The 105,204-nt window shown below is 42.7% G+C and overlaps 5 protein-coding genes and 1 long non-coding RNA gene across 11 annotated transcripts; 5 read left to right on the top strand and 1 right to left on the bottom strand.

Moving 5' to 3' along the window:
* The first annotated feature begins 2,031 nt into the window (after nucleotides 1-2,031).
* Nucleotides 2,032-6,365, top strand: LOC125707848 (actin, alpha cardiac muscle). Its single transcript, XM_048975223.1, has 9 exons — nucleotides 2,032-2,154; nucleotides 3,438-3,588; nucleotides 3,692-3,820; nucleotides 3,942-4,052; nucleotides 4,165-4,249; nucleotides 4,854-5,015; nucleotides 5,380-5,571; nucleotides 5,770-5,951; nucleotides 6,114-6,365. Exons 2-9 carry the CDS (start codon nucleotides 3,460-3,462, stop codon nucleotides 6,255-6,257), a joined length of 1,134 nt encoding a protein of 377 aa, XP_048831180.1. The 5' UTR covers nucleotides 2,032-2,154; nucleotides 3,438-3,459; the 3' UTR covers nucleotides 6,258-6,365.
* Nucleotides 6,366-6,509: 144 nt separating this feature from the next.
* arhgap11a (Rho GTPase activating protein 11A) lies at nucleotides 6,510-14,477 on the top strand. 4 transcript variants are annotated; one of them, XM_048975217.1, is made up of 12 exons: nucleotides 6,510-7,236; nucleotides 8,405-8,475; nucleotides 8,600-8,696; nucleotides 8,776-9,032; nucleotides 9,464-9,624; nucleotides 9,736-9,876; nucleotides 10,069-10,143; nucleotides 10,682-10,852; nucleotides 10,962-11,070; nucleotides 11,406-11,514; nucleotides 12,367-12,514; nucleotides 12,621-14,477. In XM_048975217.1, exons 1-12 carry the CDS (start codon nucleotides 7,114-7,116, stop codon nucleotides 13,955-13,957), a joined length of 2,799 nt encoding a protein of 932 aa, XP_048831174.1. In that variant the 5' UTR covers nucleotides 6,510-7,113; the 3' UTR covers nucleotides 13,958-14,477. The 4 variants fall into 4 exon arrangements, with proteins under 4 accessions (XP_048831174.1, XP_048831175.1, XP_048831176.1 ...); XM_048975218.1 differs by having other exon boundaries at nucleotides 12,400-12,514; XM_048975219.1 differs by lacking the exon at nucleotides 10,069-10,143.
* A 221-nt stretch (nucleotides 14,478-14,698) lies between these two features.
* Nucleotides 14,699-21,402, top strand: LOC125707849 (neuroendocrine protein 7B2). Its single transcript, XM_048975224.1, has 6 exons — nucleotides 14,699-14,842; nucleotides 15,519-15,753; nucleotides 17,563-17,712; nucleotides 19,584-19,696; nucleotides 20,296-20,349; nucleotides 20,763-21,402. Exons 2-6 carry the CDS (start codon nucleotides 15,531-15,533, stop codon nucleotides 20,877-20,879), a joined length of 657 nt encoding a protein of 218 aa, XP_048831181.1. The 5' UTR covers nucleotides 14,699-14,842; nucleotides 15,519-15,530; the 3' UTR covers nucleotides 20,880-21,402.
* A 2,635-nt stretch (nucleotides 21,403-24,037) lies between these two features.
* On the top strand, nucleotides 24,038-26,805 carry LOC125707850 (gremlin-1-like). The gene is made up of 2 exons (XM_048975225.1): nucleotides 24,038-24,295; nucleotides 25,234-26,805. Exon 2 carries the CDS (start codon nucleotides 25,235-25,237, stop codon nucleotides 25,784-25,786), a length of 552 nt encoding a protein of 183 aa, XP_048831182.1. The 5' UTR covers nucleotides 24,038-24,295; nucleotide 25,234; the 3' UTR covers nucleotides 25,787-26,805.
* A 603-nt stretch (nucleotides 26,806-27,408) lies between these two features.
* Nucleotides 27,409-103,926, bottom strand: LOC125707844 (formin-like). Of its 3 annotated transcripts, none has more exons than XM_048975215.1 (19): nucleotides 103,826-103,926; nucleotides 97,958-99,720; nucleotides 87,564-87,742; nucleotides 81,209-81,329; nucleotides 78,931-78,992; nucleotides 75,611-76,347; nucleotides 70,181-70,322; nucleotides 62,549-62,636; nucleotides 59,642-59,703; nucleotides 59,278-59,366; nucleotides 58,208-58,337; nucleotides 57,567-57,713; nucleotides 57,413-57,472; nucleotides 57,119-57,239; nucleotides 47,417-47,509; nucleotides 39,756-39,807; nucleotides 35,224-35,373; nucleotides 32,004-32,085; nucleotides 27,409-30,453 (listed from the first exon to the last, which is right to left on the bottom strand). In XM_048975215.1, exons 2-19 carry the CDS (start codon nucleotides 99,597-99,599, stop codon nucleotides 30,409-30,411), a joined length of 4,002 nt encoding a protein of 1,333 aa, XP_048831172.1. In that variant the 5' UTR covers nucleotides 99,600-99,720; nucleotides 103,826-103,926; the 3' UTR covers nucleotides 27,409-30,408. The 3 variants fall into 3 exon arrangements, with proteins under 3 accessions (XP_048831172.1, XP_048831171.1, XP_048831173.1); XM_048975214.1 differs by lacking the exon at nucleotides 103,826-103,926 and adding an exon at nucleotides 101,754-101,864; XM_048975216.1 differs by lacking the exons at nucleotides 87,564-87,742; nucleotides 97,958-99,720; nucleotides 103,826-103,926 and adding an exon at nucleotides 81,838-83,433.
* Nucleotides 73,468-83,044, top strand: LOC125707851 (uncharacterized). Its single transcript, XR_007382383.1, has 4 exons — nucleotides 73,468-73,904; nucleotides 78,970-79,056; nucleotides 80,896-82,448; nucleotides 82,938-83,044. It is a non-coding gene; the product is annotated as an uncharacterized LOC125707851 (long non-coding RNA).
* Nucleotides 103,927-105,204: the final 1,278 nt, after the last annotated feature.

The raw sequence follows: 105,204 nt of genomic DNA on the forward strand, positions 1-105,204 counted from the left end.
CTCATCGTTTCATTCGCAAAACTGATTCATGAACTGTGCCATGTAATTCTAACTGGCGATGGGTCATTTTGCTTCAGAGGAAGGGGCAAACACAGCAGGGGTCATTTGGTGACTCTGTCTTCCGTCAGGTTGGATTATGCTGGAGCATTTTTCACCTCCAGGCCTCCCCACTGGATGCTATCACATCTCTATATTTAGACGCCTTTTATAACCACAACATAGATAGGTGCCTGAGACCATCCTCCAGGATTCCATACACTATAATATGCTGGTAATGAACCATAAATAACATGGCAGGGCACAGATATATCTCTGCTATTCTGCTCAAACTCACAATGCACATTGTATCACCATTCACAATCATTTCATTACTAACACCACTGTTTGGAACGTTGTAATGAATGTCATTGTAACCACACAGATCGACTTGATGAAATTTAATTCATGGTTTCCTGACCAAGTTGCCCGCCTTTTCAAATCCCATCATATAGAATAACATAAATTTACACTGAAATGAAAATCAAATAAAAACTGAGATTATGTTTGGTAAAAACATACAATAATCCTATTCGTAAAACCTCAATGCTAAGTAAGGCAACCCCATTTATCTGTGAATGTCTCTAATAAGAAGTTTTTTGAGTATGAAAACAAACGAGCTTTTTGGTAAAATACAATGAATGATGATGCCATAACAGTTAAGGTGACATAAGGCTGCCTAGATTTAAATATTTACAGGCACACGCAAGTCCAAAGATACAAATGGAGAGTTTCTGGCAGCAGCCAGCTGGCTTTGTGACCCTGCCTGCACGCTCAGACTCTATATAGAAGAAAAAGAGCGTATTTCCTCTTTGGGCACAATCAAAGAATGTGGGGTATGGTGAGCGGATGGTGAACAAGGAGCTACGGCAGCAAATTCAACACGCTGTATCTGTGTGCTGAAGGACACCTGTTACTCACCATAACCCTAAAAGGAGAGGCCTGAGCCAATCAGAGGCTAGCTGCAGGGGCTACAGGGGCTGCCCCCAGCAGACAGCAGGAAGTAAGGCTGTTTTGGCGTCGCTGGCAGCTGTCCAGCCTTTGAAGGGCCCCATCTCACATACCAGCAGGCTGGTCCATTGACATATACAGTATTCCACACACTGATAGACCGCCTCTGGAGTTTCCTTAACTAGATCCTTACAGCTCTGCCCACAGCACGGTCATATTAAGTATGGCTCTCCTCCACAGCGCAGTACACCCTTGCTAAATCCTTACTAATCTAATTCATTCATTGCAGGGGCACAGGGAACAGCTTGTCGCTCTCTATTCCACAACTGTCTAAGAGACATGCAACACAGTGAACACTGGCTGCATACAGAAGAAGGCACAAAATTAACTCAGGGTGATTTTAGCAAGCGTCTGTCCTTTGTGTGACACAGGATGGCTCTCTTCCCTATGACTGCAATGCCATCAGCAACGATAGGTTGCAATTTCTTACAAATGAATGATCTTAATTTAACAGGCTCGTCATATATAAATTATATGTGTATCCCAAGTTATCCCATTTTTTTTACTGCCACACATAACATGAAGCCAAATAAAGCTCTGAAATTCAAAGCAACAGAATATAGTCTTATCCCACAGCAGCCATCATAACTGCAGTCTTTAATGAAGTGTGTTCAGGAATGTGCTGCTTCCATAAATGAGACAAATCAGAGGAAAAGAGATTACCTCCATCATACAATCTAACATTAATACTTTTAGACAGATACATTCTGGAAATTGCAATACAGCTGTAGATATCTGACTAGGGTGTATAGCCGATGAAAAAAAGGTGATTTTCAGTACAGTGACTTAAACTATTATGCACTGACCAAGACAAACAGAACTTAAACTTAAATTTCACTTGATTAAAGTGTATGTTTTTTTGGACATTAATCCAGTCAGGAATCATTTTTCTCTAGGAAGCATCTCTCTCTTTCAATGACATCTCATCACAGAGGATCAGATACACTTAGGAGGTCAAAACTTTTTTTTTTTCCCTAGCAGGTCTTATTTGGGCTTGTGTGAACTCCTGGGCCCGCCCCCAGACCCTAGGCTCGGGGCTTATTTAAGGAGCCCCTCTAACCCTTGGCCTTTGTCCCAGTGGAAGCATCAGTCTTGCGACACGACTTGGTGAGTGCTTGCTAACATTTCCCTCATTGGACCATTTCAGTTCTGCAGGAGGCCGGGTCTCCATCGCCAGTCCTCTGAGCTCTCGTATGGCTGTCGTAGATAGAACCGCTTGATGAGACAGTGATGAGAAGCTGTTTACCTTCTTTTATTCAGCTGCTGTTTTTGTGCAGAATGACTTACAGATTACAAACAGACAGTTCACTGTCTGTAGTAGGGCAGAGACTAACTTAGCTGGAAATATTAGTCTGTTATAGCATACTATGCCTGGTACAACTTGTTCTGCTGCCTGTCTAAGTATAAAGATTCTGGAGTGGGATGTGGCTTAACGGGTTTGCAATCTGTGCCCTGATAGGAAGGCTGCCAGCTTATGGCAGGCAGAATGGTTTCACTTTTGGGCTCTTGAGCAAGGCCATCAACCCCAGTTGCTCCAGGGGTTAACCCTGCTTTCTCAATTGTACATCGCTTTGGATAAAAAGTATCTGCTAAATAAATAGATGTGATGAAACCAGGACTTTCAGTCTGTCTGCATTATCTGTACTGGATGGATTAGCAGTTTGTAGGAGGAATGCTAACAGCGTTAAAAGCAACCTGCAACAGTGCATTTTCAAGACGTTTTTCTGGGGTAGGATTGCATGCATCATGTGCTGGGCTCCAGGGCAGCTGGGCACGTGCGAGGCTCTAGACTTGGCAGGCTGTTTAGCTGATAAAGCCGTCAGTGGGGCAGCAAACTGTAAAAAGAGGTACTGCAATGTGTCGACAGCTGCAGTGGGAGCCAGGCCTCTTTGTGTGGCTCAGAGAAAATGCCGGTATGGCCACGTCTGGCAGTACTGAGTCGATGGTCTAAAATAGGCAGCTGGTTTGGAGCTGTCATATGCCCCTGTTTGGCTCTAACTCCCTGGATTTTAAGCCTCTCAAAAACCCTTTGGCATATCTTAAATGCCTTTTAGAATTATTATTTATACCATATTCTGAAATATTTTACTAAAGAAGACAATTATCTGATTTTACTAGAATGGTTATATAAATTATATAGAAAATATTTAATTACAGCATTTACTAAAACTGAACTGCGCACTGATAAAATACACATAAATAGTTCCTCAGGCGTGAGCTTAAATAGACACTTCATCATTGTGTATGTCTATAGATATATTGCAGTTCTAGTAAGCTACATTTAAGAATTAAGTCTAGAATCAGGATTACTGGGGTTAGCTCTACCAAAAGTCTCCTAGTAAACATCTGACTGATATTTTTAATACACCTCCGATTTTGTGTGCTCACAGACCATCCCAGAAAAGATCAATCATGTGTGACGAAGACGAGACCACCGCCCTCGTGTGCGACAACGGCTCTGGCTTGGTCAAGGCTGGATTCGCCGGAGATGACGCCCCCCGTGCAGTTTTCCCTTCCATCGTGGGAAGGCCCCGCCACCAGGTGAGCCCCGAGTGCCCGCATGGAGCTGCACGAATCGCGCAACGTGTGCTGCCGATCGCTACATAAAATCAACTCCTCCTTACCTCCTCTGTCTCTTTCGCAGGGTGTCATGGTGGGTATGGGTCAAAAGGACAGCTATGTAGGGGATGAAGCCCAAAGCAAGAGGGGCATCCTCACCCTGAAGTACCCCATTGAACACGGCATCATCACCAACTGGGACGATATGGAGAAGGTCAATAAGAACTAGATTTCAAACGCATGACAAACATTGGACATCGTTGAGAACGATGGGAGTTTAGCTTGCCATTTTGGGCTTAGCTTGTTGTCCAACCTGCCCATTTGCACCCACGCAGATCTGGCACCACACCTTCTACAATGAGCTGCGTGTGGCCCCTGAGGAGCACCCCACCTTGCTGACTGAGGCTCCCCTCAATCCCAAGGCCAACAGGGAGAAGATGACTCAGGTATGTGATGCGGCTCCTCGTAGACCCATAATTCACAGCAAATTTTAGCTCTAACAGGCTGCTGCACAATGAACGGCACTCGTTTCAAACAGCTGTCAATTCAACCCCACAGATTATGTTTGAGACTTTCAACGTCCCTGCCATGTACGTGGCCATCCAGGCTGTGCTGTCCCTCTATGCCTCCGGCCGTACCACTGGTCAGTACTCAGCAAAGTTCACCATCCTCTGTAACAGCAGCCAGCATGGAAGCTTGATATAACCCAGACACATCCAACCTGCTTGGCTTAAATCTCCTGTATTTAATGCAATCAACAAAAGTCAATGCATCCTCTCTAAGGGTATTAATGAACTTAACAGAACCACTTGACTTTGTCATAACTATTTTAGAACGCAGGTTAACATTAAATTAATGTACGTCTGATATATAGAAATATCTAGTATATATAGAGTCAAATCAGAGATATAAGGACTTTTTTGGGAGAAGTTGTCGCCAGTACTTCATACCATTTAGGTGACACTAGAATATCTGTGAATTTACCTTGCGTATGAATGCTCAGGGTCACTTCAGTACTACAGCGTTAACAAAGAGCTTTGTTTAGCTGCCAGGCAGCAGGATGAATGGCCTTTACATTGTTAGGGCTTAGCAGGAATACTTCACAGGCAGGCTATGTTCCCCACCAGTAACCATTAATGTCAGCAGCCATGTTTGTTTATGGAGTGACAAGTGCAGAGGAACTCGGAAAGGTTAGCCTCTCTGACAGGCACACAGACGTGTAACTGTGGGCCATGTGCTGTCTGCAGGAATCGTGCTGGACTCCGGGGATGGCGTGACCCACAACGTGCCCATCTATGAGGGCTACGCTCTGCCCCACGCCATCATGCGCCTGGATCTGGCCGGCCGTGATCTGACTGACTACCTAATGAAGATCCTTACTGAGAGAGGCTACTCCTTTGTGACAACTGGTAAGTCTGCCGAGCGATAAATAAAAACTGTGAAAAGACTTCCTCCTAAACTTCAGAAACAGTTAATCCTCTAACACAAGATGGTAATACTTCCACACATAATCTACATGCAGAAAATTCTGGACTCTGCAAGTTAACTGTTAAATTATTGCTGGCTGTTTCAAATGTATAATGTACATAACAGGAAACAGTTCATTTAGAACAGTGTGACTGGATATCAATATTTACCTTCAGTTGTCTTACTTGGTATATCTGAGGAAGAGAAATTTTATGTCTCAGGACAGACCATCACATTTTAAAGGATGTTCAGTTGCTTGCACTTGTGACTGCTACTCATGTCTCCCTTTCAACTTGCTTCCCATAGCTGAGCGTGAGATTGTGCGTGACATCAAGGAGAAGCTCTGCTACGTGGCTCTGGACTTTGAGAATGAGATGGCCACTGCTGCCTCTTCCTCCTCTCTGGAGAAGAGCTATGAACTGCCTGATGGTCAGGTCATCACCATCGGCAACGAGCGTTTCCGTTGCCCAGAAACCCTCTTCCAGCCTTCCTTCATTGGTGAGTCCCAGTTGTTTTCTAACTCTTCAACTATATTGCCCCCAAGTGGAGGGGCATATGTAAAAGAAATCCCTCGTGTAAAATCATAGCACCACCCGAAAACTCTGCATTTCCACATTACCCCTTCTAAACACTACCATCTTTCATAGAGCTTTCCCAGCTACATCCATAACATAACTGTTCCATATCCTCCTCTAGGCATGGAGTCCGCTGGTATCCATGAGACCGCCTACAACAGCATCATGAAATGTGATATTGACATCCGCAAGGACCTGTACGCCAACAACGTCCTGTCCGGTGGTACCACCATGTACCCTGGTATTGCTGACCGTATGCAGAAGGAAATCACTGCCCTGGCCCCCAGCACTATGAAGATCAAGGTGAGAGAATTCATATTTTGTGTCAACAGACGTTTAATGACTTTTTAATTTTAGCAGGAAATTATAACAGATGGTTCTGATACAATTCTGAATGTATGTGATACATTTTGGAAGATAAATGCTGGATGAATGGATGTAATATGCTATTTATTTTTCATCTAGATCATTGCTCCCCCTGAGCGCAAATACTCTGTCTGGATTGGTGGCTCCATCCTGGCTTCCCTGTCCACCTTCCAGCAGATGTGGATCAGCAAGCAGGAATACGACGAGGCTGGCCCCTCCATTGTCCACAGGAAGTGCTTCTAAACAAAACAACCAACACCCTTCCAAACACTCCTCTGTCTGCATTTGTACTGTGCTGTGTACTGTATATACATGTTCTGTTTTAATAAAAATAGATGCTTGTAACAGTAATTATAGTGTGTAATTTCTTCTAATAAAAACAAAAAATAGTTAACTAAGATGTACAAAAACATATAAAGCCCTAAAATATTACTGTAAAGAATTCACTGAAAGCAGTAGTTATGTTAGAAAAACTGTTGTTTAGAAAACACTTTTTATAATTCATTTTAAAACTCCACTTTCTTTTGAAAAGATAAAGCGAGTAGCAATAAATGTTTCGTTTAACCCTACTTTGCCACCACAAGATCCATCATCCCCTCTTCACAAGCGTTAGCGATCGCTCTGATACGTTTTTTGTCGAACAGGCAAAATAAAGGACGGCTATCGCTACAGTTGTTGGGTCCTAATATTTGAAGTTTCGTATCCAATCAGAAAAGGGATACGGGAAACGCCGCCGTTTGAATCATTAGGGAAGAAAAGAGAGTGAGAAGGTATTTAGGGAGGGTGCAGGGAAAAAAATCGTTAAATCGCTACACTTTTGGATGATTAAAGCTATAAAAGTCAGTGAGACTTCTAAAGATGTAGCAGGATTTTGCCGAGAGTATAAGTAGGTCTAGGATGTGAGTTGGGGGTCTTTGTATGTGCGGGAACGGAGCTGGTAAACGTTAGGTATAATGTTGGCTGATCAGGAAAAGTACAGTCAACCGAAACGAAAGACTTAAAAAAGAAAGTTTGTGATTGAACGGGAGGAGAGAGAAAAGGTGCTTAGCATTCTGTGTAATATAGTCGTCGCTTGGATCTAATTGGATTTGCTTTGAAAATGAAGATATCGGATAAGAACGTGGTGCGCCTGGCCGTCGTGCAGCACATCAGAGCTCAGTATGGAATAAAGATTAAAAACTGGAACAAGAAAAAGACGTGCAAGTTTCCAGGCGGCCCTTCGGTAAGTTGAGTTCATTGTTTGACTAATTGCTCACCCTTGACGTTGTTAGCCGGTTGCTTGTATTGCTGTTAACATATTGCCATCTATCACTTTGTGCCACGGACAATTATAGGATCCTTTCTCGGGGGCAAATATAAATTATACTCTTTTTCTCTTTAAAGTTATGCATGTTTGGTAGGCGAATTTACTTTACCCCCCCCCCCACCAGCTCACCCACATTTACTCGCAATCGCCATAGATTTTTTTGGATTTGTGAACAGTTTGTGGTACAAAAAATGCAGAGTAACGCAACAAAAACACTGTAATGCTTTGCTTAATTATTGAGTCTCATTTTCTGAATAATAATTACAGGTTTAAAAAAAAATAAATAAAATACGCAGGGACGTGTAGACTACCTCTGGCGACAGGACAGTAATGTAAACACACTTGGGTCTCTCTGCCTAGTTAATTATCTGTAATTGTGTCCTGTGGAGCAGGATGTGTATTCGGGTAAGAACTCCGTGCTTAGTTATGCAATACATAAATAATTATTTTATGGACTACTGACTAAGAACGTCACTTCCTTTGCATTCTGTGTTATTTTCCATCAGTCTTGGTGCTTTTGGTAAAACAAAGTGACAGAGATGGTGTGTAGGGGTTGTATTCCCAAACTAAATGGACTAATACTGATGTCTTTCGCCGGGGGCTTGAACTGTGTGGAGGCGGGGTCGGGTTTGTGATCAGCACAGCTGCTCCGAGAGCCGAAGAACCGTGTACATGCCAGGGAACAAATTGGGTTTGTGGGTCAGTGCTTTTGCCCACGTAAATGAAAGCTAATACATTGTATAAATCACGTATTACTTTTACATTTAAAATCTTCTTGACGGTATCATGTCGTCTTGTGGTTGTTATTTTTACTGCACTGTGCCCTGCCGCTGGTTTAGTGGATTTAGTGGTTATTTTCTGCTTGAAACAATGAAATTTCTGAGGAGACCGTATCAGACGCTCTCCAGGGCGACGTGTGTGTGATTGAATTTGCACTACTTTCCTGTGGGACATGTTGTTCCCTTAGTCTCGTACTTGGAAAAAATGCCTGCCTTCCCACAGATACCTGGATTTACACTGTACTATTTCAGGACTTTTTGAAAACAGGATTGTATGGATGTGAATAGACATTCTGTTTTCATAGGTCAGAGTCTTTGGAGTGCCTCTTGACAACTTGGCACAATGTGCTGTGCCCGAATATGGTACTATACCCTGGTAAGCTTGTTTCCCCAACCCCCTACTATCAACTTTGTGTGTTGCTTGTCTCTGAAGGCTATTTGATATGGATTTTTGGGGGGAAAAAATCTTATAATTTTTAAGCATTTTTTCTGATTTACAGTTTCTTGGTGGATGCCTGCACAAAGCTTATCGAACATGTCCACACAGAGGGTCTGTTTAGGAAGTCTGGTTCTGTTACTCGTCTGAAAGCCCTGAGGGTGAGTCACAGCCTGTCAGCGAGCCGCCTGGGTGCAAGGAGTTGCACGTGCCTTGACTGGTCCTGTCTCCTCCCCTTAGGTGAAGTTGGATCAGGGAGAGGCCTGCATCCCCACAGCCCTGCCCTGTGACGTGGCTGGCCTTCTGAAACAGTTCTTTCGTGAGCTGCCAGAATCCATTCTGCCTACGGATCTACAAGATGCCCTGCTTAAGGCACAGCAGCTGCCCACAGCTGAGGAGAGGACCTCTGCTCTCCAACTGCTGTCCTGTGTCCTGCCTGACAGAAATGCTCACACACTGCGCTATTTCTTCACTTTCCTCAGAGATGTCTCTCAGCGGTGTGTGTTTACTTGAAATAGACAATAAATGTACATAGATGAGCCAAAACATGCCCTTATGTGGCATAATTAATGTTGACCATCTTGTAAAAAAAATCACTTGCCAAGGTCTGAGATATATTAGATATTTGTAGTCATCATGTTGAATGAAGTATCAATGGGCAGAGGTAAAGACCTGAATGACTTCATGGGCCAGATTGTCAGACAACTGGGTTAGAGAATCTCCGAAACAGCAAAACTTGTGGGGTGCTTATGGCCAGTAGTGGTGAGCACCAACTAAGTGTTCCAAGGTGGAGAAATGATGATCTGCCGACAGGATTGTTGGGTGGTCAAGACTCAGCGATGCAAGATGTGAACGAATGGTGTATATAATCATCATGGTCAGCCTGTAGTGATTTTTCTTTCTTTCTGCTTTTGCCTGTCCCTCACAGATATAGTGAAAATAAGATGGACAGTGGGAACCTGTCAGTGATTTTCACACCAAACCTCCTGCACTGTGAGGGTGCGGAGAAGATGAGCTCTGGTATGGAGAGAAGGCTCAAGCTGCAGGCTGCTGTGGTACGCTTCTTCATCGAGAACCCCCAGGACATCGGTATGAAGCAGGCAAACGCTTGTCTTGTGGAGATGTGAAGCATGTCTGTGTGTGTGGGTGTTTTTTTTTTTTTTGTGTGCACTGCCCTGGAGCTGACGGTCGTCTTTGTAGGGGTGGTCCCTCCATTCATCCTGGAGAGAATCCCAGCCATGGTAGGCTATGAAGCAGGCCTGGTCTCGCCTGTCCCAATCCAAGTCGAGGACTGGGAAACGGACTCTGGGGTGAAAAAGAAAGTGAGGCGGAGTTTAGGAGGTAAGAACTCTGGGGAATACCGGTGTGGTCTCCTGTGCTGTACTTGTCTAACACACCTTGCCGATGCAACTCGGATCAGGTCACCTGCCGTTTTTAAACCAATGTGAAGCCTTTAACCATCTGCTGGCTGTGCATTGGCACACATCCACTAGCCACTTGCCAAGCATGAGACAATTCTGTCTTGCATTCCAGATGTGGTTAATGGAGCTCTACATAAGTTAAAAGCTAATAGAACGCCCGCGAATTCGTCCCTGTCCAGTGAAGATGGTAGGTCTTTGGCTTTGGAATGTGCACAGCGACACACCTTAGAGTGATTATTGTTCAGACTGCCTTGCTGAAATTGGCTCATCAGTCGGCAGATTATGGAGAATTGCTTTAACCTGATGCCGATTTTAATTTGTGTAAATCAGTATTTCCGAACTCTGTCCTTGGGAACCCACAGGTGGTCCATGTGTTTTGCTTCTTTGCTTCTTCATGCAAAAACGTGGACTGTCTGCAGGTCTCTGAGGACCGGATTGGGATGCACCGGTGTAAAATGAATTTGGAAGGCAGTTTGAATTATTCTTCGGAGTCATTTCAAGCAGCTTTGCATGCTGATGCATATCCGCGCTTGTGCATGTTTCTCTGCTGGTTCCCGTCTGCTCTTCGTAGGTATTTAAGTATTTCTCAGTCTTGGCAGCTCTCAAAAGGCCGCTCGGCTGTTTTGACGTTGGATGCGTTGCTCGCTATGCGAATGCTCTTTCTAAGCTCTGATGCTGCCAGTCAGATGGAGAGACTAACACTGGCCTTTTCTCTGCTCTCCAAGTCTTCTCAGTGACACCTGTGATTGTGACTCCAAACACAAAGAGAAAGATGCCCCTGGAGGTGGGTCACAGCTGCAGCTTCTCAAACAAGAAGAGGAAGTCCATCAAGAAGAACCTGGGACTGGAGCTGCTCCCCAACAGCCTGTTCAGCAGCAGCTCTACCCCTGGCTCAGGTACTTCAGCCTCTCTTGTATACTACTGCCATTTTGTGTAATGGGTGATTTTTATATAAGCCCACTCACTCCTGGTCTCCACACATTTCCCACCTATGTTTCTCCACAGGTAGAGGGCTTGACTCCAGCCCCTGTGTGTCCCTGAGTGCCTCGGTCGGTAAGACCAGAGAGCCGTCTGCAAGGAGGAAGAGCAAACGGATGAGCAAGCATGTGAGCAGGTGGGTGTGGCCTTTTCTTCAGGCTTTAGTCACTGGACGTCTGAGCTAATCACAGAGTAAGCTGTCTGTCAGTATAATAATTACAATAATAGCATTGCTTTCAAAAATACCATATATTGCCGTCTGATGTCTCAAAGGTCTGACTATGTGGAAAAAGTGAGGTACCCCCAAGCCTAGTGTAAACCAGGCCTGTAAATTGTTTTATTTGCTGGCGTTGGCTCTGGCACACATTGCTGGTTGGCCGAGCTGTTGCAATATTACAAGTTGCATTGCTGCAGTCTTCAACCCTCCACTTGATGACATGACAACTTTGACTTGCCCCCCCCCCCCCCCAGAGTGGAGTCAGGAAAAGCTGGCTGCTTCTCGCCCAGAGGAGCCAAGAAGGAGTCTGTGCGCAGATCGTTGCGTTTGCGTTTCTCCCTGGGGAGGAGTAGGGGAGACCCTGTAAGTCCAGACTCTAAAACGCCGTGAATGACTGTCTGCTCCAACGTGCTTGTCCTGCTGCTGGTACCGTTGAACATGAAGGCAGTCTTCTGGCCTGACTCGGTTTAATCAGTCTGCTTTGGTGCGTGCCTGTCATGGGCCCAGTACAGTGTTGGGGAAGATGGTCAACCAGCCTTACGCTTGTTTCCAACCTTTTATGTTTCGTGTTGTCTGGCTTCAGCTTCTGCCTCTATGATTTTAATTCAATATTTACTGTGTATTATTAATTTCATTTGAGAGGTGGGGGGTGAGTTGACACTTGATGAACATTTAGTGTCCAAATTGTTTTGTTTAAACTATGAATTGGTACTTTTTTTACTCTTAATACCAAAATCATGCTTTGCTAATTAGGTATTGATTTTTAAGTAACCACTAAACTTTGCACTTTGTATAATCACTTCCTCTCTTATGCCTTTGTGATGGTTAAAGATGGGGGGAAAATAGGTGCGAATATGTAGTGTATGCAAAGATATATATGTGATGTTCATGCTCCTTAACTGATGGGAAGGTGTGTGTTTTATTGACATGAAAAGAATCTGTTAACATAGAATAGGTCTTGGCACTTTAATGCATTGTGAAACCTGTTGGATGGTTTCTTAATATCTTGTAACATTTTTGTGAAATGGCTCCTTTTAAAACATTATACTCAAATGTATATTTAATAAATAATAAAACTATAATAACCAATACCTTCTGACCAGCAGTATTTTTTTTTCCTCTAATATTTTTCTATTTGGCAACTTCTACAAGAGGACACACAGATGCTTGTGTATCTTCAATCTTAGTAAAAGAGAGACACCTTTATTTCAACAGAATGTCATTTCACATTCTCTCCTGGGGCCAAAGGCATCTGAGACCGTTGGCTGGCGTCTTGCCACTCAAGAAAGCACCACCAGCTTTCAGTTCGCCAAAGATACGCCTTTCAGTCCCACTGTTTTACATGGCAGGAGGCCCTCAAAACGTAAGTGAATCTCATTGTATACTCCTGTGCCCTGCCTCCCCTGGTTGAGAAGTTAATACCAAGCTGTAAGGGGGGTATGTTTGCTATCAACTATTCTGTCTTGCAGGTTCCAAGCAAATAAGCAAGTCTGAAGACAACCTGCTGAGCCCGCAGTGTGCTGTGGCTGGACAGCGGACGTCTTGGAACTTGGGAAGCCCTGCGGTGTTCCATGCCTTTAGCTGTGATTCTCTTTCAGACACCCCCGTGGGAACATGCAATAAGAACAGCAGCTGCTCGGACCCCACTCTGGCTACCGCCAAGCCCCCGGCTGTCGGAAACTTATCTGAGGATGTTTGCTCTTCCTTCGTGGGGGGCGACACTGTGACTGGGCCCACGGTGCTTCAGATCAAGAAGGCATTTGCTGACTCCGGCAGCAACCTGCATTCGCTCATTGACTGTAGCACCCTCTCAGGGAAGGAGCTGGTAATGCAAGCTGAGGAGACAAGTCCAACGTCTACAGATTGTCAGGAGAGCAAACGAAGCTGTTACAGTCCAACCCCAAAGAAGGCAGTTGCTGATGAACAAAATGTGACAATTAGTGAGCTAGAAATAACTCCCCTGACTCCTTTACATATCGACTCCACCCTGTCTGAGCTTGGACCGTCAGAGAGTCCTCTGGACAAGGAGGAATCTGTATTCCAGTCAGGGGAGAAGGGTGACATAGGCGGAGAGGTTGATCAGGAGAACAACAGTGGGTTGGTTGAAGTCATCGATGGTAATGGCCCGTCAGTGTCCTGCAAAATAGAACTGCAAGTGCCCAAGCTGAACACCCCAGGTCTTTCCACACTTGGCACCCCCCCACCCACGCAGCTCCCCACTGCTAAGTTGTGCCGTTTAAAGACTGAAAACTCGCCGGGCCCTAAAGAAGCACACCACTTGCGGGTGGCCGACCACATCCACCGGTTCAATACCCTCACCCTTAATTCCCCCAAGACCAAAGCAGTCCGATCCCCCCTCAAGTTTCAGCGCACCCCTGTCCGCCAGTCAGTTAGGCGGATCAACACTCTGCTCATAAGCACAACACGTGTCCAGATTCCCGAGAGTCCGGTCAGGAAGTCCATCAGCCTGGAGAGCGGCCTGTCTGTAACAGAGCGGCGGGTCGGTGAAGCGCACGTCGACAAGCAAGCCAAACGGCGCCCTAAAGTTGCCCCAAGGAGGCCCTCTACCAATAGGTGGCAAGGTGGTGGCGGCGCCCTTGACGATGTAACCAACAGGGTACAGCCGAAGGCCAAAAGCGAGCCTTGCCAGCTGCTCAAAAATAGCACCGCTTCTCGTTCTGTGAACCCACCGAAGATCATTTTGCATGAGGTGTACGAAAATGACAAATGTTGCTACAGAGGCTCACCCAGAAACCCCCTCAGTGAAGGCAGGCTTCTCTCTGCCATGAAGCCCATTGACCTCTGACCCCGTTGTTTGAAATGCTTTACTTAGTGCTATATGTGCAATGTGGGCTATATGTTAAAACTCAACAGAAAACATTTTCTCCTTTGTTTACAAAACTTAATTTATGTGACTGGATGGTAATTGACAGAATAGTGATTTATTGCTGTATAGCACTCTGGTTTCTGCCTGAATTTGGTATGAGCATCTACCGTGACTTCTGATTGGCCGACGGTGATTCATTTTGAGTGTAAGACATGGGTTGGTGTGTGTGAGGTTGGTGCCTTAGTCTTATTTATATCTTATTTTTTATAAACTTTTAATAGTTTTACTGAGTCTTATCTTAAGATTAGCATTTATCCTTTTTCAAAAGAATTAGAATTTGCTTCATTTTGGGCCTTTACTGTAATTTTTTTAGAGCTGGTTAGAATAAGTTTACATGTCCTGTTTCAAACAAGGAGTGTTTATAGTGAAATTTTGCGTACAAAATGAGGCTTATGCAAAAAATTGTAATTTAACATCCAATAAATACTACAAAATGTGACTGATTTAATTTTACTGGACACTGTGCCATGCTATCCTTTATACACACACACACACTGCTTACTGACGGAAGCAAAACACGGGTTGTTTCGTTTCTGTCTAAACGGATGGTTAAAAGGAGTGTACATCATACACGCAGAACAATATATATATACAAACTGCGTTGTGGACTATAATCCGACAAGAGTGATCATGATTAATAGATTGTGTTAAGCTCGATGCTCGTAACAGGCCGCCGTAGGCTGCTTAGGCCGTATAGAGCGGCTAGGCTGCCGTGGTAACTGCATGCATTATTAAGAGCGCAGCCAGGAGGCGATCGCAGTAGAACAGACCGTCTGCGCTGCCTGCCAGCTTCTCTATTAAACGGTAAGGAAAATTATCGCCCATCCTTTATAAATATTTTTTCCCTTGTAAATATGAGCATCGGAACAAAACTATCTCATTTTCTAGGAATTGTGAAAACGAATACCGTTTTCTCCGGGATGCAGTGGTTACAATATAAATCTGCATAGGACAGCGTAACCGACGTTATATAGAAAAACCAGTGACGCATATAGTTGCGGCTTCGAACCATAGAATTTTCCAGGTTTACGTTTTAACTTCGATCGTTATACTGAAATGTTGCGTTTTTTGTTAAATGTGTACCGTAATAATAATGATTGATACAATTCAAAGATTAATAAGCAACGCATAAACATCTTGGTCGTACTTTATACAATATAATTGTCTGTTTTGTATGCAATAATAAAAATTATCCACATGTCCATTGTGCAATCGCGTTCACCGACTATCAATAACATATTAGCTACGTAATTACTGTGGAGTGGCGTTCAGGAATATCTAATTTACTATAATTTTGAAAAGCAAATATAATACTGAGTCAACGAAACGAGCTTTAAATAGGAAATATACAAATTAATTTAAGTGTCCGTTAAACTATTGGTAAAATACGAAATCCGGCGCTAAATCTATAAATAAATGGGTAATAAATCCTTACTCGGTGAAATCTGTATTGTGAACGAAACTAATTAATGATTTACAGGCTAAGGCAGCGATGGGTTCCTCTGCCAGGCCGGTGCACACAGCTGTACTGGGCGCGCTGTTGTGCTGCGCTGCGTTCACTTCCGGCCGCAGCACCCGTGCGGTGGACCAGGTATCGGAGGCTGATCTCCAGCGTCTGCTGCACGGCATTATCGAGGAGCTGGGTATCGCACGTCCCAGGGTGGAATATCCTGCTCACCAGGCCACTAACATCGTTGGACCACAAAGCATCCAAGGTGGTCACCATTTGCGTTATGTACTATAAAAAAAGAGCATAAATTGTTTGTTTTTTTATTTTATAAAGAACCAAATAATCTTCTAAACCTGCAAATTCCATTCTCACAATGGAGGTGTGAATTGAATCCTTAAACCTGGTAGTGTCAAGCAACACTGCTAGCCACTGAACCACCCTACACTGAGAAAGAACGAATGTAGGTCACATCCAGTACAGGCAAAGTCATGTTATAGAGCCTCATAAAAGAAATAAAGGTTTGTGGAAAATAATAAAAAATGTTTTAACTATGATCTGGAATGGAATGCCACCAGCTAATGGATAATAAGCAATGCCACACACTGGCTCCCCAGATCATAATTGCGTAAAAGTCCATCTGTTTGCTTCTCTAAAGGATTAGTTACGCAACAGTCAGACCCTTTTAATGTTGACCTTTCGTTGGAAAGCCTGCTGTTTTAAATGGCCTTTTCATAAGAAAATACAGCAATATAAAACATAATAATATACAGAGAATTCTTTCAGATTGTCTTACACTGTTGCGTTCTGACCCCTGTAATCCTTGTGTGGATTTTCCTTGGTGAGGGGGAGGGGGGTACAAGCTAAGGTAACTCTTTGAACCCAATACCCCCTCTTCACTGACTAAATCCCTATGATGGTGCTTGGCTCAAGGCAGCTTGGGACAGACTGGCAAGGTGACAAAACTGCCATTTGCATCTGCAGCATGGTTTCACTGACAAGGCTGCATTGAGGAGATCAGAAATGCGCAGTAACCAAATAGGCCAATTTGGGAAAGGTCCCATTTTCAGTGTCTGGCAGCTAGGGGTCGCCAGTGTCTGTGACTGCAGTCAGGTCACGTGACCTGCATTGGTGATGGCAGGATGAGGTCATTCACAGTGCACTGGCTGTGTTACCTTATGGTGTGGAGTACCGTCTAGATCTGTAGCATGAGAACAGACACTGCAAGCACTGGCTAAAGACAGAGTCAACGTCGCAGATTGTCATGCTGAACAATGACACTTCAAGCATTCCTATAGCTAATCCCGTACACAGCGAGAAGACATACCACAATCATTTCATTTTGCAAATGAATTGCACTCTTCTGTTGTGTTGGCTTCAGGGAAAAATAACTAACTGCACATTTAGCTCAGTAATTAAGTCTTAAATGGACAACCTTCTGTTAATGAATGGCCTCAGAATTACTGCAGTAACTATGATATTCCACAAGAGAGCGCCAGAGGAAAATAAAGTCACTACCTAAAATCCGAGGCTTATTAATGGTATTGTTTTTGGTACAGGTACCGGTCCTTTGGTGTTTTTTAAGGCTTGAGAAGCCATAGGCTTTCGTTAAATTCAATAGCAGTTTATGTACTAGCACACACCAGTGGCAACAAATTACAAATTATTAATGAGTCTAAGGTTAGTTTATACTCTGGAAGAATGTATTTATTTTGCCCAAAAAAGTATAAGCCTAGTTTATAATATTTTCCTGCTTGAACTTGAACACAAGTTGTACATTGGCCTTTAAACGGCCTGATATTTTCTACTTTTTCTTTGTATTAGGTTGAGATCTAGGAACTCCCAAACCACTTGCAACCGAGTCACCTTGCACATTTTCACAAGACAGAGAATACACTTTGAATGGATAGTTAGATCAAAAAGCTTTTTAAGCTATTATCCCTGAATTCTTTCATAACCTTGGCTTTGGTAACTTATGTTCAATTTCAGCATATTATGAAAATGTCTGAATATCGAAATGCTTTCATTTTCCATTAAAAAAATCCCTAGAAATCCTAGTAACCCTGTTCTCCATTAGGTGGTGCTCATGAGGGGCTCCAGCACTTGGGACCTTATGGAAACATTCCCAACATAGTTGCAGAGCTAACCGGGGACAATGTCCCTAAGGACTTCAGTGAGGATGAGGGCTATCCGGACCCTCCAAATCCTTGTCCTTTGGGCAAGACTGGTAGGTCTGCGTGTCTAAATGTGATAACCTGGTATTGAAAAACACATTCTAGTCCTGGGAAGCTTCCTCCTGCTTTTAAGTTCTGTATGCTACAAAAATGATGAATCTCTGTTTGTCACGCCTTTAACATAGTTGGTTCGCCTATGGTTTGTATTGTGCAGGTTATCTTTTCCTGCTGATGTAGTTACTTCATTAAGTGGTAAATAATTAAACACATGTGTTAAGTCCATCCATCCATCCATTCATTTTCCAAACCACTTATTTGTCTGGGTCGCAGGGACTCCGGAGCCTATGGGAACAACCCAGGACAGGGGGGCAGCCCATCACACTCACTCCTACGGGCAATTTAGTAACTCCAATTAGCCTGAGCATGTCTTTGGACTGTGGGGGGAAACCACATGATGACATGGGGAGAATATGCAAACTCCACACACGTAACCCAGGTGGAGACTCGAACACGGGCCCCAAAGGTGTGAAGCAACAATGCTGACCACTGCACCACCACATCACACCACCCCAAAACATTGATTCTTTCATTAATCTCCCTGTTTTTGTTCCTACCGCTTCATTATTTGAGTGATATTTCCTGAAATGTTTAGGTCTCCTCTTAATGCCTGTGCAAGAGGATGGTCTCCGATGGCCATTAAATGGCATCATTAAAATGTCATTGCGTGGCATGCCTTCCCTTAGAGAATGGCCACAGGCGAGCTGTGTGACTGCCGCTGTTATCTTTAACTGGCGGAGAGCTCTCTTCCTCGCTTTGGACAGGCCCTGCGAGGCCTGAATAGGCCTCAAGGCTCCTTCCTGAAAGTCAGAAGTTCGTGAGTGGCCTTTTGTGAAGCTGCATAGGCACACCAACAGGAGATCGATAAGGCATCACACACGGCGGTGTGTTTACCTCCAGCACAGCGCGTCCTTGTACAAAGCGCCCCTCTGAATTTGGCCTTCATTTTGAACTGAAGAAATACACCCTTTTTAAGCACCAGCAGGTTACTTTAAATATAAGTTCTGTCGGGCAGGTTGTGGGGTGGGGGCTGGATGCGACAAGTCCCTAGATGAATCTGCTTCCTCTCCAGTGTTGCCTAGAAGAAGGACTGTGTGTGGGGGCGAAAGTTAACATGTGTAGTCAGTTTTGCAGAAGTCCCTTGGTCCCTCTGTCCCTCCTTTCATTTATGTTTATAATTACGTATTTGCAAGAAAGTAAAGTTAGCTTGTTTCCCAGCCGGTGAGCTTCTGTGCCTTTCAGGAGGACCCTGTAAGGCCCCCCCCACATTAATTTTTCATACACGTCAATAAGTCATTTTGGGTCAGGGAAGATGCTTGGCATGCAGCCCAAGTTCTGCCACTTTTAGCCCAGCCAGAACAAATCGGAGAAGTGCACCCCGTTGTGATCTTCTCCCTTGCAGTCCACTCAGAGCTCAGTCCTACACCACCTGCCAGGCTCACTCGCTCACTGAGATGTATGAAGGAGAAGCTTTTGGTAGCGTTTCCCTTTCTCTGTTCCCCTGCTGTTTATAGCTTGGCTACAGTAATGTGTTACAAAGGTTGCAAAGACCTGGAAGAACTTGGACCCTGAAACTGGGGCTTCACCTGAGTAAAGGATACAGCTATGAGCATAAGACTATTGATTGTTTTAGATAAAAAGAAATTAAGCAACAAAATAATATTATTCTAAAATAATTAATCTAATGAGCTCAAGATTTTACTTGTCACTGCAAAAGATGACTATAATGGGCAGTGACCCACTGAATTTGGACCCCCCACAGAATTAACATGCGAAGGCACTGGACTCTGCGTGCCATCATTGCAAAAGGACAGTGTTTTGGCTTTTGTCATGCTGTTCAGTCTGTGCTATGATGGGTTGTCCCCAGAGTCAGACGGTTGCCTGGAGAACTTTCCCAACACGGCCAAGTTTAACAGGGAGTTCCAGCAGCGCCAACACTTGTTTGATTCGGCGCACCCATACCCGCAGCTGGCCAAGTGGGTGAGTGTTTGGGGACAGGGGCTTTGTGTCCTTCCTTGGACTTACCTATATCAGAATGACTGTGTTCTTATCACGGGAGGAGATGGGTATTAATGATAGTCATCACGAGACCCCTATTAATGCATGTAACATGTAGTAGCTTGCTCTGTCCACTAGGGTGTGGCACTAGCTGTGCATCAAATGTTGAATTGCTTCTCCTCCCTTTTCTATCATCACAATCCAGATGTATCATCACGCGTACCATGCTGGTCTCTGGACTCACCTGCTTTTTTTCGGGCACCTTATTTTTCTCGATCTGGTGGTGTTTTCTGTTCATCTTTGATGAAAAACTAGCAACAGTTGGCAGCTGTTTTTAAAAAATACATACATACATAAACAAAAGCAGGCTGCAATAAAAGCATGCAAAACAATCTGCTGATTTACCATGTAAAGCAATTTCCTGCATGGAATATGAGAGAGGGGCAGCTTGCAGATGTTGGTAAATACGATTGTCAGACATGCGTTTTGTTTTCCCAATAGGTCAAGTGACATATCAGATTTTCTAATATTAATTTAAATGCATATCTTTTGTAATAGCACTTGTTGTTCATCTCTTTCAGAACAAGGAGCTCTTGTTTGAGAAATTCAAGGGTGGACCAAAGAGAAGAAAGAGGGTACTGTTGCCTTTGTTGTCTCCCCTTCCTAGAAGTAAGACCAGCCTCCTCCCAGTAATAACCGGCTGAAGGTGCTAACCATGCTCCCCAAAGCAGTCCGCTTTTATGTGGATGCGTGTGCTAACATTTAAAACCAGCAGCCGTAAACGCAATCCCTGTCCCAGCTATGTGCTGCCCCCTTGTATGCAGAAAGGGATTTTTTTGTATAGATATATACAGGTATGTAGACACAGGTGTGGGATTACAATTACAAACAAACATCAAATCATATGTTTAAAAGAGGCAAACTCAGAAAGTGGTCATTTTGGTTTAGGGATCCTGGTGCCGTATAACCCACCCTTCCCTCCCACAAAAAAAAAAAGATCATCAGAACTGATGAGGTTGTTGATCCTATTGCTTTGCATTTGTTCCAGAGTGTCAATCCCTTCTTGATGGGACAGAGGCTGGACAATGTGGTGGCCAAGAAATCTGTGCCCCATTTCCCGGAGGATGAGGTGGAACCGACTGTCACCAGTCCAGAGAAAATGTGAAGCAGGGAGCTCAGCTGAACTCCCAGACCTCACACTACCCTTGTAATGGTTAGATGATGGTTATAAGGCATTATTTGATGACTCAATTCAATTTGATTGGAAACAGTGTGTTAGCCAGAAGTATCAGTATAATTACAACTTAATTGTGACTTAGATTTATACTAATTTTAATTGCCTGTAAGTACCCTAATTTAAATTATTATTATTATTGTTATTATCATAATTTTGGACTTGCAAGTGGTGAGATGCTGTTTAGAATGTACTGTCGATGGTTCCTGGATTTTATTTTCTTTTGAAAATACCTGATTCATTTGACCTCATGACTAATAAGAGTGCTGTGATATCAAGCTTTTTTTCCTCAAACGCTGATGCCATCTTAGTGTCTATGGCTGAAAATAGCCGTGACCTGTACTTTGTAAGGCTTACTATCCACGTAATCGCATTCCAAGTACCTCATCATATGTATTTGTGTACATCGTGGCTTATGGTGAATACAATGGAAAAATACATGTCATGCTGTGCATTGCGGTCTGTTTTTGGCGTCTTCTGTTTGTGCATTACGCAGTGTGGGGAGAAAGCCGACGGTAACTTGTCGATGGCAGAGCTTTGGCAGTATTTGCAGTAACGTTAGAGGCGACTATCTCAGCCTAGGGAATACACCACGCGCCATATGTTTAACACATGGGAACATTTCGAATACTGCTGGGTCTTGAGGGGCGAGGTAAGAGGGAAAATGGCAAAGATGGGGTTCATTGAAAACATGATCCGATTACCAATACCATACCCGTTCCTCTGTTTCTCTTTACCAACCCGTTTATTAATTAATAGAGGAGAACAACGGGAAGGAGAATTATTGCGAACATTAAATGTTGTTATAGTTAATATTAATCAAAATAAAGACGAATCCTAAAAGAAACGTGAAACGACAGTACCCAACACGGCCGAATACCCGAAAGTGAAACAAACATCGTGTTATGATCGTGTTTATTCTCGTTATGGTACCTGACAGTCCCATTCTAGAAATACCCAGGAAATTTCGACATTTTACATGTAGAGTTATTTATATGGCCGCAATGCTTGACATTAAAACAAATACCGTCAAAATGTATATGTTCTTATGCCATAAGATACCGTAAAAAATATTAATTCCTACCAATTTTATTATTTTCAGATATTTGACATGATATGACGTCCGAATCAGTTACGTTAAATGGATTACAGTTAATATAACATACTATCTGAGTACTGCATAATTAGATGCATCACATTTATGTATTATTATTACTAATAATATAAGATTTTAAAACTGTTGCGCACACTATTTCAGCATCAGTTCAAACAGGGACCATAACGCTTCTAAAACGCATATTAAATAATAAACCAAAAGAATCTATGACGCCAATGCCTCACACAAGATAAAGATAAAGCACTTGAAATAAAATTTGGGAAATAAATTTCGGTTTGAAACTGCACTTGCGGTTCTGAGAGATGTAAATGATTCTTATATTGCTTTTGACAAGACAGATCAGGTGTTTTTTCACCGGGGATCTTGATACATATGGAATTATCAAGTGTAATTTCTATGTTTTATGTTACTCGGTCCAGTTAAACTATACAATCTGTAACTGGTTACTTATGCAATGTCACAGTCCCACTCAAAGTATATTTTCCCGTATTAATGCAGGTTTAAAGCATTATTATTACTATTATAAATTAATTGTCTAGAGCAGAGAGTAAAGAGATAAATAGGAAAGCGGTTTATTACTGTGCCAGATGTCTTATACCAACCGTCAGCCATTAAAAAAACTGCTAATCGTAATAATAATAATAATAATAATAATAATAATAACAGTAAGGTAATGAAATAATTCTACTAATAATAATTGATACTTTATTGAAATTCTCTTTGCGCTCTGTAGGTGAGAGCTTGGGGAAACGTAAAGAGAATTTCAATAAAATATCGATTATTATATTGCCTTATTATTAGCAGCGCACGAGTAAGCTGGCTACGAAGCGCAGCCACCCGTTACAGTGCCCAGGGAGCTAAGAATGAAGGGCTTTGATTGCAGAAGCAGCGCTCGAACCGGCGACTTTCTGTGCATAAGCACAGAGCTATAGCCCACTAAGTCACACGCTGCCCAACACGAATAAATATTGTATGCACATTAAATAAAATAATAATTCACGTATGTATGGCATCATTCCTCCGTCCTTCAACATCCATCAATCCGTTTTCCATACCCAGGAGCATATCTTGAAATTCTTGTCCCCCTCTCAAAATGTCACCTGCCGCCCTCCCGCCTAATTTCACATATAACCTTTTCTTATTCAGGGGCCCCTATGACAGTGCTGAACCCCTTGAATCTGCCTGGGTATCTATGCCCCTCCGACTGAGAACACGACACAAGTCATGGGATCACCATGAATGGCATGTCCGTCCCTAGCATGCAAGACACGCGCTCGCAAATAATCACTGGATATTAGAAACAGTTAGATTCAGCAACTTGTGTTTTTTTTTAATTACTTTGAGAGGTAAGCAAAGTATCCAGAGGAAGCTCATACGGACACGAATGAACGTTACCAACTATTATCATTAAAATAAAAATATACATGTAAATAAAATTTTAAATAATAAAGCGGTTTATCAAATTTTCGACAAGGAATTCTGCTCCTCATATTATATTTATACCCGTAAAAATGTATATTTGTGTATTACACAACACTTAAAATAGCATAAAAGTAATATTAGTGTTGTGCAAACAATATGTGGCCACATTTCTTTATTTTATTCGTATAAACGAAATAAAGGAAACGATGCTAGAGCAAAGCTTTGGTGGATATAAAAGACTGGCAGCCAGTCTAGTTAAACCAATATCAAATCGGTTTTAAAATTAAATTAAGCGTATAATTAAAAGAAAGATAATAAATAAAAAATACATTTTAAAAATATGAAAAATCCTTCAAAAGACTCGTACTAAGGCAAAATAAGGTTAATTTAATGTGGTGGTACTGTATCACTTGGATTACAATTCCCCCCAGCACCCATACCCTGCCCAATGGACTCAAAAAAAAAAGTAAAGTCGATGGACTGTTTCCCTCAAGTGAGTTCGGGGAAGTGTTGAGGGGCGGATAGTTTGATTTTTCCTCTCATCGTGCCTAGCCAATAACGTGAAGGGAGCTGTTGTGCACATCTCAGCTGGCAGACATTTTAAAAGGAGACAGTCCGGCGCTGTTGCAATTTGTACCAAAATCCAGTCTCTCTTTCTATGGAATCGTTAGTAACTGCAATCTCTCAGCAGCCTGCGCCCCCGCTCCACTACAGTCAACGCGTTTAGCCCATTCCTGCCTGAGGATTCTTTCAATAAAGAACGACTTCCTACGTACATTTGATTTCTCTCTGATCAATTCATTGACAGGTGAGTACCTTGTATGCTTTATCGTCATTAAGTGGGCATTTACACATAAACTCCAAATAGGTGTGGGTAAAAACAAAGTCTATTACAAAGTAAGCTTTAGCTTATGAAGCAGGTGTCAATCACGTTTATTTGTATGCACAGTAATAATAGTTATTCATGCTTTTAAAATCAAGGCGATGTCCAAAATCAGAGCTTAGTCAGTTGCTCTCCTGTTAAACAAAGTTGTTGGTTTGCCACAAGTTGTTGGTTTTCCACAAAGTAACTCAAAACATACGAGCTCCTAGAGAATTTATTTTTGGGCTACTAGCTATGACAAATAGCAATGCTTCATGTAGACAATCTTGTCTGATGAATAAAGACTGAAGTTCACCGTTCACTCTGAACCGGTTAGATAGCGTTTTCCGATTGCAAATGTATTTTATTCTCTGTATAGTAAGACTCCTTTCTTTAGTGGGTGTAAAATATGTTTTGGGTTGCAATGCTTCATTACTGCACAGATGTGTCCTTTAGAAACACAGAAAAAAGCAATTGTTTATATAGTGTGCGGTACCGTGACTCATTTACGGCTTAACAAAGGGACATGAGTCGGCATTCGGGAGAAAAAAAAATCAATTTTGCAAAACAAGAAACACTTACGTCCCATTTCAACAGAAACGTGTTCAAAACCTGTGGACTGAAAACAGGAGAGAACTGCCTAAATGATAATCAAAGTGGCGTTCGGGCTGTCATTTTAATGGAACCCGCTTCTTCTTGGTTAAAGGTTTAATATTCATGACATTCCTATTTCCAAGTATTGTTTTGCGGAATATGATAAACAGTAGCGTATAAGAAACGAATGGGTGACTAAATTTGATGCGTAATGGAACGCATTCCTTGATGAAAAATGTTTTTCATATAAGATCACGTGTTACGGTCATCGTTATTTTCTTTCCCCCCAGGATGAACAGAACTGCGCGCGCGTTCTGTGCTTTGGCATTCGTTACGGGGCTGCTTTCCTGCCAGGCAGACGGCAAGGGGAATCGTGGATCACAGGGCGCCATCCCTCATCCAGAAAAAAACAACCCCAACGAATCGGAGCATCAGCCGCAGCCACCGCAACCGGGTCCCGGGTCCCGGGGCAGAGGAAGGGGGTCTGCCGTGCCTGCAGAGGAAGTTTTGGAGTCAAGCCAAGAAGCCTTGCATGTCACCGAGCGTCGCTACCTGAAACGGGACTGGTGCAAGACCCAGCCGCTAAAGCAGACTATCCACGAGGAAGGGTGCGTCAGTCGCACTATCATTAACAGGTTCTGCTATGGGCAATGCAACTCCTTTTACATACCCAGGCACGTTCGCAGAGAAGAAGGCGCCTTCCAATCTTGCTCCTTCTGCAAGCCTAAAAGGTTTACCACCATGACTTTCACTCTGAACTGTCCGGACCAACAACCCCCCACCAAAAAGAGACGCGTTCAGCGCGTAAAGCAGTGCCGATGTATTTCGATTGACCTGGACTAGATCCGTGTCCTAATGGTATTTCTTCGATTTGTTTCCGTTTTATCTACGAAGGGAAATGCTCGCCTATGGCGCATCACCGCACGGCAATTAAAGGGATTCGTTTCCCACCAGCAGAATTGCGGCAAACCGTCACACCCACAAAGGAAAGAGGGAAATACCACGACGTAAATGTCATTTGGTGTGAAGTCAGTGCATTATTAGCAAGGAAATCAAAAACCGATTTTTAGTCACACACGCAGCCACCAATCAAAGCCACACAATACACGTTTCTTTCACAGCGCCATTCACTGACATTACCGACAGTTCAGTAGGCATAGCAAAAGTTGTTTAATTTTCGCACTGCAAACCGCTGTTTGACCTATTGCCATATTCACCTTGTATGAGCCATCCGCTAAAAGATTGCAGAACTTGGCCTGCTCTTTTGAACACAGTAAGCCTGAAATCCGATGGAGGAGATCTAGTCGTATTCAGTATTTAAAAAAAGCATTTATGGACAGCAACAACAACCGTCTGGACACCATCAAGGCGGGTATGCTGTATAGCCTATAACCATTTCCACCTGAGTAGTCTATTATGCATTTTGTGGGAGTTTAAATATTGACTGAGCACCAAATAGTTTCCACTATGTGGAATGAGAAAGAGAAATGATAATATTTAATGTAATTATGACAAGTTTGTATCAATAATATGAATGTTACTTGGACTCTAGTGAATCTCTCTTGGTCTGCACTGTTTATGTCAGTTCATGTAATTTAGGGAAGAAAAAGCTGTTTGTCGAAATGTAATTTGCCCCTCCCAGAAGTATTAAACAATTGTACAACGTCAAATGTACATAACTGTGTAATAACGATAATCTCTTAGAGGCCTGACTCCTTGAAAACTGTTAAGTGGTCGTATATAGTAGTGCAAGGTAACACCTGTTATCCTAAATGTAATTTCATTTCATATAATTACTGTTACTTAAATTGCAGCAGGATTACTGCTTTTCCGAGAGCAAATTAAATGTTTTGGAAAACAACAACCGTAGTGGAGCCGTAGTTTTGAGGCGGTTACTAATCGCTTGCTTCAATCCTACATATTAAAACCCTGCGCTGGAAATCTCGTGCACACAAGCCACGGCGAGGTTAAATGGGTCGTATATAATTTCTAAATCGCAACATTTTACTCTGCTTTCATGCAGAGTATTTTATGCATCAAGTTAACCTGAAACACCAAATAAACACATCCTCTCCAGTGATGGGCAACTTTCTTCCAGGTCGGAGCTAGCCTCTTGCTGGGCTTTTATACGTTTCTTAGACACTTGGACACATTCCGTAGTAAAGCGATATAATTTATGAGTGAAGACCAAAAGAAAAGAGATTATATGTCAGGCACAACAGCCTTTTCAATAAACTCTTGAAAATATGCTATCCACGTTAACTACCGGTCTCCTGTTAGCCCAAGAAACCCGTCAAAGGCACAAGTCTCTATCCTGCACATTTCAGAACGTAACCCTTTAGGCGAGCCGGACGAAAACCGGCTGTCTATAGGAAAATTATTAACTTTTGAACTCGTAATCTGTATTCCGCAAATTTCCGATGTCCACCACGTAATTTTAAAGATGAATGTCTACCCACAGAAAGCGCTGCAAACCCACAGTCTCCCCTCTTTATTTAAATGATGGCAAACAATTTATAAGGATATGCAACCATGTAATTTAACAAATGTGGCCTTATTGAACAACATATGCAAGCAAATTTATGTGAACATTTTTCTAACGACTGTTTAAAAAAAACTGGCAAGTTAATGCGAAAAATGCTAATGCTACGCTAAAATGTTTTGAAAAATCAGATTAAAATTAATTTAAATAATCTACAACAAAACTGTGGAAGTAATTTAAGTTACATGCAAAGAAACTTAGAGACCGACAAAGCACACCTTCATTGCCTAAATACGTGTAAACTGTCTTTCCCATGTTTTGCAATCGATTATTAGACGTATCTGGTATTTACTAAACAGACAAGAACTGTCTTTGGGCTAATGTGACAAAGAAAAACAGCTCAGCAGTTCACCCGCCTTCGCAAACATACAGCATGGGGTCTTTACTCGCGTCAGATTTCCCCAGCCAGGTCAGCTACGTTGAAAACGTGTTTATTTGATTTATCACTAGTGTTTCCGTGTAAAGTAATATCGTATTTTTCGTAACTAGGTGGTGCTTGGCTGTATATTAAACGTTACTCAAATGACTGAATTATACTTACTTGGACTCTTCCAAAAAGTCCATTAACAGTTATTTGAAAACTGTGTAATCCGTTTTAAAATATTTATGCGTGCTCGAGAACACACGCATAGCAGCACGTTCGAACCACATCAGTTTAGATCAGTCCGGGTTCACTGATTTGCTGTTTTATTTTTCTACATACTACTGTGCTTTTATAAAGCCCTTCATCAACCTGCCCAAGTCCCAGACCCTACCCCCTTCCATTTTTTTCTTTAACCCGCAGCATTATGAATCTTAGATGCTATCAACAGATACAGACAGCACACACGGCGGTGCGTTTTTTACAGTCATCAACATTACCGATACATCAGAGTTGGCCAAGTGCAGTTTCATTTAAAGTATCGATAACGTATCAAAGCTGTCGTTTTCTTCACGCCAAAGAAGGCCACATATTTGATGCGAAAACAGTAGCATATGTTTAATTCAATTAAAAACGAAAAAATAACTGTTTCAGATAATTTATCTATAGTCTGTCAAGAACACATCCATATCTTAGATATTTCGAGTCAGTGCGCCGGGGCACCTGTCGCTAATTTACACATCAAAGAAATGTCCATTATAAATTTCACAAATAAAGAAAAGAACACAGGTGAAATAAATGCAAATTAAGTTTTAGAATCCTAAAACTTTTATCATACAGTTATATGGACAAACTAAATTTTACCCACTGTAAAGGTTACGTCATTTTTGATTGTACCCGTGAGGGCCACCCGTCAAAGCTAATACTAGACCATAGCGTGTTAAACATGTGCAACACTTCTGCAATATGAAAAATATAAAGCTTCAAAACGAAAAACTAGTTAATTAAACGTTATACTTCAAAAGCATACATACTCTAGGGTATACATCAGGCCTAGATATTTGAGGTCATTTATTTAGAGGTAAATCGATGCTTAATGAATTGGAATTAAAAATTTGTTTTCAATTTAACCGATACAGAGAACTAACCCTAACAGAGCATCTGTCAGTCAGAGGGGCTAAAACAACATAAACATAAAGTTCAGAGAACTTTCATCAAGACGCATATATATATATATATATATATATATATATATATATATATATGCACACACACACACATATGCGCTATACGTATATGTCTTCATATCTTCATTGAATATATTTTTATATTTTTGTTATTTCCACAAATAAAATAGGGAACATGTATTTTTCAAACAATGCAACAACACACTGTAATGCATGTTTTCAGGTACTGCGAGGAAAATAAAAATGGTTGCATAGGAATTGAAACAGAGTTTAAAAGTGCAATATGCCTTAACCAGTACCACAAGGTTAACTGGAAGATTATGGCACAGTACATAATGCTATTGCAGTGCTTAATATCTTAATATCATGGTTCACTATTCCATATCACAGCTATATTCCTACATTTTGAAGATCAGTTCAGTAGAGCAACCAACTATCGATTTGGGATTGAGGATCCCACAGCAAACAGTTAAGCATTTTCTGTAACAACCTTGTTTAGTAAAGCTCACTAACCTACTGAATGCTCTAGTCACCTGAGTATCTGAGCCCCAGCTGCAATCCCTGGACATTCTTACACTTGTCCAAAAGGGGTCACTGTGGAGAAGTTTGGAAAACATGCAGGCATACACTGATCAGCTTACACCTTTCCTATATTTTCACAAAAACATCTTCCCATTTACAGGGGAGAATTATTTACTGTAAATTTATTGTATTACTGCATTTACTGTATTGTTGAATTTACTATAAATTCAACTCTGTTGACTCCAGTGTTTCCTGCAATGGAAAAGATTTGCACTGTTTAAGTGTTTCTGGCGTCTTCCTTCGACGATTTGTGGGAATCCTGCTTGGAGATCACTGTGATGACAGAGTACAAGTATTTTCACCTTTGTATGAAACACATTTGCAACTCCTGATGCAATGGAGTTTTACCAGGATGCCAGTCTCTGAAAATGTCTGTCCATGGATAGCGGGTTCCGGCACCTCAGCAGTCTCAGCTGAATGTTCCCCAGGCAGCAGTGAAAGCACTACAAGGCAGTGAGTCTCACTGAGAATTCACTGTCAAGCTCAGAGGTGCAATACTATTTAAATTTCAGAGTTAGTATACTTTACACCATTAGAAGTCCACAAATAGTAGCAGTCAGTCAACTTCCTGTTGACAAAGACTGTGGAGAAAGCAGCATACAGCCCATAACCAACCTCAGCAGGGTAGTGGGCACAGGTGCTCCTCTGTGCCACCTTGTTATAGCATCAAGGGGGAACGGGTGATGGAGGAAATTGCAGCAATGTGGGTAGGTCTGATGCCTGGGTAGAGTGGTTGGTGGCTGGCAGACAGGGCTTTCGCAAATGACACCCTGCCCCCCCATCTTCCAATCCCTCAGCTGGAGGACAAGTTGGCTTCCTTCTGGCGAAGTCGCTCTTTCTGTAAGAACAAATGATGTCACTCAGCTATGGTCCAATTGGGCACAGAACTAAATATCTCAATTGGATTGCATGATGAAACGTCAAAGACGCACAACTCATAGAGTTAAACTTGGACAGTGCAAAAGCGGCACGAGCTATAGAACCAGCATGCGGAACATGGAGACATATCAGGCATGAGCATGTTTGGGGGCTCACGGCTTGTCAACCGGCATGAATGACGAACTACCAAAAAAATCATTATTTAAAAGTTTATCACAAAACATGCCTGTATGTACTGTAAATAGTGCATGTTTCGGGGTGCAGAAAAATTATAAAAAGTTTATGTTTGAATCAGGATATCTAGCAGATATCACCGCTTATGTCTGAAATAGGCATTCCAACATTCCTTCTAGGATGGGCTGACTGCCGTCATGGGGGCAGACGCTACGGCGATGTGTACACTCTGTTTATCTTAGACTGAACTCAATGTTCACTACAGCAGGGTACTGTAACCTGCTCTCTCATTGTCAGATGACTGTCATTCACTGCATACAGTACAGATGTGTAACCCTGATAGAAAACCAAAGGGCAGCTCCGTTATGTAAAAATGTGTCACATTTATAACATAAAGAAGTAAAAAAAGGCACAATGTAAATCACTTGGGTTTCTATTTTCAAAGAAATAACAGATTGTTACCTAATCTCAAGCAGGACTTCACTTAGCTTCTATGGTATTTTCTATGGGATATGGGTTTGGATCAAGCACAAATATGGATTTTGTATTTAAGAAAAAAAACTGTATGTCTAAAATATATCTGTTCTAAAGTGTGCATGTTTAGTGCCTTCATTACCGGAATATGAACTAATCAGCATTTATAGCTTTCACCAGGCTATAAAACAGGAATAAACCCAAATACAACTGACAGATGTCAAATCTCACTGACCACACAGCACATATTTAATCTGTGACAAACATATAAACAGTGTCTGGGTCTTTATTGCTCTTGTTAGAGTCTAAATCAAGAGGAATATAATTGAAAAATGGATAATTAAAAAGAACAATAACAAAATAAATATATATAATAATAATAAAAATAACATAAAAGTACTACAGCTACCACAAGATTTAAGAATAATGCCAGTATTACCAAAACAAATTTATTATATTATTATATTATAAATGTAGAATATCATTATTATTAAATATATTATAAAACACTAAACATATACAAATAACAAAGGTAATCATTTCTGAATTATCTTCTTATAGACTTTGGTCTGTTACCAGAGCCAAGTGGTTAAGAACGTGGACAGTATGAGACAGAAGAAGCCCTGCTGTAGGACTTCTGGGTGAATACAGTCTACATTGCATCAATAAAAACTCAAATAAATAATGAGCTAAGTTCAAGCAGCCCTCAGCAGCTCAGCTTAAAACAGAAACATCTGGTAAGTGACTATGGTGAACAAACAGAGAGTCACCCTAGTCCTGTTTGCTAAAATGCTTGGGCAGCAGCAGGCCACTTAAAGCCGAGAGACAGAAGACAGGGGTGATGGAGTGATGAACTCTTACCAGGCTTTTGGGGTTGAGCTTCTTGGTCTCTACCCTCTTTTCTGCTGTCATCCTGTCCACCGTGTCCTGAGCCTCTTTAATCCTGGAAGGGAGAAAGACAACCATGACCAAAACCAACAGTTGAGATGGCCATGGAAAAGAGATGGCTCTTGGCAACCCTCCCAGGAATGATAACACTCACTTCAAGAAGTGAGACTGTGACTGGAAGGTGGGCTGGGGGCACCAGGTTGTGTTCTATGCTTAATGAATATTCCCTGCCTGTGTGTGAGTCCTGCCAGGACCAGAGACATATACAGGACACATTCTCACTCATACAGGACTGGCAGACAACATGTCAATGCTCAGTCAAGCCAAAAAAATGTAAACATGCTGAAACCACAGAGAGCGATGGGAAGGTAAGCACTTAGTGCAAATGAACAGGCTACCTGACCTGAGCGAAGGCTTGGGCAAGGGCTTTTCCAAAATGCGGAGACATAGAGCTGCCTGGTATTTCAACGTGGACGGAAAATGAGTGTATCTACAGAGTCCGTGTGGTGTGTTCACTCTACTCAATCTACATTAAGTGAAGAGTAGAGTAGAGATGGGACTGTGAGCAGAACACACAACCCCCAGGGAGGAGGGATCACTAGAGCTGAGCCTCGAGCTCATCTTTCTTGCATCAGCCATAGTGTACATTCAGGGGACACTCTTAGTGAGCAAGCCACCTGCTAGCAATGAGCCGAATGATCTGCCATTCGCTTCTTTCCATCAGTGCAGCTTTGCAGAGGCCAGCAGCCAAACTCCCCTTTCTACCTGGTTGAGTGTCTAGCTGGTGACACAAGCCCTTGGGTAACAGCACATCGCATCACGGCTGCTTCCTGCCACCTCACACGTTTCCTTTGGAATACTTCTAATTGCAATAAACAAACTTGGGTGACACAATCACTGTCTACTGACCTCTGTGCAGTTTATGGGGCACAAAATATGTATAGGAAATTTATGAGATAATAAAGAGTATTTTCAAAAAATAAAACAAATATACAAATACACTCTAGATTTTTATGGGTCCACAAATAGTATTTAGAATAAAGTTAATTGTACCTAAGCACCTTCAGCTGTGGATGAAATGGGGCAGTGGGATGAAATGTGAATGAAATTGGGCCTAATAAATAATTAAAAGTAAAAACCTCAAGGATCATCGGATGCTTTTTAACACCATTAACCCTGCACAGACTCTGCTTAACACCTTCTCCAGACTCTCTTCAGAGATACTATACCAGTCCTATCACTTAGATATTGCTATTTTACATAAAAAAAACAAAAAATGCTTACAGAGTAGAAATAACAATAAAATAGATTAGTCCTGATATCAATTACATTTATATCAATATTTTTTATAGTGACTCCTGGATTCCCTAAAATACTGCAGAAGTTTTATTTTGATTTCCACAGTCTAATGTGAACACTCCAACCTGTAAAGTATTCACTGAGTAAGAAATGATTTATTAACCCCGTGCTTTCAAAGCATTCCGGAGAGCTTTTGATGAAAACTTTGTGCCTTGAACACAAGCTTTTTACAGAGGCAGTGATTTGTCTATTTTCCCAAAAGTCACACACAGCCAGTGTGGACCGGCTGTCCGGCTTCGATGGATGCCCTGGGTCCTTTCGAGCTGGCACAGTATTTTGGTTCATCAGTCACAAAAGCTCAATGAGAAAAAGCCACACGTATAACAGGCTCACCTATTTGTGTCTCAAAACCCAAGGATTAGCCTTGCACTCCCCAGAAAAAAATAAATTTCGCCACCTTCCATACGCCAGACAGATGCAGCAGAAACAGTTAACTACCAGTGCCTTGGTCTGATCCCTCTACTCTTTATCTCCCCCACGAGTGTCGCTGAAATAACCTATAAACTTTTTAAATGTGTCTGGTTTCCCCTTGTATAGTATGTTGCACTTTTCAAAGCCCAATTTATTTAATTCAGTTCAATTTAATATTACTTAAGAAAAAAATTGCACATTTGACATTTGCACATTTTTTTTTTTCAATTTTTACAAATCAGTTGTATCCTGTTTGTAAAAAATGAACCAGGTAGTCTTTTACAATTACAAACAGGTAACCTGTAGATTACATTCGGCAGGTAAAATAGATTATAAAAAATCATACATTAATATTTTTCCCATTTTAATATACACAATTTATTACTTCCAGTCTGGCAGTGCAGGTAGTAAATGTGATTTGTAGGCACAAATTAAAATGACAAGGAAGAAGAATATAGGCGAGGAAATCTTGCTTTCATTTGACTTCAGCAACACTCAGTTAAAAATTATCACCAGATTCACTATCACCAAACCAGCATTTGGCTAAGTGAAAAATACCGTTTGACATTAATTTTCAATATAAAATTAATTGCAAGAATGAATGAGGTCTGATATGGTGGTAATTATTTACCACCCCCCACCCCCCTGCCTACCCCCCCGCCACACCAGGCGGCAGAGATGTGGAGAGAGATTTACAGAGTGGCTTATCTGTAAACCAACAGTACAGAACCCCCCCAGTCACTGGATTCTTCAGATCATGACAATCTTTAAAAGGCCTACTGAAGCACCCTCTGTTTAATGGGCTCCTGTCCCCTTGCTAATAAAGGCAGGGGCTGCGTGGAGAGGTGCTGTCCATGTCTGACATCCCTCGGCTGGACGCCCCCGGGTCAGAACAGGCATCGTAAATCCAGCCCCAGGCTTTAAGGCAGGCCTGAGCCAAGGGCTGGACCTGCCTGCTTTTCCTTTGATGCCCCTCGTGCTTTAATAACTGGCAAACGCAAGCGCTTTTATTTGTCCTCATTGTCTGCAGAATTCATAACGCCTCATTTAGAGGGCTTCTGCGTGGTGCAGAAACCCGAGAATGAGAACGACAATCTGTTCTGCATTAACTGGGATGTCTCAGAGCCTCAGAGACCCCTAAACAAGGTACCATTTATCAGAAGTGTGAAGGTCCACCCAGCCTCGTCAACACAACATCCAATTCTTCAATGGCAGTATAAATGTATCCACGTACATCTACAATCTTTTCATATTTAACCAGGCTTAATTTATGGCAAGTTTTGACAAAATGCTAAGACATACCTCACCATACCTTGCTGTTGGAGAAAAAACGCTCTCAGGTAAGAATGTTTTGTTGGAAAACCATAACTAGTCCAGGTTTCGAGCTGAATCGTCTAACAAACACGGTTTGACTTCCACTCACCTTTCCTTGGAGATGTTTTTGCTCTCCCTCTTCCATGTGTTCTTGAAGTCATTGCAGAACTCGTACCAAAGCATAAAGATGTAGTTGGGTGCCACCTCCTTCTCCCCAGACTTGGGTTTCAAGCCGAAGAAGGCCACCATCTCCTGGAAGCTGCATGGAGGAAATGATGAGCTGGTTTCCTGTTGGGCCAATGGGTCGTTTACAGCAGATGCTCTGATGATCACACTGACCACTCTTGGCAGGAAAGGAAACATACTGGGGAGAGATCCAAGTAGGGACTGCTTTGGTGGGGGGGGGGGGCTCTCACTCCAGCCTGGCTCTCTATGCAGAGCTTGAGCGAGTCAGGCAGATATTGCTGGATACGTTTCCAGTGTAGGGGGAATAACACCATATCTGACATTGATAGACGAGGCATTACGATCAGTGCACGTGTCTGGCATGCTAATACCTGAGAGATGTTTCCTTACCTCAGACTTTGTCCAGAATATGCACACAAACAGACACATGAAATGGACAAGTTTCCTTTGAACCTTAGCACAGACTAGGTTGCTGAAGAGTCGAACTGCCCCAATGAACTCATCCATGTTTATAAATGTGTTGAGGCTATCCTGCATGAGAAGGCAATGAGGAGAACCATGGAGATGTTCTTCACATGGCTGTTGGTTAGCTTGCTTCCATTGTTTGAATACTGATTGTGTTGCCTTTAGACCAACTGTATGTAAGTGTAGTGCATTTAAAAATAATCTGTATTCCTAAACAAAACATTTTGGAATTATTGTCCTTAAAAACAAATTTTATAAATAGCTTGTTAATGAAAACAGACAAAAATCAGATTAATGAAAATGTGGTGCTGACTTTGTCAGCTAAATTTAACCCGGTCCCCTGCTAGAGAGATTTTGTCTGGTTTCTGTGTAACAACGAATCCATGATCTCTGAAAACCCTCTAATGATGCAGGGGGTTTTGTGGTTAACCAGTAACCCCCTCCCAACAATGAAACTGCCACCATCTGCCAGGCCTTTCATTGTCAATTCAAAGTTTTACACATAACCCAGCTGGTCATGAATGAAATTTGTCTTTGTTTAACTGATGTTTCAAAAGTGAAAAGGTTTTACATAACTGAAAGTAACATTTATAGCCACAGAAACAGATTGGCCAGATCACTCAAGGTTAAACTTCCACAGGTATTTCAAGATACTGCTACCACAGACTGACTTATACCTAGAACTGAACTTTTCCCCACAGCTACAAACATGCTTTTCAGTGTCTGAAGTCAATGCTCTCCCTAGACATTAAAGTCTTTTTGCAGTGGTTGTCATAGCTTGATATAGGGCGGACTTGAGTCAAAGGATGCACACGGACTGGCAAACAAGCCTTTGACCTCCAGATGGTGAGTGGCTCCATCAATGATAATAGAAGCCACGCTAGGCTGGGCTGGAAATGTGCTCGGCAGAAATTGCCTAAGTGTGGAGCCCCCTCCATTTCCGAGGTGTCCTTCAACGTGGCCCCACTGCTTCAAATGCTCACAAAGACAGTGCAGTATATCATCTGTCCTTCTGCTTGAAACCCAAGCGGAAACCAAGAACTGAAGTGCAGTGGGATGGGGGTTGATTTACTAAATTGACCTTAATTCTTCAGGCTTTGTAGGTTCTGCACGATCCGTTGTGATTAATTATATGTTTTTTTGTAATTAATTCTTTATGACTCAGGGTCATGTTTCAGAATGGACACAAATCACAAAAAGCCTTTGTGGGGTTCAGCATTGCCCTCAACCCCTGCCCCAAACCTGCAATCAGAATCTCTACTGTCGGACTCTCATGACATAATTGCTGCAGATTTTTTTTACGATACCGAAGATGTCTCATCAATACATCAACGGCTGTGCAGACAGAGGATTCTCCGGTGACCCCTTGTGTGACAAACCCTTCACTCACTGACAGGCTCACACTTGCATACAGATACACACAACTGTCACCGACTTCTCGGTCTCTTTGCTCCTGTAGATGGTCATTCTCTTAAAACAACAGGAAAAACAAACTCATTCTCTTGAAATAACCTCTTCCTCTCTTTGCTGCCCTGCTAGTGTACACCTGCATTAAATATGAAGGCAAGTCACATAAATAAGCCAAAACTTAACAAGGCATTAAATGGCAAAGTATTTTCCCAACAGGAAAATTTTAAGTTTAACAAATTAGGATTGTATATTTGGGAGAGAAGTTCCTCTTTGATGCATGCAAAGCAGGCCACATAACTCATACATTAATGTGGTAGCATAACATCTTCAGACACAATATGTTTGGGTCTTACAGCATTCCCGCAGCTCACAGGACTGTGGTCTGGGAACAGACATTGAGGTTTCATGGCAATGCTAATGCTATAGGGCAAAATAAATGTCAGTAGTCATTCACGGTGGTCATGAAATCCCTCACTGGTGAAACATGCACAGCGAATATAGTTATTAGCATGACAAAAGTTGCTGTTATCAGGAAAAGGCTGTTGCAACCATTGGGCATAGTCATCATTTGTCTCCTTATACCTTTAGAGATACTAGTGGTAATAAGCTGGAATGTAAGAATTGTATCCAGAGCCCTTTGTGTTCCTCTTTCATTCCAGTACAAAATTGACATAAACAGTCAAGAGAACCCAGTGTTTCTGGAGGTTTCCTTAAGTGCTGGGGTGAGCCATGGGAGAATCATGCAACTACAGTCTAGCTGAAGCCCTGAATTTGGAAGCTCAGCTGTGGTTCTCTGGGAGAGCACTGCTGAGTTCTGTATGAACAGGCATCTCTTTCATCTGGACCTAATGGACATGTTTCAATTTCTAGCCAGATGAAGCTTTTAAGTATTCCTGGTACTGAGGGGCTACAGTTTTGATTCTCACTGGCGGCTGGTAACACTGCTTGAGGAAGACACATTCCAGTAGGTAGTATTGTGGCTAACGTCTGTGTGTTTCACCAAAGGATTGCTGGGTTCAGGTGGACTCTCAGCACTATATTGGGTACTTAACCAGCAGCTGACTACTACAGCAAAACATGTGGAAGAACAATGCAAATGAAAACAGCTCATGGAAGAACAGGCCTGAGAAACCCTAACAGCACTGCAGCTGGGTCTGTGTTGGTGCAGTGGTGGCCACTGTACACTCACAGTGCAGTGGTTCTATACCTATAAGGTGTGGGCATCATGGTGCAACTCTGGGGGTGGCTTTTGAGGCAGCACATGAAGGACTTGCCAGGGTCCCAGTAACACATGGAGGCCCGTATACATCACCAGAGTGTCACTTTAACGAGGTGTGCGCTGGGAGCATGAGAAAGCTCCTTTAAACGGTGCCGCCTGTGACAGAATAAAAGCCGAATGTCATTAAAAAGCCCTGAAACAAAGCCGCCGTGTCCTTTTGATCAATACGCCAAGCCAGCACCTTCATTAGCATGGTGTCGGGGCTACGTGTCGAAGCCGCGAGTGGGACGCCACTAAGGAATCCGTAGATGATGGGAGCGTCAAAAGCCTCGGAAACGCAGTCAGGAGCGTGTGCATGAGTGTGACGTGCAGGAACATTTGGAAGTGTTTGCTAAAAACTTCATTGTCCAAAAAACGAGGCACGCTGCTAATTGTTTATACTTTCTCCGTTTCTAATGCCTAGCGCTTTATTTTGGTTTGTCCTTTTATGTGCTGTCTGTGATTTATTTTCAAATTGAGATGGTTATGATTTAAAGAAAGCAACTCCAGGTTCTATCTAAACAAGGAACAATAATCAATTTGCTTTGTTTGTCCTCTCTGGCTTATTTTTCCGATATGAAATTTTCCAGATAGAGCTGCAGCCTGACAGTGGTTAAACAGCTGCCAGTTCGCGCATCCCCCATAAATTTGTCGAGGCTCGTTTTTTCCCGTAGCTGTTCCTGGACTTCGCGGTACCAAACACGGGAAGATAAGGATGGAGACAGGCTCTGTGGCAGTGCTCGAGCTGGGCAGCTCCATGTGTGTGAGCCATCTCTGTCCACATTCCTAGGCACCTTTCCAGCTTCCTGCTCTGGATTAATCAGCATGGTGCTGCGCTGCAGTGCAGGTTTTTAGTAGATGATGAAGGGCCTCGCATTAGCGGTCTGGACATCGACGCTGTGCCGGGGAAGCCCTCGCCCAGGCCCCCTGCTTATCGCTTGGATCCTTATCAGTGAGCTCTAATTGCCATAGGCAGCTATACAAATTGCTGACATTCTGCTTATCTGATGCCTGCTTCAAGGTGGTTCTTATCTGGGCAAAGTGTGAAATAGCCCACGATGGCCCCGCGTGATGTGGACTCGTATCAATTACACTCAGCCACAATCCTCTTCCCATGCCACCAAGTACCATTCAGGAAGCCCTCAAGGCGTGAAGGAGGCGTGGGATAGAGACCTCAGCAAATCTGCTGCTTATAGAAGGGGGCAGATAGAGGGCATGTCTCTGTTAATGGCATCCCATGCTGTTCATATCCCCAAGTCCCAGTCATGAATTCTCTTCTGCCGCACCTTGTAAAACAAAAACAGGGAGCAGTGGCGAAGTACCTTTTCTCTGCAAGTTGGAGACGCTTGTCTTCTGCGGCATAGTCTGCTTGCGCTGCCAACACAAAGAAATTCATTATTACAAACTGTGATTTTGAGAGATTTTACACAGGTGGTTGAGTGGTGTGTGGTCTACAGGCTGTGTGATTCCTGTCCCCTCCAGCGTGGGTGGTCGACAGGAGGGTTGTACTACCAGTTCCAAAGGGTGGCATCAAAAGGTGACAGAATGCTAAGAGTTGTTCTGGGACTTGTCAGGCCTAGGAATTTCCTTGTGAAGCAGATACCCCCTGAATATTCAACTAATCAGGTGGCTGTGGCTGGCTAGCTTTACGTTTACCAGCACGCAAGCATGGGGTATGTATGCTTGCACCCTGGGCCCAGTCATTCAGTCCTTTGGCCTCAGGGAGTACCACCGGTTATGGGGATGGGAGGACACAAGGATGACAGGAATCAGGCTGGGTATGCAGATCATGGCACATCGATGGCTGAGGAGCAGAAGCATGTAGTCACTGGGGACTAGGCAAGCGCTGCGGGGAAAGGAGCAGGTCCGGGACCTCCAGGCTCCTGTGGAGCCTTGCCATGTTAAAGGGCCTAAATGCAAGGCAGATGTGAGCAGCAGGCCAGGCCGAGGTGCAAGAATTTATCTAGGGCCAGAGAGTGCCTGTGATCTCAGATTTATTGCATTTTTCCAGATTCATCCTTTTTACAATGATGGGGGGACCTTTACCAATTGAAGATTTAGGAGGGGGAAGTCTCCAAAAAATTGTTCAAAGGCAGGTTTGGGGGTCTATGGGGAGAGGGTAAGCTTAACCTAGCTTACCCCCCAAAAAACACTCCTCCTTTTTTTTGCATGTGTTTGGATAAGTAGGCTGATTTGTCAGAGGTAACCCTAATGAATGGGGCGGGGAGGGGGGGCACAAAGCTGGAGGGGAAGGCTGTGACCAATGGCGTTTACCACGGCTGAAGTTTAGTGGCGCCTGAGGTACTCCTGAGGTATCCCCCCCCCCAATCCCCCCATCCACCCCCGTGCAAAGGTGGCACTGCCGCTCAAGGGCCCGGCACCAGCAGAGGAGGTATGGGCTTCTCCTCCCAGCACTCCCTCTGTAAACATGAAACCAGCAGTGGCTAACTAGAAAGTTATGGGACGCGCATGCTGAGACAGACAATAAATTAGGGCTTTAAAACATTGACACGCTTTACCAAACCACTTTTTTCACCTACAAGTCAGATAGTAAAAGACAGAAATTTGATGTTAATTACAAACTGGTGCACGGCCCAGCTACTGATACATTATGAACTAGTAACATGCCTATTTAGTGCTACTCAGAGCATGCTATTTCTGTTAAGCCTTAACACAGTCTTCTGTTTAAAAGCCATTTCACTGACAGGCACCGCGTGTTGACTGCTAGTCAATCCACAACTCTTCCCACGCTCCATTTTATAATTTGCCCACAGATACCCCTCACGCCAGAAGGATTTCAGAACACGTCTCTCAAACCATAAATAAGAGCGACCATGTGCAAGATGTTAAAAGGCAGTTTTTCGGAGGCCAGCTATCACATTTCTGCTTCGCGAGCCCATCCTCTGCCTGTTAATCTTTATAAGTTTAAACATTACAGCCCTTTGTCACAGGGAAATACAAACACTCTAACCTTGTTGTGTTTTAATGTGTAATACATTATCATGGCTAAACATCAGCACATTCCGGGGGGATGTGACAAAGAAAAAACAGAGATGGTGGGAAATCACAGGAACGATAACACAGGGGAGGCACTTGACCCACAAATAAATGTGGAGATTAAACAGTCTACAGTACTTATGAGGAAAACCCCGTCCACAGACAGACATGGGAAGGCAATGTTGGGGGCCTTGTTGGGGAGACGATTAGACGCAACGTGTTAGAATCAGCAGAGCCGTCCAGGCGCCGTCTTTGAAGCAGCAACTGTCGCCGGCCGTTCCCGCCACAGGAATGGAAGAATGCACGTCACGGAATGCCGCGGAACGTGACTTCCACCGGCTCGCCCGCCCTCGCCATATTAGTCACCGTGGGGAGAAATTATAAATTACAGGGAGTGTTAAGTGAAACCACATGTCCCTCCTTGCTCCCAGAACACAGCGTCGACTGGTGCAGCCACGAAGGAGTCGTGCCGGTTTGTGGGAAAGCAGTCACTCAAAAGGGGATGTCCGTCGACTCTGGAACTCAGACAGGCCACATCGCGGTGTGGTTACAAGTGGAGAAGTGACAGTGCCACCATTGAGGGTTCAGCCCTACGTGCTGCCCAGGCCGGACGGAGTGAATATACTTGTAGGGCCAAAGGAAAACAAGAGGCATTGATGCCGTGGATCCGAAGCGGAAGTTTGTTTCAAATTAGTTTCCTTTTTTTTAATCCCTGTCTGCTGGGTGTTTTAGAAACCCCCGTCGCCACATCACTTTGCCGTGAAACCCAAATGTTTGTCTGAAACATCAAACGCAAGAAAAAAAGGACGGAGGGGCGAAGAAAAACAAGGAACAGAGATCTGTTGACTGCTCTTGCGGCGGCCCACGTGGTGAAAGCGGCTGCGTGTTACGGGATGCTTGTTTAACCTTGCCAGAGCAGCATAAATAAAGCCACAACTCTCATGTTGAAAAACAGAGAATCCAGAATCAAAATGGAATAAAAATATTTGCAGGGGCATGACTGCTATTTGAATTCTTATCGTTTGTGAATTTACTGTAATTGCTGTTCATCATCCGGTCCAAGAAATCTGACATTGTACAAAACAATGAACCTCTGAACCAATCAAGGCCTTCTGCATTACTTTCGGTGTTTAAGCAAGTGAGCCAGCCAGTGATAGAGAGATCTAAAAGAAAATAGCAAGAATGAGTATGGGAAGAGAGGGCAAGGGAAATAAAAAAGGAGGACCCTTTTAAAGAAGAAGGGGTGTGGTTAAAGCAGGGCAATGCATCACAGGAAAATGGATCAATGACTTTGTTGAGATGTAAAACCTTGTCAGATCACAGGCTGCTTTAAGAACCAGTGCCCAGGTCGTCTGAGTTCACCTGCGTGCCCTGCTGTGCAGGAGATCCACTTGGCTGGCCACTGGGACCTGTCAGTGTTGGCAGGATTGTAAAACTGCTCATGCATGAGTTATGGGTCACCGCTCCACAAGCATGGCCGAAGTGCGCAGACCCAGAAAGCCGCAGTTGGGAGAGAGACGGGCCTATCTTACACACAGATACACAGTACCATGCAATAATTTATGAGGGAGGCTAGGTAAAGAGCCGTGTTTGTATCCTGCACAGGGCCGCACAGGGGAAAGAGACATGGACCCCTAGCCCCAAGGTCCTTAGTACACTCTGGGTCACCAATAAATATTAAGCTATTTGACAGGCTTGGCTGATTGGACCCACATCTCACTTACTCACTGCATGTGAAGAGACATTTCGGTGTTTGTGAGGCTGACAGTAGAACTTCGTAGCAGTAATCGTACAATATTAGTACACAACTCATCCTCCAGTGGAGGCTCCATCGGCTGTTCCAGCATGCAGCAGCACTGACCTCACGTCACCACACTTAAAGGAAACCTCAGAGTCCTTTATTTGTAGATCGAGTCCTTGAGGTCTTTGCAAATTGTTCAAAAGAACAATTACAAAATGTTGGAAATTGTGGTTTTTGCTACCCCCCCCCCCCACCCTCAAAAAAAAAAAAAAAAAAAAAAAACAGGATTATAAAGAGCAGCGTCACCATAAAGCAAAAAGAGACCGTGGCAGGCACTTTGTTTAGAATTGGTTCCTGAGCATCCTGGGCAGAAGGTTTATGTCCAAAATGTGTCTGGGGCGGTTTCACGACCCTGCAGAGACTGTGATATTGTGCGTGAACTCAGACGTGAGCCATTAAAGGTGAATAAACAAACTGGAACAATGAAGTGGCAGAGCTCCAGTGGAGCTGGGCGGCCCTGAGACAAACACAGCACCAGTACACACTCTCTTTCAGCTCCCTCCAGCTGCCACATACATCGGGGAAGCTTGCATTGTTTTTTTTCTCTCCCCCTCCACCCTCATTTTTCAATCTGTACCTAAACCATATGGATGCAATCTTCCCACCTCATTTGCATGTTTTATAGAAGGAGGCTATTGTTTTACCGTATTTTCAGGCCCACCACAAGTAATGTGTGTAATTTCCTCTCCTGCGTCCGAAGATGCGAATCTGCTTGCGTGATGTTAACGGTTTTGTGCGTCACAAACACTCTCCAAGATGAAAGCAGTGGCACCACAGCCCAAAATGTGCAGCTCTGCTCACCTACGAGATTCCCGGAGACACTGCTTCCAGGAGTCTATGTATGCCATTGGCCTGCTCTTGACAACACGCAGTGGGCCAATCTCCCACCTCCGGCCGCGGGCATCCTCGCTGAGTGGCGGGTGAGATTACATGCAGGTGTTGTCTTTGCCACAGCTGAGGCAGTCTGCAGGATGTCTTCAGCAAACCTTCCTATTTTAGGTTTTTTTGCCTGAAGAGGCACAACAACCACTGGGGGATTTACCAAAAAAAGGCTGTGGCATGACTACAGTAAAATCCAGTTATAGCGGACTTCAAGGGACCTGGGGAGTCCGTTATATCCAAAGTCCGTTATATCCAGAGTTGCTGTATGCCCAGAACACAACTACAGGACACCATTTACTCATGCCACGTCCCAACAGACACAATTGTGGTATAGATTATTATATTGCACATGTAGTAATCCAACTTTACTTGACCAAATGCGTGACTATTAATAATCCCGATTACGTATCTGTGCTGGATATCACCGGCACGCCACGCGCCTTGTAGGCGGAGCTAAAAGTGGCCCTAGGGACCAAATTGTTTGTCCGTTATAAGCGAAAATCCGTTATATCCAATGTTTTTCTGCATGTTCTTAAGGGCGCACGGCCGGGCACTGGCATATATTTTATACATATGAACAATTTCTCAGACTGTAACTTGATTACTACAGAAGTAGTTTTTGCGGCGTTTCCTTCATAATGAAGGAAAAAAAATGCCGCTCATGGTCTAGGTGACTACTGAGAAAAAACATGAAACATACACATAAAACTCTCTTGAGATCATGAGACTATGACCCCGAGCCTCCCCCCCCCACCAGCAAGGCTGCCTTCCTTTCTAGCATCAATCCACACATATTCATAACTGAAATCATAGACCCATTTGCTTTCACTATATTTCCGGTATAACAAAATCAACCTGCAGCAGTAGCATTACTACAACCCGGCGTACACAGCCTACCACAACTAAATGAGCTGACGGCCACAAAAGGAGAATCCCACAATTTCCATAAACCCCCATGTTTGTTATTGAAGCAGAAAAGCTAAACGACTCGCCTCCATTACATGAGCTGCTCATTATAGGACACAAAGTGATAATCCCGAAACTTGATTGAAACACTGTGTACTATGGTGCTAAAGGGACTTGGGGGAGTGTTCGTGAGAAAAACACCATGGAGTACTTCTGAGCAGATTTGGCATGCACAAGAGAGAAACCAAGAAGCAAACTAGTAACCAAAATAAAGATGTAAGAGCTTTGCATGCCCCCACAAAGGATTACAGGGACAAAATCGCAGAGGGCAAAGTGACTAGAAAAAGAAAAGAAAAAAAAATGACTAATATTTGGCAACAAGAAGATGATTGATTGTTCTTTAAATGATTTTTGATGTCAAAGGCAGTGTTTTTTTGACAAAATATTAGTAATCAGTGGAAAGATTATTTATTGCTGTCTAGGGTGAACAGCAGCCTTGGGCCATATGCTTGCTCCAGCAAGGAGTTGGGATGATGAATGGACGGATTTTGCCACCCATGTAACAAGTAGTGAGTGACATGGTGACTAAAAGAACGGCATGGCTCCTGACCCCCAAGCCTGTTCTGACATGTTGTAGTGAACCCAAGCAGAAATAAATACTATACTACATCTCTTGGGCTGGTTATCTCATCCAGCCGATATTTTTGTTTGATTTGAAAATTTTGAGAATTACCATTCATGCAACCTTAAAATACCTCCTGTCCCACACCAATGGAGCCTGGGGATACTGATAATTAATTTATAGCAATACTTAAGCATAAAATGCTTTTCGCAACCATTTCCAGGCAAATTCCATGTCCACCCGTCCTTCCCACAATGCACTGCTTGCTGCTTATCAGCATTAGGGAATGCAAGCAGCCGTCTGCTACAATATGCCCAAATCTGTGACGACAATCACGGAACATTCTGGTCCTCTGGGATGCTGATCTGCTGCCATCACTGAACACGAGTGCCTCTTTCATACTGAGGCAATGTGCGGGAAGCAGTTTCTCTTCATATCAAATTAAAAGGTGCTTCCCATAAAAGCTCCACATACTGAGCCAGGACATACAGCGCAGGTTTCTTCTCCCTCTCAGGACTATCCCTCTGTCTCGCCACATGACTGCAGTTGGTGCCAACATCTCCCTGATTCCCATCTCACACTGTCTGCCACCTGAGTCTAACTGGGATCCATCTCTTTAGAGCATAAAAGACCAAAGACGATTATCAAGCTCAACAAGGGGACAGGCTGAGATATTATCCATGGCAACAGGAATCGGCGTGCTTTATCAGAGGATGGCAGAGTAATCGCAGAAGGCACAGGATGGGGGGGGTCAGTGTGGAATGACACGTCCAGCTGTTGTGGTCCCCAACCTGAGATGTGGACCGGACTGGCTCTGGGTGTTCTGGTGCTCTAAGTGAAATTCAGACATTACAGTAGGTATGTATGTCTGCTTTCACAAGAGAAGTAAAATAGTAAAGTATTAAAAGTAGTCTAAATAACTGTACTGTCACTGAATGGAACCAAGTCCTGGATGTGGAGCTCATTTTCACAACTCTTCAGCTAGTGGGTACCCTACCAGCCTTGTTGGATGACAAGTCAAGCGGCACATTAAGTGAAATCTAATCTCCTGAGCCTTGCCCCCCTGGACACCCGGTTTCTTCCCCCACATGACAGAATGGCAGTGCAGCACCAAATCAAATGCAAAACAGAAGGGCGTAAATTGCTAATGATCGGAATTCCGGTTTCACGCTCCTTCTGCATGCCAAGTGCATGCTAAGCGCCTATTCCCTTTATCATTTGCGAGGTGCTTGGTAACCGTTTCATCTGTGTTGACTGAAAACAATGCAGATGAAAGACTTAGTTAATGTGTGGAAACAGAGTGCAGTTTACAAGACAATGACAAAAAAGAAAAATCATTATTACTTTCATTACTTTCCTGCCTCGAGAATATTGGTCTCTGTAAATATACAGCAGTGGGGGTTTGCCATGAATTGGTTCCAGAGAATCTCTCTAACGAGGGGCCACAGTTGTGCTGGCCCTTGCGAGTAATATTACACATTTGGGAACGCTAATTTCTGAGAGCAGCCGTTGCAATCAGAGAGCAACCCGCTGGGGCCCGTGAGTCTAAACATATCTAAACACACAATCAGCCCAGCCGCTGGTCCCTGGCTTTGTGCATCGACTTGCGGGGGATCAAACAGGCATCGTGTCCTGGGATCAGGCGACATGTCGTCCCACCAGTTCATGGTGCTTGCTTGTGCATTGGATCAAACAAACATCAACACCAGCAGCTGTAAGTCAGGGGGAGGGTAGTTTGAGGATGGGGGGTATTTTCTCCTGTTTGTTTTACTCACCTTTCAAGACAAAAGACTCCATCTTGTCTTTGAATGGCTGGAGGTGCTCTGGTTTGGAGTTAGCGCACACCCTCTGAATGTCCTTTTCGCAGGCTGGGGGAGCAGAACAGGGACAAGTTACAGATTCCTAGGGGTGCACAGCAAAAATCTGCATCATCACATTCAAATAAAAGTCTGACCTTGACTGAACCTGAAGCAAAATAAAGTATGATTACAGAATTTAACTTCAATAATGATTGAGATGGAGCCATGTTAAAAGTGGACACTGGTTCTGGCAGGGGTCGGCAACCTTTTTTACAGTGAGAGCTATAACCTTGGGAGCTTTTAAGACAGGAGCTTAAAAGTTGTTGACTGAGGAGTGGTTCATGGGTTTTAATAGGCTTTTTAAGTGTGAAATGTTTTACTTGAGGGACCTCTTGACTCTCACCACCTCTGCTATAGATATTTATATTGCACAAGGGGATGGACAGAATGGGATGCATGATGAAGACCTGTGGTGTCCCACCCAGTCACCTCTTAATCCCAAAGAGTAAGGACTTTAAGGGCTTCTCCTGTGTCTTCCATTCAGTGACCTCCCACAGTCCTACGTACATAGTGCCCAACAATGTAATATATACATGACCCACACACACAACACACAACACACAATCACAAACTACGGCAAATGTAGAGTCACCAGTTAGGCAAACCACATGCTTATCACATGGAAAGACACCAAAGTACCTAAATGAAACCCACAGGAACGGAAGAAGTACTGAGGTTTGACTGGATTCAAACCTACCTAGGACATACTAGCCCAATCCCTGAGTCAGCATGCCCTTCACTCAGGAGGAGACAGAGGTTATGTGTCAGCCTCTTAAGGTTGCTGTATACTTTAAACCGAATCCGGACAAATCGAAAAGGAACAGCAAATAGAGAATGCAAATAAACATACTCTGGTAAGTCATTTTAATAAAGGAGATGACAGCTCATTTAAAATGGAAATTTATCTGTTGATTAACAGCCACTATTAATACCAACAAAGACAGGGAAGCCAATGATTTGCATGACACTCACAATTACACGCTAATGAAACACACACATTCCACAGCAAACATTACTCGGTTACAACATTTACTAATTACAACATAAATACACAAAAACACATCAGTAACTGTATAATTAGTCCTGCTGATGAACCCGTTGGCATCACATTTATGTCAACCAATCGTGGACCGTTGGCTGGATCAGAACAAACAAAACAGTTTGTCTCTGAGACACCGCATGGGCCATGTGCTGACATGGTGATCACCGCGATGATAACACGTCATTCGACATCGTATTGCTAAAAATGACATTGATTCCATTTGAAGTATAAGGCCACATTTAGAATACAATGGGACTGCCTGTCCTATTATGACCCTGCAAAAGTTCCTCACCACTGTTGTGTGAATACTAAAAATAAACAGCCTTTGGCCTTAGAGTGTGGTGACTCTGGCCTTTTGCCATTGACTAAGGCTGTTGCTGATTATTCTGCTGAATGCCTGGTAGCCGGGTTCTGGCCATGTCACACAGCAGCCCCCCATACCGTCTCCACCCCCCACCCCCCCCTGCAGGTGCGAATGGCCACCTTTCACCAGTGCTGCCCCCAAGGCACAGGAAGAGTTTTTGCCTGCGGTCCAGACAGTGACACGCACGCTCACCCGAAACCGCAAGGCAAGTCGTCCAGGGCAAATGCGGAGCTCAGGCTCCACACTCTCCACAGGCTGCCCCCCTACTCCCCATTACTAGTCCACATATTAAAAGGAGCGATGAACAGCAAGGCAGCAATTTGGTGGCGGCTCCCCTCGAACGAAGCAAACTGTGGTCTAGACAGGGAAGACCACAAAAAGGAAGCTAAAAAAAAACAACAGTAACCCTATGTAAAAATTCCCTAGATTTGGGACATTGTCCCTGTGTAGGCCACAGAATGGGGTTGGTGGGGATAAAAGGGGGCTGGCTTCTTTTGAAGGCATTGCTGCGGAAACGCAGTGCAATTACTCCTCCACCACTGTTTACGGGCCCCACTCCTGTTCTAAGGAGCTTCCCTATGGTCAGGCTAATCCCATTATGCTAAATAAATCCATGGTGCTCTCTAATTGGCCAGCTAGAGTTAATCGAGCCCCCCCCCGCGCTCACAGATCTGTATCACTTTACCGGTGGGCATGCAGTCTGAAGGAAAGCTTCCCCTCAATGAAGATCAGAGAGGCCCAAGGCCTCACAGCCAGTGGAAAAAGCCCATGGTTCTGCATGCTGGGTTCACAAGCTAACCAGTGAGATTCTTGTGAACTATTAGGCCTTGATGTGAGTTTACCAAGTGACACTTCAAGGCTTTTGTCTGCTTTGTAGATCCATGATGGACAATGCAGTACAAAATGCACGGCTTCCAGCTCATTAATGTTTGTTTGCCACCCTCTAGCTGAGTGCAAAGATAATCCTAGAAACATAGACGTGCCTCCAATAGAGTCAGAGGCTATCTTTCTGTTTACCCTCCAGTATCGCTGCACTATGAAGATGTCAGCAGATACAGGCTCAATGGCCGGGCCACTGTTCCTCAACTTTGTCTTTACCCCCACCCACCCCCCAGCGGTCCTATTCATCTAACATGCCGCCCTCCCCCCACTCGCCTGCCGTGCAATCAGGAGATCACAGGGGATCAGTCTCCTGCCACAGCCATAATATGCCCCCATGAGGGTCGGAGCTCCACGACCACGGCTGATCAGCATCAGCCCAGATAAGATTACAAAGAATACTGTTTTCACTGGGGACTTTGTATAAACTGTGGAGGAAGACACTGTGGGGTGCTGGGCCCTGTTCACACAATGCCCCGCTCGGGAAGAGCAAGAGATGGGCAAACACCCAATTCAAGCACAGGTGAAATTATTAGGGCCGAGTTTCACTGATTTAAAAATGGTGCCTGTTATGTCCAATTTTCCCCCTAGATCCCGAAGGTTATTTGACTGTTCAGGATGATGAGTGTAAGTGATTTCCCCCCAGACACTAAAACCACAACAGCAGCAGCAAATGACTGATAAACTCAGTTCGCCAATGGCAGAATGAAGAAGGACAATGTAACGCACACAGGACGTCCCATTCACTGACAAAAGAAAACAATTATATAAGTCAACAACAGCCCCCACACTTTGCTGAATACCCTCTGGTGCAGCATCTCCAGTGCAGTGTTGATGCAGTGCTGATACACTATTGATACAAAATATCGCAAAGCCTTGTAACTCACTGGCGTCCGGAATGAGATAAAGCCCTTCCGCCTGGTGGAAGATTATGTGGACGGCACAGGTACGACCTCTTGGCCCGCTGCCTCTACCTGTGGTGCACTTTGCAAAGAGTTAAAAGATGCTCAGAAAATCAGATGGGCAGGATCATAATCAAATCTCAAAGGCGCCAGGGGAGCATTAGAGAGACTCCAGGAAGTCTCATGAGTGGGGGGACAGACAGCCCGTTGTTGGGGGTGCGCGCAAACCGGCCAGGCTGGCACGCCAGAATGATTGCATCACAGGGACGCATTTGGGGTAAAAACAAAGATGAGCAGGCCTCTGTTCCAGGCGGTGGCGAGCCTGAGCCATCAATCTGATGTAAACAAGGATCCTTAAATACTGCAGCGCACCGCAGAAACAGGAGCCATAGCTATGAGCTACCGGAAAATAAAAGGGGAATTATAATTATGACACATTATATAGAGGTTTTATCTGTAGGAAATTTTGGCCAACTGTATAGTGGACAGGCTTTTCATTAAGCAAACAGTCTACATCATGTGTTTTATATTGCCTGCACTAGTTTTCAAGGCAGCAAAGTTTTTAAGCACTACCTATGGAAATAATTATTTTTGAGTGACCAGAGTGCATATAAACCCAACAAACCATCTGTTTCCAGTATCAATGAATATATTACTCTGAATGTCGTCTTAACTAAGGGACCAGTATCCATACATCTATTTATCCATCCATCTTCCACCTGCTTATGCAATGCAATTGTGATGGGGCATTGACAAAATGCCCAGATTATCCACCACAGTGAATAAAGTGGAGACAAGCACACAGCTTGGTTACCATTAGTAACTAAGAAAAACTCTACCTCCATTGTTAATCCCAGGCTTCAGAGAAAAGAAATAAGGCACGTCCGGAACACACTACTTTCTTTAATATCACCTTGTCAGGACTGCTGATGCTTCCCTGGCTTCCTCTGGAGCCGAACTGACAGGTATATGCTGCTTGAATAGTGCTGAACATTTCAGGCAACTAAAACATATGTGTTTCTCCTATAAAAAATGATAACACCAGGCCACATGAACAAAAACATACGCACAGGCATACACACTACATGTTCCTCTACATTTCCTTTTTGCCTGTTTCCACTCTGCAGCGTTCCAGAGGTCAAACTTCTCGGATGGCCTGGCAGGCTGATGTTATTTATGCCATGCTGTGGATTGTCTCCATCAAAGCAGAGAATAGGAATTCTAAAGATAATCCACAATTATATACAACCTCTGTGGCCTGCCAGGCTCTATGCGCCCCCCCCCCCCCGACCACTACCCCCCATCATAAATTCCCAGTATTCCCCCACCGGAGTCCAGCCAGGCAGCTGCCGCACAAAGGTAAGTCTCTCACGGCTGTAATTCACCTGTCAGTAAAAACGTTCCCATCATGCAGCTGTTTACACCGTCTCCACTGCAGAATACTGAAAATGAGGTGACGACAGATCGATGCATGTTATAACTCCATGACATTCAAGAGATTATGCCATTAAGAGAATGAGACCCGGTTAAAATAGAGCCGTGAACACTTGTAAATGTGGGTGATTTTTGTTACCAAGTTACAGAAGCGCGTTGACGTAAGATGCAAGTACGTTTGTAGACGTCTATCTGACAGACGTAGGCTGGTACATTTGCCCTTGGGTTGATCTGATCTCTGGAACATCTGACTCAGGAGCAGAAGTTTGTGGAGCCATATGTGGGGGGGGGGAGGGGGGTGGGTCTGAAACTGGAGGTGGGGTGTGACTGTGATAGAGGAAGAAGTTGGGGAGGAGGATGCTGAAAGTGAGTGAAAAGGTATGTTCTGTGGGCATTGCGGCTGAGCGGGGCAGTATATATGTCACAGTTAAGGATCAGTGAATGCATCAGCTTTCCTGCCCTTTTTCCTGAAAGGAGAGGAGATCCTAGACCTTAATCCCATTCCAGTCTATCCTTAATCTTTGCAGTCATGTCACCAGTTTAACTCATTGTGTTCTAAAAATGACCACGATGCTTATGATTTGCTTTGGATGTGTAAACTAACTAGAGCAGGATATGCTCAGTTGTCATCTTGTTTTATTTAACTGGCACTTAGCATGTGATACAAACTGCAGCATTAAATCATTAGTTGCTCTTGAGCTGGTACAACAAAGACCAGGTGGAAAGCCTTCAATTGTTCCAATATGTCAAAAGCTGTGAATGACAATGTGTGAGACTGAATGAAAATCAAAGTATCAAGATATAAAATATCGTAAACCCCGACCCATGTTGTAAGAATATTACAGAATTAGGGCAATAAACTGGCTTTAATTTAGGCTACGGTGCATCATACACAGATTCTGCCAGAACACAATCTGAAATTCCACTTGAATGACTGTTGCCACATGTGTCCATTTCTTACATCCCGCCCGTCATGTCAGCTTGATGTTGCCTCTCCTGTCTGCCCCTGTCATTCCCCGTACTCGCCTTCTTTTTTTGATTCCTCACAGTCTTGATTGTTTCCCTGCTCCTGTTCAGTTATATAACCCCCTATTTTTCACTAAACTCTGGCCTTTAAGTCTTACATCTTGCGATGGAATGACTAGACTCCACAGACCTATTGGCAATCCCAGGGAGCCTTTTCTCATGGCGTCAAGTTGTTCAGCTCACTGCTTTCTAGCGGCATGTAGCCGTTCAGCTTGCTGCTTCCTCTTGATGTGAAGCCATTCTGTCAGCTGCAGCTAAGCTTGCTGGTTCTCGGCAGCTCACCATAGCTGAGCCTGCCAGTTCTACACAGCTTGGCGCAGCTCCCGGTTCTGGCTGAAGGAAAGTGGAAGAAGCTGGCTGTGCCTGTGCCTCCTGTCTTGCCTGACCCAGGGTAATCAGAGCCCTGCCCAGGGGAAGCCGCTGCCTCTCCGCCACGTAAAGCTGTAGCTCCTCACCCTGTCGGCTTCCCATATCCAACCACAGCTCCGCCCACTGTTTCCTGCCACAAGAGGAAGAAGCGAAGGAAGCTGGCTGTGCCCATGGCTGTCCCGTTGGCTCCCACCTTATTGCCTCCTGCTGTCCCTTTGGCTTCCATCTCATCATCTCCTACCATCCCATCAATGCTCATCTTCTGCTGTCCCATTGGCGCCTGCCTGGTCGTCTCCTGCAGTCTTCCCAGTGCCCACCTCACAGCCTGGTCATTGCCAGGCTGATGCCTGACTTACTGGTCATCGCCAGGCCAGGTTAGGTTGACCCATAAGATACTCTAACAGAGGACTTAGAATGGGACCCTCTGGGCCTTGCCCTAAGTCCTGCTCCATGGGCTCTCACCGGGCTGAATTCTATACCATAACAGTCCTAAGTCCCACTGCGATCAGCGATGTTGGTTGGGGCCCCGAAGGGGGGGGGGGGGGGTGGCTGAATCTCCATCTCCTGATGGGGGAGATGGAGCTATACTATCCGTGCCAGTCACCCAGATTCTTACTTGTCCAATGCTGTCCTCCCTAGCAAATCCCCTACTATGGCCTGGGGAATAATTCCCTCTGTGCCCTCCTGCTCCTGCACTGCTGTTCCTTCAGCACCCTCCTGCTCCTGCCCTGGTGGCCCCTCGGCGTCCTCCAGCACACACTGGCCCTCTGAGGCTTCGTGATCTGGATGAACCCCACTTTGTCGCTGAAGAGGTTCAGGAGGCTCCACATCCCAGGGTTGCTGCCCAGTTCCCCAGGGTATAGGACAGTTCTAGAACATTTTTTGTTCCCTCTAGTCACATCTTGATCCCTATTCCAGTTCTCTGTCCTACCTTGGTTTTGTCTTAGCCTGTGTCCTCTGGTCCTTTGGTCCTCTTGTGCTCTGGTCCAGCCCCTGCCTACTCCATGCCCATTGTTGTGCCATGTGTCCTGTACAGTCCTGTCCTGTCTGGCGGCTCTGCCCCTCTGGTCTTGTGTGGTATCTGTCCCATGTACCCTGTTGGTCCTGTCGTTCCCTGTCTTGTCTGTTCCTGGCCCTGTGTTAATAAACCCCCTTTTGTTTGCCAAATGCTGGTCTACATGTCCTTCGACTCGCATCTTGTCATAACAATCACACCACCTTGTGTTTTGTCCTATTCAAATTCTAGTCCAGAGTTCATAAACTCTTCATAAACACCATATTTACCCTGCATAAATTGTAAATATGAGTCCTAGCACTATGTTTTCCCCTATATAAACCCCATATAACAGTCCATAACACCTCTATGCGTTTACATCTTAAGCACCTCCTTGTATACTGAGTGTTCACACTGGACACACTACATACACTGTTTCGGCATAATGGCTGTGCCTGGACCTGACTTTAAAGGTCACTGACATAGGGATACTGCCTGATTTGCTAGTGATAAACGCTCAGTCTCACATGGGCTATTTGTGAAACAATAAAATTCCCTTCAGCAGCAAACAAGTTCTGACTGCTGGTTTTTATGTGACACTGTTTTGTCCCTGAATGTCCGCGCCTCATTGTCTGCTGCAATTAGCGGCCACTTCACTCATTTTAACATTCAGCTTCTCCTCGGGGGGCACATCCTGGTCACGGGGATGTGGTTATCAGTCCACCCCATGGGGAGAATTACTTTGCCAGACAATTGCATTGCTATTACATTGCAATTACACTGTTACTGCACTGTAATACTGTCAAGTTCCAAGGCGTAACATGTTATTGGCTATGCCAGTTCCCAGCAGGAGTAGCACCTGGTAAGATAGCCCTCTAACATTTCCTCTACTTCCTGTGAGGTTTAGGGTCAGGACCATGCGCTCCCCCAGCTGCATTGCCCCATGTTGCATGTTTGCAGACCCCGTTCGTACTGACAGCTTGCACTGACACAATGACAAATGCCACCGACTTGTCTTTCAATATCAAGATGGAATTTCTACCGCAAAATAACAACACCAGTTTAATGTCCCACTTCGTGTATGTAACAGACAGCACATTGCCAGGACAGACTGCCAAGGTTATAGCAGGGCTATGGTGCTCTGAAAAGCACAGACCTGTAGCGGGCAGCTCCCTGACAGGCATACAACTGGGGCCTGGTCTCCGTCCTGTCAGGGCACTGGTGGGGTGGGGGCCAGATCAAACACAAAAAGGGGGAGGGATCGTGTTTCTGTACAAACGAGTGCATGAGGGCTGTGGGGTCTGGTGGGCAGGCCGGGGCCATCCTGCTCCCGTGTGACTGCACTGAACAAACAGCCACTGAGAGCCCAGATCTCGGTGCTCCCGGCGCTGACCCCCTCCCGCCACCACCATCCATCCCTCCTGCCGATAAATCAGCCTGGCATAGAGGGTGCTGCACCATTAGGCTGGAGCCCTAGGGAAGGTTCTCCAGTGGACGGGTGAAGCATCTATGATGCTCAAATCAAAGCAGTGACATTGCGTGGATGACATCATGAGCACACATAACTGACCCAGAACCAGTTTACTTCAATTAGGAAGCTTTTTGGCTTTGTGGCTTAGTAGAGGCATTGCTTTGGGGTCTCTAGTGTCATGCAGATGTAGGAACCACCAAGCAGAGCTATTTCAAACATGGAAGACAATTAAGCCATGCCATAATTATCTTCTTCATGAAAACAACTAAAACTGCCATTCTAATGAATCTGTTAATGGTGTGTCTTTAATGAAGTACACTACTTTGTTACAGCGGCTGCTGGTAATGATAATGCTCACTAAGCCACGCTCAAAAAGGAACCTACAAAAGGCTGGGAATTTGCTGTAGCGCCGTGCCAATACCCCGAGGACACCCTGCCCAGACTCTTGAACCTTCATTGCACAGATCAAATGATCAGACCCTTATTTCACATTTATTGTCTCTGAGGCTCCTGTTTAGCCTAATAAATGACTGACAGCTCAAGGTGGGCCTGGGACTCTTTTTGTGGGCTCTTTGTATTTCTCCAGCAGGTCAGCAAGGACCAGGATTTAACAACGATCGGGGGGGGGGGGGGGGTTACGACGACCAGAAACGGTAATTGCTTTCATATGGCGTGTTATTAGCTGATTTAAATAATCACAGGCACGAGGAAGGGGGGGTGTGGTCAGAGGGACTCAAATCTGATCCCTCCCCCACTCCTCAATACCTAGAATTTGGGTTCAGGAGGGGGGGGACTACCATGCTGAGGTCCTACGGGGGATGAACATTAATATTGAGTTAAGCATGTTGAAAATGTTAGTATTTTACTTCGGGTTACATTTCGCATTTCAAAACACAATCACCCTCCTAAGGTGGATCCCTCTTTGCTGGAAAAAGAAATATGCGTGCTGATAGATCTGTAACGCCATCAGCAGACTGCGATCAATGCAGGGCTGTGTGGTGGGAAGCATTGGAGGAGTAAATGGCTTCTTACTACTATTGTTCAAATAAAATTAGGTGCTTTTGCTTTCTTTAAGAAGAACAGAAAAATTTGCTCAGGGATTACAGATGCTAATGATCAATGTATAAATTGTCTCACCCGACAGATCTTTCTTTAGCTTCCTGATGTCTTTCGTGAGGTCATCAATCTTGACTTGGGCAGCGAGAAAGAGGTCCTGGGGCTCGGGCAGTGGGAAAATGCTCTTCTCTGTCCCGACATGCTGGGAATCAAAAAAAGAGGACCCATCAAACATCACCTTAGTGTTATCCAAAACTGCTTACCGTGAGTTTGCACAGCTTATCCTTACTTAACCACCATAAGCAAAATCCTCAGTTCCTCGACCAGACAGCTGTTAAGCGACAGAGGGCTGTTAGGGATCATCAGTGATCTCACCTCATCGAAGTTGCGTAGATAGTAGGAGACCACGTAATCCACCAAATTGATACGGTTGTCCTGGAACACAGAAAAACACACCTAATAACAGCAGAGCAGTAGGCATGGTGGAAGGCCACTGAACAAACTGCAAGGTGTGCTAATGAAGCCTTACCCGGCTTTTGACGTCCTTCAGTTTGGGCAGGATCTCTAGACCAAACCCATCTGCCTGGCCTCTGGTGCGGTTGCCCCCGTTCATGTAGTTCCCAAAGGCTAGCACCAAGCCCATAATCTCTTTCACGCTGTCTTGCTCCAGTAGGCCCTGAAGCACATGAACATCTCACAAGCCTTATACCAACTGAGCACAGCCAGCGCATTGGTCGGATTGTAACCATGAATCCACAAGTCATGCTGTCACCTCATGCTTTAGGCCTCTGCTCTGTATCAGAGCACAAACCAGCTTTTTTGCTCAGCATTTTCTACTCGTTCTCCCACTCATACTCCCCCCTTGCCCAGACCCCCCAAATACACACATTACCAGACAGCAGCGACTGTGAGCGATGCATTGTTTAAAATGGAAAAGGCCGAGGTCGCCAGCTTGCTATTTTGAGAACCAGGAGAGGAGAATGACTTGCGCTCTCCTCTGTCGTATCTCAAGTTCCTTGATACAAATCACAGGCCCTGAAAGTCAGCAGGTCAACGCCACACACACAACCCTCTGGGAGAGGGGTACTAGCTACTGGCAATGAGACGCGGATCAGCTAAAAGCTACAAGGGGTAAAAGGGCAGGTGGTGGGATCATGGCCGGTGTCTTGCCTTGCACACGTGGGAGACTATCTCCACTTTGCGGTGGACAGCAGATATAGCATCAAAGAAGACAGACTGGAATATGATGCAGTGGGCTCGGCCAGAGAAGTCAGGAATCAGGGACAGCTCGTACAGGAACCTGCAGAAGAGGGAAAATACAGAAGATCACAGAATGTTCTGGATCTCTCAGCAACTCCAGTTATCACTCAATTAGAAAACATAGATGTATTTGAAGTGACCCAATTTTACTTAAACACTACATATTTGGACAAAAGAATGGAATCAAACAAGACATCCTGTTCTGATATTGTGAAGGGTCTTGGGCAGTGTCTGGGTATAATGGTAATAATAATAATTTTAAAAAGTGCTTCATCACTCCTTGATCATCCAACCAACTTAGCAAAGTTCACATAAACACATGCATGTTTGAGAAAAGGAGTAATATCCTCAGTGATTAGTCTGTTGATGTAGTTAGAGAGTAAGGGGATATGACTCATTCTCTGTGACAGCTAATTCAAACATGGCAGCTCCACCACGAGCGGGCGGCTAGCTGAGCTGCCTTTATTGCAAAGGGCCAGTATGGAACCAATCAAAATAATACGCTGTGAGGAGACAGGCAGGCACCGGTGAGAAACTTTCACAATGCACCTTTGCACTAACTGTGGCCATTGATGGACCTTTTAAATTTTGTGAAGTCCCACCCCTTGACATGGAGCGGACTGAACTGTAAGACAGTAAGCATTCCAGGAAGGTGGAACAAACAGGAAGCTGACGTCAGAGCCAGAGCGGAGGTGTTTGGCTTGCTACTGACAGCGTAAACATGCAAGGGGAAAATAAGCCTGGTAAGCCCTGCTAAGCGCTGTTTATATACAGCATCACACTAAGGCATTTCACTGACGAATGGAGAAGCTCATGATTAATGGAGAGCTCTGCGTCAGGAAAGCAGTGAACTCTGCTGAAAAGTTAACCCTCCTTTGTACAGAATATCTAGCTTAAACAGGCTAGAATTAGGCCTTGATTTTGTGTGTTGCTGCAGTCAGGGTCTGAGGTGCCCTGTCTCCAGCCGCAGAGCTGCTTACTGTTCAGGTTTGTCGAGCAGCTTGGCCGCCTCCTCACCAGAGGTCTCATGGTGCTTCTTGATCTTCTCCAGCTCATCGCTCTGTGCTCGCTGCAGTGGGGGAGTTTGGTGAGAGGGAGACATCAAGAAGAAAAAAAACATTGTAGTAAGAAAAAAAAAAGGACGGACAATTTCCCTGAGAAGCAGGCTACCAGCAGCGAGGGGATGTCAAGGATGGGGCGGGGGTGACAATAACACAAAAATGTGTCTTAATGCATGAGCCACCATAGCCATAGAGCAGGCTAATATTAATACACCCTGACACAATAAACTGAAGCTCTCTTCTGTCTCTTGACCTGATGGATTAAGTGCTCTGCTATACTTACATTTTCATACAAGGCCTCAATGGTCTCCAGGTCCACCACAGTGTGGTCCACAGTCAGAACAGCTGGAACAGTAAATGTGTTTATTAGAGGCATTCTCTTATAAAAGGGAATGCGGGCAAGTATGCTATCCCAATTAACTGCAGCCTGCATTTGGAAACCGTGCAGAACTTTTACCCTGCAAAGTAAAAGAGGATAAATGCATACAGTCATGGTATTTCCTGTACCATGCTAGTGACAGCCAAAGAGTCAACAGGTTTTATAACACATTAGTGTTTCTCAAGCCAGTCCTGTCTGGATGTCCCTAAGACTGTTTTGAGAAACACTGTCCTACACTGCAGCGTGGAGGAATGAGGCATTTGAGGTATATCTCCATATCTTGCCAGGCACACGCAGTGTTCAAATCACCACAGCAAATACAAATAAATGCCTAAGGTTAGCACTACTGCATCACACCTCTGGGACCAGGGTTCGAGGCTCTGCTGCAGCCGGATGTGTGTGGAGTGTGTGTGTTCTCCTGCAGTTGTTAATTTGCCAAAGGTGTGAATGTGTGTGTGCACTGTGATGGGTTGGTGCCCCATCCTGGGTGATCCCTGCCTTGTGCTTGTAGCTTCTGGGATAGGCTCCGGACCTCTGTGACCCTGCAGAGGATGAGTGGGTATGGAGGATGGCTGGATGGAATCCTGTGGCAGTGAAGACTATGTGCTTTATTTCTTAAGTTGCACCATTACTTCCTTGCAAGACATAGGAATACCGGAGGAGACTCTAAATAAAATGATACAAATCAACTACTGAATCAGGCTCAATTATACTTAGACACCTATTAAGCTAACCTTCTTCGTAGATGACTAACACTAATATTCATAATTTTCTAAAGCAAGGCTATTTCGGCCTGCGTTAAGCCTTGATTAAACAAAAAATGTGACGTGCCGATCAATATATTCCAGCTCTATTCCCATTTCAAACTGAAAGAACACGTTGTGCCAGTATTATACCTAGGCTATACGTTTATCCGTGTAATTTTTCCTTTATCATGAGAAAACAATGTTCATTTCTTGAGATCTCAAGAAATGCATTCCATTATCACAAGAAAATGGTATAAAAAATGTGAAATTTCAGGGCCTTTCTTGACTTCCATATCTTAGCAATTTAAAAATGTAAATAATACAAAAACCTCAATGACTGATCCTGTCATACAACATGGATGGTGTGTCCGCTGCTCTACAAGGTTTAGAAGTGAAGCCGCACAAGGTGTCTCCCTGCTAATCGACATGCAGGGCACTAAGCCTCTTGGCCACGGGTCATAGGAGAGAGCCTGTAACTGCTTAACCCCTAGACCTGCAGCAGGAACCACCGCAGTTTGCAATAATGATCTCTGGGGGTGGGGTTCTCTGCGGTCTGCTCATGGCTTGCCTGGCCACTCCACCCTGCGTCCGCCAACACTAGTTCATGCAAACTAAGCTCTGGCAGTTACAATAACAATGAAAGTGTGGTGTTGTTTGTCAGAGGGAGGCCGAGAACTGACTCCCATCCCAGAACTGAGGCACAGCCATTGCTTAGAGTAAGCTGGGGAAGCTAAGGTAGTCTCTGTTTCCATTAGCTGCTGGAGATATTGTATTGGCCTGTATGCACGGGGCATGCTGAGAATACAGATTTTACGCACTCACTAAGTCCAAAATCCACTTGCATTGGTTTCCCTGTTTTTAAATTAGAGACAGGGACAAACAAGCTGTATATGAAGGCTTAGCATGGTACGATTCAAGCTCAGAAGTATGCATCTGGAACAGACCTGAGCCCAAACTGGCTGTTTGCCATGTTGAAATAAAATGGAAAATGCAATCTTGCCTCTTACCCTTTCAGTCATGCATAGCCTCCAACCCCCCTAGAAGAGGAACAGTAATGGCGCTCTTCTTTCCTCAACAACACCCACCCAAATCGCAGCTTGTGAGTGGCGGTGATGACATCGTAGATCTCATGTCCTTTTAATTTCCCATCATAAAGGTGGGTTAAAGTAATCATTAGTGGCATCTTCTGAGCAGTCACAGTCAGACTGTCCATTTCATCTACACCTTCCCATTACAGCAGAAGGAAGTTAACACATGCAGGGTGACAGTTGGCGCTTTTTGGCATTTTTTTTTTCAGCACCAATTGTAGTTTGGGGGGGGGGGGGGTTGTGGGAAATCAACACCCGCAGCTTGGCCCAACGTGCTGCTGGGCTTGTGTTGGGTGTGTTTTATGTGGCGGCGTGGTCCCCGCTAGCTGCCAAAGGGGATTTATATGCAGTCAGATCATTAGCAGGGTGTCGCTCCCATTAGGCAAAGGGGGCCCATGGCGGCAGTGGTGGCGGCTCCCAGACTGCCAGGCACCCATGTGCCGTCCCACCAATTTTTCCACTTGGTCAATTGCCTTCTGCATCATGCGCCCCCTAGTGGACTTTAAACCCACACATACAAGTACAAAAAAGAAAAAAAAACACTTTACTGAAAGATACACTCAAAAGCAAAGAACTCACTATTTCAAATTAAAAAGGTTTATGCAGAGATTCTTTCCTCTTGCACAAATATTCTGCATGTATTGTTTAAAGAAGTTCAAAGCCTCAAGAGACTGAGAAAAACCTCTTTGTATTTGGCCAGTCTTTGCAGTGCACAAGCCAATGAAATGAAATGGATAATAGCTGGTGTAGTTTCAATCAAGCAGGCCAGAACAATTCAGAAAGAACTGTCTTCCAGTCACAGAAAGAAGGGGAAGAGCTGACAGACATGCTCACTGCACAGCAACTAGTGGATCACTTCAAATATCAACTAACCCTGAGCCTCAGTGAACGAAAAGGATTAACAAGTAAAACAACAGTGACTATGAAGCTAATACGAGGATGAGGGGGGCAGGCTGACCTACCAAGGCAGACCTTACCTTGCTGTATGTCCTTCATTTCCAGGTGAAGACTTGAAATAAGGATTCCCACAGCCTGGGAGCGCTTTCCATCCAACAGCTTGACAATCTAACAAGGATAAAAAGTTTATTTCACTCTCAGCAAGCTCTATAGTATATGAAAGCCAAGAATATTTGGAGTTTGAGTGGCACTGGCCACTGCTTGCCATAAATAATTGGGACGATTACATTTAAATAAAACCATCAAAGCTTGGATGGAACAGCTGGAATTTTTAGAACTTTGGGCATATATACCCATCTCCTTAAATTCAAAAAGCTTTACTTGGGAGTAAAATCGCCGAACTTTTATCCATTAAAAATGTGCAAAAACAAATTTAAGCAAACCACTTAACTTTAATATACCGATTTAAAGGTTTGTATAAAAAAAAAACTTCATTTTTAAGTTTTGCTTTAGTAAAGTTTAGTATGTAAGAACCAATTTGAATGCTAAATGTACTATATTTCCAGCAGCAACGTCTCACAGAGAAACTTTTATTTTTAGAAATAATTACGTTCCATGTGTAGGTTTCTCAGAGACTGTCAACATGGTTACCAACAAAAGTCATGGATTCATGTTTTTTTGGGGAAAAATAAACAGCAGCCATGTTTCAGGCAACACTCCAACAGAGCAAAACAGCGGAAATCATAAGCACATAAATGTGTGAAGTTCTGTATTAGGATACATTGCTATGCACCCCCTTGCATGCCTTGACCCAGGGACCTCCACAGAAGGGTAGAGCAGCCTGCCTCCAGCGAGGTTAAAGAGGACAGCCTCATGCCCCCCCACATCCCCTGACAGACCTGGCAGACCATCCACTATGGAGTGCCTGCTGGTGGGTGTTTGGGGGGGGGGTTGTAATTGAGGGCCCCCGGTGGAGTGTAATTTGAACATCTTCTTGTGACCTATGAATTGACCCCCTGCCCAATGGCAAACCCAAGCACCGCTGGGATTCTTCACGGTCATCCTGCATGGCCAGACGAGCGGAGACTGGACAGCAGTGGAGACGTTCATGCAAGAGGTCAGCCTTATTGAATGATTTTGCTTTATGTGCTAGTCCCTGGGGAATGGCAAGCAAAACTCAATACCTGTGCAAAACTTTGCATTTCTCCAAAATATGATATAATAAAAATATTAGGCAGCCGGAAAGTAAAAGAAAAAAAAAATCAAACCATAAAAGGACATCTTTTCAGTCTGGACGAGCAGGCCAGGGTTTTATAACAAACTATAAATTCACGGGATTTTTACTTGTGTCTACAGATGGTCACAATTACTAACGACTGGATTACCCATAAAGCTAGAAACAGTTTTTGGCAAGGTAAAGCCCTGCTTTAAAAGTTAATGTTTCAGTTTCTTCATTAGGTAGCAGTCCCTGTTATTACTGTGATTCGGCTACTGAGGCGTCCAGTGGGAAAGTGGGAGGGAAGCCTTAGAAGTGAGTATTGCATTACAGGAGGCAAGAAAGCATGCTGCTTCGACCGCCATTACCAGCATCACCAGTGATCCCGGTGTCCTCAGACATGGGAGGAGAAATGTGAACGCAAGAGTCATTCCACAACACCTTTCATCAACAGCTCTCACTCTGGGACCCAATGAGGTGTTTTTCTACATTCCTTCACAGACAGAAAATTGCACAAACCAAACCTTTCAATGGCTATCTAGTAAAAGACACCATAACTTGCAGTTTCTTTGGCTACCTAACTTGTCCGCTTCTTTTTTTTTTTAACTGTAGTTTCTGCTTGTAATTCTTTTTTGGACAAAATGTTAACAGCCCCCTCCAGTGGACATTTGTTGCATTGCCGTCTCATCATTGCAAGGGTGAAGGTCAAGCCATAACTTTAACAATAACACAGGAAACTTTGAAGAAACAAGTTTAAATGTATTTTCAGACTTGGCACGATTCAGGCAATTTAAGTGGACTTGGTGCGTTTCCTCTGCAATGTGGGCCATGTGTGAATGCTCATAGCGAGCTCAGACCCCCCTCAAGAGCTGGTACGTTTGAGTTTGGTTCGTTTCGAGTCCACTTAGCAGGTTCGTTTGCTCATGATATCTGAACAGAAAGTGCACCCAGGTCACTTTGCTCTTGTCTATACTTTTTGGCCAATATGGGATACCATACAGTGCTGATGTCACAACTGTCAACACATTATTATGACACACATTATTCTACAGCAGTCTTTAATAGTTAAAATTAATTTTGTAAAATCTGATGGAAGTCCACCTTTACCTTGATACCGACTGTATGTTTCAAGTGAGAATGACACAAGGTTTGTCAGTAGCATCAAACGTAAACCAGATGTTACTTGACATTGCTGGAGCATATGTTTTCTCCTCCATGACCGTCCCAGTCTACGCAGACATGTTTTTTGTTGCATGATAATGTCTGATTTTTGCTTTGTGGTATTTGTCTCTGTTTAAATATTTCAAAACTAACAGAAATCACGCGTTGCCAACACAGGCACAACCATTTTACTGAGAAAGAAATGACTCTCATGCTCAGTTCGGCGTACAAAAGAACTGAGTGTGAATGTGGAATGAACCACATTAGACCTGAAGTGCACCTGAAAGTGAACCAAGTTTTTTGAAAGGTGATGGACAACGTGAATTCAATGACAACTAAGTTCTCTTTCTCTTGGCTGACTTTCTGATCCACTTAAAGTAGACAGAGGAGGTAAGGAGCATGTACTGATTACAGTGCATTGCCGCACCCACCACAGAAACTACCTCAGGTACGAATACCTGAGTACAGCCATGGCCACTGACAGGTGATACCTCAGCACCACACAAGTCTGAATGAACCAGTGTGAGGTAGTTTCTGGTGGCTGGAGTGCCAATCCTGTCACTAACTACTAACTTTTGGGCTTAATGGTTAACGAAGTACACTTGTAATTGAACCGACCGGCAAAGCACCCTGAGCAAGATACCGCCCCCAAACACTGCTCCGCGGGCACTGCATTAGCTGGCCCCTGCGATGTCACATTGTCCCATATGGGTTAAATGCAGAGCACACATTTCGTTGTTGTGCACTGTGTGCTGCGGTGTGTCAACAATGATTAATCACTAAATAAAAAATATGACCTCCAAGATATTCCCTGTAAGCTGGAGGACCTCCTTATTGGGCCAGATGTAGATTAACATCATACCCAGGACAAAGCAATTGCAGGTTAAGGGCCTTGCTCAAAGGCCCAACAGAGTAGAATCACTCCAGGCATTCATAGCATTTGAACCAGCAACCTTCCAATTACTAGCACAGATCTCTAGCCTCAGAGCCACCACTCAATCCCACTTAAATATGGTTCTTTTAAAATGAGCTATGAAAACATACAAAAACACTGCAAAGTGTAACAATTACAGAGAGTCTGATGGTTGCAGTAAAATGGTGCTGCAGAACAAGGATAAGGAATGCTCAAAAAACCAAAAAGTGACCTTTGTTTGTGACTCAAACCATAAAAAACTAGTCCAGTTCATTAACTTCTTTCCACAAAATTCCCTGCAATTTTCCATTACGTTTGCATTCCCTTACCTTACTAAATCCTATGTGCAAAAATCTGTCAGCTTGGTATTCACTAGCCATTCATATGTCATTAACAGGCAGCATGGGTATTAATAGACAGCTCCAAGTTCGCATATAAAAATTCTGCGTAAATTAAGACCAAAACCACACAGCGACTGAAAGTATATAGTGATGTTAATGATTGTGGGTTATGAAGCTTCATTACTTCAACGTACAGCTTTTGGGGTAAGTCACAGTGTAGCTTGTGTACATGACATAAATTAGTACCCTTCCTGCCTTGGTACCACTCCTACTTGGACTGCATAACATGGTGAAGGACTGGGGATGGTCCTGGCACTCCTCTAGAAGAGACATAAGAAAGTAGCAAATTTCCACAGTAGAAAAGTTTGCCATATATTTCTCTTCATGCACTAAATGGCAGAGTCCAAATGACACAAGATAAGATTCTCTATTCTCTATGGGGAAAACATGCTTTTCTTCACTTGGTGATTTCACTTGAGATTGATCTGCGAGCTGAGAGTGCCTGACCAGTATTGATGGCAGTGGCAGAAAAATTGGCTTGTCAGACTTCCTGGGGGGGCAGACAGTGCAAAGTAAGGAAAGACGTCTCTCCCTCAATTGACCGTGTGTCTGTGCCCAGTCTGGAGCTGAGGGACTGTAGAGGTGTGAGGAGGAGAAATGGCTAGCGGAATATCACCCCTTAGCCCCCACCCCCACAGTCACCCTGCTCCCCATCAGTCAGAAGTTCTGAGCTTTCCAACCACATGACCAGCAGCAACCGTACGTAGGACCTCATACCTTGGAGGACAAGCTCCACAGATAAAGGATGATAATGTAAACAACGCAGTTTTGTTTAGCTGGCTTTTGCAAATGCGCTGGTTTGCCAAAAGTTGGAGAGCCAAATAACCCCCCCCCACTCTGCATTTACGGGAATGTATCCTCCGCAATCGATGTGAGGCCAGCTATGCTTGGCCCAAACAGAGCAGCGTTCAGTGGCCCCAGCACCAGCAAAGTGCTCAGTCTTGTAGCTTGACTGTCAGCTTTGGTCCACCTACGCAACCCATAAGGCTGATATAGAGCTGTGCTTTATTTTATACAACTCCCAGGTGTTGGTTTGCCTCTTCTCTCTGCTGCCACAAAATCCCATCCATCTATATGAAGGAGGTAAGATGAACACAACTGTAGGTTTATTTTCCATATCTACACATTTGTGAGGGTTTCCGCCAAGCTCTCTAGCCGTCTTCCACAACCCAAAAGACATGTGTTTAGGTGAAAGTGTGACTGACAACAGCCCAGAGTACGTGATTATGTGAGAGCACTCTTATGAGTGTCTGTGTGCTGTAGTCTCATTCTGGATGGGCTTAGGCATGCTCAAGCTCCAGTATCTCCATTTGAGCATAACCGTCGCAAGATAAACAGTTATGGAAAATAGAGAAATGGGCAGAAGGTGGGGGGACTTGCTGGAAAAAAATGTTCTCCATGTTGAATTTCCCAGTTGAAACAGACTTTGATAAACCTCTTCCCCATGCGCTTTCGCTGGTGAATTACCGTGAGACCTGAAGCAAAGACCTTGTCCTTCCTGACTAAAAACACATGGTTCCCACTGCCCGTCAGCACACCCCAGCCGGCATAAAGTATTCCTTTCCATTTTAAAGTACAACATTTCTCTGGTTAACCACAAGAACGTACATTTGTAGCGTCTGATTGTATTCTGGTAGTCCTGTCAAGGGAAGCACCATATTTCTGCTTTTGTTTCACTGAAATCAAAGTTTCTTGTGGGTACAATGATGAAGCACACATTCACACGCATGCATCATTCATGATGCGAGAGCCGCACAATCCACAACTGAACTTGGCTGAAAGTCAGTGCTGTGGGAAAAATGAGGATTCCAGGCCCAGCCAATGCTGCAGACCGAGGGCTGTGGAAAAGGCTGAAGGTATGGATGTCTGGGGCTACCTGGGCTGTATCAGGTGTCAGGCCGGCAGGGTTTTATGGACCTGCCTGGAGTGACCAGACATGTTGCAGAGACACGGGCCAACCTGGAGCCCTGCAAGATTGATCCAGGGTGCAGATGGATTGGGAGGCGGTAGATGAGCCAACGGATACTTCTGAATTGCATGGATCTCCACAGAAAATGTGCTGATGTGCCAATGAACGACTCTGATTGCACCATGGTAACAAGCCACTGCAAAAGACCTCTGTCGCACAGACAAAATGCCAGATCTCTGTTAGTGGGAAGTTACTCAGACAAGCCTTGATGATGCACTTCTTCAGTAAGGAAGTATTGTGGCTTTGAATGTCTGAAATATATGGTAGAAGTTGACATAACAGACAGCAAATCAGCTTATTTCTCATAGAAAAGAGGACCGAATCTCACGAACAGTATTTTCCTATTCACACTGTCATTGTTCTAAAACGTCCTCTCAATCACATTTACAGGTGTCTAATTACAGATATAACTTTCCCACTCCAACACCCTTCTTTGTTATTCAGACCTATGTTCCAATTCAAAGAACCAAATGATCTCTTGTTATATTACAGATCTTAGCCAAATTAGAAAAAACATGTATATGAAATCCAGGCTTTCTTAAAAATATTTTTTCAGTAAAGGTCACGAAAGTAAATAGATACAGCACTATTACCAACAGCTAACAAGAAACCATAAAACAGAAATTTATTCCTAGGCTTTGTGTGGCTTAGTTTATAAGCGGTCACTGGCTTGTATGCGCACTGTGGCCCTGGGTCTTGTGGGGCTTCTCCTGAGGTGTAATATATAATGCCTCTCTGATCCTCAGTTCCCTTGGCTATCAAAAAGGCACCACACACAACAGCGATGAGGCTGCTACGGAAAGCAGGAAAGGGTGAAAGGATCCGCATGCAGACAGAGAGCTGGCGCACATTGTACCTTCTATGAGTCTGATTCCATTTAAGGCTGAAATACTTGTAAACTAGGCTCCAAACTGTAAGCATGGGACAAAGATGCTGACAGGCCGGGTAGAAGAAGGCAATGCGTCACCTGCCCTTTTGCCATTCCCTGACCAGAATTTAGAGGTGGGTCTACTGGGAGATGGAAGGCAATCTAAATCCTGACCAAACAGAAGATGAGCAATGTTTAGGTAGACATTACACCCAAAAATAGAGCATAATGAACTGGTTGTCTCACACAGCTACGTCCAAAAGAAGCTGCCTGGAACCCATTGTTATCCAAATACAGTTCATTATTTACTCTTGATGCCAAAACAAGATCCTCCTAACACGTAATTGCTACAGCCATTAGCTGAAAAAAGATTAAATCAAACAATAAAACTCACAGCTCAGAATTTTATGTACACTTGTGAACCAACCGATAATAAATCAGATGCATTACATCTGCAGTTGCTTATAATGATGGCGACAAGACAGTTGGCTGCTTTAGAAGAAAAAATGGAGGAGAAAATCTGCCACATCAAAATGGCACAATAAAAGCAAAAGCAGAAGAGTAAAACCACAAAGCAACAACATTATCCTCCGACTCTTTTATTAGTTATGGGATCCTGAAGCCTTTCTGCTTGGAATACCTGTCCACTTAATGGCCAAGACTGAAACGGTGAGGTCAAATGGAAACATGCTTTCCTTCACACCGAAGGGTAAAGGTATGCTATAGAGTTTTTGTGCTACACCAATTCTTGCAGTGCTTACCAGAACAAGCCCAATTCGCCCTCTGGTGGCAGCTGTAAAATTGCTGCCAAAACAAAGCAGACTATGAAGATAAGATAGACTAACAAAAGCCCAAGGCCAGGTGGTTTGTTTCTGCACTGTAACATCCATCCTGTGCTCTTTTGTTCTGCTTGGACATTTCAGATAGCACCAAAAAGCTCTAGGAACAGTCAAGCAACTAGCTCCAAAGCTCAATAGCGAGTGGCTCACCAACTCATTCCATTAATGAAAATGAGATGCCTATGTATGACCCCTCCCCAGGCTTCAATGCTAAAATCTCCATACATGCGAGTATCATAATTCTAACTCATTGCCTTGGTCTTTGGAGAAAAGAGGTCTGCTGAAAAACCAGACCAGATCAGAGTTACTATATTGGTGGCTACTGGCAAGATTTTATAGACCCACCTTCTTAGCTTTGGCTTTTTCCTCATAAGTGTCGGATAAGGGCTTCCTCTTTGCCTGCAGGGTGGCTTTGGAGAACAAGTCCTCAAACTCCTTCGTGTTGAGGATGTCTGGCTCTTGCAGAGAACCCCAGAGGGTATTGTTGCTGAAGGGAGAGAGGAACATTGGGGTTCAGCCTGGCCTTGATTTAAGCACTTGGAGACTTTGACACAGAACTATTTATTGAAGGTTACAACATATACAGAAATGATAGAAATGGTTTTGGTGGGGGAGTAGCTTTTTATATTCAGAACCATTTGCCAGTAAAAATAAGAACTGATTTAATGAGTTTTAATATCGAAATATTATGGTTGCAAATGCATCTACCTCACCGAAAGTCGATACTATTGTGCTGCTGTTACCGGTCACCAAGTGCCAATTGTGAATATCTAGATACTATTTGTAAAATGTTGGATATAAATACTAATGTAAGTCAGGATATTTATTTTATGGGTGACTTAAACATTGACTGGTTTTCTAAAGACTGCCACTTGAAAAAAAAAACTGTTAATTACCGCAAATGCATGTGGACTTACCCAACTTATAAATAAACCTACAAGAATATGTTTTAAGTGCGATGGCTCCAGAACATCTACCTGTATAGATCATATTTTCACAAACCGTCCTGAACTGTGTAAAAAGGTACTGTCTATTCCTACTGGTTGCAGTGATCATAATCTGATCATTTCTGTGTTAACAACCAAGTTGAGTGGATCTGGAACTGCAGTCCTATTTAAAAGATCTTATAAATTGTTTAAAAATGACAAGTTTATTGAAGATGTTCAAGCTATATGCTGGTCTGATGTGTTGGCAACTAGTAACCTAGAAATTGCCCTCTTTAAATTTAACAATTTATTCTTGTCATTGATTGAGAAACATGCGCCTTTAAAGAAGTTTACTGTCAGGAACAACGTCACATCTTGGTTGGATGATGAACTGAAAAATTCTATGAAAAGAAGAGGTCAAATGAAAAGAACAGCAGTTACAACAGGAAATAAATATGACTGGGACCTATATCGTAAAATGAGAAATTCTGTTACTAAACTTAATAAAAAGAAGAAGAAAATCTATTTTGATAATCATGTTAAAAACATAGGTAATGATAGTAGGAAGTTATGGAATGTTTTAAATCAATTGACTGGTAAGAAAAATAAAATAATTCCATCTTTTCTGGAAACAGGGGATAAATTTATAACTAAGCCAATAGATATTGCAAATTATCTTAATGATTATTTTATAAGAAAAGTAGACAAACTAAGAGAAAATATGCCTAATCTAAGTAATGACATATCTCACCTATTAATAAGAAATGAACTGATGAAAAATAAGGATTCAAGGTTCAAATTAGAAAGTGTGAATGTAGATCAAGTAAAGAATCTTTTAAAATCCTGTAAAAACAAACCACCGGGTGTTGACGGTCTTGACAGCAGGCTTCTTAAACTAGCTGCTGACTCTATTGCCCCTGTTTTAACCCATATCATTAACCTTAGTTTTATTTGCTGTACCTATCCACATGCATGGAAGCAGGCTAAAATAATTCCTCTACCCAAAGATAAAAAACTGCCTTTTTCTGGTCCCAACAGTCGTCCGATAAGTATATTACCTGTATTATCTAAAATAATGGAATCTATAGTATATGATCAAATTAATAGCTATTTTTATATAAACGATTTATTAACAGAGTTTCAGCATGCATATAGAAAAAGTCACTCTACTGCCACTGCACTGACTCATATGTCTGATGACTGGCTTAAAGAGATTGAAAAGAAAAATATTATTGGTGCTGTATTTTTAGATTTTTCTGCTGCCTTTGACATCATAGATCACGAACTGTTATTAGCAAAGTTATCTTGTTATGGTTTTGAGCAGTCAGCAATTACATGGATGTACAGTTATCTGTCTAACAGAACACAGACAGTGTTTTTTAATGGCAGCTTCTCAGGTATCAGAAATACTACATGTGGAGTCCCCCAAGGCAGTTGTCTGGGTCCACTATTATTTAATATTTTTACGAATGATTTACCGTACATTTTACATAAGGCTAACATTGTCATGTATGCTGATGATTCAACTATATATACATCAGCAAGTACACAAATGGAATTAGAATCTGTTTTAAATTTAGAATTACAATATGTAGTAGATTGGATTAAATTAAATAAATTGGCATTAAACCCAGTAAAAACAAACTGCATGATTTTAGGTTCAAACTATAACATTAATCAAAATCCTGTAATTAATATTCAAATTAATAACGTAAATATTAAACAGGTGCATGAGACCAAACTGCTGGGTGTAATAGTTGACTCTAGATTATCGTGGAAAATACATATTAGTAATATTATTGCAAAAATGGGAAGAGGTATATCTATTATGAAAAGACATGCATATTTTTTAACTTCAAATATTATGAATTATGCTATGAAAGCACTACTATTGATATACCTCGACTATTGCCCTGCAGTTTGGGCAAATGCTACTGGTGAATATATGAATAAATTACAACTTATACAGAATAGAGCTGCTCGTGTAGCACTTAGGTGCAGCTATAGGAGAAATATTATATTAATGCACAAAGATCTTAATTGGTTGTTGGTTGAAGACAGACTGTTGTATTCACTGTTAATCTTCATAAGAAACATTTTCATCTCAAAATTGCCTTCTGTTTTGTTTAAACATCTTTCTTTTAGTGTAGACAATCATCAGTACAGTACCAGACATGCAACTAAAGGCAACTTCACCCTACCCATAGCAAGAACAAATGCCATAAAAAACACTGTTATGTTCAGAGGTATGAAGGAATGGAATAAATTGCCAAAGCATATCATACTTACTAACAATGTAAATAAGTTTAAAGTATATGTAAAAAAGCATCTATCAAAATAATATATCTGACTGCTTATATTCATTTATATATGTGTGAGGATGTGTGTATTTGCAATGTGTAGGTATATTTTTGGGGGATTATTTATGGGTGTATGTGTATAAATGCGTTTTTATATGTGTATATTTCATGCCCGTATGAGGGTATATTTGTACGTTGATTTGTGTATATACATGTGTATATGTGGGTGTATATGTGTATATGTATTTATCTTTTTTAATTATTTGTTGTATGTTTAATGATTTTTTTTTTTTTCAGGACCCCAGGAAGAATAGCTGCAGCATGGCTGTAGCTAATGGGGATCCTTTGAATAAAACTCAAACTCAAACTCAAACTTGGAGACAGCCTTTACAAATGTGTGATACGCTTCACCTCATAACTTTCCTTAAAAAGTTATCCATATGGATAACAGTGCCTTACTGCCCTTACTGAAAACAACAGTGTGATCTCAGGCCAAGCTAAACCCCATGAGAGATAAACAACCTTGTTGCGGTTTATGCAATGTTTACTCAAGCTGTTCACTGTTTATTTCCATTTTTGAGCCTCAGTTGACATTTTCCTGAGTGCAGATTCACACTAAGAAAACGAAGACCAGAAATACCCACTTAAAATGAGCAATTTATTGCTTAAGATTCAATCTGAGAATTCATGAGTTGGTAGATTTCAGAGGTGACTTATTTCATTTTTTAAAAGCATTTGAAACAAGCTTCTGAGAAGAAGTGGAGTATTTGGTTTCTTTGGTTGCCGAGTAACTTCAGAAACAAACACAGGGAGTCAGATGGTCTGAACAGGAGTCTCACAGAGGTTAGTCTCAACTCCCTACCTTTGTTTTCCATTCCTCTTCATATAAAAAATACAGTCCAGGGAATGCAGAGACTCCAAGCAATGATAAGTGATACACCCTTACAGTTCTCGCTAATGAAAGTAGAGTGCCATTTAGACGTGACCTAGATCAGGCAGAATCAAGGCTGGCCTTGGCTAGTTCTTTGTGATCAGGTGCATTAGGGGTCACAGTGGTGACTTAAGGAGTGGCCCATGAGGGATTATTTTACGCATCCTTGTGAAACCCAATTTCCTGCACGGACGTCATTTTTCAAGATGACTGCTCTGCCCACCCCTTGATGGTATTTAGAACTATGTTACAGCACCATAATTTTTTTTTTGTAATATTCAACAGTATGCTGTTGCCTCAGTATGACTGTTCTGTGTACTTTCTAATATAGTCCCAAATGGCATGTTTCTCTCCTCGGTGGGCAGATAAGGGATCTGATATACTTTTGATTCTGTACAATGTCCATCGTCCATTTTACATTTTGCAAAGCAATTTTCAGACCAGTGGTTTACTTTGAGATATGACATTTCTCATTATTCCTTAATATTTCACATCTGACCATTTTTTCAGCTTAGAGTGAGCTGTTCTCAGATTCTCAGAATTGCACCCAAAGCCATTTTCCCTGCTTGTACACCAGCTCTCATCACATCCAATAAAACAAGACACAGCTGTTCAAATGTGCTTCTGATTTGGTGGCTACATTTCCTTCACTCAGCTCTTCTTCCCATACCAGTTACTTACTATTCCCATGTCCTGCCCTGTGTAATGTGACTTGGTGTTCCTTCTGAAGTACAAAGGCACAATCACCATTATCACGAAAGCCATCATAAATATTAATTACAGAAAACAGCCTGTATTATAAAAGTGGGACAGGCAATTTGACCCAAAGACCATAAGTGACTTAATAATGAGTCACAGGTCGAATGCCACTGAAAAAGTTTATGATACCAATCAACCAAGTTAACAACCCAGCTATCTGCAAATTTTAGCAGCTGAAATGGTCTTAAACTGACCAGAATTGTTCTACTGAAGCAAATAAGGATGCCATCATACTTCTGAATATCATCTAAAAACCTATGACAGAGGAACCACTTTGCAGTATTATGTGGACCTCAGGCTGGCTCCCATGGAACCGCAGCAAACGATTCTCTTTATACCATTAAACACATTTACAAAAAAAAATGGACTTTTACAGTGTGTTCAGTATATGTATGTGTGTGAGCCAAGTTTTAATGTAATTCACATTTGCCATGAACAGCTCACTCGTAAAGTGTAAAGTACAAGTCCTTTACAGAAAGTCAACTGTATATATATTTTCACACAGCTCATAAAAGGCAGATTAGCACATATGCCCGGCACTGTTTAAGGTGTTCAATGCTCTCCTGTAGTTTCCCATAGAAGTTTGGTCAGAGGACCACAGGAGTTTAACAACACAATATGTCTGAGTTACACAATTTCGCATGTTGACTTGTGCTTCATCTGGAAAATTAATGACAAACATGAAACCACTGGATGAGCTATTGGCTGCCAGCCTGAGTCCCCTGCTTTCTCCCTTAATCCCTAGAGGACCATAATGATTGCACATGATAGGCCTGCCCCCCAAGGCCACTTGCCCGTCATAGCCTGGTCGACATCTTAGCCAAATCTGTAGTGCCATTCTTGGAAGGTGGGTACATACTTGTTGTCTTGGATTTGGATCCGGGTCCAGTACAAGGGCTTCATGGGACAGGTGGGCTCCACAGCTGGCTTACGCGGGGCTTTCTCCGCTGCAAGGTTGAAGGCAGACAGTCCAGGGGGCGGTGGTGGGAGACCTCCTCCAGACATAGGTGGAGGAGGAGGAGGAGGCCCAGCCCCAGGCAAAGGAGGTGGGGGAGGGGGCCCAGCTCCGGGCAGTGGAGGAGGTAGAGGGGGTGCTGCCCCAGGAAGAGGAGGGGGAGGTGGGGGCCCTGGCCCTGGTGGCGGGGGTGGCTGCAGAGAACCAGCAGTACCATGTAATGGCGGAGGAGGTGGTGGGGGAGGAGGTGGTGGGGGAGGTGGCCCTGATTGGCCCGGCAGGGGTGGAGGTGGAGGGGGTGGGATATTCCCAGAGTCTGACTCTGCCCTACTCACAAGGCTCTGGTTGATGGACTCGAGGTTAAGCTTTTTTGGCATGTTCTGGCCTGTAGCCTGGGTGACCTGGCCACTGTCACCCTCGGGTGTTTTGATGAAAGTCTCACGGTCTGTCTGGACGCACACATTCCGGTAATTCTTAGGCAGGTCATCCTCTGTGGAGACACAGGCCTCACGTGTCAGAATGCGCTCCTGGCCTGGCTCGCAGCCCCTCTCTTGCCGCATTTTCGCAATAGCTGCCTCCAGCTTGGACAAGGAGGCGGCATGCTCCCCGCGCAACTCGAAGATCTTGAGCTGGAAATCGGCCTGAATTATGGAAAGGGAAATCTGCATTAGTCGCTGCAGCAAGGCAACTGTCAAGATAAATAATTATGTGCATGCAGATCTACACAGTAGGTGTTTCTCAGTACTAAAAATGCAAAGATACGTGTGGTCTTGGCAAAAGCGGTCTTGCTTACTTGCCTCCCAAGAACAAACTTGGGACACAATGAATCATGAGGTTGTTCTCATTTAGCAAGGATGTAACCGGTGCATCCTTGATATTTGAGGTGGGGAAAAATAAGTTCCCTGGATTTTTACTGTCCTCTGTACTTCAGTTTTTAGTGTTGTAACTGGTCTTCAGCAATGGAAGATGACGAAAAATGGGTACACGAGTACAGTCAAGTAAGCGTATTGAAAAACACCTAATGAAATTCACAGAATCAGTAGAAGTTCATGCAGAATTCCACACTGTCAACACTGCTAGAATGAGACAAGCACTTTTCCTCTAGCATAAAACTGACAAAAATGATTTCACCATTTAAGCACTGTGGTACATTCCTTTCAATGGCACAGCCTTTTTATGAAACAAAAGTAAGGTAAACCAAACAACACAAACAAAGACTTACAAGCCAAATGTTTATTAAATGTTTGGAACATGAAAATAACGCAGTCGTATTTGAAATGATGAGGTTTTTTGAGTATGCGTGCAAAATGTGCTTGCAGTCAGACTGAACAGCAGACTGGGCTGGAAGGAAACAATTTAGCAATAGAAATGACACATGTTGCTCGTTAGCGTGCGGTCGGCACAAAGCTACGTTTGGCACGTTCCAGTCCTTTCCCAGTGTTTCGGTTTATGTTTATGAATGTCAATATCATGTTTGATTTCTGAAAGTGACTCAATGAAGCACGCAAGCAAAATAAGCCGGAAAACACCAGCACTGAAGTAACGCAATCTTTGATGTCCCTGGGGGCCAACAAATTGTCTGTCGGCAATGTCTGAAGTTCATCTGAAAATGAATGCCCTTTGTTAAACCCGTAAGGTCAACACAGGCAAAATCCCAAATGTAGATTCTATTTTTTACGATTCTGAAAAGCTAATTATTAAAGCAGAAAATGGGAATGCCCAACATGTTTTGAATACTCAGTTATTTACTACAGTTACACTGTAGAACTTTACAGTTACGCAAAACAAGAAAGCAGCATTAAAATAAAATAACAATACTCTACTGCTTACACTGTAACCTCAGTTCTCGCATAAATAACCGGGAGACAATGTTTTTCTGTACCATTTATAGGATGATAAACTCAGTGCTAATTTCCAAGGCAGGACTCAAATCAAATATATTTTGCACTTCTCCCGGGAAACGTTACCTCTTATTCTTGGAATCAATGATTCTATTGGACAAACAGTGCATTACAGCTATCCACAAAGGCATGAATACAAGCTTATATTACTTGCAGCCTCTCAGTAAGTACCAGGGATATTCCAAGCAATATATTACAAAAATAATGTAAGCCTTCAAACCATGGAAGAGACAGCTCTAGCCACAACAATATAAGAATAAAATCTTTGGATACATTCAGCTAGGTAATAGCTACGAAATCCCACATACTAAGGACCGATCTCATTTCACTCAAGTAACTTTGAGGAAGTTAAGAATTTCCATCTGGAAGCTGTTACATCACTACGACCTCCTTCTTTCACAATCAACATGATTACAATAAGGGAAGGAGAGCTCAGGTGTCTGGATGGGTACTGTCTAATGTAAAATCAAACAACATGGACTGTGTACCAGGCAATGCATAGAAAGAGAAGCTAAAATCTAGACGTAACATAAGATAAAATAATATTCATCTAAACAAATACACGATCAAGAACCGTGCCACCTGTGTATAATATCAATATGAGTATATATCTGTTTGTGCACAGCCTGCCTGCATTTGTCTATGCTACTAGCTAGCCATTTTCTGCACTATTAAACCAAAGCTTCTACATTCTGCTTAAAATAGAGCACTGACGTAAGTATCTCCCATCAGCAACTGGCTCAGCAGATGGGAGCTCGAAGGGAATTTTTCACCTCATCATTAGTGACATCTAGTGTGGTTGAAAATAACTGCAAGGCTAATTCATGCTCTCTCTGTTACATCAAAGGCAGTGAGGCAAGTTCAACTTTCCCATTAAAATGATTGCAGTACCTACCACTCAGTTCAAAGAATACAATTTGTTTTGGTAATGTGTCGCTACGCCTGTCTTGCGCTGCCCACTGTTTTAGAATACAAGGTCATTTTCTTTCTTGTATCACAATGCAAGAGGATCTGCCCCACAATTATCTATGACATGTGCTTGTTTCAGGTCCTGTTGGAAAACAGAGACTGACTTTTTCCTTCCTTCCAGAGATTTTTCATGTCTGCAGGCAGTCATCTTGTCATTTTGACAGCTTCTTTGCCAGGAGCAATTCAGTAGTAATGGAATAACCAATAAAGTATAAGGTGAGAAATGAGGATATGAAAATTACTACAGGAGGAATTATAAGCACACTGTCCACTGTCTCACACATCTTCAATTTCCCATCAAAATGACCACAGCAAACTTTCCTTGAGCATTATTAAATTCAACATTGAACTCACGTGCAGTTTCTCCACTTCCTCTTTGCATTCTCTCTTCAGTTGAAGAAGGGCAGCCTGGTGCTCTATGGACAGAAAAACACACCTGAATCTGAAATATCTGAAGACAACTTTATGTGGAGTCAACAGGTATTCATATAATAATCACCCTACCATTTCCAAATGTATTATAACAACACACAAAATGTTAGAACAACGTTCATAGATTTTGTGACAACTGTAAACCAATTAAAAAATCCACTGGGTGGCAGTGTTGTTGCAAAACTCTTTATGCATCTGTCTGAATAAGAGTCTGGATATTGCTTCTTTGCATAGATAGTACTAGATAATGAAAAAGTGAACATGTGACTGCAACCTTTGAAGGGGTCCTTTTTTGTATCAATATAAGATGCCCTAATCAGAAGTGACACATATATTTTACCAATCCCAGATCATTTTTGTGGCTGGATTTAACTGCTGCTGCACAGTAATTTCTAACACCTGCACCAGACTTGGTATTCAAACAATTTGTCCATATGTATACAAACATAATTCACACAAGTCTTTTTCTAAACAATCTATCCAAAGGTACAACAATTTTTGCTCCTCTTGTGTCCAATGATCGCATGACACAATGGTTCTTAAATGCAGTTACATTAGTAACCTTGTATTTACAACTAGAGCATCATAAATAAATAATGTTAGAACCTCACACCACCTCCCCAACACAAACACCCTAAAAACTGTGACTTGCTACCCGGTTTCCTAGCAGCCAGTTTACCCTGATTAACATTCCTTTAACACTACTGGGCTGATTACTTACATTATCCAGATGATTTAAGTGCAGGGTCAGCTAAGGATGGGGCACATCCTTAGGGGGAATTATAGTTAGATGCCATTACGGAGAGTGGTGTATCGATTCTATGGCAATAAACTGATCATCTCTTTGTAATTAAGATTAGAAATTAATCACGTCACACACTGCAGCAATGCTTGTCTCTGGCAGCATATTTAATGGGGAAGTATGACAGTATGGCTGAAGTTCAATAACCTGCCTCGGTAAGCAACTTTCTGCAGACCTAGCGCTTGCAGCTAAGAGAGTCCACTGCCTGATGTGCTCTGTGGATGCAACAGATAACCCTCCCACACCCACCCGCCTTCACTGGGTTTGTTTAGAGTTTCAGTTATATTTCTCCATTCTGCGTACACTGTGGGACACAAGCAGCACACAGTTTCATTTTGTTGTGCATGCACACAATGACAATAAAGATGACTTTGATGTGACAGCTTCCCACGATTCACAAACATGTTAGCCAGAGGTTAGCCAGTTCAGGTAGGTAGGACTCTAATGGTATATAAAATGTTAAATTAGCGACAGTTCAGCAGAAGAGCTAGTTTCTACAAAGTCTAATTAGATTCTGAGCTGCATTACAAACAATGTTACATGAATACATTCATATTTGAATGTAATAGACAAAACATAACATAAGTGTTAAGCAACAGGCATTTGGCAACACTTGCACTGTGACATAGATAAACAATGACATACCTAAATAATTTAGTATCTCTGAACAAAAACATTAGTGTTTCCTGGTAAACAACTTGTACTTGACTCAGTGACTAAAGTGTGTAGCCACACCCATAATAAGAATGTCAGCAGCTGGTTATCTGTTGGCCCAAGTTAGTTCCTGTTAAGAGAATTGAAAGGGGAAAAAGTAAAAGATTCTGATGAGCACAGTGCTGACACATCAATTTGTGCCTACATGCAAACCCAAACCCGCATTCACCTGCAGGTTGATGGGTCACTGTGCAAAGCTCCCACGAACTCATATCTGAGCCTTTCAGCCAGGATTCACCATAATGACACTGTACAGCTTAGAATGGCAAACTAAAACCAGTCAAACCAGACAGACGTGTTTCAGATCTGAAAATCTCTATGGGCTAAAAGGTAAAAGCCAAAGAGGTATAATTAAATGCGTCCTTTTTCAGGATTGTTGCTGCTGGTGTGCTTGTGTCTGGAGCTGGACCTGGAGTGGTCAATCCTCCTAGAAGCTACAGGGCAACCCCTGCAAGAACAGCTTCAATGCCCATCAATGTCCTGCATGTTCCTTCCTGGATCTAGACGAGGCCTCATTCTCTGGATGCCCCAACACTGACAGTCACTTCAAAATTAGATTAAAATGCTGATGTTAAATGTTTTGGATAAGGCCACATTTATCCTTGTTTTAAATGAGAAGCTCAGACAGATCAGAGAGTGCACCAAGAATTCCAGTGTAAGAACTGGTTTAGAGATGGGCCTCACCTGCTTCTGTATACTTGAGGCCCACTTTCTCCACCTCATCCTTGGGCTTGGGGGGGGGCCAGATAGCCTGTAGCCTCCCCGGTGTGCGGTCCTCACTATCGGCTGGTGAGGTAGCCTCAGACTGCAGGACAAACAACAAATTAACAGGTCACAGTCTGTAGCAAAACATCAGCATTATATGCAACATTGGAGAGATTCAAGGTTAAGAGTGAAGTTCTTGTATAAAAAAACATTGATGTCGCTAAACAAGAGAACTGGACACAAACATGTGCATAACTTTTAATTGCAATTATTCTTAAGCTATTTACCACTCTAAAGTAAATCAGCAAGAAAATGTAATTAAGGTCCACTAAAGCATCTTAACATGGCACTTCATATGGTTGGAGTGCAACATTCAGACAGCTGTCAGGTTGTTTTTTGCACCAGAATTTTTTTATATTAAAATGGAAAATCAGAGGAGTTATGTTACTAATATGAAACACTACTTTTAATCCTATATTTCTACAAAATTGATGATGCATTTACATTAGTTTGTCAGCTATCTTAGCAATAAAATTGTACAGAACACACAGTTGCATTAAGCTGAAAAGATGAGAGTAAGTTGCAGAAAGTTGCTTGCAATGACATACTTTTCCATCTGTTAAGTCTTTATTATCAGCTGATTTGGAAAAAGATCTCTCAAATATTGCTTTCAGAACCTCTTTCTCATTTTTGATTTTCCTCTTCACAGCTTCCAGGTCCGCAGCCTCTAAAGAATCCTTTCTAGGTGGTTTTGGGGTAAAAAATGCTTTAAATGTGTCAAACGGTGTTTCCAGGACTTTGTCAGCATCCTCCGTTGAGGTGGCTGTGTGCAGATTCCCCTCTGTCCCCTCTTCTCTCGGGTGGGGCACTTGGTCAGCCAATGGCTCAATCGCAGGCTCCTTTCCCTCAGTTTTGCCGCTGTCCAGGGTGAGGCGCTGGGTCAGCTGCTCCAAAAAGTTGCTCTTGAATTCAAGCACAGCTCTGGGCTTCTTGCTCTGCAGTGGCTCAGTGAAAAACCGGGCTTTGTTGACCGGCTTCTTTAGCTCGAGTAGTGCCAAGTCTGTGTCTCTTTGTTTGATTTCGGCCACTGTCTCCCTCTCCTCCCCCACTGCTCCTTTCTTCAGTACCCGTAACCCACTGAAGAGGGCGGGGAGCTGGAAGGGCTTCTCCCCAGGGGTACTGGAAGGAAGCTGCATGGCCCCAGAGAGAGATTCATGGGGTGAGACCTCTGGTTTCCTCTTGCTATCAGACACACCACTTTGACTCCTGAGCAGAGAGGGAATGGTGGTAGTCTGGCTTTCAGAAGGGGTATCTTCCTGGTCAGGTACCTCAATTGAGTCTGTAACTAAAGGATTCTCTTTAGGGTCAACATCAGGCTGCCTCATGGTACTGGGGGAGACTGGTGCAACATCTCCAGTGGGAAAGAGTCCGGGCTGTTCTGGGAGTTCCCCAATATCAGCTATCTCAGCTGGGTTGGGTGGTCCAGGCTCAGAATGGTCATACTGCTGCATACTTGGGGGACTGTCCATTAAATGTAACCCTTCAGAGCTATCCAGAGAGGCCTTGAATAAGGGCATTGGTGTGTCTGACAGGCTGTTTCTAGCAAGGGAATGAAAGAAGCTGGGAACACCATGTGAAGTTGCATCCTCTTTGTCAGCCTTTTCAAGTGTGCTGGGGAAAAATTCCATAGAAACTTGTTTGTTTGCAGCTGGATCGATGTCTTTGATGGGTGTCTCCTGAGCACTGTGCAGTCTGAAGATGGGTACCCGCTGCTCAACATCATGTGGCTCCTTGGAGAGTACATGGCTTCTAAACCAAAGGTCAGAGTCCTCTGCTTCTTCCTCTTCGGTCTCTGTATCACTGTAGGTTTCCACCATGGTTACCTGGACCAGATCTGTATCGGCTGACCCTCTTCTAATTTGATGTGAGTCCCTGTTCTCCTCTATCACAGAAGCACTTTCATTACCATTGTGGTATGTTGAAGTCACACCTAACAGACCTTCTGCCTCAAGAATTCCTGCAGAGTTGGGGTCATGGCTATCGGCAAATGTCCGGAACGAAGTCAGGACCGCCTCCTCCCTGTCTGGCTCCCGCACTTCGGATCTCTCTGCCCCAATCCGAGTGAACATAGTCGAGATTTTATTGAAGAACGAGTTCGGGGGATACTTATCATCAGTATCTGGGTTGCCGTTTATGTTATTCATCGCAATCTATCTGTTTAAGGTCCCAATTCATCAAACTGAATCATCTTACCAAATATCAGATTTGTATAAATTACTGTTCATTAATAATACTTTTATATGTCTCCTTTGTACATTCCTCTTTCAAATTTAGAGTCCAGAGAGAAAAGTTTATCCAGCTCAGAGTCCATATTCAGGACACTTGACAAAGCGCTCATCACTACACCTTCAGGTCTCCAACCTGCTCCGATCCAATTTCGTTTTCAGCAAACAAAAGCCCTTTTGTCAATTTGGATCCTCAAAAGCCTGCTTGGCCCAGATGAGCTTCTGGAACAAACCATAGCTTCCTGTAATCCTTTTCGCAAGGTGTTTTAAGCTGCTGTTCATAAAAACAATGTCTTCTAAAAGCATTTTCTTATTAAAAAAATCCTTCAAAAACTTTTTTGCACGAGTTTTAAACAATGTAGCACAGTAAAACCCTTCAGTTTTCACAAATGGGAGCAGAGAGTGAAGTACTACAAAATATTCTCCAAGGGAAACCAGGAAGAAGGGCTTCTTAAGGAAAAGCTTGCGGCAGGCAGAGAAAAAAAAATCGTTCCAAAGCAACAATGTTTTCCAGCTGCCAGCCTGAGTCAGACAGAGACGCCTAGAACGTTCCAGCTCTCCCTCAGTCCTGCCACGCAAAATCAAGTCAAGGGCAACCTGCTTTTCCCCTCGCTGCTCCGCTCTCTCTTGTGTGAAAAAGCCGTCAAGTTTTGCAAAGGAATGTGGCTCACCGGTGCGTCCCGCCCCTTGCCCTGCCCACCCCCAACCTCCCTGCTTGAGTGTGATCTCCAGCAGCTGCTAAGGTGTCTGGTTACTCGCCCCGCCCCTCCATCCTTTCCACCTCCTCTAGACCTTTGGTACAGGTAGGGCACTCTCTCGCTGCTTCCTAGTACTTAGTACAGACAGCAGGAGCACAGGCCACTAATCCTCAGGTCAGACACACTGCCAGGGACAGTTCCGAGTGGCGCTGTTACACCACAGGCATAATCTACAACAATTAGTTGGCTGGGCAGGCCATAATTACTCTGCAAATGTCATACCACCAAAACCTAAATTCTAAAGTTTTTTGCATTATATCAATAATTCATCATGCCGAAGCGTTAAAAAGGTGACTAAAATAAAAGTGAATATTTCCTAATGGATATAAAGCTTACAATTTTTGGGCATACTTTTACTTTATTGGCATTAGATACGGCACACATAGCTGAATAATATTCAAGGAAATCTTGTTTTGTAAAGTTCCTGAGTAAGAAACAAAAACATCTAACAACACCATTTTTAAATTCAACACTTAACAAAATACATGTAAAAAGATTATTACTGAAATGATATGAATATGTATATTATACCCTAAATAAGAGTGATCACTCTGAATCTATGGCTACATTATTAAACATTGGATTATCAGTTCTAAGCAAAGCAAATATTACTGTAGCCAGCTACAAAAGTATTCCTGAATAAACTCTATGAAAAATATTCATTCAAAAAAGTTCATTCAATTATACTAAGTTTACCAAAGTAGGCTCATTTAAAAATATATTTCATCATTAACAATATAGCAAATGTACACTTTAAATATACTTTTCATTACACCGTAAAGTGCAGTTAAAAACAAATATATCAAGTTCATTGAGATGGGAAAGACATCGCAGAAGTGTGATGCAAAGGAATAGCTGTGCACACCTGAAACCTCCAAGTTTAAAGAGCAAGAATAGCAGGATATCAAGGACATGGATGGTATTGGAAGAAGTAATGTGGATAACAGCAGCATGTAGGACGTGATAGGAAATGAAAGTGTTAAGCAGGAGAAGGCGGCCAAGGGCGTCTCAGGAAAATAGGATGATGAAATCTTGTTGTGTGTAGATCTTGATGAGGGACAGGAAGCATAAGCAAGGCCAGCCACGAGACTCTCCCTTGCCATGGGTGCTGCTAATGTACCGTAGTGCCGAGTGAGGCAGACGGGCCCTTGGATATTGTGAAGTTCTCTTGTTCACAGATGAGAAAATTATGGAGGCTGAACAGATGCAGATCACTGATTAGTGACAAGACGTACAATGAAACTGGGCACAAGTGGCGACATAGAGACTAAAATAAATATGAAAAGCAACCTTTCCATTTGGGAGAGGCAGCAGTAAATGTCAGGCTCACATGCCTCAAAGCAGCTTTGAAAAAAAAACATTTACATTTAAAGCCATAAAATATGCTTAAGGATATGCATAGGAAGCTGAAGGTATTTAGCCTTCGGGATTGTTCAAACAACTTTAAGCCAGGCAGCTCACGCTTCGGATGTCGCGTCTAAACTTGTAAGCAGACACTAACTTTGCTTATGTGAAATATCACATTAAACAGCAACTCACATCTTTTGAATCAATATCTTGTCATATTATTGAATTTAGTAGCATTTTTTTCCTCACCAGCTGAAATAAACCGCTGCAGTTATTGCCAATGTTATCTATTATACATTACATATTCTGCACAATCAATGTCATAATTTTAAATTAACAATAAAAGATGAGACATGGATGAATGGACAGTCGATGGCACAATAAACCAGGCTGCAGAATTTCTCTATGGTACGAAGGGATTAAAAGAAATCCACAGGCAGAGGGCCTTGAGTACATGTGCCCCTATTGCATAACCAACACTGTTTAATGGGTCACAGTTGTGATCATCAGAGGAACAAATGCAAGAGGCTTCTGGGGACAATGGGGTAGAGCCAGAGAGAGGAAAGCTGCTTAAACTGGGCCCCACATTCTGAAATCAGGGCACAGCTCAGGGCCTGTGGCACTTAAACAGCATGTATAAGTCACAAAGCATACATATGTAGCCAAAACTACAGTTTAAACAAAATTACAATTTCCTAACCCAGACTAACAACTTTAACGTGGCCCAGACCAATAATATTAACATAATGCAGACCAACCGCACTCATACAATCTAAAGCAGTAATCCAATTATTTTAATGATTCCATCATGACTATTTATTCAAGATGCAAGTGTCATCCATTGTGTGCCAAGCAAGCTGGCAGCCCCAGACACTGAACGCAGTAACAACAGCACCTGGCAGACTTACACAACAATATTTCTGCTAAAAATCTCATGATATCCAAGGCATTTTCTGTGACAATAGGTCATGTCATCCCAGGGAGGGAAGAGGATTAAATGCAGTTTGACCAGAAGGACATTTGACTGTGCTCCACACCCAAACAATATCCATGAGACTGTATGTGTGTGTTTACAGTTGTCATTCTCTGGAACTGTATTCAGTAACATGCCAATTTTTAGACAGGCAGCTCTTGTGATGTCTAATCTGGTGCCCACCCTGACAAAACCTTTTGAAACATGCTCTGCTTTGCTTTCCATGCAAGGATCACCAGTCTAATATTATAATACTACACAAAATCCCAGAAGGATGTTACTGAAGGTGTGAGAGGTGTAAATATTTTGCCAGCAACACCTGAGAAGAAGACAGCACTCATGTTTCTTCACCCACTCCTTATATGGCAGAAACGCTGTTTAGAAAAGTGGCAATGGCATGTTCACATACACTGTGAACCAGAAAAAAATAACGAAGGCAGTGCTACGTTAGGAACTGATAAAACACTTGTGAGTAGATGATGGGTAAAGACAGAACTCAAGATATTTGCCATGCTTTTTGTGCTGATTTTAGATCCTCCCTCATTTGCTTTTGCATGCACCTGCTGGGATTTAAAGCTTAGAAAATGCCTTCCTATAGCACCCCTTAAGACTAGGAAACATCCATGCTGCTCTTTGCCAAACTCAGTCTAGTTAGTGAATCAGCACCATCTGTGGGCCCGTCGGATTTATGCGGCCCAGCTGCAGTAACAAAGCAGATGCATTCCCCATGCTTTGGTCTTGATGAATAAAGAAAAAGGACCTTCACACTGGCTGTTTGAGGTCCATAATCATGCAGTCCTGTATTATATCAGTGTCACTTTCAGGGTACAGAATGTGCCAAGTTAGTACGCTTTATGAAAGAAAATTACCCAGCAGAACCAAAATCACGCTCCCTAAACACCCACCAAATCCAGCAGTCCATGCAGAAACTCATCTTGACATGTATACCAGGTAGATTGATTATCACTTACAGTGAACTCCCGGTTGGGGTAGTAGGGTGTGTCACCAGTGATGTCATCTTCTGGGGGCGTAATCCTAAGAATGTCGAGGTGGTTCGGTCTGGGCATGCGTGGGAGAATTTCATTTTCCTGAGAGATAGACTCATCTCCGTCAAGCAGCCAGATGTCATCCTGTCTCAGTGTGGAGTCCTCTGAAGAAAAGCAAAGAAGTAATTCGATTTCCAGCTGCCCAAGTATCAGGGTGCTGTCAAGGAAGAAAACAAGATTATTTTTTTAATAATACATGTTTTATTAAATATACTGACAAGACTCAGGTGAAGATGATGTTTTAGTAGCTTCACTATAGCTACTGTCTCTATATAATACACAGTGTAATTATGCTTTTTTTTGGTCCTAGGTTGCATTTGTATTAGACTTTCAGAGGAATTCCTACCACAGATTTTCAAAAAGAACTTAATTCCACTACCAATAAGTGTATAAACCTTGAGAATATATGCCTGTCTCTTTACCATGATCGGCTTTTTCAATGTAGCCAGACAATCAATCATGACACACTGAACATTGGCGTAGCGGTGAATACTGAGACTGCAAAAGCCCATGGCTGAAACACATCAACAAGCTTTTCATTTGAGAACTTCTGGTACTACTGAAAGGCAACAAAAACTATTCAAACTGCCTGTGTTAATGCAGCACAAAATTCTAAGGGATATAACATGACAATATTTGTTAACTGATTTTAAAAAAATCCAAAATAATCTTATCAGCCAAGAAATAGTTATTCGCAAAAACACTCAATTACTATAAAGGGGCAATTTTTTTTTTTAATTAAAGGAAGACACTAGTGAGCAATATAATGGCAGCAGTTAGAGGGTTAGAGGGCTTAAATAATCCCCAGAAGGGGAGCAGTTTTGTACACCTGATAAAATTCCCGTGCCTAGTGCCAGCTACAATCATCTGTCTGACCTGCCTGAGGAGTGATGCATATGGGCTATGGGAAGAAATATTGGAGCAGAGGAACCTCTGTGCCAGCTTGTAAAATAAATAACTTCATGAGCAAAGAGCGCAATACATTAATGTGCGACTAAATCACACAGTTCCAACATTCATAAGGACCAATCAGTCTGTACCATTTCAGCTTTGCAGGAAATGCTCAAAGGGGATCAAAATCAGGAAAGGATCATTATCAAAACTGGCACAGCATTCTGGGCACGAACAGGCATAGAGCACTATAAACTACTGGCACTGAGCCTCTAAACATGCTGATCTCCTGTGAATGGAGATGGATTGTCATTCTTCCATCGGAGCTGAAACCGTCTTTTTGCTTCTCTGTTCAGCTTCAAACGCAGCGGCCCTCTCTTCTGAATTGAATTGAATATTTTTGTACAGTACTGTACTGTATTGTAACGTATTTGAATTATACACAGTTCAGTAATTTATTTGTACGATACTGTAATTTGAAAAACGTTTGAAACAGCTGTACTGTATTTTGAAATTGTCATTAAAATTAATAGCAACATTGTCCATTTTATTACCTTAACTTCATGTAATAAATATACTAATGTCAATTAGATGGTATTCTGCCTGAGGCATAAAGAAGAAAAAATCAGTTATAATGATCAATTTCACACAGACAGAAATGATCATTATACGCGGTTTCCACTGTATTTTGCCTTCTCGCACAGCCTTAGCTGGCAGCAGACCAGCAATACTGACTTCAACCTGGGTATTTGGGGTGTACTTCTGAAATATTGTAGTATATATTACCTATGTTTTCGATCTAAGATATGGGGAAAAAGGTACTTCAAAAAGTCAAATAAAGACAAAAAGCTAAGGTCCCTGGAAACATTCATCCATCCAGTTTTTGTAACTGCGTGTCCTCTTCAAGGTTGTAGGAGGTCTGAAGCCTAGGACATAAGGCATGGAGCAACCTAGGATGTGGTGCCAACCCATTGCAGAGCACACTCGTACACCATTATAAAATTATTTATAAGCTTTATATTTATTATCAGTAGAGAGCAAAGCTAAATATGGCTTCTTTAATCCTCTGTGTACTTTACCATAGACCTGTTTAATACTCACGCATATGCCTGTTCAGCTGCTTCCGAGTAACACATATAAAAGTGAGATTGCATTACTACAATTGGGAATAATGCAATTTTTGCTTAATTAATTGTTCAAGGCTGAGGGGCCATCAGTGGCAGTCTCAGTCTGTCCCTGTGAAAGTTCAAACTGTACTCAAGAGACCATTTTAAAGAATTTATTATTAATCACACATAAACATATTCTTAAGAAAAAAAACAACAGACTTTCAGTGATGCTAAAATCATTTTCGGATTTATACAAATCACTGCACTGTGGACTGGGCAGGCAAAAAATTATTACTGTAACTAATTGACAAATTAGTTAAAAAAGGTAAAATAGAAAAATGGGCTTAATATTTTCAAGACTGTCCAAAATCTAAACAACACCTCTGAAATTGTACCCTTCAGCATGGCAATTAAACCTAAATGGGTCCAAGTGAGCGTTGCTTGGATAATAATAATAACAACAATAATAATAATAAATGTGCTATGATGCTCAAGTACATTAAATGAACAACAATGCCATCTGCAGGACTAAAAGAGAAAGAATTGCAGTGTGTGCACCAGCTTTACCAGCAGTTATGTACACCCACACAGCAAAACATTGTCATTTTTGCCATCTGGAAATTCCACATGAGATTGCATATGAAAATGGTGTAAGAAATGGATAAGCAATAAAAATGGCCAAATGTGAATCCAGCCAATGCAGAAGCCTTCCACGGGTTGCCTATATATTCCCAAAGTACACAAGGGAAACTGAAAGTCCTAAACAACGTTAATGAACTAGATGTTGTTAGAATGACAATGGCATAGTGGTGAATGGCCCTGTCACCACTCCCAGTTTAATCCCTACACATCCAATGCACCCAACCTCTACAATCTCTAGCCCCCATACACACCACCACTACAAAAAAAATCTTAATCTCTGTTTTCAATCTGTCTACAAAGTTTGAAAATGATTTGTCAAATACTTTTTCACACTAATGAGATAAGTGTCTGTAAATGACCAGTCCCAAATTCATGTGTTGCCCATCCAGGAAATATAATCAAAAGCCCATATTTTACATTGTATTTATCATGCCTGTATGTGTGAGCATAACACACAAAGAACAGTTGTTCACCTATTGTCTGAGGTACAATAGAAAAAACAAATATAAATATACACAAAGATTCCTCATCACAGCTGCTCACCAAACAAATAGTACAAGAGAAAGATAAGCTCAGAAACTGACACAGGTCTGCATGCAGGTAACAGGCAAGAAAGGCACACCATAGCAGAAAGAAACTATGTTGGTAGTTGGGTTTTCCTGTAAATGTGCCCAGAAATTTCCTACATCCGCCCACATCAGTGGATTTGAAACTAACTGCATATAAGGAGAACAGCGCAGAGCAGTCACCAAGGAAATAAACTGCCCTGCGTAATGTAGATTTGTTACTCACTGAAAAGGGTTAAGCTGGAGAGGAACTATCCCAAACAGTGATCAAGCTCTGTGTTATCGAACTGATTTCTTCATACACATACACCCAGTGCATACATACGCACATATCCCCTTTTAGATAATATGTCAAGAGATAAATACCATTATGATATCCAACAGGTATTTCCCGATGTGACAGATTTCTACGAATTTAGAAAATACAGTTTTTTTGCAAAAATTATTTGACATGCCTGCAATAATCAAAATAAATGAGAAAAAAAAATCTGAAAACTGCTACTAATCAGCTATCAAAGAAACGTTTAATAAAACTAAAACAATTTCAATTTGCACCCTTTTAAAATACACTTTTTATTTAGGTTAATTTTACATGAGACCCTTTTAATATAGCTTCTTAACTTCACGAAAATAAATGCAAACTATCAAGAAAACAGCACAAATCAGGGGGAAAATGAAGGCTAAGGGTGAATCTCGTAGCTTGTCAGTATGATGACTCCCAGACATTTTTCCTGAATGACTCTAATGGCTGTGACAATTCACCTAAATAAACCTGACTCATTGGAGGTGGCCTGAAACAGGGTCTGTAATTCTTTAGTCTGAAGGACCAGACAGCTGCAGCGGCAGCAGTGTTAGCACGAACATCAAACCACCAGACCTGACAGCTGCATGCCAAACTAAACTGCTGTGCTCACACCACAAAACAAGCCACATCCCTTGTGTCACACATTACATATTGTTATAAGCAATCCAAGACATGCCTTTTGGCTAATGTCACAGCACTAAAAAGCCATTTAAAAAAGGAAATGCATAATTTTGCATTTGTACAGCTGGTGATTAAGTAACAAAGCTCAGCAGGGAGCAGGTCCTGATTTTACATCCTGCAGTTCTGCTGCTTTTATCCAGCCACTGACATTTGTTATTCATTACCAGGTCTGCTGCTCTCAGCAGCAAACTATGGATGAATGGAGAATATCAACGTGGCCTGGGTGAAAACTGGGAGTGCAGCACAGCAAAACCACTCCATTTGTGTAACATCCACCGCCAATATGCTGGCACCACACAGAGAGAAAACTGCACCGAGCTTTTATTCTCAACTTATGCTTTTATTCTCTGACCATATGATGATCGGGTGACCAGTGACACCCTATTTAATTAACACATCTAATCCAAACAGCGGTAATCACAGTCACATGATTAACACATCATGAGAGGGAAAAAAATATATTGTTCCACTTTAATGTACTCAAATTTGTATTCATTATTCAAAAGACAGCAAAACTAATCCAACAAATCCCAAAATTATCACAGATGGAACCTAAAGTTAATCAATCCTGAGTAGACCCCCCAACTAGCAGGGCATAGGGGGCACAATGTCAGCCTCTCAATTTGCTGACCATGTGTTTAATCAACCTCCTATAAATGTTTGGTTCATATCAAGGCTGATATCAGATTACTAATTTTTCGGCGTATACATCTGATTAATATTCACAATATACATCTGATTAATATTTTAGGCATACTACTAATCCACTTATTGAACTGTGGGCGAAAATGATGTCCATCTAGTGCCGAAAAGCCGGTGTCCATTATCTACAGCGCTGCAATGACATAATGTTTGTTTGTTTGATTTTCTGGACGAAAAGCAATCGTTTAGATTAATTGACCAATCGGTAAAATAGTCGATAGTTTAATCCATTGAAAAACAGTCGTTAGTGGCAGCCCTAGTTCATATAAGCTTTCAGAGTATAAGCTGGTACAGTCAGATGCTCCAGAGAAGCAGGTCACATTAAATGACAGCCAGTGACAAGAAAGCTTTTTCACTGCAAGAAACTACTTGAGAGCAGTGGCAATGTAATTTATTGACCAATGCATCACCCACCATTGGAGTAATCAGTAACACAGAAGCTCCCCTTGTCCTCATTTCTGCCTGGTGCTGGCAGCCAGTGCACTGAGCATTGTGACATGCTTTGCATTTCCTGCTGTCAAGTGACTGCTTCTGGAGCAATAGGTTTCACATGACTCCAAAAGCTGAATGGTTTATGGAATTAGAACTTTATTAATGCCGCATGCCAGCACATGATGAGTATTGGGGTGGGAGATGGGGAGTATCCAGGTGCATTCATGCCCTCACAGCATGGTGCAAAGCACGAATTTGTGATTGGGCATCTCCAAGCACATCTATGACATAGTCTACCGTGTGGAAGCTGTAGCAGGGACAGTAGCACCAAAAATAAATGTGTTTATATTTGAATAGCAAGGAGATAACACCAATAAAATACCCACACTGTGAAGTTACATAAGTCTGCAGAAGCTTACATTTTTTCCAGGGTCTGTCCTAAAATAAGTTAAAAATTTTTTATCTGTTTTGAATTTCTTTCTGATGAGGATACCTCAAGCTTACAGGTCAGGACTTCTGTTTTCCTCAAAGGCTCAGGGCTTATTGAAGGATGCTGTCAATGGCTCATTTGCACTCCCTTTCCCCTTCTTTCCTCCAATATCCTATCTGCCCCAAGCAGTTACATCAATACTAGCATTGCCCATAAGGACCAAGGGCAGTGGATTAAAAAGAGTGGATTTAAATTTGTCTATCATTGGCAGGACTCACAAGTTTCACCTTACTCCCTCTTCACCACAACCTCAGTATTTTAACAGGTGTTTCTTACCTGACACTTCTAACGTTTTTATTTTAAACGTTAATTATTTAGTGCAACCCTGGGATGACTTAAAAACCAGATGCAGCGACTCAGCCAGAGACCACCAATTAATTATTGTATAGGCGATGGTCATCCAATGCTGGCATGGCCATGTGTTGTCATTCAGGAATACACCCCACTTATGACCCAGATGAGATGCAGTGATAGTCAAGTGTAAGAAAAGCTGTCTTGTATTAAGGCAAGAGTCAGCAGGGAACCCTGTGAGCGTCATGTGCTTTTCTCTTTGTGTGTAAATTCTATGGGGAATGTTTCTACTGCAGGGATTAAAAGCATAAAAAGCTAACATGGCAGATTAACTTTTTAAAAACAAGGATTTATTTATATTTCTGTAGCAGAGGTCAATCATATTTGCATCTTTTGGAGGTGAACGACTGGGGTCAGTGCCACTATGACTAGTTTGAACAGATCAGTCTACTTATAAGTGTTTCATCCCCATACTGAGTAAACAATCCCCAAATGTAACTGCTCTCTGCCAGACTCAAGCCATTCCTGAAGGACAAAGGGTATTGTGGCATCCTAGGAAGAGGCAGCCCAAAGATTCTAAAAGTAACTTGTGCCCACCAGGATTGCATTAAGAGTTCTATGAGGTGGTTTATAATACATTTATTGTTGGACTTGTGTGTGTTAGGCAATATGACTAATGGTTTGAATCCTTGTCATCCATAGTCACAATTAAATACTTGACAGATTCTCTTAATCTCATCATATTTATTACGGAATGAAACTGGGACATGACTAAATTCATTTCAAAATGAAGGGGCGTGACCAAGAATAAGCTGACATTCTAGGGCCAAGCTTTCTGTGCCTCTACTTTGGTTGTTTTCTCTACTGTAAGCTGACAGCTAAACATTATTACAATTCTGTATGACGAGAATCCAGGCTCAAGACTTATGCTTTTCTTGAGGCTTAGAACATTAAAAAATAAATACATAAATATTAGCTTTTACAGATGCACCGACAGTGTGACTTTTTCCTTAATAAAAATTGGGTAAAATTTACAAAATCAAGCCCCTCCCCCGTTTACTTAAGGAACATGTTGGCTGAAATTGTGGTGGGTTTGAATCCCAGGGAGTGCACATAAATTGTAACGCCAACCTCTAAAGTAAATTGTTCTGGATAAACATGTCAGATAAATGCGTGAAAAGTTCACAGTGCCAATTTAAGACTTTCCTGTATTCTTGGCAATTTACATTAAGTTGAGTATTGAACTTAATTCAAAGAGAATCATGAACAACCCTTTTATACACTTCAAGGAAATAAGAACTTTGTGTGGCAAATAGCAAAGGGTTGTATCATTTGAAGCAAGGGAGGAACTGTGCATGAACTATAGTCATTGACATAACCAGCTTGATGATCTCAAATAAGGTCAAAAGCCTTGAAAATAAATGGATATTATATTATGAACTGATGAGAATGCTGTATATTCATCAAGGTGAAGCTTGTGAACTTGTGAAAAGCACACATATAATATTTCCAGAAGGAAAAGCACCAGGCAAAAAAAAAAAATCTGAATTCACACAAATATTGCAAGGGGTCAAGGTCCCAGCATTACAGTCTTTCATAACACAGAGACACACCATGGCTTCCCAGGAGAGCTTGTAGGACGTCTTGGGTTACTTTAGGATGGAATGGCATGTTTGTTCCTGTCTCTAAGAGACACATTAAGAATGGCATGCCTAGATTTACAAAGCAAGTTTTGTACGGACAGACATGGATTTCCATTTCAAATGGCAAATGACCTCACCCATTTTATGAAAAGTTTCTGTCCTTTATAGAAACTACTCAAGAGCATGACTTCTACAAAAAACATCAACCCACACCCCAAAAGACCCCAACACATTTTTACATAACAACATAAGAAATTTACAAACAAGAGGAGGCAATTTGGCCCATCAAGCTCATTTGGTTTACTCAACTAATAGCTCAGAGTTGTTAAAATCTTATCTAGCTCTGATTTAAAGGAATCCAATGTTTTAGCTTGCACTACACTAACACAAAGACTATTCCATATTCTACACGCTATGTAAAGAAGTGCTTTCTCAAATCCAGTTTAAAATGTTCTCCTGCTACTTTCCACCTATTGCCATGAGTTCTTGTATTTGACTTAATATTGAAGTAGCTATTTGGTTGAACAGCATCCAGACCTGTTAGAATCTTATATACCTGGATCATGTCCCCCCTTAGTGTCCTTTGGTTGAGGCTGAACAGATTCAGCTCAGCTAACCTGTCCTCATAAGATATTCCTCTAAGACAAGGGATCATTCTTGTAGTCCTATGTTGAACACTTTCTACAGCAGCAAAGTCCTTTTAAAAAATGCCATCTATGACAGATTAGGGGTACAACAGTACATGAAATTCACATTTCTGTACAAACCTTGGTTTTAGGTATACAGTTCTGTGCAATTTTGGTACAGCAGTGAAACTGAATTTGTTTGAAATTATTTATTATTAAAACTGCAAACACAACTAAGAACAGTTGCCTGAATAATAAACTTAAGAGAAGCTTATCTTTACACTCTAAAAATAAAAAAGTGAAAAAAAAACAAAAATTCAACAAGAAGATTGTCTTAATGAACTAAATAGTGTCTAAATTCCATGTTCTACAGAGTATGATTGTGTATTCTTAGTATAACAGACACGCCATAGCCAATTTCAGTATTACAGAGCCAACAGACAGTCTTGGTCTTATCAGTCACTCTGCTGTAATTTATTGGGATACCAAAATGTTCCCAAACCACCAATTATGAGTGGCTGTATCCAGCTTTAGTGGTAACCAATTCACAGCCACAATTAGCATAATGTTTTGTGTGAACATCTGCTTGTGAATTTAGGTTCTGCCTGTGTCAGACAATGCATTCATTAACCTCATTGTGCAACGAATATGTGTACCGTTACAACCCTACTTCAGATGTGTCAGTTACCATTCAGGGAGAACACAGATGAAGTTCAAATGTTCTACGGCAGTGATAAACCTGCCAAAATCTATTTTGGGCATAAGAAATTTTCATTTACAGAAAGCCTCTTTACAAAATGAGTTTAATGATTAGAGTAAAGATTGCTTTCTGGCTTTATTCCTTTTGCCCCACCACAATATGCAAAGGATGCTTGGTGCATGAGCACTTAGTTACAGGCAGTGCAATCTATCATTACTGTAATTGGTTTTTACACCCTAGCAAGGTTACTGCAATACTTTGAAGCACAAGACAAACACCAAGCAGAATCATCTTGGTTTCCTTCTCCCAAAGGAGAAAGCCAGCAGGGTTGTGTCACCTACTCTCATAAAAATTATGTATTGTTACCAGTGTACATTCAATCAAAAGATAAGTAGTTGGATGAAAGGCTGTCCAAGGTTTTGTAATATTTATTACCATTTATAGCAAGGAGAAGGAGGCTTTGCGCAACAGAAATACGTGGCATGAAACTTGACTTAGCACACAAATTAAATAGCAGCTCTAGAAGTTTCCCTTTATTCCATCAAAGCCTCCAATAAGCCCTTATTGCTTTTTTCTATAGTGCAATTCCACCTTAAGACAACCGTTACAAATCCTACACCTGCCTTTGACTTCCAGAAAGCAATTCTAATACATGACCAGAGAAAGGCTGGAGGGGATTCTGGCAAGCATTTTATCTAGTTTATGAGGGCTAACAGAATTAACAGCAATTACTCAGCATACACGATGAGCTCCAGTCCGTCCCACTCTATTGTACATCTTTAGCCCTACAATCACACAACCTGCCGTGGACCAGACACTGCAGGTATATAGCGTGCAATGCACTGGGAAGCCTGCCCAAGTAAAACTAACATGTACACGAAGGACTTCATTGAACTATGCACTACTGGCAAAAAAATCAGGAACACCTGCTTTTCTTTAAAATGAGATATATCCTTGTGAATTATGACTGCTGAACCACACGGCAAATACAGGATGGTGCTCAGGTTTCACTCACAAGACCTTACAAACCTGGGCAGCTTAGAAACAAACAAAAGTTGCTGACCTTGCAGGAAACTTCCCAGCACATCTTCATCCTGGGTTTCAGAGACATTTCTGAATTTTCACTGAGCTATGAGAAGCTTCTCTGTACTTGCTGTGTCAATTTTACCTGAAAGCGACAAATGAAGGGGTGCCAGCAGAAGCCATGGTGAGTAATCATTACAGGGAATAAGGTTCACTAACCTGGGGGGGAGGGCACCGTGGGGCTAGAGAAGCCCCATTTTGAGCCACCTCCCTGATGAAAGAGATTCAGGTCCAGTCGTGTGATAGTCTTTCTGTTGCCGTTCTTGTCGATAACCTCTGTGGTGATCCTGGGCTCTCCTTCAGACAAGGTGGCCCCTAGAAATGACTTCCTTTGGTTGCCAACGTGGTCGCCCTCTTCCTCAGGTAGAAGCAGGATCCGGTGATTGAGCTGTGGGCTGGTAATATGAGAGGTAACTGGTGAAACTACTGGGGACATGCTCTGTAGACTGTTGGTGGTGGGATATGATGTATTGAAGACCTCACAGAGTGAGGGTGAAGAAGGACTTCTCCTCTCAGATTTAAGGCTTGAAGCTTGAGAACTGTCATTTGGGCCCCAGAGTGACTGCGGTAAAAGTTCTTTGGAGTTCACAACTGGTACTATAGGGCTTCCCTGAAATCTCCTCCACCCCTCACTGTCATCTATGCGTTCTACTTCCAAAATCCTGTGAAGAGGCTTGTTCACTACTACCTTATCCTGCTCTGGCTTCAGAGGAGTGAGAGGCAGGGAGACCCGAGTCAGTTCATACCCCTTCTGCAGGGTTGTCCTGCAGGTTTTGGCTGCAGACGGTAATTCTAGAGTGGGTTCCTCACAGTCAAAGTGGCTGATCTGTCGTACAATGCCCCCTACTTCTTGTACCCTAGCTGTTACTCGGATTCCAGCATCTCTCCAATCTCTTTCTTCATGTGCAGCAGAGGGGACCTCCAAGGAAGATGGACCACAATCCTCAGTGGGTCGCAGGTTGTCCCCGCTGAGCATCTGCTCCTGTTGCAGTTTCTGCTGCTCTTCCCCTAGGAAGCTGTGGAGTCCCCCAAATCCATTGTACAAATCATTGTCATACTCTGACAACTCACTGCAGTTGTCTGTGTCAGACTCAAAAGTGTAGTCTACCGTGAATTCTTTGGTTTTCCGGTTGGCATTAAGCTCTTTCTCCACAGGTGGGGCAGCACTGCTATCCCTGCTATTGCAGGAACTGCTCTCCTGGGTGGAGGTCCCAGGGGCTTTCCCAGATTGGAATGGGGAGCCCTCAGAGACGGCCTTCTCTACTTTCATTTTAAACTTGCTTTGCAGGAGACCCTCTGCGCTGTCTGTTCGCTTCACTGCCAGCTTCCTCAGCCTTCGGCCCCGTGTGGTGCCCCTCTTCTGGTCAGGAGAGAACTTGGGGGAATGCTGCAGGCTGCTGCTGCTCAGTGTATCGCTCAAGGGGGAGGCAGCACCTCCTTCCTGCTGGACCTCCAGTTTGCCATCCTGGTTCCCCATCTGGACCCTAGCTGCACAGTCAGCACAAAGGGCAAAGAGACCAGCCAGCGCCTGGCGATGCACAGCCGCGATCCAGCTGAGCTCTGCAATGGCACCCTTTGTAGCCTCACTGGAGATTAGGTCTTTGCCTGGAAGCTCAGAAGACTGCTGCTTTTGTTTCGTTCCCATTGGCCCCACCTTCTTCTGACCATGGCCACTGACCAAGAAGGAGGCTCTACTCCTGTGTTCCAGCCCTACTGGGAGGTACGGGCTGATACAGATCCTCTCCCTGATGGGCTTATACAGCCGAAGGACAGTGTGCCTTCCCTCCATAATGAGAGTCATTTAATGTCTTGCACGCTAATTAAGGGGTGACTCTTCTGAGGGACCTGCTTCTGATACCAAGCTCAGGGAACAAGTCAAGACAAAAATAGCCTGGTCATTCATCTCCTTAGTTATCGATTACCTGTAAAGAAAAAAAGAAATTCACCTCTTAGACTTAAATACTTCAAGGATGAATATAAATATGGACCATTTTTATATTACTATATCGTCCTTGTGTCTGACGTGAACAGAAAATACATGAACAACTGAGTCCGAAATAAAATATGTTTTGCAGAGCGTAAATAATCTCTTTAAACTGTAAAAGGGTCACCTGAAAAACCACAACGAAACAAATCCTAGAACCATTATGCTACTGACTCTGGCAATGCACACAAAAAAACAGCTTCTATCACTGGTGCTTAAACCTGCACCAGTAGGAGCTGGGGTAGTAGTTAAAGAATTTGTAACAGTCACTTCCAGGCTCCAGTGATGTACACAAGACATTCTAAAATGTTTCAGTGATATCTGGCTGAATAAATGGAAAAATTTTTATGAACAAAACCATCTGCTTGGAAGCTATATATTGGCTCGATTTAACTATGATGTGACAATGGCTGTGATGGGTTGGTGCCCCATCTTGGGTTGTTCTCCGCCTTGTGTTCCCATAGCCTCCGGGATAGGCTCTGGGCCTCCTGCAACCCTGAACAGAAAGTGGATGGATGGATGGATGGATGGATGGATGGATGTGACAATGGGAGATGGCCTCTCTAACAGACTAACTGCAGATGAGGACAAACTAGAATGCCTGCAAAAGACTATAACTGGACATCCTTAGTCATGTTCCTCAGATAGTCTGTAATCATTAAAAAATGTAAGCTATCAAAGATCCTAACCTAAAACAACATAAAAAGTTACAAAAACCTGTACATATCTACATTAATACATTTTATATAATGTAATTTTGATTTTATAGAGTGCATTATCTGAATATCACTTCTCATCAAATATAAAACGTTAAATAAATGGCCACATTCAAATTCATTTCACAAACTAAAAACTGACATTACAGACAAATAAGGAAAAGAAATCAGAAGATGATTGGAAAGGTAGCTTACTTTTATATCTGTATAGTAAACATTAACTCAGATTCAGAAATGTTAGTACAAAATTAATTTCACTATTCACTATAGCTTGTTCCTTATATGTGTAAAAGCACAAGTATCTGGGTAAGAAAAACACACATACACTGAAACTAACCCAAAAACACAAGTATACTTATGTACAGTACTCTTATTTCTGCCATCACTGTTAAGTAAGGCGATCTTCCCCGTAGTCCTCATTACTCTTATACTCTGCTAAAATATTAAACAGATTGAATATCATTCAAAAGTTGTCTTAAAGACTGAATTTAAAAAAGAAACTTTAAGCGTTTTCAATTCTGTCTGCATTTGTTGTAAATAATCATGAAAATTAATCGCACGCTCAGTAACAGAAACGAATGCTTTTCATTCAGACAGTCAATTAACTAATGCAAAGACGGAAATACCACGCCACACTTCTCACCGCAGCCGCCAATCACAAACTGCGCATTTATTTGTAAATACTGAAATCATCTCTCGTCATGATTCACTAACACTGACAGGACACCGGCCTGAAAGGCCATATACACAACGCACACAATCTAAAATTATACTGTACATTTCACGAGAATAGCACTCACATAAAAATGCTTGGATATGAAACAAAAGTATGAGGCTTTTAATAAATATAGATGCGAAGTACATGAGCATTTAAAAGCTAATGCCGCATAAACAAAACATTGGGAAAACAACAGCGATAAACAGCAACTACTGACTTCACATTTACTCGACTACTTGAAGAGACGAAAATGATAAAAGACAATTATGAGGAAACTATACCATATATATATGTTCTTATATCTTGTAATTATCACGTTCAGCCAAGAGCTTATTATAAGCTCATCAATATATTGGAAAGAATAAAGGCATCAGTTTAAAATTAAAACATCTCAAATCATTAACAAAATGGTTTTTATACATATTTAATATCCCGTATAGCCAAGAAAGACCACAGCTTTAAGTTTTCATGCCGGCTCCATATTAATGTAGACTTGAATACATTTTAGACCCCCCCACAAACATTCCCACGACTCACTTGATGCAGACAGTTGTCATCAGATATAGAAGGCTTGTACGATATCCCCAAACATTTTGCATCGCTCCTTCAATGTTTCCTCAGATCTTTGACGTCCAGCCAGCCTTGCTTGCTGACTCTCGAAGCGCAATTGACAGACAGCGTACAAAGCCACTCAGAGATTTTTGCGTTTTCATTGGATCGCTCCTATTGGATCATAAAAGCCCCGCCCCTTACCGCGGTCTCGCAGAGAGACGGAGTCGCTCATGTACATCTGCGGACTTCCAGGACGGTCAATACTTACACAAACTAAAGCCAAAAGGAGACGACGGGCTGAGCCATTTTAATGAAGAACAAACGATAATTGAATTCTTACTGTTTCGGGTAAAATTCAGTCAAAGACAATGCAACGCCACAAGAAAATGCCAGCTGTATACCCATTTACTGTTTACCTGCAGCCATACCTTCTAGGAAGCCTATTGATTTTAACGCGCGTCACAGCCATAAATTAGACGTCTGAATGATCTGCACATGCTGAAGACGTGCATGAGCTCAGATGAACAGCAGACTTCAGTCCCGTTACTGCGGTCTTCCGAGCGTGGTCAGTCTGCCCTACATTTTGGGATATTCTACTGGTACAGCAGTAAGGTGAATTTCATTCGACCCTAGTTTTCAGCAATGTGAACTAGAATATCAGTAGCATGTACATATTCTGGTCTCGTTCAAGATGACCTTGACATCTTATAGAAGCTGCACGTACTCGCACTGGAAATCAGAAGACCCTGCAGATTTGACAAAAGGCAAAAAAAAAACATTGAGGCCCAAAAATGTACTCGAAACCCGGATCTCTGATGAAGTAAACATGAAAAGTTCACGTAGACATAAAATGAGCCAAGTCCCATACTGGAACAAGCAAATATCCACAGAAAGGACAGAGGGCATTGCTACAAAAATACGTTAGATGTTGCATATAATCCAAAGATGGGGATGAGGGAACATCTTGGAGTTCTAAACGACCTATAATTTTTCAGCATAATCACATTTGTGTGAGATTTCAATTTTGTTATTATAACGTGATTCCTTGTTATCGCTGAAAGGTTACTGCAGCACAGACAAAACGTATGACTAAAATTAGTGTAGATCTTTTAATCAAAGAAATTCAGTTAAAAAGAAACCTAGTGAATTTGTCCGGTTTCATCAGATTCATTGACTGCGGTCACTGCATTGCAGTCTTACTTTCCGCCACTAGAGGGTTACATTCGCACCTTTTATAGCTTAGCCGCCTATAATGGCTTTCCAGTGGGACGCGGTACGTATATTACCCAATATATTTTATTATATTTCATGGTAAAACTCTATCATTACTTAAGTCATAGGCAGCAGACCCATAGTAAAGGAAAGGAGGAAATGGTGTACATCTTATTAAGTATAAGCCTTAATGCGGCTAAAAGTGTTGTTACATAAATGTTGTCTGTTAGCGGCAGTACACGTTGTCCGTTGTCCGTGGGACAGTGAGAAATCACAGATAGGTACCAGAAAGAAGCAAATAGCGGGTAGAATCCAAAACTATGCCAAGCACCGTTTCATATTTTTGTTCCGTCAACAGCAAGTCAGTGAAACACTCCCATCGCGATCCCTACGGGCTGTAACAGCACCGTTAAATAGGTATGAAAAAACAATACATGCCCTAATGGTGTGAATGGAGTTAAGTATCTGTATATGGTAAATTAAAAATGTGTTTTTTTCACCATTCGGTTGAGTACGTAATACTTCGCTGAGAAATTAAAAACTCGTAGTCTAGTTCGTTCAACTGTCCCGATTCTGCCTGATTTTGTCCCATCACTTTTCGGGGCTGAAAGTTAGCCGCGTTATACTGACCACAAGATGGCAGCATATGCTTTAGAATAAATGTTTTAAGTTTTTTACGTTAACTTTTATAAATGGTTTGATATCGGAGCGTTTTTTTATCATATACTTAAATTATGGGATATGTACATGTACAGTTGGATAACAGTAAAGCATACACTTAGTCCGTCCCGTGACAGACTCAACCCTAATTTATACTGTTTGTTTTTCTTACAAAATACATTTACCATTACTCAAGTAAGTCAAATGTTCATATTTCCTTTTGTGTGTATTTCAAAGTATCCGGCTTGGTCTTCTTGTCCTCTCAGAGGCAAACCAACCGCCCACATCATTTCTCTGTGAGCCTGTCTTCTCGGATTTCTCACACCTTTCGAGCTGCTCAGCGCGAGCCTGGAAGCACGCGCCTGAAGGCGGGCGGAAAACAATTTTTCAGAAGCGGCTCGCTCCAGTATCAGTCTGATGACGTCCGCCGCCGCTGGCGTGACTGCATGCCTGCCGGGCTCGCGACTATCCGTCAGCTGACCCAAGCCACCCAACGGCTACTGTTAACGTCTCGCGGCCCAACCAAAACAGTATATTCTGATATCTGGTACAATATTTTTAATGAAAATATCCATCCATCCATCCATCCATCCATTTTCGCGGGGGTCCGGAGCCTATACCGTAAGCAATGGGCACGAGGCAGGAAACAACCCAGAATGGGGGGGCAGCCTATCGCAGGGCACACTCACACACTATTCACTTAATTCGCCCTTAATTAATGAAAATATTTCATTGCGTAATTACGCTTGTAGTTGCGTATGAAAAGTAGAGAAAATGAAGACCTGCTGTTAAACCACTCTCATCAGAAAACGTTACCTTTGAATGTGACCAGTTTTAAGGTAACCAACTAGACATTGTGATATTTCATTGTCACAGACAGCATACAGTTGTTTAAATGCTATTTAACTTCATTTTAGAAATTAGAAATATGATCTCTATCAAGACTGTATGAAATGCAGCGGGCCAGATTTGTTGTTTCACCTCATCACCCCCCGCCCAATGTAGTGGCTGTGTGTGGCCTACAGGGGGCTCCACGGAAATGCGAGGTTTGGGTGCTGATCAAAACTTAAATGCAGGCAGTTATCAGTATTAAGTGATTGTCATACTTTGGATTTGTTTGGTGTCTCTTATTAAAGACACTTTATTAGCATTATTTTCAGAGCTATTCTTGGCAGTTGTTTGGCACGTGCTGAAGGCCCACGCTTGGTTGCTGTGTCCCAGAAAATGTAAAGAATACACGTAACAAAAATTAAAACCCATAATGGTTCTACATCATGATCATGTGCAGCACAGCATGACTTAGTCTTTCTCATTGACTTTAACCAATATTGGGGGGGGTCACCATAAATATTCCAAAATGACTTTAACTCACATCGCACACATTTACAGCAAAACATGTACGATACATAAAATACTTAAACTGACAACGGTCTGGAGGGGTGTATTTTTGAGTGTTTTTGGCTTTTAATATTCTTAGAGTTCACTGTTATGCGTTTCATTCCTCACGGGCTTCAATGCGACCGACCTGTCCGGTTGTTTCACCGTTCAATGAGATTTTTGCTCA

This window comes from Brienomyrus brachyistius, chromosome 14, assembly GCF_023856365.1.
Source record: "Brienomyrus brachyistius isolate T26 chromosome 14, BBRACH_0.4, whole genome shotgun sequence".
NCBI classification, from domain to species: Eukaryota; Metazoa; Chordata; class Actinopteri; order Osteoglossiformes; family Mormyridae; genus Brienomyrus; species Brienomyrus brachyistius.

What these genes read in the sequence shown, in the direction of transcription:
- LOC125707848 (XM_048975223.1), top strand. Translation starts at nt 3,460, where the DNA reads ATGTGTGACGAAGACGAGACCACCGCCCTCGTGTGCGACAACGGCTCT. An exon ending in TGCCTCCGGCCGTACCACTG is followed by an intron (nt 4,250 to 4,853) that starts GTCAGTACTCAG and finishes TGCTGTCTGCAG; the next exon opens with GAATCGTGCTGGACTCCGGG. An exon ending in CTTCCAGCCTTCCTTCATTG is followed by an intron (nt 5,572 to 5,769) that starts GTGAGTCCCAGT and finishes ATCCTCCTCTAG; the next exon opens with GCATGGAGTCCGCTGGTATC.
- LOC125707849 (XM_048975224.1), top strand. Translation starts at nt 15,531, where the DNA reads ATGGGTTCCTCTGCCAGGCCGGTGCACACAGCTGTACTGGGCGCGCTG. An exon ending in TTGTCCTTTGGGCAAGACTG is followed by an intron (nt 17,713 to 19,583) that starts GTAGGTCTGCGT and finishes GGTTGTCCCCAG; the next exon opens with AGTCAGACGGTTGCCTGGAG. An exon ending in GACCAAAGAGAAGAAAGAGG is followed by an intron (nt 20,350 to 20,762) that starts GTACTGTTGCCT and finishes CATTTGTTCCAG; the next exon opens with AGTGTCAATCCCTTCTTGAT.
- arhgap11a (XM_048975217.1), top strand. Translation starts at nt 7,114, where the DNA reads ATGAAGATATCGGATAAGAACGTGGTGCGCCTGGCCGTCGTGCAGCAC. An exon ending in AGTGAGGCGGAGTTTAGGAG is followed by an intron (nt 9,877 to 10,068) that starts GTAAGAACTCTG and finishes CTTGCATTCCAG; the next exon opens with ATGTGGTTAATGGAGCTCTA. An exon ending in TGGCAGGAGGCCCTCAAAAC is followed by an intron (nt 12,515 to 12,620) that starts GTAAGTGAATCT and finishes TCTGTCTTGCAG; the next exon opens with GTTCCAAGCAAATAAGCAAG.
- LOC125707844 (XM_048975215.1), bottom strand. Translation starts at nt 99,599, where the DNA reads ATGACTCTCATTATGGAGGGAAGGCACACTGTCCTTCGGCTGTATAAG. An exon ending in TTGAGGCCTTGTATGAAAAT is followed by an intron (nt 59,367 to 59,641) that starts GTAAGTATAGCA and finishes CCCCCACTGCAG; the next exon opens with CGAGCACAGAGCGATGAGCT. An exon ending in TGAAGGACGTCAAAAGCCGG is followed by an intron (nt 57,473 to 57,566) that starts GTAAGGCTTCAT and finishes TCTGTGTTCCAG; the next exon opens with GACAACCGTATCAATTTGGT.
- LOC125707850 (XM_048975225.1), top strand. Translation starts at nt 25,235, where the DNA reads ATGAACAGAACTGCGCGCGCGTTCTGTGCTTTGGCATTCGTTACGGGG.